At 43.3% G+C, this 144,179-nt stretch overlaps 1 protein-coding gene across 5 annotated transcripts; it reads left to right on the forward strand.

The window, feature by feature from the left end:
• Positions 1-12,037: 12,037 nt before the first annotated feature.
• FAM53A (family with sequence similarity 53 member A) lies at positions 12,038-76,442 on the forward strand. Of its 5 annotated transcripts, XM_040419232.1 has the most exons (6): positions 16,072-16,147; positions 17,783-17,917; positions 31,655-31,880; positions 41,213-41,267; positions 42,980-43,785; positions 75,843-76,442. In XM_040419232.1, exons 3-6 carry the CDS (start codon positions 31,764-31,766, stop codon positions 76,125-76,127), a joined length of 1,263 nt encoding a protein of 420 aa, XP_040275166.1. In that variant the 5' UTR covers positions 16,072-16,147; positions 17,783-17,917; positions 31,655-31,763; the 3' UTR covers positions 76,128-76,442. The 5 variants fall into 5 exon arrangements, with proteins under 5 accessions (XP_040275167.1, XP_040275168.1, XP_040275165.1 ...); XM_040419233.1 differs by lacking the exons at positions 16,072-16,147; positions 17,783-17,917 and adding an exon at positions 12,038-12,069; XM_040419234.1 differs by lacking the exons at positions 16,072-16,147; positions 17,783-17,917 and adding an exon at positions 12,083-12,203.
• The last annotated feature ends 67,737 nt before the right edge of the window (positions 76,443-144,179 follow it).

Below are 144,179 nucleotides of genomic sequence, written 5' to 3' on the forward strand. Positions count from 1 at the left end.
GTAGCATGTTGTATTTTTACCTCCGGCCAAAAATACAGAACACTTTGACTGAACGCCGGATCCGGCCTTTTTCCCATTGACTTGCATTAGTGCCGGATCCGGCGCCGTGTGTTCCGTCAAAACGGATCCGGCTTTTGCATGTTAAACCCGAAAAATGTAAAAAAAAAGTTAAAGTCCATAAATAGCGGATCCGTTTTTTCCAATGCATTTTTTCATTGTGATCAAAATCCTGATCAGGATTCAAATGTAATCAGTTTTCACACATTTTTCCGGATCCAGCGGGCAGTTCCGTTGACGGAATTGAACGCCGGATTCAAACAACGCTAGTGTGAAAGTAGCCTAAGAGAGCTTGCTTTTTTTGCGGGGCAAGTTGTATTTTCTATTGGCATTTAATATTGCATACAGTGTAGTGGGAAGCTGGAAAAAAAAATCCAAATGGGGTGGAAATGGGAAAAAAAAACTTAATTTCGCCACAGTTTTACGGGTTTCGTTTTTACAGCATTCTCTATGTCGTAAAATTGACCTGTTACCTTGATTTTCCAGGTCAACAAGACCACATTGATATAGTTTTTCTTGTGTTTCAATACTGGAAGAAGAGTGATCTGTAGAGATGGCCCGAATAGTTCGCGGCGATGTTCGGTCCGCATATGCGATGTTCGGTCCGCCCCCTATACATCATCATTGAGTAAACTTTGACCCTGTACCTCACAGTCAGCAGACACATTCCAGCCAATCAGCAGCAGACCCTCCCTCCCAGACCCTCCCACCTCCCGGACAGCATCCATTCAGAATCTGCATTCTCAGTGAGAGGAGGCACAGTGCTGCTGCTGCTGCTGATTCAATAGGGAAAGCGTTAGCTAGGGCAGTGTTCTGTGTCCACAGACTCATCTGCTGTAAGGACAGCGTCCTGACAGCACCCCAAAAAGCCCTTTTCAGGTCTGCTTTTTTTTTATATATACATATATTGCAGTTGCCTGCCCGTGTGTGAGAGGCTGCAGGCTCAGTCACAGACAGTACTGTGTGCACACCATTCATACAGGGTGTGACAGAAAATACCTCGCAGATAAAAAAAATTCTATTTAATATTTTTCTGTGATCTAATCCCATTTGCAAGCCCGTGTGTGTCAGGCCCACACAGACTGTATTGTGGCCACTGGCTAGTGGCTAGACTTCCACTTATACCGTTACAGGGTGTCATTTACTCACAAATACCTTGCAGATAAAAAAAAATTCTATTTAATTTTTTTCTGTGATCTAATCCCATTTGCAAGCCCATGTGTGTCAGGCCCACACATTCAAACAAAGGGGAGGGAGTGTCACGAGGGTATCAAGAGCCACGTCTGACTATGTTATACCCGGGGTCAGGAGGTCGCAGCGGGTGGCTGCGTGCTCTATATCTAAAGATCACGTTGTTTCTTAGTGATTGTTTTCTGTGTTTGCCTTGCTATCCTTTTTGTCTCAATCAGGGATCCGTAGCTTCTCCTCCTCAGCTGTTTCTTGTCTGCCACTCCCAACCTCCTTATATTCTCCCCTCACACTTCTCTAGTTGCCAGTTATAGAGCTTCCTGCCTGGACATCTATACTGACCCACTGGAGTTGTGTATCCTGGTTGTCGTTCCAGAGTGCTACCCTCCGGATCCCTGTTGGGCTTCTTGTTGTCTCCTGTTGTCGCCCACCTGGGATTATTTATATGTTGAGTTTGTATTGTCTGTCCTTCCCTTGGTGTTTTCCTTTAGAGCTAGTGGTGCGGACTAGTGTTCCCACCGCCCTGTTCACTATCTAGGGCTCAGCTTAGGGAAAGCCAGGGCTTTAGGCACGTGATCGGCGTACGGGTGAGGAACCCGTCTAGGGACGTCAGGGCAGCCAGTGCCAGCCGCCAGGTGAGTCAGGGGTCACCACCTTCCCTCTCATTTGGGCAGGGCCTTCCTTGTTCCCTCCCTCTATGTCACGTATGTGATAGTCACGCCGACCGTGATATTATAACTGGCCTTTACTTTTTGAGAAAAAAAAATAAAAAATTTTTGTAGTTTTTTTTTCTCTACTTAGAATCCAATATGGATCCTATTGCTGCCTTGGCAAAACAGCTTCAAGGCCTGTCTTTGGAGGTGGCAGGATTGAGGTCGTCTGTCCTCCAACAACAGCAGCAAATGCAGCAGACCGCACCCCTAGCGGTTGCTATGGGTAACCAGGTTGTTACAGAACCCAAGGTTGTTCTTCCTGACAGATTTTCTGGGGGAAGGGACAAATTTGCGACGTTCCGTGAGGCCTGCAAATTATACTTTAAGTTGCGCCCTTACTCCTCAGGTAATGAAGAACAGCGAGTAGGGATTGTCATTTCCCTGCTTCAGGGGGACCCACAATCCTGGGCGTTCTCGTTACCCCCTGGTTCCCAGGCTCTCCGGTCAGTGGAGGGATTTTTTGGGGCTTTGGGTCTCATATATGATGACCCTGACCGAGTCGCCCTGGCTGAGTCGAAGTTACGGAGACTCCTACAGGGAGATCGGTCAGCAGAGGAATATTGCTCAGAGTTCCGTAGGTGGGCTACGGATACCCAGTGGAACGACCCGGCTCTCAAGAGTCAGTTCTGCTCTGGGTTATCTGAAAGGGTTAAGGATGCACTGGCGCTGTATGAGACCCCCCTTTCCCTTGATGCTGTTATGTCCCTCTCTATCAGAATGGATAGGCGTCTTAGGGAGAGATCGAAAATTCCTGAGCAATTGGTTACCTCTCCCAAACAACAATTAGTCTGTACTGACTTAGATGCAGGCGGAACTTCTCGTCAGGTCCGTCCTCCTGAGGTTCGCCGTAGGGGGGGGGCTTGTTTTTTCTGTGGGGGGAAGGGTCATTTCATTAATGTCTGTCCCTCCTTTCTCAAAAACAAAAGACCGTCGGAAATCTACTAACCCCAGGCTGTGCGGAGGATGTCAGCCGGGGGGTATACGTTTCCTCCATACGAACATCTCAATTTGTGTTACCAGCGGTTATTGTTTTTGGTGTTAAGACGGAGTCTATTTCTTTTTTTCTAGACAGTGGAGCAGGGGTAAATTTGATAGATGCCCATTTTGCCCGCACTATGGGTTTGTCTCTCGGTACGCTGCAGAGACCTATTCCCGTATTCGCTATAGATTCGGCTCCTCTGTCTCAGAGAAACCTCACCCACATTGTTCATAATTTACACCTTCGGGTAGGGGACCACCATAATGAGTGTCTTTCATGTTACGTTCTGGAGGGCCTTCCCTCTCCTGTGGTATTGGGTCTTCCCTGGTTGGTAGCGCACAATCAAGTGGTGGATTGGCAGGCCAGGGAGATATTGGAGTGGAGTGAGCATTGCAGAGAGAATTGCTTAAATAACAATTGCTTAATCGCCTCCATAGCTTCCCTACCTACATTTATTTCGGACTTTGAGGACGTTTTTTCTGAAAAGGGTTGTCAGAAGCTACCACCTCATCGTCCTTATGATTGCCCGGTTAACCTGATTCCCGGTGCAAAATTACCCAAGTCCAGGTTGTATAATCTTTCGGGTCCCGAGAGACAAGCCATGAAAGATTATATCTCCGAGAGTCTGGCTAAGGGACACATCAGACCCTCTTCTTCACCCGTGGCTGCAGGGTTTTTCTTTGTTAAAAAGAAAGATGGGGGCCTGCGTCCTTGCCTAGATTTCCGTGAGCTAAACCAGATAACCATCCGAGACCCATACCCTCTTCCTCTCATTCCTGACCTTTTTAATCAGATTGCGGGTGCTAGGTGGTTCTCCAAACTTGATCTTAGGGGGGCCTACAATCTGATTCGTATCAGGGAAGGGGATGAGTGGAAGACAGCTTTTAACACCCCTGAGGGGCATTATGAAAATCTAGTTATGCCTTTCGGTCTGACCAATGCCCCCGCTGTCTTCCAACATTTCGTTAATGATATTTTTAGTCATCTCATCGGCAGGTTTGTAGTCATATACCTAGATGATATCTTAATTTATTCGGCTGATCTGAAAACACATGAGGTGCATGTCAGGCAAGTACTGCAGGTCCTACGGACGAATAAATTATATGCGAAAATTGAAAAATGTGTCTTCGCCATTCAGGAAATACAGTTCCTGGGATATCTATTATCTGCTTCAGGTTTCCGTATGGATCCTGGGAAGGTCCAGGCAATTTTAGATTGGGATCTTCCTGAGAACCTTAAAGCCCTACAACGGTTTTTGGGTTTCGCAAATTTCTATAGAAAGTTCATTAAAAAATATTCAGTGATCGTTAAACCCCTTACCGACATGACTAGGAAGGGGACTGATTTTTCCAAATGGTCTGACGCCGCTAAAGATGCATTTTCCTCTCTAAAAGAGAGGTTTACCTCGGCACCTGTTCTAATTCAACCTGATGTCTCCCAGCCTTTTATTGTTGAGGTAGATGCGTCAGAGGTGGGAGTGGGGGCTGTATTGTCTCAGGGTCCGTCTCCTGGCAAATGGCGCCCTTGCGCTTTCTTTTCCAAAAAATTATCTTCTGCAGAGAAGAACTATGATGTTGGAAATAGGGAACTGTTGGCGATTAAACTGGCGCTTGAAGAGTGGCGTCACTTCTTAGAGGGAGCAATCCACCCCGTCACGGTGATTACGGATCACAAGAACCTTCTGTACCTAGAATCGGCAAAGCGTCTCACCCCTAGACAAGCTAGGTGGTCGCTATTCTTTACCAGATTTAACTTTGTAATCACCTATCGTCCTGGGGCAAAAAATACCAAGGCAGACGCGTTATCTCGTAGTTTCCCTGGAGGGGGTAATGTTAGTGATCCGGTACCTCTTTTACAAAGAGGAGTGGTTGTCTCTGCTGTACACTCTGTTCTAGAGGGAAAGGTGTTAGAGGCCCAGGGGGACGCCCCGGCCTCTTGCCCCTCAGAGAAATTGTTTGTACCGTTAAACCTGCGTCTTGAATTATTAAAAGAACATCATAATTCGGCACTTGCTGGGCACCCGGGTAGTAAAGCAACCTTGGAGCTATTATCTCGTCGTTTTTGGTGGCCAAGGTTGCGTCAGGATGTAATGGATTTCGTGTCTACTTGCTCTACTTGTGCACGCGCGAAAGTCTCTCATACACGTCCAGCAGGGTCAGAAAGAATGTGGGTTCCAGCGTCAGAGGTAAACGCCAACAGGTTAATTCAGGCTTTCCATGCCTCTCATCCTGAGAGACCTGGTCCTGAGTGTCCGGAGGCCCCTCGTGAAAGGGGGGGTACTGTCACGAGGGTATCAAGAGCCACGTCTGACTCCGTTATACCCGGGGTCAGGAGGTCGCAGCGGGTGGCTGCGCGCTCTATATCTAAAGATCACGTTGTTTCTTAGTGATTGTTTTCTGTGTTTGCCTTGCTATCCTTTTTGTCTCAATCAGGGATCCGTAGCTTCTCCTCCTCAGCTGTTTCTTGTCTGCCACTCCCAACCTCCTTATATTCTCCCCTCACACTTCTCTAGTTGCCAGTTATAGAGCTTCCTGCCTGGACATCTATACTGACCCACTGGAGTTGTGTATCCTGGTTGTCGTTCCAGAGTGCTACCCTCCGGATCCCTGTTGGGCTTCTTGTTGTCTCCTGTTGTCGCCCACCTGGGATTATTTATATGTTGAGTTTGTATTGTCTGTCCTTCCCTTGGTGTTTTCCTTTAGAGCTAGTGGTGCGGACTAGTGTTCCCACCGCCCTGTTCACTATCTAGGGCTCAGCTTAGGGAAAGCCAGGGCTTTAGGCACGTGATCGGCGTACGGGTGAGGAACCCGTCTAGGGACGTCAGGGCAGCCAGGTGCCAGCCGCCAGGTGAGTCAGGGGTCACCACCTTCCCTCTCACTTGGGCAGGGCCTTCCTTGTTCCCTCCCTCTGTGTCACGTATGTGATAGTCACGCCGACCGTGATAGGGAGCCAGCATTTTTTTAACCATCTCCCCGTTCGAAAAATCTATTTAATAAATTGACCCCAGATTGGGGACGTAACAGGGATTAAACTGATGAGAATAGTACTACAGAAAATACCACTCATATCGGGTGTGACAGTAAATTGCACGGCACAGACGCAGTGACCGTGGATTCAAACAAAGGGGAGGGAGCCAGCGTTTTTTTAACCATCTCCCCGTTCAATTTAATTCACCTTTCGGGGACCCTTGGTGTTGTACGTGGCTGGGTGGAGGAAGAAACCTTCAATGACATCAACGGGACATGGCTAGCTTGGTATCCAACCTCTAATAAATGGGGAGTTTGCGGTTGAGCAAATGGACTGTTTGCGGTTGTTTGCGGTGCATTAAAAGGGGAGTTTGGTCTGTCAATGTCTGTGAGGCGGGCGTAACCCTTACACTACCTGATCGATACAACATCATACCTGATCGTATTCACACACTGGATGTTTTAAACCACGTTGATTGTTAGGTGATTTATGCCCTTTATGGATTAAAATCCAACTCTGCGTCAACTACATAATTTTCCATGGGAGTTTTGCCATGGATCCCCCTCCGGCATGCCACAGTCCAGGTGTTAGTCCGCTTGAAACAACTTTTCCATCACTGCTGTGGCTAGAAAGAGTCCCTGTGGGTTTTAAAATTCGCCTGCCTATTGAAGTCTATGGCGGTTCGCCCGGTTCGCCCGTTCGCAAACATTTGCAGAAATTCGCGTTCGGCGTTCGCGAACGGAAAATTTTATGTTCGCGACATCACTAGTGATCTGTAGTTTTTATTGATACCATTTTGGACTGAGTTTGACTTTTTCATCACTTTTTTTATTAATTTTTTGGAAGATAAAGCAATGAAAAAACTGCAATCAAGATTTTGTTTTCCATTATGGTGCTCACTTACATGGGTGTTTTGGGACACAGTGGTATAAATGATCTTTATTTTTTATTGTTTATTTTTTTTTAAACTGGGGAAAGGGTACTGATTTTTATTTTATTTTTTCCCAATAAGCAATCATTAGATTGCTTTTCCCATACACTACTATGCTTTAATACAGTAATGAACTGGAAATTCAAATATACCTAAGAAGCCCTGCCACCGTAGGCCTCCAAAGGAGTATACTTGTGATAGTCCTGGTTGGCTTGTACAGGCTATGGCCTATCACAACCAAAGAACGACTTCCTCGATCTCAGTGCGGAGAAGCCGTTCGGGCAATCTCATATGCTGTGATCACCAGTGACCAAGGCATAGAAGAGGGTTAAATGTCTGTGATTGCACTTATCACTAGGGATGAGCGAATCGACTTTGGATGAAACATTCAAAGTCGATTCGCATAATACTTTGTTTGAATACTGTACGGAGCGAGCAGTCCATTGCTGTTCTCTGGCCCCCATTAGTCTCCCCAGCTCTTCATAGGCCATTGCACACACATCCCAATCTTCTCCAGACTATGGCTGGTAATTCTGAGGTACTTAAAGCAACTTCCCCTAAGCCTGAGCAACAGAATTACTAGCTTGCTAGATCCTGCAAAGGTGTTCTGTTTCTGTTTGTCTTCCCGTGTACTGACCACTACCTGATTCCTGGATTAAGAACCTCTGCTGCCTGACCTGTTCACCGTATTTACTCTTTGCTGCCTGCCCTGACCTTCGGACTATTTCTCGGATATATACACATACTCTGCTTGCACTGACCCCAGCCTGTTATTGACTATGAGTTTGCTTGATCCCTCGGGGATCTGACTTCCATGGGATAGCTGTCAACTACACAGAGAGGACTTCAAGCGGTAGCGGCCTGGTGCTATCCCTGCAATGAAGTCTAGATTCTGATACAGGGGTTAAAGGGTGAAAACCAGGGGACTGCCAGGATAATGCCATTAGGCCCCTTTCACACGGGCGAGTATTCCACGCGGGTGCAATGTGTGATGTGAACGCATTGCACCCGCACTGAATCCTGAACCATTAATTTCAATAGGGCTGTGCACATGAGCGTTGTTTTTCACACAGCACTTGTGCGTTGCGTGAATATCGCAGAAGGTTCTATATTTTGCGTTTTTCACACAACGCAGGCCCCATAGAAATGAATGGGGCTGCGTCAAAATCGAATAGCATCCCCAAGCAACTACGGATGCGGTGGTGAGCACGATGACGTCATCGAAGGTCCTTTTGCAGGTCCTGCAGGAAGAAGAAAGAAGACGATACTAGCTGCGCGATCAAGTGGATGAGGTGAGTTTATTTTTATTTATTTTTAACCCCTCCAGCACTATTGTACTATGCATTCTGTATTAAGAATGCTATTATTTTCCCTTATAACCATGTTATAAGGGAAAACAATAAAATCAACAGAACATCTAACCCAAAGAGAACATCTAGCCCCAAAGAAAATGACATGTTATTATACAAAATGTTACTCTTTTGAAAAAAAAATTGTCCCAATAGGGGACGAGAAACAGCGGTTGTCAATGCTTTAGAAGACATAGGAGGACATTTCTGAAGACGCTGCAGTAAGATGCGCCTACTTTATTCAGAGGCAGACGCTATGAATTAGGAGCATTTCTGCCCAGCTGTGCGCCAGTAACTGAGGTGGAGACTTGAGCAATCTTATGTCAAAAAGTGGCTTAAAGCTAAAAAACATAAAAATTATGGCGCAAATATAACATGTATAACCGTATAGATCAGCCTGTAGTGCAGCAGTATAGTACAGTAGTGCAGCAGTATAGTACAGTAGAGCAGCCTGTAGTGCAGCAGTATAGTACAGTAGAGCAGCCTGTAGTGCAGCAGTATAGTACAGTAGAGCAGCCTGTAGTGCAGCAGTATAGTACAGTAGAGCAGCCTGTAGTGCAGCAGTATAGTACAGTAGAGCAGCCTGTAGTGCAGCAGTATAGTACTATGGAGCAGCCTGTAGTGCAGCAGTATAGTACTGTAGAACAGCCTGTAGTGCAGCAGTATAGTACAGTAGAGCAGCCTGTAGTGCAGCAGTATAGTACAGTAGAGCAGCCTGTAGTGCAGCAGTATAGTACAGTAGAGCAGCCTGTAGTGCAGCAGTATAGTACTGTAGAACAGCCTGTAGTGTAGCAGTGTAGTACTATGGAGCAGCCTGTAGTGCAGCAGTATAGTACAGTAGAGCAGCCTGTAGTGCAGCAGTATAGTACTGTAGAGCAGCCTGTAGTGCAGCAGTATAGTACTGTAGAACAGCCTGTAGTGTAGCAGTGTAGTACTATGGAGCAGCCTGTAGTACAGTAGAGCAGCCTGTAGGATAGAACTGCAGTACTATGGAGCAGCCTGTAGTGTAGCCCTGTAGTACTATGGAGCAGCCTGTAGTGTAGCAGTGTAGTACAGTAGAGCAGCCTGTACTGTAGTACTGTGGAGCAGCCTGTAGTGTAGCAGTGTAGTACAGTAGAGCAGCCTGTAGTGCAGTACTATGGAGCAGCCTGTAGTGTAGCCCTGTAGTACTATGGAGCAGCCTGTAGTGTAGTACTATGGAGCAGCCTGTAGTGTAGTACTATGGAGTAGCCTGTAGTGTAGCAGTGTAGTACTATGGAGCAGCCTGTAGTACAGCAGTATAGTACTGTAGAGCAGCCTGTAGTGCAGCAGTATAGTACTGTAGAACAGCCTGTAGTACAGCAGTATAGTACTGTAGAGCAGCCTGTAGTACAGCAGTATAGTACTGTAGAGCAGCCTGTAGTACAGCAGTATAGTACAGTAGAGCAGCCTGTAGTGCAGCAGTATAGTACAGTAGAGCAGCCTGTAGTGCAGCAGTATAGTACAGTAGAGCAGCCTGTAGTACAGCAGTATAGTACAGTAGAGCAGCCTGTAGTGCAGCAGTATAGTACTGTAGAACAGCCTGTAGTGCAGCAGTATAGTACTGTAGAACAGCCTGTAGTGTAGCAGTGTAGTACTATGGAGCAGCCTGTAGTGCAGCAGTATAGTACAGTAGAGCAGCCTGTAGTGCAGCAGTATAGTACTGTAGAGCAGCCTGTAGTGCAGCAGTATAGTACTGTAGAACAGCCTGTAGTGTAGCAGTGTAGTACTATGGAGCAGCCTGTAGTACAGTAGAGCAGCCTGTAGGATAGAACTGCAGTACTATGGAGCAGCCTGTAGTGTAGCCCTGTAGTACTATGGAGCAGCCTGTAGTGTAGCAGTGTAGTACAGTAGAGCAGCCTGTACTGTAGTACTGTGGAGCAGCCTGTAGTGTAGCAGTGTAGTACAGTAGAGCAGCCTGTAGTGCAGTACTATGGAGCAGCCTGTAGTGTAGCCCTGTAGTACTATGGAGCAGCCTGTAGTGTAGCAGTGTAGTACAGTAGAGCAGCCTGTACTGTAGTACTGTGGAGCAGCCTGTAGTGTAGCAGTGTAGTACAGTAGAGCAGCCTGTAGTGCAGTACTATGGAGCAGCCTGTAGTGTAGCCCTGTAGTACTATGGAGCAGCCTGTAGTGTAGTACTATGGAGCAGCCTGTAGTGTAGTACTATGGAGTAGCCTGTAGTGTAGCAGTGTAGTACTATGGAGCAGCCTGTAGTACAGCAGTATAGTACTGTAGAGCAGCCTGTAGTGCAGCAGTATAGTACTGTAGAACAGCCTGTAGTACAGCAGTATAGTACAGTAGAACAGCCTGTAGTGCAGCAGTATAGTACTGTAGAGCAGCCTGTAGTGCAGCAGTATAGTACAGTAGAACAGCCTGTAGTGTAGCAGTGTAGTACTATGGAGCAGCCTGTAGTGTAGTACTATGGAGCAGCCTGTAATGTAGCCCTGTAGTGTAGCACTATGGAGCAGCCTGTAGTGTAACCCTGTAGTAGTATAGAGCAGCCTGTAGTGTAGCACTATGGAGCAGCCTGTAGTGTAGCCCTGTAGTAGTATAGAGCAGCCTGTAGTGTAGCCCTGTAGTACTATGGGGCAGCCTGTAGTGTAGCAGTGTAGTACAGTAGAGCAGCCTGTAGTGTAGCACTATGGAGCAGCCTGTAGTGTAGCCCTGTAGTAGTCTGGAGCAGCCTGTAGTGTAGTACTATGGAGCAGTCTGTAGTGTAGTACAGTAGTGCAGCCCTGTAGTACTATGGAGCAGCCTGCAGTTTAGTACAGTAGTGCAGCCCTGTAGTACTATGGAGCAGCCTGCCCTGTAGTACTATGGAGCAGCCTGCAGTTTAGTACAGTAGTGCAGCCCTGTAGTACTATGGAGCAGCCTGCAGTGTAGTGCAGCCCTGTAGTACTATGGAGCAGCCTGCAGTGTAGTGCAGCCCTGTAGTACTATGGAGCAGCCTGCAGTCTAGTACAGTAGTACCGCCCTGTAGTACTATGGAGCAGCCTGCAGTGTAGTACAGTAGTGCAGCCCTGTAGTACTATGGAGCAGCCTGCAGTGTAGTACAGTAGTGCAGCCCTGTAGTACTATGGAGCAGCCTGCAGTGTAGTACAGTAGTGCAGCCCTGTAGTACTATGGAGCAGCCTGCAGTGTAGTACAGTAGTGCCGCCCTATAGTACTTTGGAGCAGCCTGCAGTGTAGCCCTGTAGTAGTATAGAGCAGCCTGTATTGTAGCCCTGTAGTACTATGGGGCAGCCTGTAGTGTAGCAGTGTAGTACAGGAGAGCAGCCTGTAGTGTAGCACTATGGAGCAGCCTGTTGTGTAGTACTATGGAGCAGCCTGCAGTGTAGTACAGTAGTGCAGCCCTGTAGTACTATGGAGCAGCCTGCAGTGTAGTACAGTAGTGCAGCCCTGTAGTACTTTGGAGCAGCCTGCAGTGTAGTACGGTAGTGCCGCCCTATAGTACTTTGGAGCAGCCCTGTAGTACTTTGGAGCAGCCTGCACACAGCCGCTCGCACGCACACATCACACACTCAGCTACTCCCAGATTCCCACGAGGTTCTTTGTTTATAATCTGTAAACCGGGATGTACTATTCTTTCTCCGTCTATGGGGGGAAACCTGTTCATTTACCAACATCAATTCTTTAGTTAAAGCCATAAGATTATGAACTATTCTAAATGTCCTACAATACACACTCCCTGTCTCAGCAGCATTGCATATTTAGAAACGTAGGTGCGTTATTTCACTCTAACCATTTTAATTAATTCCAGACGTCCTCCCCTATTGCTGGTTTTACTATGGTATCGCCGGAAGTTTTATAAGCGTCTGCCCAGCTCCTCTGCTGCTTAGAAGTTCCCAGACATCAGGACAGGCGGAGGTGTGTAGACTGCTGGGGGGGCGGCGGCGGCTCTCGTAGTACTTTCTGCTGGTTGTCCTCTCAGTTGGTTTCCTTCTTCTGACCCCGGTATAAGTGCAGGAGGTTCCTTCATTCACTCCTGGGTGAGGAGCCAGGTAACGCGTGCCTATTGTTGTGGAGACCTCATGTAAGGAGCAGCTGGAGCTCTCTGGCGACCTCTATCTTCCAGAGCCGCACATTACTGCAGCGTGGTGGTGGTGATGATGGGAAAGTACGAGTCAGGCCACAAACTCCTAATGTGGCTGCAGCAGGAGCGGGCTGCTGGGGCCTGTGCACACTGGGCGATATATCGCATATACATGTGGACGGGGGGGATGCGTCATGTATGTCCTGTATGTACACAGGGGCAGGATGATTGGGCTGATGTATTATTGCTATGTGCATTTCTGTCAGTACATGAGATGTGTATTAGATCCATCCATCTATGTATCCATCTCATATCTATCTTATATCAATATCTGTCATATCTATAGCTATCTATTTTCTATGTATATAATTTCTCTTTATCTTTCTATCATATCTATTATTTTTTCTATTTTCCTTTTCTTTCCTTTTTCTTTCTCTCTTTCTTTCTCTCTCTTTCTTTCCTTCTCTCTTTCTCTCTTTCTCTCTCGTCCATCCATCCCATACCCTATGCCCCTTCCTGTAAGGGTGTATTTCATCTCTACATTTGACATCTCTCTGTTATCCATGTATAGATGTAGCAGAGCTGAGTTTGTCTTTCAGCACGCCTTAGGCCCGTGTCCTGCAGAGTCGGCTCTGCTACATACATGTGCGATCAGTATACATTGCACCCCCTGTAGCCGCTCGGCCCCCCATTCATGCCAGTGGGCTGCACACAGGGACTTCCTGAGTATTAGGAGCAGTCTAGAATTACTGTGTGTAACCCAACTCCTGAGCAGCTGCTCCCATACACCCCTCCTGGGGTCACACACACACCTAGGATTAACCCCCAGCGTGCCGCAGCCTGGGAAGAAGGGGGCAGTAATCGTGATCCTCAGCCGGGTGGGTTTGTACTACGCCCCATAATTATCACCCGCAGCGGGCACGACAGGGAGCATATGGATGGGGCCTGTCTGCTGTCATCGCAGCCGCTCAGAATTATAGATTTCTGTTATCGAGATAATTGCATGAAATTAATCACTTCAGGAGGCTGAGTATTAGTTATCTGATTACCTGAAGTGACCCGTAGAGCTTGCAATCTAATCTTCATACAGTTATATTCTTCTACTATAGTGTGGGCTACTCATGGTACGAATACTGCACCAGTGTCCGGCATGTTCAGAGCGCACGTCCTGACCTTTATTTAGCTTGGATATCTATCTATCTATCTATTATCTATCTATCTATCTATCTATCTATCTATTATCTATCTATCTATCTATCTATCTATCTATTATCTATCTATCATTATCTATTATCTATCTATCTATCTATCTCCTATCTATCATCTATCTATCTATCTATTATCTATCTATCTATTTATCTATTATCTATCTATCATCTATCTATCTATTATCTATCTATTTATCTATCTATCTATCTATCTATCTATTATCTATCTATCTATTATTTATTATCTATCTATTATCTATCTATCTTTTATCTATCGATCTATCATCTATCTATTATCTATCTATCTCATATCTATCTATCTATCTATTATCTATCTATCTCCTATCTATTATCTATCTATCTATTATCTATCTATCTATCTATTATCTATCTATCTATTATCTATCTATTATCTATTATCTATCTATCTATCTATCTTTCTATCTATCTATTATCTATCTATCTCTCTATCTAACACATATCTATCCTTCTATCTGTCTGTTTCTATATCTGTCTATTTTCTGTATCCATCTATCTCCTATCTATCTATCTATCTATCTCCTATCTTATATCTGTTTCTATCTCTGTCTATCTCTTCTATCCATCCATCCTATCGATCTCATATCTATCTATCCTTTCTGTTTCTAGATCTATCAATCATCTATCATTTTACATGTGTCTCTCTCTAGATTGTTAGCACTTTAGTTTATTGGCAGACGTTATGATTGATGTATAGTATTACGCTGCTCTGCAGAACATCTTGGTGTTATAAAGCTGCAGGTATCAGTATATATACGGTATATATATATATATCTGGTGCTGGCTCCACACAGAGTCTCTTTTAGGCCGTCTTCTTACTTGTCCAGTAAATCTTTCATGGCCTCCTTAGAGCTGGAGGAGTCTGGCAGGGCGCTGGCTCTCGCCTCTCCACCGTGTGGCGCTGTAATACCGTCCTGTTGATGTACTTATAGACTCTTTTCCTGGGGATATTCCAGCCAGGAGACCGTGAGAAGGTTTAGGTGAAGCGTGCTGTGTGTAGGCCTCATCCCCGTACATACACGTGATGATGCTTTTCTCTTCTGGATTATAGGACATTACTTTTATATTGTTCAAGTTTTTGGATTTGAAAAAGTGGGAAATATTGTGAAAAAGTGATTGAAGGAAGCGGGAAATGGCGGTGACGCTAGGAGAGCGCCATACTAATTGCCCCCCCCCCCCCCCCCCGCTCTATTTAGCAGTTGAGTGGACATCTGTTGGCGCCACATTATACATTTGATTGGCTGGATGTGATGACAACCCCTTTAAGTGACGCGTACATGACCGAAATATTCCTGCCTGGCGTAGCCCTGTTGCCATTAGCAACCAGAGTTCAGCCTTCAATAGTAAAGGTTGCGGCCTACGTCAGTCAATGCTTCATCCGTGTGTGTGTCCACACGGTAAAATCTGAGGTGTATTGGTCTCTGAATCTGCAGCAGAAATCTAAGGCCGACCATGTCTCAGATCTGACTACGACTACGGAAAAAATCCACGGCCCTATGGATGGCAACACAGATTTCCATGGGAAATAACAGGACACGGATGCCCCACACGGGTTATAACAAGTTATCCCCTATCCACAGATAGGTGGGGGTCCTACCGCTAGGACTTCCACCGATCACAAGGGGTCATGTACCCTGTGGAGCCCCAACGGAAATGGTGGTCGGAAAAGCGCGCTTCTCCTCCATTGCTATGGGAGCGCCGGAGATAGGTGAAAGCACTTTTTCGGCCAGTCATTTCAGAGGTCTCCACAGAGTATGGGGCCCCCATTCTTGTGATCACTGGAGTTTCCAACAGTTGGACCCCCACCAGTCTGATAGTTATCCTCCATCCTGGGGATAAGTTATTATAACTGGAATCCCCCTTTAAGGACTCTTTCACACGAACGTCATTTCATTCCGTTTCCGTTCCGTCTTTTTTTTTTTTTATATACGGAGCCATTCATTTCAATGGGTCCGCAAAAAAAACAGAAGGTACTCCGTGTGCATTCCGTTTCCGTATTTCCGTTCCGCAAAAAGATAGAACATGTCCTATTATTGTCCGCCTTACGGACAAGGATAGTGCTGTTCTATCAGGGGCCAGCTGTTCTGTTCCTTATTTTTTGCGGATCTGTTTTTTTATGTGGACCGCAAAATACATACGGTCGTGTGCTAGAGGCCTAATTCTGGACTATTCAGTGCCGGATTAAAGGAGTTTTCCTGTCTCTGTACTACGTTGCCTGTGACAGTAAAAATAATTTTCACGACAACAGCGTTGCCATATGAAGATGTATTCCGATAAGTTGTCCACGCCATGCTGGTCACATTTTCACCCTTGCACCCTGACGCAGTGCTCGGGGAAATTGCTTGTGTAAATGCTGAGTAATGGGCATGCCCCTCCTGAGCTGCAGCCTTGCTGGGTGATGCATTGATGCTGTTGTCTTCGCAGTGATAAAGTTGTGCAGTTTAAAAAAAAAAAAAAAAAAAAAAAAAATATAAGTCCTTGGAAGTGGCGTCAGCCAATCAGGCAAAAGTGGGCATCACCAAAGGAGGAGGGGGGGGGAGGCGTGTAAGTGAATAGTTCTTTTTATTTGTTTCGTGTGCTGAGGCTGTGTGGTCATATGCATGGAAGCAGCCAAGGGGAAAGCAGCAGTAGCAGCAGCCAGGGGAAGGCAAGCAGTGCTGCACAGGTACACATGTTCTTACCAGGGCTAGGGCTGCTTCCCACAGCCTGTACGTGTAGCATATAGACTACCCCTCGTAGTGCCTGCAGATCCCTTCTCTTTATCCTTCTTTTCTCTCTTTAAGGGCTCATGCACACGACCGTATGGCGTTTTCAGTGTTTTGCGGGCCGTTTTTATTGGATCTGTTTTTCCATTTTTTGTTTTAGTAATGTTTCCGGTTCAGTTCTGTTTTTCTGTTCAGTTTTTCCGTATGGCATATACAGTATACAGTAATTACATGTTCAATAGATGGTTCCGCAAAAACGGAACCGATACGGAAGACATACGGAGTGCATTTCGTATGTGTTCCGTTTTTTTTTTTTTTTGCGGACCCATTGACTTTGATGTAGTCACGGAACGTGATTTGTGGGCAATAATAGGACATGTTCTATCTTTCAACGGAACGGCAATACGGAAACGGAATGCACACGGAGTAACTTCAGTTTTTTTTGCGCAACCATTGAAATGAATGGTTCCGTATACGGACCATATATGGAACGCAAAAAAAGGCCCCTTATACGGAATTCAAAAAAGTTTGTGTGCATGAGCCCTAAGGGTCCATTCACACGTCCGCAAAATGGGTCCGCATCCGTTCCGCAAATTTTGCGGAACAGGTGCGGACACTTTCAATGGGGACGGAATGTGCTGTCCGGATCCGCACTTGCGGATCCGCAAAAAAATAGAACATGTCCTATTGTTATCCGCAATTGCGGTCAAGAAAAGGCATTTTCTGAGAGAGTGCCGGCGATGTGCGGTCCGCAAAATGCGGAACGCACATTGCCGGTGTTTTACAGATCCGCAAAACACATACGGACGTGTGAATGGACCCTTAGTCTAGATATATCTTTATATTTTTGTCACATCGACTCGTCATGCCTTTAGAATCCGAATGTGTAATAAAACAAGGTCATTTTTAGTCGCTTTTGTTTCAAAAAATGTCTAGACCTGCATTGTAAATCGCACAAAATCCTAAAAAACTAACTTGCGACGTATCCTTTAAATGGGTAACCGTTGACGCCCGTGTTGGTGCCCCCTATATTTATGATGGCTTTTATTTTTTTATTTAAAAAAAAAATCCTGGATGGATTGTTGCTGACATCCTGTTCGGACAGGGACGAGTATGGTAATTTTTTCACGCTGCATTGTCCTGTGGTAGGGCCAGCTGCGGTGGGAGGAAAAACAGAAGTATTTCTGTTAAATGAAAGAAAAAATTGCCTCGGGAGCCGTTAACCAGTTAAGCGACTCTGTGGTCGGAGGACGATCCTAACGCAAGAGCGCTGGTCAGATCCCTTGCCGTTTAACCCCCGATGGGCTGGCCACCCACCGGTGGGCTTCTTCAGGCCTTGTCCGTAAGACTTATGTCTCCTTGTGTCACCACAATGGGGATTTCCGTGAAGGCAAACACAAGCAGCAGCTGATTTTTTTTCTTTTTTTTTTTTTTCTTTCCCGAGAGCGAGGGGTTATGCTGGGTGAGACGTGACATCATGAAACTGACAGTACACAGCTCCCATGCTTGTATATTTATAGCAGCCGGGTAGAAAAGCTTTAAGATGTCAAGGTAGGTCCAGGTTGGTTTGTAGAATTTTTTGGTTTTCTCTGTAGGCCTTGGGATGCTCTCTAAAACACCAGCTGGCTCCATCGACTGTGTGCTTTTCTCTAGCCAAGCTGATTTGCCATTAATAAGTGCCTTGCCGTTGGCGAGCAGGCTCGGCCTTTCCTCGAGTTGCTTTTACCGGGGTAAGCAACCCTGTGATTTCGTGGTTTTCCATGCGTAGAGCATATTCCTAACATCTGTGTTTTCGGACATTTTTTTATTTTTAAAGGAGCCTATAGTTTTATATTCTTCTTTTTTAAATTTTTTTTTTTTTGTCCAAAAACTTTTACTTTTTAAGTTGTCAATTATAGTCCTGGAAAGTGGTGGTGGTTGAAGGGGGGGGATGAAGGTTTTAACACAAACCAGAACCTGCAAATCGACATGGAGAGGGGGGAATGGAAACTGTTTACATTGAGGACTCGCTAACGTCTGCGGTGAAGTGCTCTAATTTAATCCATGTTCAGCTTGGAGAGACCACGTTTTTTCAGGATCATGTTAGGTTGGAACATGTGTTCATGTTTCTGGAGGTGGGGGGGGGGGGGGGGGGGGCGCGCCAGGAGGTTATTGTTTGGCTTATGTTGGCTTTCCTCCTAAGATAAAATGGCCCTGTAATGGATTTGAATGGGTCGAAAATCTATTTTGAAAAATGATATATATATTTTTTTATTTTTTTCTTATTTTTAGTATATATGTGGCAACTTTAATTTTTTTGGAAATGTTCTTAATTAGTATGAAATCTTTTCCTTTTTCCAGTGCTGTCTCTGTTTCAGGGCAGTTTTATGAGCATGGCAGCAAGCCCTATGTATCACCTTGTAAAAAAAAAGTGTGCTAAACAGATTCAGTATTCGCCCCTCAACCCCTTACAAAACCTCCTTTCTGCTACAGGATTTGCCGCACCGTGTAAATCATTTAAGGACTGCAGCGAGATGTGGGGGAAAAAAAATAAAGATTTAGTTTCATTTTCGAGATTTTTTTTCCTAGTACTTCTTTTTAATCAGTTGACATGAACTTTTATATCGTTATGAATATTTTTGGAAAATTGTTTCCTAAACTTTTACATATGGAGGAACTTGGACTTGGATCTGTAATTTTGGATCCTGGGGTTTCTATGTTTACTATGTTCTTAAAAGGGTTATTTGGCTTCAGGATGAAACCAGACAACCCTCTGGATCAAGTCCTATGAAGAACAGGCAAGTACTTACCTGCTAGATCCCACACCGCTGCAGTGGTAATATCATGTTGACAACACATGCAGCCTCACTGTTGGCCCTAGCGGTCCACCCGAAGAGGCCAGTGATTGGCTGCAGCGGTCCATTATGCCGGCGTGTTGTCACCATTGCAGCTGGCTAAATGGAGCCTTGCCAGGAGAACCAGAACGGCATCTGGCAGGTAAGTACTTATCTAGTCTTCTTTTCAGCTTGATCCGGAGAGTTGTCCCATTTTGTCCTGAAACCGGATAATCCCTTTAAGGGCAGCAGGAGCAGATTCATGCATCTGTTGGTCACCATAGACATAGCCTTTAAGGGGTTATCTATAGTGTTGAGCGAACTTGTGTTTTAAGTTTGGCATCCAAAGTTCGGGTTATCGAAGAATCTTGTTATGCATTCCGCTACCACGGACCATAACGTAATTCTATAAGAGGCATTCCGTTTTGCATTCTGTCATAATAGAAGTCTATGCTGCCCATAAACTAAAGCTCCCAGCATGCCTGGAAAGCGTACAGCTATTAGGGCATGTTGGGAGTTGTAGTTTTGCAACAGCTGGTGGGCCACAGGATGAGTATCCCTGCGCTAGATGATTATTGCAGTCATTTGCATATCCCCTATAGTAAGCAGGAGAATGTGTGGCCTTCAAACAGCTACTATGGCCTCCAGTTGGATTGTGACTGCTCTGTTACGTCACATTTGGGATCATCTTAGTGTGTGGTGTGACCTGACATGCAGCCCACCATTGGGGTCCATGTTTTGTTCTGGCATGGTTGGGTTGACCCACAAGAGGTCAGGAAGATCTTCTGTTGGATACAGTGTCTTGACATTATGATGGGCTTCAGCCATAACATGGCTGATGAGTTCCAGGCATGTTCTGGAGAGCAGGAAGATGAGCCCTCAGTCTTTTCTTTGGTAGGCCCAAAGTGGGTTGTGCTTGTGACCACAAATATGTTGAGTATTTGAACAAGGCTCGCGACCTGCCTCCTTCCCTCAGGTAATTTAAAGAACTCGATGGTGACCCAGAAGTATTGTGACTAGAGGCCTAAAGCAGTCATATGAAGAAATCTTGGGTGGCAGCTGACTCTAACCCGGCTTTCCCAGAGCCCTGAATGGCAACCCCGAGCTAGCTATGCATCAGTAGAGGTGCGGCTGGGAGTTGTCCAAAGGATTAATGTGCAAATGTCCCTGTGTTTGTCACTGGTCCTTAGGTTCCATTATAATTTGGAATTCCCCTTGTAAACATGGAGAATGCGATTACTTTCCCTCTAAACACATTCCTTCGCTCGGGCTCTCTCCGCTTAGTGATGATATTACTCATGTGCTTTATGTATCCTGATCTAGTCACTTAAAGGGGTGTCTCTGTGGTATTATAAATGCACGCCCAGTATACACATTAATTCAGATTGTGGCCATGGCAACTTAAGGGACTGTGGGTTAACTTAACGTCCACGGACGAGACCGGCATCTTCATGTCTCAGAGCAGGAGTAGTCTTGATACTTACAGCGACCAATCAGAGTCATGCTTACATGTATTTTAGTGCAGGTTTAAAAAAAAAAGCTAAACTCTTATTGGTTTCTATGGCAACAAGGCCACTTATGCTCTGAGGCCTACAAGGCCCGTGGAATTTGATGCCTCCATACTTTAACCTGGACTTACAAGTCATCTCGTTTTTTGCGGGGCTGATTCATGGAAGAGTATATAACAAAGGATGAGCTTGTTGTAGAAAATAACTTCTGAGAGACATGCATGCTTGGCTTCAATATAGAGAAGGGAATAAGCTTGTCTCCTGTGGAAACAAAGGATCAAACAATTTAAAATCCTATGTGCCCAGTCCATCTTTCCCTGGAAATCCGCTTTTGAGGAAGAGTCTTGTGGCCCCCATACACATTAGGTACTCGTTAAACGTAGATGGTCTAGACCTGCCCCAGATTTATCTCAGGTGCTCAGACGGGGTGATAAATATAGTTCAGGGATAGACACTCTAGTCCAGGTATGGCCAACCTGAGGCTCTCCAGATGTTGCAAAACTACAACTCCCAGCATGCCCGGGCGGCCAACAGCTATCAGCCTACAGCAGGGCATGGTGGGAATTGTAGTTTTACAACAGCTGGAGAGCCACAGGTTGTCCATGCCTGCTCTAGTCACAGAATTTTAGGTCTGAATTACGGCACAGTTTTGGAGCAAAATGGTGCATTTTAGGACACACCTCTTTCCCATTAAGCCACACCGTTCCTGTTAAACCACCCCCCTTTTCTACAAGTTGCAAAAGTTGGGTACAGCCTTGTTATGCAAATTTTGGCACTTTTTAGACACATAAATCTGGATTATAGTAAAGAAGTCTATTAGGAAGCTACAGAACTATTTACGAGGAAATATCTTTGACATAAAAGTGGAAAATCCCTTTAAATTTTTGGGTTAGTCAGACTGCTAAACGTCCCATGGTTGGTTTTTCCAGTGTTTGTGTTTTTGGCCCCCTGCATTGTACGTATGAGTATTGTAGAGAAGTATGTATACTTCAAGTATGAAGCTCGGAGGCTTTTCGCGAGGTCAGAGCATTCTTTACACCTTAGTGTACAAGTCTAAATGAAAGATTTACTCAAGAAGCCTTCATCTTCCCGTCAGTTACTTTTACGGTTCTGACTTGCAAAGCTGAGAGCGACGTGTCAAACCTCTGCTGAAATATTCCATTGAGTTGTAGTAGACATAGCAGGTCATGAATCCGAAATATGTTCCAATAACACCAGGGAGATCTCAACCAGCTTCTTTGCCGATGTGAATGTGTAGTCCATGCAGGAAGCAGAGGAAAAACAAATATCAGGCCGGATCCGTTCCTTATTTTTATTTTATTTTAACCTTTAGGGACAAATTAGGATGTGACATTTGGGGAGATTACACTTGACGTCCACCTAAAATGGTCCAAGTGTAGATGTATTACCGAGGACACTTTTTATCCTGTCAAAAATGTGTTTAGTGTGGCTTCTTGGGGAGAACACTTGGCTTTTTTTAGTAATTAGCTTGACTTTGCCTGTGAGGGACCTGAGGTATGAGGTACTTCCTGGACCATTCCTGGATGTTGCTATATCTACTGGTGACATGTCAGCCTTTAAAATAGCAAAAGTGTTTTGTAGACTTGACCTTGTCTCTGCTTGTAAGGCCTGACTATTCAGCGACATCCGTTGCACATTGGGAACAGTTGATGGTGCGTGTTTAAATGTTTTCCCCCTTTTTATTATTGTATTGGCGAAGAAGGCCTGATGTTGGATGCCGTGAGAAGACTATATTTAATTTTATGGCCGTCCTGGTCTATTTTCCCTCTAGTTGAACGCATACGTTATCAGGGGTGGGTGGTGGTCACTATTCCATGCTGTAATCACTCTGTACTTTACTATATTACACTGTTGTACAATGCACTGTACTCCACAACAGTACACAGTTCTATACTACACAATACTTCCCATAATACTATGTACTATATTAGCGCTCATTCAGACGACCCTATGAATCAGTCTGCAAAATTGCATAATGGGTGTGGGCCCATTCATTTTAAGTGGTGCTGGTAAAGATGTGGACAGCACACTATGTGCTGTCTGCATCCGTCGTTCCGTTCCGCAGCCCCGCAAAGCAGGTCCTATTCTTGTCCACGATTTCTATAATGGGCCGACCGTTCCACAATTTGCAGATTGCACACGGGCGGCATCCGTGTTTTGCGAATCCAGCAATTTGCAGACCGCAAAAGACGGTGTGGTTGTGCGATTGCGCCCTTACAGTGATCTTTAGTGCACGGCTGTAATCTACAACCCTTTCTATTCTATACACTATTGTATAGTTCACTGTTATATACTACTGTACTTGGCAGTTATATGCTACACTACTATTTATATATGCTTCTGTACTATTGTTTACTACTCTATTATTCTGTGCTTCATCATTGCACTATAGTTTACACAATACTGCCTACACTATACTTTACCACATTATATGTTCTGCTGGTTACTATACTAGTTATACAGTTATACTTTTATCTGTATTGTTGTTTACGACTCTATACTAAACTATTCTATAATACTTTATACTACTGTTTACTACACTATTGTATACTATATCACATTATAGTTTACACTAGACTACCCTTTTCTGGGCCTTATTCTACTATCCATTCCAATGCCACATTATACTATTGTTTTATTACCCTGTATTGCATTATATGCTCTTTACTATACTATTCTTTACTACATCACACTATAGGTTATACCTACCTTCTCCTTTCTGGACCACATTGTACTATCCCTCCCTATGTAACATAGTATATAAGGCCATCCAGTTCGGCCTGTCATCGTGCAAGTTAATCCAGTAGAAGCCAATTTTCCCCACTTAAGGGGAAAAAAATTCCTTCCCGTCTCCAATCAGGCAATCAGAATAACTCCCTGGATCAACGACCCCTCTCTAGTAGCTATAACCTGTAATATTATTACGCTCCAGAAATACATCCTCTTGAATTCCTTTATTGTACTCACCATCACCACCTCCTCAGGCAGAGAGTTCCATAGTCTCACTGCTCTTACCGTAAAGAACCCTCTTCTAGGGTTGGGCGATATCAAAAATATTTAGACGATAACGCTATTAAGAAAGGAGACGTTATACTGTATGGGGGCAGCCACAAGGAGACGTTATACTGTATGGGGGCAGCCACAAGGAGACGTTATACTGTATGGGGGCAGCCACAAGGAGACGTTATACTGTATGGGGGCAGCCACAAGGAGACGTTATACTGTATGGGGGCAGCCACAAGGAGACGTTATACTGTATGGGGGCAGCTACAAGGAGACGTTACACTGTATGGGGGCAGCCACAAGGAGACGTTATACTGTATGGGGCAGCCACAAGGAGACGTTATACTGTATGGGGCAGCCACAAGGAGACGTTATACTGTATGGGGCAGCCACAAGGAGACGTTATACTGTATGGGGCAGCCACAAGGAGACGTTATACTGTATGGGGCAGCCACAAGGAGACGTTATACTGTATGGGGCAGCCACAAGGAGACGTTATACTGTATGGGGCAGCCATAAGGAGACGTTATACTGTATGGGGCAGCCACAAGGAGACGTTATGCTGTATGGGGCAGCCACAAGGAGACGTTATGCTGTATGGGGCAGCCACAAGGAGACGTTATGCTGTATGGGGCAGCCACAAGGAGACGTTATGCTGTATGGGGCAGCCACAAGGAGACGTTATGCTGTATGGGGCAGCCACAAGGAGACGTTATGCTGTATGGGGCAGCCACAAGGAGACGTTATGCTGTATGGGGCAGCCACAAGGAGACGTTATGCTGTATGGGGCAGCCACAAGGAGACGTTATGCTGTATGGGGCAGCCACAAGGAGACGTTATGCTGTATGGGGCAGCCACAAGGAGACGTTATGCTGTATGGGGCAGCCACAAGGAGACGTTATGCTGTATGGGGCAGCCACAAGGAGACGTTATGCTGTATGGGGTAGCCACAAGGAGACGTTATGCTGTATGGGGCAGCCACAAGGAGACGTTATGCTGTATGGGGCAGCCACAAGGAGACGTTATGCTGTATGGGGCAGCCACAAGGAGACGTTATGCTGTATGGGGCAGCCACAAGGAGACGTTATGCTGTATGGGGCAGCCACAAGGAGACGTTATGCTGTATGGGGCAGCCACAAGGAGACGTTATGCTGTATGGGGCAGCCACAAGGAGACGTTATGCTGTATGGGGCAGCCACAAGGAGACGTTTTACTGTATTGGGGCATCCACAAGGAGACGTTTTACTGTATTGGGGCAGCCACAAGGAGACGTTTTACTGTATTGGGGCAGCCACAAGGAGACGTTTTACTGTATTGGGGCAGCCACAAGGAGACGTTTTACTGTATTGGGGCAGCCACAAGGAGACATTATACTATACGAGGGCCACAAGGAGACATTATACTGTATGAATAAGTTTTGACTATGTGGTACTATACCACACTATGCTGTATTATACTTTTTAGCACGCTGCTTGGACCCCACGCTTTAGGGCACCAGTCAGTGAAACCTGCCGTTTACTAGTAATATACAGTGGCAGCCATTTTGTTCTAGTCACACTTGGGTAGATTAGACATTCAGACGCCGTAAGAGTACTGTGATGGTGGCCATTTTGATTTTCATCCCCTAATTTATGTGTCGTCGTCCCCCCTCCCCAGAGAGAGAAAATAGTAGAGGACATTTGGGGAAGATTAATAAAACTTTCATGTCTGATTGGTTGAGAAGGACACAGTTACGGTGCCGAGAAAACATTCGCAAGTTGTGATGAGGAACCTCGAGGGCCATTTACTGAAAACATTTTTGGCTGAATTTTTTTCATTGAAATTAGTCTTTTTGTCACTGGGAGCACGATGAATGCTTCAACTTGCGCATTTTGACTGTTCAAATTTTTTTTTTAACAAAATTAAGTTCTTAGTGTTCACCAGCTGTCAGCCTTTGACGTACCCTACCCTCCCACCACAATTTTGTAATCCACTGTGCACAATATGCCATCTGTTTGATGTGTTTACCCCGTCAGCCAAATGTCTGGACAGGTAAAACGCTCCTGTCAAAAGGTGAAACATGCCAAAAATCACCTGCCTTCCGTGCTACTCGGTAATCTTTACTGCAGGGTGTGATGGCCCTCCTCGCCCACAACTCTGCTACAGTGGAGCAGCAGTTGAACTTTGAGGGGTAGTACTATAGGGCAGGGCAGCTTTCAGTTCTGTTTTTACTCATCTTGAGAGCAATCTGCTGACAATGCTTAGGCGTAACAGGTGCGTTGCACAATTTGTAATAATAAAAAAAGTAAAACGAAAAGGTATAAAAAAAAAATCAATGTCAGCAATTGACACGACATCCTTGTTCTGTACATAAATAACAAAAATAAGCTCTGCCTCCTATTGGCCAAATTATCATGGAAAATCTACTCTTTTTATACAGTTTTGTAAAATACAGAATCCAAAATTTGAAAAACGGCTTAGGGTACTTTCACACTAGCGTTAGAAGAATCCGGCAGGCAGATCCGTTACCGTAACTGCCTGCCGGATCCGGACAACCGTATGCAAGCTGATATCATTTGTTTGCGCATCCGTCTGACAAATGCATTGAAATACCGGATCCGTCTCTCCGGTGTCATCCGGAAAAACGGATCCGGTATTTATTTTTTTCACATTTTTAAAGGTCTGCACATGAGTCAATGCAGCAATTTCCTGAACACTAGGTACCGGTTCCGGCATTAATACATTTCAATGGAAGTGTTCCGGAATTTTGGCCGGAAAAAAATAAACCAGCATGCTGTGGTATTTTCTCCGGCCAAATACCGTAAAAGAGACGGAAGGCATACTGAATAGATTGCTTTTCATTCAGAATGCATTAGGACAAAACTGATGCGTTTTTTTCCGGTATTGAGCCCCTATGACGGAACTCAATACCGGAAAACTTTAATGCTAGTGTGAAAGTAGCCTTACCGGTAAATGCATATTTTTGTGGCAGATATTAAAAAAAAGTGTAATTATCATAGTAGAAGTCACGATCTCTCTTGGGCAGACTTCCTTGCTGATCTCTACGGTATTTTTAGAAGGGCAATCTGTTCAGACCAGACTTCCTCGTTCATTGATGGCTTGTATTTCAAAAGTTAGATCAGCTGGCATGGCCCGAGGCACTTGACCTTGATACCCTTGCGTGGCCTTAGTCAGCCTTAAAGGAACACTCTGGGGAAGGACTCGTACTATATGTTTAAGGGGTAGCCCTGGATTAGAAAAATACGGTATGCCATACTTGTACACGGATTGTATATTGGCAGGGGAGCTGCGATACCACACAAACACTCTGTGGACTGATGCAAAAGACTATTTTTAGAATATACATTTTTTGAATTCTAAACTTTTTTAGAATGTACATTTTGAATTCTAAACTTTTTTAGAATGTACATTTTGAATTCTAAACTTTTTTAGAATGTACATTTAGATGTAAATGAAGACAGTTTTTAGAAGACAGTAGCCATGTTTTTCTAGTCCTAAAACCCCCTTTAAGCCTAGAGCACAGCCTGAGGAGCCATTGCTTTGACGCAAGTATAAGCTTTTTGGGGTTTCATACAAGCTATGCATTTAGGCATAAGTGTCTTCCCCGGAGTGTTCCTTTGAAGAGATTGTCCCATTAGGACAACTTCTCCCCTATTCACAGGATAGGGCATAAAGGTCTGACCGATGGAGGTCCAACTGCTGGGCCCTCCATCATCACAAGAACGGTGGCCAGTGCTCCCCTCGTATGAATAGAACGGTGGTCACACATGTGCATTGCTGCTCTGTTCAGCTCTATGGGGCTGCCAGAGATAGCCGAGCGCTTATACTCTGCTTTCTCCTGGAGCCCCTTAGCGCACTGACCCCTTTTGAAAGAATAACTTACTCTGCCCCCCAGATCCCCATTATAAGTCATTGAGTCCTTCAGGATCCGTTCTAAAATTGTTCCAGCTTGTGTGAACCCCTTGGTCACACTCACCCCCTTCGATCTAATATTCATGACCTAGCCTAAGGATAGGCTATATGTTCTGAGAACCTGGATGACCCCCTTTAAGCGGCCATTTTGGTGCTCCCAACCCATAGCCATAAAATGGCTGCTGCAGTGCGTAGGCAGCCGGTCCCTTTCAGGTTCTTGTTTGCTCATATTTGAATGTTACAGTATGTCTTTTGGAATCTCGACCATTGTACATACATCTTGTGAACGTGAATTTAAATTTTTATTGATGTCTAAAAAAAAATATGGTTTACCTGTTAAATTACTCAAAAAGCAAATGTTTTTTCTTCTTCCAGTCTCCCAGCCATTCAGCCACTGTGTAACGTAGTACATTGTTTGCATATGGTTTCATCACCCAAGGATTTGTAGTGCTGCAATGTAAATCGCTCCTTGCAAGTACATAGTGGAATTTAAATAGGTTACGTCGGGTCATCCAAGCTCAAAAATGTGCAAATTTTCTTGCAAAAATTTCCTTATAAGCAAAACTGGATTATATGCTCATAGATGCACTTGGATTGCATTATTATTTTAAAAAAAATGATGTAAATTTTTTTATTTTATTACATAACAAATACATAGTAAGTAAAAAATAAGATTCAAAGACAGTCGAGACCTCCATGGGCAACGTGGCCAATTTTATAGTTTTTTTGTAATGTTTCTCTAGTGCTTTTTTTTATCACCTATGTAGCTTTTATATGTGTATTAGCATTAAGGGTGTATATATATATATATATATATATATATATATATATATATATATATATATATATATATATATAAAATTGCAAAAAAGGGCAGCACTCCAGAAAGTAAAAGAAGAAAAAACTTTAATTACCCATATGGGACAGGCGACGTTTCGGCTCAATGTGTGAGCCTTTCTCAAGCGGTGTGTACAGACAAAACACAGAGTATATATGCCAGTAAGTGAATACAATCATTGTGCAATACAGGTGTGCTCAATACATAATAATTGAGATAATCAAATCTAAAATACAGTGCATATAGAATTACACTAAATCACAAGATTAAAAAACAGTGCATGATCATATAGTGAGTGAATAATAAAAAATACATATAGCATACAGTGAATTATGCAAAAACATAAGAGAACTTCATAATTACCAATCATACAGTAAGTGATGTCAGCTGTGTACGCTGATAAAGTGCTTAAGTGCTTACTACGTAGGTCCGGCAGACGGAGGGTGAAGGAGGATGCAAAACATACATGGCTGTCATGATACATGCGGTGCGGCGTGCCTGTGGTGTGACTGCGCATGTCACAGTGACGTACATGCCGTACTTCCGGGTGGCGATGTGCCTGTAAAACCGCAGCTGCGCATTGGCCTTCTGATGACTCTTACGCCATCTTGGATCAGGGCATCCTGCCTGCATTGCCAGGGACCTCTGTTAGTCACAGCCGATGAATAACAAATTAAGGTGGGGGCACATAACAGTGCTCCTAAATCCTATATTGGTGGCTGAGTGAGTGCAGAAACGGGACACCACAACAACAAAGCTGCCGCCCACTTCCGCGGTCCCAGATCAGTTGCGCACCCACACGTGAGTGTGGGGTCACACTGTATCCGTGATCAATACCCACTCATAGCCACCCCATAGGGGAGGGATCTCCTCCTGTACACCTATTATGTACACAACAGACTGTCATCACAAAGGCACCCAAATGCCTCTACAAGCATAAGGATGTACTGACAAAAGGAGACTATCCATGTGAAGGCTTGCCGTCCACACCTACAGCCTCATATCTCCTCACTCCATGCTCCGTGGCCCACCTACCGCAGACTAAAAAAAGAGGAAAGAAAGAAAAAGAAAAAATAAATATAACGATTATACAAAATGAATCAAAGATATTAGAAAAAAACAAGTTTTGTTGTCTTATACACGAATCTCACAATATACACAATGGCGATCAACACCACAATGTACGGCATGGAGGCAAGCCACAAGCCCTGCACCCATAGCTTTTCCTCTGACGGTGCTGCCACTGAACTTTTTCGTTTTTTTTATATATATATATATATATTTTTATTTAGAGCTTGGCTTTTCTAAAAAAAATTAAAATGGAAGGTTCAACCACAAGAACAAAAAATTCATTAAAGAGGTTATATTATCTTTAATGTAAAAATGAAAGTGACTTCATATAGTACATGACTAGCCCTGTACCTCCCATGGATCCAGAGACCCCCCCCCCCCCCCCCCAATTTATTCCTCTAATTGCCACTTCTAGATTTATTTCAAGCTAGCAGCTCAGTGGGTGTGTCCTTCCTGCTGCAGCTTTCTTCCTCTCATAGCTCCAGGGGGCGTTTCCTATCCGCTACAGCTCTCTCTCTGCAACTGTCACATCTTGTCATGCGGCTGGTGGCAGTTGAAGGATAGAACTGAGCAGGTGCGTCTACCTGAACACAGATGGAGAAATAAAGGAAAGAACAAACAGCAGGTGGCGCTATACAATTATTACACTGGCTGTGCTACTTTTTTAATTACAGGCAAGTACTCAGATCCAGGTGCTGGTTTAAAAAGTGCAAAATATTTTTTGTGGGACAACCCCTTTAAAGGAGCCATACAATACTGAGGCCAGTGATTGGCTGCAGCGGTATGCGGAGTGTCTCTGCTGCATCCACAACAATATGTCATTGGCAGCAGCAGCCCGGGGAGAGGAAGTAAGGGCAGAGCTGGATCAGAGGGGCTAGTATAGTTAGTGGAAATAAATTAAAAAAAAAATTTTTACTTTATGAAATAAAATTAAAATATAGAAACTAAGATGAATTATTAAAAGCCTCACAAATGGGAAATAAGATGTTCGTGTTGTTTCAGCTTTTATATGGGCTTTACCAATTTGTGTGAGAGTGGAAAACTTTACCATTACACTTGTAAGCAGTAAGAATGAGTGGGTTGTTGGGATCGCAGCCAGGCATTCAGTGGAGCTGGAAAGTGTTTTTTTTTTTCCCCCTCCACATTTCATTTAGTCATTCAGAAGTCCGAGACCACATCGGGGAACTGGAGCTACTTTGTGCATCGCTTTCTGAATTTTTGAGTTCACTTCATTATTGGATCCTAAGAGCAAGTTTAATTTGGAGAACTGCCGCCCTGAAGAGGTGGCACCTCAGACTAATTTGTTGCATAGTGACATTGGTGAAGCATGTGCTGCTTGACTCCCAGGTGTGTGTTTTATTTTGGTGGTTTTTGTGGACATTTTGCCTCTAGCGAAAAACTTGTCTGTACTGCGGCGGGGTTGACAGAGGCACCCTTCAGCAGAATGCTGAGTGTCTTCTGCCCCCAAAGTATAGTGTGTCAGCGTACAGGCTGACCTAAATGATATAGTTTAAATGTCCATATGTTGTTTTCATGAGAACCCCTTTAAGAAATTGAAGCTGATCTTTGGTTGCAGTGGTCGACAAGCTTAGATTTCAGCAAGATCGGTTAATCATGTACTGTGTATGGGGACCTTCACAGATGTTATGTGAAAGGAGGATTGGTCATAGTGAATTTCAACATGTCTTACCCTTTTTTTTCTCAGTAGATAAGCTACCACCGGAGGTAATTGTGTGGTTGTAGCTTTCTCACCTCTCCCCTAGCCGAGCTGTCGGTCAAACAAACATTTGGCTTTAGACAGTCTTGATAAATGAGCCGAGCTGAAAAAAGTGCTAGTGATGCGGTCATTCTCTTTGGAGTCACGTAGCAGTTTTATGGCAGGCCGTGTCGATGATGGCCCTATGATAGAACTTCATGCAGCCACTCCTTCCTCTGTACATACCTAAAAAAAAAAAAGCTGTATAAGGTGTATTCTTATGAGCCCCCGTATGATGTGAGCTTCATGGTAGGACAGTTAGTCTTATATTGCATATTTGTGAGACTGTATTTTCTGATTTCCACTGAGGTATTCCACTTCAGTAGGGTGTGGGTGTATTGGTGTTCAGCAGCCGTCACAGAGCGAAACTTGACACATGTCACATATTTTACGCTGCAGAAACCACAAAGTTGTAGGTGTCTCCATCTCCTTGTCGTTTTTTCCATCCTGACATAATGTTCGCCGTAATGTAATAAGCAAATTTAGACAGGTGTGATGAGCTTACACTAAACAGATGACCGTAACCGGGTCCTTTGTTGTTGCAGATGAAAACCATGACTTGCAACGTTGAGATGAACTAAACGACTTGCTCCAAGAAACGCCTAAGTCTGCGAACATCTGAAATGTCTGAACAGTATTAATTCAAGAGGATCAATGCTCATCGGCTTGAGGACCGCGGAAGTGGGGCCTACCATGGTGACACTAATCACAGAGAAGCTGCAGAACCAAAGCTTGGACGACCTGTCATGCAAAACGTACAATATTAATCTGGTACGTCAGGTTTTAATTGGGGACCTTGATGTAGAAGAGCACTTACCTAATATGAGAGTTGTGTTGAAATGTTGGGTCTTCTGACTTAGGCTACTTTCACACTGGCGTTTTGGCTTTCCGTTTGTGAGTTCCGTTCAGGGCTCTCACAATCGGTCCAAAACGGATCAGTTTGGCCCTAATGCATTCTGAATGGAAAAGGATCCACCCAGAATGCATCAGTTTGCCTCCGTTCTGTCTCCATTCCGCTTTGGAGGCGGACACCCATGACGCAATAGAAAACGGATCCGTCCTCCATTGACTTTCAATAGTGTTCAAGGCGGATCCGTCTTGGCTATGTTAAAGCTAATACAAACGGATCCGTTCTGAACGTATGCAGACGTTTGTATTATTTGAACGGATCCGCACCAAACGCGAGTGTTAAAGTAGCCTTCACCGCCTCATTTTCCAAATACACGCAGGTCGTTTTTAAAAGCCAAATCTGTCTCATTTATCGACTTGCTGTGCCATTTTTAGCATTATTCAGGTTGCCTAGCAACCATGTTACTTCATGACTGGGTGACCACACTTTCTCTACCTGTACCTACATGTTCTCAGGTGGTCACTGGAAGCTGTGGAGATCTCCAGGTTTTTATCCATTGATTATTAGTTTTGGGTTGCGCATTGTCCACCAAAATATATTCTGGAAGGTTTCAAAAACGTTAGCGTTTCAATATTCATAATGAGAGGGCTAATTCATTAAGGCAAACCTCAAAAAGGGAAGAGTGAAGTCCAAAGCGGAGGACCTCCCCCTAATAGGCCATATGGACAGGATGGGACAACCCATTTAAAGAGGCAGTTGGGGTGACGTACCGTACTTAAAGAAAACTTTTCAGAAGGATAAACCCTAGTAGAGTTGATCCTGCTGGTTAAAACGATACCTGTTTTGTGAAAATCGATTGCTGTTTTCTTGAGGTAAAAAAACGCTTAGGGCCAGATTTATCATTACACTTAGGCCTCATGCACACGACAGTATTTTTTCACGGTCCGCAAAACGGGGTTCCGTTGTTCCGTGATCCGTTTCCGTTTTTGTTTCCGTGTGTCTTCCTTGATTTTTGGAGTATCACCAGACAAGAAAAGTGAAAAATAAAAATCTAAGTCAAGTTTGCCTTGAAAATGATAGGAAAAAAACAGACACGGATCACGGACGCGGATAACAATCTTGTGTGCCTCCGTGTTTTTTTACGGACCCCTTGACTTGAATGGGTCCGCGAACCGTTGTCCGTGAAAAAAATAGGACCGGTCATATTTTTTTGACGGACTGGAAACACGGTTCACTGATGCGGATGACAAACGGTGCATTTTACGAGTTTTCAACGGACCCATTGAAAGTCAATGGGTCCGCAGAAAATCACGGAAAACGGAACAACGGACACGGAACCCAACAACGGTCGTGTGCATGAGGCCTAACATCTTACTCCACTTTTACATATGTCCAAAGTCAGATTTATTAATGGTCCTTTAATACTGTGATAAATGTGGTTTGACGGTAGCTGTTTATCTTTTAGTAAGCGGCTTTACAAAAGTCGCACGTCTTTACGAAAAAGTTGCATGTTCTATTAAAAAGTTGCATAAGATAAGCATGGTCCTCACTGGAGTGAAATTGCGCAATTTTTTTGCGACTTTTTAAATTGTCGCAATAGTAAATCTGTCTAGAGATTAATTTACATAAGAAAACACGCCTACTTTCAGAAAACTGACCAGCATAGTGCAGAGCCGATAAGTCGCAAATTTTTGCACAGTTTTAGCGATTGCGCAAAAATTTGCGACATATTCACTCCATTATTTTGACTTGAGCTAATGATAAATCCGGCCCTTATTCTCTATACAGATGAGGGTTTCAGTGCGTTGAGGGGAGGAGCCTAGCGCCTCGGCTTTCTACTCCTGGCCACGCCCCTCAGTGCACTTAAGCCCTCATTTGCATAAATAATAAAACCCTCTTTTGTCAGGAACGTTACACCCGATTTTCACAAGACAGGTGTGATTTTAATCAGCAGGATCAGCCCTACCCAGGCATAATGCCTGGTTTTCTTTTTCTAGAGGAAATTTACTCGGTTGTGCTCTTTTTGCCTCTACATTTGTTATAGCATGCTTTGTTAGTTCTACTTAGTGTTTCATAATCATTTGGTCGTTATGTGACTTTGGGGCCATCTTGGAAATATATAGCACAGCCTACGTAGTTGAGACCTATTACCCAGGAAACAACTTTTTGTGAGTTGTGTCTTAACTTTACTACTTTCATTTCATTTTCTTTTTATTATTCTACCTTCTCGTAAAGTCATCTCCACTTATCAGTTGTTTGCGGCTTGTGTCCTTGCAGATACCGTAACTATAGAAAATTGTGTAGTTACAGTAAACATGACCTATAAAAGAGATAATGTATTAAAAGTGGATCTTTAAAATGATTCTGTCACCAAGTTTTGGGCTATAGAGCTGCGGACATGCACGGCTACATCGCCGCTAGCATGTCCGCAATATACCGGTCCTATAGGGCTGTGTGGACATGCTAGCGGCGATCTAGCCGTGCATGTCCGCAGCTCTATAGCCCAAAACTTGGTGACAGAATCCCTTTAAATTAAAGGGAGGGTTTTTTTTGTGAAGAGAAACCCCTTTCCGTATCCCCTTATCTATTGGTTTTTATAGGCATGCCAACTAATCGCTGGTCCAGCTTTAGTTCAAAAAGGGGTTGTCTTTGTGAAACCCATCCTTTAAGAACCCTGGAGGCAGCCATTTTGGGTTATTTACTGGGCATAATTTCTACTTCCTTGATGATGAACAAGCCCAATAAATTGGTTCCTCTGACAGAATTTAATCAGTAATTGACTTCTCTGACCTGCTCCTACACTGTGTCTTTAAGGGACCCTAACCCAGATGAAGAACTAATGAGTCCAGCGATGGCTTTCATGGAGAAATGCAATAATTTCAACCTCAGTCCTTCTCTTCATAACATTGGCAGTGTTCTTACCTACTGAACTCATAAAACTTCAGTGCCATCACACTGGGTCATCAGAGATCATTTTTGGAAGATGAAGCTTTGCTTGAGGGAGGAATTTCAAAGAGATTTTTGGATTGATCCCTACAGAAGTGGAGAGCATCTTCAATATTAAGGGGTTATCTGGGAATTGGTAATGACCTCAGAATAGGTCATCTGTTTTAGGGAACCGCCGTACTTTCCAAGCACAGAGCTGTACATTGTATAGCAGATGTGCTTGGTATTGCAGCTCAACCCCATGGTGAAGGCCATGTGACCGATGTCCAGTGGCGTCACATGGCCTAGGAAGAGGCCGCGGTACTCACGGAGCATCTGGCATCTTCTAATAGCTGATCAGCGGGGGGTCCCAAGTGTCAGACCTCCACCGATCCAGAGGATAGGTCATCAATATAAATTCCTGGAGAACTCGTTTAACACAGGAGGTTGCCCTTTATTGAAAGGAGCTCCAGGGTGGAGCTTTGCCTTAGCAATAAACTTTGAGTAAAAATTGTTCTTTTCCATTGGTTTTGAGCCAGTGATCATGACTTCACTGGCCCAAGGGTGCAGCTTTTACCAGGAGCCCAACCACCGATGAGAGTTTTTATGAGGCATAAAAGAGATTATAATGGTTGGCCCCTCCCATTGTTTTTCCTGAAATTGCATCAGTTTGGGGAATTCCTGGCGAGCCGACAAGATCAAGTAGACCTAATTTGCAAATAATTGCAATTTTTTTTTGTAGGTTGTCAAGTTCGGTAATACTTGTTAAAATGAGCTCTTCCCTGCATTCATGTCATGAGTCATGTCTATTTAGATAATCAGGCTGGATCATTTATGTATAAGAAGTGGGAACGCTGTGTATCTGACTTGCAAGTTTAAGAATTTCAAGGTCTATTTTTTTGGTATTGTAGCCAAATGTCAGGATCACACAGCCCCAGGGACCTGTAAATGGGCAGCATTAAACTTTTCTGATAGGGTTAGATGAAGTCACTCAGACCGTGGTGCTCTTAATAGGATCGCCCTAACTGGCCCCTCATCTCGATTGGACCTAGCTAATGGAATAAGGTGTGGAAGCTCCCCATTTTTTGCCCAACATACGGCAGAAAACCATATAAAAAAGGATTGGCAGTCTGGGCGGTTGCCCAGGGCTTCTATTTCAAGGATTAGGCATATAGCAAAACATTCCACCTCACCATCGTTCCCAAAAGTTGGGCACAGTAGTATGTGGAATATATATGTTGGTATTATATGGGTACTTTAAAGAATTATTCGTACCCTGCATATTATTTGGCAGTATATAGTGGTATTATGTGAACTGTATGTAGCCATATTATTTTGGAACCACCAGAGTGTTAAAATGACTCCAGCAGAGGTCAATTGGCTTCTTTGTTTGTTGCCCCAACCCCCCATCTTCAGTAATAGTGGCACTGCTCTCTATATAAGGAATAGTTATAGTCTTTATAAATTTTAATAATTTTTTTTAATTCTAGCTATCTGTGCCCCCCAAAAAGCCGAACAATTGTCAGCACTTTGGGGAATGAACTGGTTAACAGTGCTGACTGATGTGACCTTGTCCTCCTGGAGTCTGCAGGATGGTGATATGATGGGTGCGGTGGAGACTCTATGAACATATAGGGAGGAACTTGTATGTTCTTGATTGTCCTACTGTTAAAACCCTTTGCCTCCAGCTATATTGCGTTTGCTGTGAAACTCATCAGCTGCAGTCTGCAAATTGTGACTCTCAAGCTGTAAAACTACAACCCCCAGCGTGTTAGCTGCATGCAGACCTCCGATCTGCAGTAGTTATCTGCCGTACCTTGCATGAGCTATACAGCTTGCAGATGTTTTTCGCTTCTACATTTGTGGCATTGCTCACAAGTCAAAAATGTTTCCTGAATTCGTTTTCATGTTTGAAGGTTTTTGTCAGGTCTTCTGAAAGTCTCCAGAATATAACCTCACCCACAAAATTAGGAGACCGATGGGCATTCTAATGGTTTGGCGTTTGGGTGAGAGATGATCTCCAGTCCTCCTCCTTCCGAATGTGCCTAAACATAAGAGGAGGCATGGATCTGGTCACTGAGACCTCTTAGACCACTGGTCTCAGTATACATTAATAGGACTTTCGGAAAGGGGTTGTCCTGATTGGGCAAATCCTTTAAGAAATATATGCCACTAGACTTCTTTTTTAGCATAAGGGGTGACCATGCAGGTGTACAGAAGAGCATGGAGATCCTTGGTGGTCACCTTTAATGCTGGTGTCTTTTACTGTTTGAGGGATACTAGATCTCTTTATGGGGAGTACCTAAATGGCTGAGGAGACTTATAGGCCATACCTGCTCCTCTGTAATTCTGGGAAAGAGGGTATGCAAATGAGCTCTTACCAGGCTACCAGAAGTAAGGTAGCTATCCTAGAAGTCAATATTCGACCTTTTAAACAGGCCTTGAGACATGACTTGCATAATATGGTGTCTGTTACAAGACAGCATGGGTCTAGTATACAGTTTGTGAGAGGTCATGTGAATGGTACTGGAGGTCTACAAGATAAATAAAAAGGTGCCCCTCTGATAATTACTTTTTCTGCACTTCCTGTGAGTTTTTCCCACTGAAGAACATACAGCCAGCCTCACCCCAGTCTGGTAACAGAGAACAATAGACTGCATTCTGTTGCAAAGCAAAGGTTAGATTACCGATGTAGCATCCCTTTAATTCACTCTTTTTTGGACCTGTCATAGCAACGTATCTGGAAACAATGCAGTGCTTTGTCACTTGCATGTGAGTATTAGCTGTTTCAGCAGGACGTTATTTCCAAGGTCTATTGATCCTCACCACCTTATCTACTCTTGGCCTCACGATTATGGTGCTCATTAATAATTCTATATGTGAACATTTTTGACGTTCTCAAAGGAACATGAATTTCTTCTGATAAAATGGGGTGTATACATTTTTGCAAAAATAAGAATAGCTATCTTCAAATTAGTTTTCTGAGGATGTTGCCATATCATCTGGCAGGATTACAAATTCAAAAAGTTGCTCTTGTGACTTGAAATTTTACATTTCTGGATGCTGTACCTGCATATGGTCCCCTCCTAAAGAATGCCGCTTCATTCATCTCTATGGGGGTTTCAGAAATAGCCGGGCGCTGTACTTGGATGTCTCCAAAACTCCTGTAGGCTCTGTTCTTTTTGGGGGTGGTCACAGTGGTAAGGGTTACCCATTCTCAAGTTCATTGGGGGTGCCAGGGTGCCAATTATTGTTACTCTTGAAGGCACCCAGCAATTCTTGTCGCTAAGACCCATTCACACATGCTGGTGATGCACTTTTGACCGCTTTTTCTTGTCTATTGCCCAGTGTAAATATGTCCCTGCACAGAGCATCACCACTAGAATTGCCATATTGCTGATTGTTGCTCGTTACTTACCGGAACTTTGCCTGTCTAAATGGGCCCTTAGTTTAATATTTGTCAGTAATGATGTCACTTTAAAGAGGATATCTGACATAACAGAAGGATAGGTCAGATTGGTCCATGAGTTCAGACCAGTTTCAAAAGTTATAGTCCAATATGTCCTTCACTGGATAACTTGGGTTCAAAATTACAGTAACTGAAATTTGGGGTAGGCAGTATAGACAACTGCCTAGGGCGCTGTCGACTTAGGGGGGTAGTTAGTAATAGCTGAAGGCATTTCACTGCCTTGTGTCTTCTACAATGGTTTAGAACCCTCTTGAGATCCTCACTGGTCTTTAAAGGGTAAAAGAGCGTATTTAAGGATGTTTACGTTCCTTGGCGGGGAAAAAAATAACTCCTATCATTGCGCAGGAAGTGTCTGAACAATAGTATCTTTTTTTGGCGGAGCAAAGAATAAATCAGAAACCATCTAAGCAAGGAAGTTAAGCGCGTTCCACTTACATTCCTTCCTACGCTACAGTAATTTCATTGGTCTTTATATATCCTACACTGGTGAATGCGTTGATTTAGAATTGTGTGATCTATGGCATCTTAGTGGTTAAGGCAAATGTATTGGCAGAAGTAAGGTCTCTTGAAGTGCCAGTCAGAACATGGGTGTAGTTATAGAGGTACAAAGACCTCAGGTTCCAGAGGGGACATTGAGGTCTAAGAGCTCCATGTTACAACTATGACTTAGACCTGGGTGTCTCCATGGCTACAGACTACAAATAAACCCTGTGTAGTCAGATCCTGCAGTCATGATACTGCTCTTCCTCTGCACCCTAGTCTGTTGTAGGTAGGTTAACAAGGAGAAGGTGGGGAAAGATGAATGGAGGATCACCCTATGCATTTGTTTGTAGCCTCTGCAGAGACTTGTAGGAGCCGTATACACAAAACAGTAGCAGGTTTGTAAATTATTTACAAAGTTCCTTTCATCTTGGGTGCATTGAATAAATAGCCAAAGAATTGCAAAAATGCACATACCCTATAACATGACCATTTAAGATGCTGCTTTATCAGTTTGTATAAATTTATACAACTGCCTACACTGTAGTTATACTTGTGTTATTTAGGCATTCTGGCAAAAATCTTAGCACTATCGACAGAAAATTCCTTAATTTTGGGCAATGCAAATGTTCTGCAATTTACACTGTTTTTTGGCGTTTGATAAGAATTCTCTTGCCATGATTAGAGGAGCATTATATAACCCTACAAACACAATGTCCTTACAGCCCTACTTTTTTTTATGAATGTTACCCACCCCCTAAGTCAGTTTTTAGAAAAATCTGATTAATAAGGCCAACTGAGATGGTGTGATTCCCCATAGCCTTTTATAACAGGTTATCGGGCAGCACGACCCTAGCAACCAGTCAGTCCTGCATTACTCAGGTCTTCAGCTCCAGATGAAATTGCCACTGTATTGTAGATATGGGAGGAGGCGTAATCTCTCTCAGACCACTCCATTTCTCCATCTCTTAGGCTACTTTCACACTAGCGTTTTAGTTTTCCGGTATTGAGATCCATCATAGGGGCTCAATACCGGGAAAAAAAATGCTTCAGTTTTGTCCCCATTCATTGTCAATGTGTTCCCATACCGGAGAGTAAACCACGACATGTTGTAGTTTGCTTTCCATCCTGGGATGCGGAGCAAGAGGTATCCGGCATGACCCCCCAATGCAAGTCAATGGGGACGGACCCGTTTTCTCTGCCACAATAGAAAACTGATCCGTCCTCCATTGACTTTCAATGGAGTTCATGACGGAACCGTCTTGGCAATGTTAAAGATAATACAACGGGATCCAGGTGGTTGTACAGGGTGGGCCATTTATATGGATACACCTTAATAAAATGGGAATGGTTGGTGATATTAACTTCCTGTTTGTGGCACATTAGTATATGTGAGGGGGAAAACTTTTCGAGATGGGTGGTGACCATGGTGGCCATTTTGAAGTCAGCCATTTTGAAGTCGGCCATTTTGAATCCAACTTTTGTTTTTTCAATAGGAAGAGGGTCATGTGACACATCAAACTTATTGGGAATTACACAAGAAAAACAATGGTGTAGGCAATCGTCTATGCTGTGAAGATACGAGATGTGCAGCACCTGAAACTACGGATACTGGAAGCCTGTGCTAGCATTTCTCCTGCGGTGTTGCTATCAGTGTGTGAAGAGAGGGAGAAGAGGGTTGCATTGACAATCCATCACAATGGGCAGCACATTGAACACATTTTATAAGTGGTCAGAAACTTGTAAATAATTCATGAAAGAATAAAGTTACGTTAAAACCAAGCACACCATTGTTTTTCTTGTGAAATTCCCAATAAGTTTAATGTGTCACATGACCCTCTTCCTATTGAAAAAACAAAAGTTGGATTCAAAATGGCCGACTTCAAAATGGCCGCCATGGTCCCCACCCATCTTGAAATGTTTCCCCCCTCACATATACTAATGTGCCACAAACAGGAAGTTAATATCCCCAACCATTCCCATTTTACTAAGGTGTATCCATATAAATGGCCCACCCTGTATTATCAGTAACCCTGCCGGATCCAGTAAAAACTCTAGTGTGAAAGTTGCCTTACTGCCATATTAATCAGATTTTTCTTAAAAACAAAAAATAAACGATATAAGCATATATTAATCCCTATAAAATTGATGTTACTATACAATACTTGTGTGATTTAAGAATATTTATCCCAATACATATATTTGGGATAACCCATAGAGGAGTATTACCCCATGTATTCCGTAGCAATGGACAGTCATATACAAGAATGGGGTTTTTTGTTTTTATCCCTACTCACATTTATGGTTTGTTATATTTTTTCACACCATGTGCTTTGTTGTATGGTGTGTTGAAATTTCTTTCCCTTTGGTTAATTTCAGCGCTCATCTGAGAAGCTGAACAATGAAGGCAGCTTGTTCCCTTACGAAATCAATGGTAAGTTTTTGTTTAAAAGAAACATTAACAGATTTTTTTTTTTAATTCTAAGAAAAGCAAGGTGTCCAGAAAAAAAACAGAGAAAAAATCCTTTTTCTTTTGTAAATCAGATGCAGGAGAAATAGAAGGCTTGAGAGCTCGCTGGCTTAAACTGGTCCTAGAACAATGTCCCCGAATCAATGGTTGATGGTGATTGTATGCTTGTAAGGGGCTTTGCATATTAAATCCTGGCCTGCTCTGTTGGCTGGAAGAGACGGGCGACATATTTTGTCCTGTCCCTGTGATTTTTAAATGGGTCAGATGATAAGTGACAGCAGAGGCTCCCAGACACGTATCCATACCAAATGAAAAAATCATTATTGTTCCACTTCCCTTTAAAGTGCTTCAGTGCTCATTTCCTTTTCGCTTGAGGAACTTTGAAGAATCTAGATTTTTTTTGGTCATCATGATAACTGCTACAAATCTGAGCCATACAGCAAGTGAAGAAATTACTGCAGTGATAGAAGAGTACTTATTAGTGTTAATTAAGCAATGTGTAAGCATGGTTCCTGACCCATAGATGTCCAGGGTCTCATAAATGTCTTGTGGCTTCAAGGTACCGTAAGCGTTCCTTGGGTTCAGGGATCTTGTAAGTGTCTCCGTGGGTCCAAGGATCCCGTAATTGTCTCTGTAGGTCCAGGAATATCCCATAAATGTCTCCATGGGTTCAGGGTTCTAAAAGTATCCCATAGCTACAGGGGTCCAGAAAGCGTCTCCGTGGGTCTAGGGATCTCATTATTGTCTCTGTGGATCCAATGATCCAGTTATTGGCTTCATGGATCCAGGGTCCAGAAAGCGTCCCATGGCTTCAGGGATAACAAGTGTGTCCCGTTTGTCCAAAGGTGCCCTATGTGTCCCATAGTTATAGGGGTCTTGAAAATGTCCAATGGGTTTCCCTTGGCTGTGGGGGTCCAGAAAGTGTCTCTGTGGGCCTAGGTATCCCGTTAGTGTCTCCATGTGTCCAATGTCCCCAAAGGGGTCCAGAGATTGTCCCGTGAGCCCGAAGATCCCATAGGTGTCCCATGGCTACGGGGGGTCTAAAAGTGTCCCATGGGTCCCATAGATGTCCTTTGGCTATGTGGGTCTCGAAAGTGTCCCCTGGGTCTATAGGTCTTGCAAAAGTCAAGCTGGCTCCTGAATTTATCTGGTTGGCTCCTAAAGCCTACACAATTTTGTCACCATCTACACAGTGAAGTTAAAACATAACTAAATTGCAGTAATTCAGCACATCAGCGATACTTGGTCTACAAGTAAATTGCGGTAAAACAAAAGGAAATCCAGCAATGTCTTGTTAAAGGTGCAGGGAAGCACGTTGAAGCCAGCAGCGTCATCTCCGTCGTTACGGTGCACTGAGGAATTGTTTTCTATTACAACATGGTGATGCCAAAAATAATAGTTGCAATGGGAAAATACTTTACTTTTGAGACTTCCCCTGTTTTCTGCCTCTTGAACTGTTTGACTAGATCTGTGCTGAGTGTTATCTGTCTGCGCTGCAGTTTCCCATCTCTAAAAATAAACCTGACTACTGATATGCCTGTGACCTGAGAGTCCCGTCCTGGGCTTTATTTCATCCAACACTTGACTTTCAGAATAAGACTATATTGTTTTAATCCTTTTTTTTTTTCTCTCTTTTTTTCCTCCCCTCCCCTTTTTTCTTTCTTTTATTCCTGCAGAGGACAGTCGCTGGAAGGTGATTGACAGGTCTTGCCCAGTCCGGTCTGAACTGAACAAAAATACGTTTTTTGCTTTCCCTATGTGCCCCTTCAGCACCGGCACTCCCGGCAGTTTTAGTCTTCAATGGCAGAACGAATCCTCAAATCAGGCGTTGGTATCGGGTTGGATAAACAAACTTAACCTCAATGACAGCTTTGGCCAGCCACTGGCTCCCCCTACAAAAAGACACTGCAGGTCATTGTCTGAGCCAGATGAACTGTCTCGCTGTCGGTCACCCTGGAAACCTGGCAATTCTAAAGTCTGGACTCCCGTGTCAAAGAGACGGTGCAATAGCGGTGGCAGTGCCACGTTACAGCGCTGCAACAGTCACGGCAGCGCCACCTTGCAGAGAAGCACAAGCATCAGCCTGCCTCAGAATGCCCCGTCTCTAAATAACAATATATTCACAGTCCCCACCTGTAACACATCTCCTGTTCCAAGGCCTTCTTCTGCCAGCAGTGGCTTTGTGGACAGTAGCGAAGGAAGCACAAACTCAAGCGTACGCTGGAACTCAGGGGGCTCTTGCGACTTCAATCCGAGGAGGCGCCTTTCCTTGTCTCAGGAGCACATCACAGAACCAGGAGATATACTGCCTTCCGCAAACAGCACTCCAACCTCTACTCCTGAGCTGAGAAGGCGCCAAGGGTTGCTGAGGTGCCGCTCCCAGCCTTGTGTGTTAAACGAGAGGAAAACCAGACTAAAACGGAGGCGTGACGAAGACATTCGGTGGAATCGTCCATCTATTGATTTCTTAAAAATGACACGGGTAAGTCATTCTCGCCAGATGGATATTCTGGTTTCCAACACATGTAAAAATATAGCAGAGCTGAGTGTAATATTGAATAATTCATGAAAAAAAAACGGTATAGTTTGTCTAAGATGGTATTTTGTAGGTATTATTGACCACTCAGAACCACTGTGCATGAATCTGGGTCCTGCCTGGAAATGATGTATGGTGGGATACTAAAAAGTGATCTGGTGGTTACTTCCGACCTGGTGGTGGGAAGATATGACTGCATTGTTAGGGCACCTTCTTTTCTGCACTATTTTATCGCCGTTTAAGGAGGAGCTGTGGGAAGATGGGAAACGTTGCCATTCATAACATTCAGTTCAGGAAATGAGAGCAGACTAGGGACGGGTACACAAGTCAGCTTTATCTTGGAGCTTTCTTGAACCAAAGAATACGTTGTTATTTCAGTAGAAATGTGGAAGGTCCACCCTGGACAAAAGTCAAAATATATCAGAGACCTGCAAAAATAGCGTATCCCTGATATAATTGTATTTCTTTAGGTCCATGGGTGTATAATGGAGCAAGTTCAGCAAGAGCTTGTCCATTTTAAAGTCTACTAACAGACTTCAGCCTGGTGATGGACACTCAGGGAAACCATGGAGAACTTCCTCAACAGATTTGGTTGGCGTCACTTTAAATGAGCTTCTGTTAGGAGTAGACACCAGTAATTGATACCTCACGTTGTTTAGTTGTGCGACATGGAGAGGACCAATCTCCTGTAGATGATGATTGGCACAATGGGGTTTTAAAACCTTATGAGGAAAGCCCTGGAGATGATAAACTTTGGTCCTTTGTTATTTCCATGACTGAATCAAGAGCTAATACGCCATGGTTTGGCATGCTTGATTTATATATACATCCTACTTGAATAGCGCCAACTCATATTGTGGGAGTGGTGGTGGACCTGCCCATTTAACATCTACTGGTTGCTGGGCAAGATGTTCAAAGTGTCACCCAGTACTTTTAAGAAGATGGCCCAAATATAACCTAAGAATAATTGTAGACTGTTCCCAAGGACACCTGAGGACCTTATTGGCTTTGCATACCCTTTCAGGGGTAACATGAGGCTTCTTTACTCAGCTCTAGTGATTTGTTTGGAGAACGATGGTAGCAATTTACGGTTTGTGATCCTTGGTGTTCACTGATCTGCTTGAAACCTGTTCTAGACATCAACAGTTGTGGGTATAAGTGGAAACTTCTGTCATGACCTCATACGTTGTCCTCACAAGACTAGAGAATAAATCCATTTCTCTGGAGCTTGGATACACATTCAGTGAGTTACATGCTGAAAATAGTGTTTAAATAGGAAAGTCCCTTTCTCATGCAGTACAGCAGCGTGCCAAAGACTCGCATAGCTCACCCACAAGTCACCATGATTTTTCCGTTCCAAGTGTGCTCTCCCATGTGGTGGAAGATTCTTAGTTTCTCAGCTCTGAACTCGTCTAAACTTGATCATCATGTTCATCTGGTGGAATTTTCATGCAGATTTCAGTGTATATTTGGTGTGAAATTCACATCACATTGCTTTCAGTGGGAATGCCTGTTGTGCCGGTATGTGTCGAGAAGTGATAGATCACACCTTGGCACAGATTCTGTGCAGAAACCACAGCATGTTTAAACCATCCATTGTATGGGGCTAATCCGCATGTGGGCTGGGATTTAAAAACAAATTGCAATATGCAGGGAATTTAATAAGAAAAAAGTAGCCCCCTATTTAATCTTGGTGATGTAACAGCTGTCAAGCCCAGGTATTATCGGGCTGCCACCCCTTTCATTCTTGTGGCTACCTTGCTACACTGCAATACTTGATCACCACGACCAAGATCACCATGTAGCCCTAACCTTAACAGTAGCATGGAGTCCCGCAGTACTGGGGCAGTGAGTGATACAGTTTGAGTCAGGAAGCTGGCGATGGTCTTCGCTTGTCAGCTTTCCTATGACTCCTCCAGTATCTAAAAAAAAGGTCATCAAGTCTTTGAGGCATGAAGCCAGATGTAGATTTCCAGGAAACTTCTAGCCAATGCTTCTTTTTTTACCTAATACAGCGTATTAAGTCCTATTTATATATACCAGGTAGGGGGCAGAAACCAAGTCAAAGTCTTCGCAGTCCCAGTGATGTCTGCAAATTTAAAGGTTAAGACTTAGATCCATAGAAGTCAAGATCAAGCAATGGTTTTTGTATGCCCTAATAAGACGTTTAGGATACTAGAGGGGCTCTACCAATGAGGCCCTAGCTGTCGGCCAACAGCTGTGACTCCTGATCCCCTCGTATCAGTAGGAAGAAGAGGAGGAAGCTGATGCCACACTCCTCTCGTAATGGCTTATCTTCCTGAGAACAAAAGGATTGGGCAGTTAAAATCTATCATGCCTCATCTGTATCTCCCCAACATCTGCCATCGGGAATGAGTACATATTAGATGGTTGGTACCGGTTGATGTGTATGGCCAACTTTAGCCTCACCGGAAGGATCACAGCTGTGGTCCAGTCATGCACTCTATACTCTTTTGAAATTAATGGCACATATTGAACTTCAGCAAAATGTAATAGATCAAAATTTATACAAACTAATTTTATTTACTGGCTAATATTTTTTAATATTTTATAAGTAAAAAACTTTGAGTCCAATTGATGCCAATAATGTCATTTACAGGGCTGTCCTGACATGAATGCGGGTGAGGGGAAATAGTGTATACAGACTTTGGACAGGTGTGACACTGTTTTTGGAAGAAAGGAGACATTTTTCTAATTTCTTAATTACAGTTTGCCTTCTTTTTAGGAAAGACTGACATAGACTCTTTCACTACTGGTCTGAATGACTGACTGTGTTGGAATTTTTTGGGATCCTAATGAATAGGAGGTTAATAGCCACTGTTGAGTTCTCCACCAATTTGCTTACACGAGTAAAATTACACTTTGTGTAGGAAAATGTGAGGGCAATTTGCAGTTGGTACTTGCCACCTGTATCTCCAGCGAAATGTCAGCCAAGGTGCGGATCGCGTTTCAGCTTGAATCAGACAAACACAACCCTGTGAATGAAAGACCTAAAGACCTTAATACTTTCCTGCTAATGGTTAAGCTAAAGACTTCAGCTAATTTTTTCGACAGCTGTTCGACCTTAGCGGAAAATGTGGCGTCCCTGTGGGACTTGTCCCATTATCCAACAGTTCTGGCAGAGTCCTGGAGGCTCGAAAAGCTTCATCCTGTAAAAAGATTTTTTATTTAAAAATATTTTTGGCTCCTTTGGCGTGGTAGCTCATGCATGAACCTTCTTTCAGACGAAGACGGTTCATGTTTTTGCATTCTGATGTTCAAAACTGGTTTGCAGAATCTGAGAACTTGTTATCTCGGTACATTGGAAAAGTAAATGGCCTGTTCTTTTTTTTGGCTAGTGAGTTTCATTCTTGCTTTCAGATCATCAGGTTTTAATGATCACAAGCCATTGGGATCATGGCAGATTTAAAGTGCTCTTCCCATCACATCTGGTACATCATACACACTTTTCTATGGTTATGACATATTGCAAAATAACTTTTTACTAAATATTTTTTAGGGGATGCCTCTCCCATCCTGCTTGGAAACGGAGCTGAGACTTCTCTGTTCACTCTACAGTGGAAATGCCAAACAAAACCCTGCCCTTTTGAAAGGGGTTGACCCATGTCACCCATCTGGGACATTAATTGGGTATTACTAGGATATGCCATCATTTTCAGTTGGGTATGGAACGAGGCCCTCAAAGTGAAGGAGAGCACACTCTTATGCGCAACGTCTTTTCCATTCATCCGAAAATAGCCGAGTGAGCTCACTCTACTATTTTTGGAAGTCCCATAAGAGTGAATGGAGAGTGCATCATGTAATTGCAGCTGTCTTCCGTTCACCACCATTGGTGGACTGTCGGAAAGTAGCTGAGCCATCTCTCATTTTCTGAACCCCTATAGTCTTGAATGGAGGTTGGCTGCTCTCTGTTTACTTCGGCAATCCCATTCTGGAGATTGGAGCAGGTCCCAGGCATGGGACTTGCACCTATCTGACATTGATGGAATATCCTAGTGATATGCCATCAATGTCCCAGATAGGAATACCCCCTTTCAGTGAAGCCCAGCCACTCACCAATGGGTTCAGCTTCTCCTGGAGGAGACCAGGAGGAGCTGGACCCTTGCAGATTTCTCCAAAGCTTTTTAGTTTAGGAGCCAGAAGAAACTGAGTTGTCTTTGTGATATAGATGGTGACGCTAGCCATTTTGAAGCTTTACGATCCAAGGCCTTGTGTATGCGATATGGCACCCATGGAAATCGAGGGGAATCTGTCAAAAAATTGTGCCATGTTAAATTAGGCTCTATTCTTCCTTAGAAACATGCTTAGTGCCTGAGATACTTTGGTTGCCGGCATACAGGCTCCTTCCACATAGTTTCTGCGTGTGAGAGGCCTTAACCCATACTTGAATAACCAGTGTTTCATTGACGTGTTGGTTTTGGGTTTCTACATTTTGAAAACCACCATTCGAAGACTTGGTGATCAGCTGATTGCCCAGGCTTCGACTAATTTTTGCCAAGGGTCGATAATGTCAGCAGTAGGTCTCAGATGAAGGAAGGAATGTACTTATTACATGTGAATATGGAAATATGTGTTGGCGGCTGTCTGCTCTTGCTGGAGTACGGGGTCCTGAGCTGAGCCCCCTTTATGACGGCCGTATGCCCTAATCCACCATTTCAGGTTACAGGTGTGGGCGTGCTTTGCTATGAAATGAGGTCACAGTTTATTATATAGTATAGTAAAAGATCTTTGACCCCGTGCTGGATATTTATAGACATCTACACACCTATAAATTTCTTTCGTAAAGCGGATGATATGGAAGGTCGAACCTCTTTCGCCTTTAGTAAATAATTTTTTATTTATAAAAAGCTTCATAGCGCAAGCTAATTTTTCTCCGTTTTCTCATTCCCCTATAGAGTTATACATTTGGCATGTTAACATTTTTATTCCGCCTGTCTGTAGTGTGAACACACCCCATGGACATGGAGAATGGTATCACCCAGCAGTCAGTTTATTCATATGTTTCCAAGAGGAATAACAGTGGGACAACACAACGCAGAGAACAAATGGCAGGAGGGGGGGCTGGTGGTGTTAAGGGGGCAATTTTACTAAAACTGGCATTTCATAGACAATTTTTTGTAAACAGTCTGATGTAAAGTGCACCAAACTTTTTAATTTTTTTACAGCTTGGACTGTCCACGTGCCGCAAATTAAAATCTGCTCCAGTTTTGGGCTGGTATAGATTTCAGCTATAATTAACGCCAGTTTTCTGGCATAAAATATGATAAATACTTGCACTTGCTTTAAAACTTTGGGGGTGTGATAGAAAATTCCAAAAAGTCACCAAATTTTTGTGCAAACGAAATGCACAAATTTGCAACTTTTAGATTCATTATGACCCCGTTTCCCCCAAATATCAGCTTCCTGAAAGGGAAACTTGCTGTGACACACAACCCCCTCATGTAACAGTATCTTGATACTCTGCTACGTATTAGGGCAGCCAAAGCGGTTGTCACCCAAATCAACGTCAGATGGATAAAGCGTAAGTACTGAGTAGTCTTTTGGGAACAGGATGACTCTATGTTCAGTAATGTGTGCCATATGCTTGATTTAATACCCAGAGATCAATCACAGAATTAATTTCTAAATGAATGTTTTTTCCAGCAGAACACGGCTCTTCTGCAATAGAAACCTATAAGGGAGAGAACTAGATAAGGTTCTTCTGTTTTCAGCAGCTGGTGACTCATTTCCGTACTGAGTGACCGATGTTGACTTTCAAGATGACAGCGGCTTGTAATCGCTGAACTTGGGTTATAACGCAAGATCGACAAGTCTGTCAGCTGTGTTCACAAGCAGGTGCATTTAGGGCACTTTCACACTAGCGTTTTTGTTTTCCGGTATTGAGTTCCGTCACAGGAGCTCAATACCGGGGAAAAACTGATCAGTTTTATCCTAATGCATTCTGAATGGAGAGCAATCCGTTCAGGATGCATCAGTTCAGCCCCTCTTACGTTTTTTGGACGGATAAAATGCTTCAGTTTTTTCTCCGGCCAAAAATACTGAACACTTGCCGGAATGCCGGTACCTGCATTAATTTACATTCAAGTGTGAAAGTACCCTTACACTTCTATATTGCTAGATAAGTCCCAGGAGGCTGGAGGCAAATAAATGTCTTCTCTGTGAATATTTGCTTTCCTCCTTTAAAGGACCTCTAGGCTTGGACTGCGTCTAGAAGACAGTCCTACAGAGGGCATATGCTGGGGCCCATATGATCCAAATAATCCCCCTACTCTTTCAGTAAGAGGCCAATCAATGTCACTTGGCTCGCATGACCTTCTTGGACTCTTTAGAAGCACCTTCTACCATGTATATAGGTTATGCCAAATTCTAAAGTTAACTCCATCCACAGGATAAGAGGATAACCACCTAACCAGTGAGGGTCCGACCAATGGGATCAAAAGAATGGTGGTTCCATCCCCCAAATGGAGGGGCAGGTTGCGCTTGACCATTGCCGGTCCATTCATCTCTGTGGAAGCGATAGCTGAGAGAGGTACTTTACCCCTCCGGCAGTCCCAAAGAGAATAAATGGTTACCCCTACAAATGGTTATTCCCAATCCTGTACATAGAAGCTAAATTTAGAGCTTGGCACAACCATTTTAAGAGTCTAAGCGGCAGAGAAACAGCATATGGGCCTTCTTGGTACTACTAATTGGTTCAGTCGGGAGTAGAGTACATCAAAGATCACACCTTTGCAGCTGGTACGGGACCTGTTTTCTCTGAGAAAGAGTCCTCAGAAGGGGGGCCCACGTTCAGATGCCAGGTTTTTGTTGCAGTCGGGCTTTAACTTTGGGCCAAGTTGGTGGTGGCTTTCTCCAGCTTTATTCAGAATTCTGTTGTGAGTGTAGCTTTTACCTCCACAGTCTTTTTTCGGTTTTTTAAGTTGAAGGGTAGGTCAGCATGGTGTACTTGGCCCTGGAAGGGCTTTGAAGTGTCTAAGAGCAAGATCACTTTGTCATTAACTGATCAAACAGATGTAGGTGTGGCCTGTAGAGGTCACAAGGCGTAGTGTTGGTCGTCTTCACACTGTTTATCTCTGATGTATCTCCCTTGAGTTCCAGGTTGGTTAATTGTTTGGTTTGATAGACATATCAATACATGATACATACCTATTGGAAATATATGTAGAGTAGCCTGAGGATCACCTACATGATACTGGTGAATTTTGAATACATCAGCTTATTATGGTTGACCGGTTCTATGTAGGGTCCTGTAGCCTTGTTGTAAAAAATTAGCTGGGACGTCATCTCTACTGATTATCTCTTGAATTTAGGCAATTTCTTTGGTGGGCAATTGCCCCTTTTTCTTTTGCATTCCTAAAATGTAAACATCAGAGTTGCTTCCCTTAATTTCCACCAGACTGATTAGTGGCATAGTAGTAGACCAAGAAGGTAACCATTGAATTACCTTGGCTGAATTTTTGGACCAATCCCACAACTAATGGTCGATGCTTAGTCTTTCATGACTTGGTGCAATCAAGTTTTTCCTTGATCTGGTTGCCACTCTTGCACAATTGACCACCGTGACTTATTTTTTTTCCGTCTCACTTTGATGTAATTTATACTTAATATTTTCTTTGGAACAATCAATCCAAGGACTGTGGACTTTAATCTGACTGGATGTGTCTAGCTCTGATAGCGGAGGCATTGTTATCTTTTATATGATGGTTTACTGGAAATCATGACATTTTTAGAAGAGGCGTTGGTCTTTAGTTGTTACCATTGGCTCCTACCGCAAGTGTGTTAAGTATTTGCCGCACCTTACTTAGTGTGTGTGTGTGTGTGTGTGAGTATATGTGTATATATATATACAGTACAGACCAAAAGTTTGGACACACCTTCTCATTCAAAGAGTTTTCTTTATTTTCATGACTATGAAGGCATCAAAACTATGAATTAACACATGTGGAATTATATACATAACAAACAAGTGTGAAACAACTGAAAATATGTCATATTCTAGGTTCTTCAAAGTAGCCACCTTTTGCTTTGATTACTGCTTTGCACACTCTTGGCATTCTCTTGATGAGCTTCAAGAGGTAGTCCCCTGAAATGGTCTTCCAACAGTCTTGAAGGAGTTCCCAGAGATGCTTAGCACTTGTTGGCCCTTTTGCCTTCACTCTGCGGTCCAGCTCACCCCAAACCATCTCGATTGGGTTCAGGTCCGGTGACTGTGGAGGCCAGGTCATCTGGCGCAGCACCCCATCACTCTCCTTCATGGTCAAATAGCCCTTACTTTCAAAGTTTTCCCAATTTTTCGGCTGACTGACTGACCTTCATTTCTTAAAGTAATGATGGCCACTCGTTTTTCTTTACTTAGCTGCTTTTTTCTTGCCATAATACAAATTCTAACAGTCTATTCAGTAGGACTATCAGCTGTGTATCCACCTGACTTCTCCTCAACGTAACTGATGGTCCCAACACCATTTATAAGGGAAGAAATCCCACTTATTAAACCTGACAGGGCACACCTGTGAAGTGAAAACCATTTCTGGGGACTACCTCTTGAAGCTCATCAAGAGAATGCCAAGAGTGTGCAAAGCAGTAATCAAAGCAAAAGGTGGCTACTTTGAAGAACCTAGAATATGACATATTTTCAGTTGTTTCACACTTGTTTGTTATGTATATAATTCTACATGTGTTAATTCATAGTTTTGATGCCTTCAGTGTGAATCTACAATTTTCATAGTCATGAAAATAAAGAAAACTCTTTGAATGAGAAGGTGTGTCCAAACTTTTGGTCTGTACTGTGTGTATGTATGTATATATATATATATATATATATATATATATATATATATATATATATATATATATAAAAATAATGATAAAGAAAAAATAGCAGCACTCAAACTAAATCCCAGGTGCTAATCCTGAAAATCTCAGACACAAGAACCACAATAGGTAGAAGAAAACGAAGAGGCAGCACTCCGGTATACGTGAAGAATGCATCCCTTTATTTCACCAATGCAACGTTTCAACTGCTCAATGCAATCACGAAATTTAGCTCACAGGTACATCAAGTGTCTGGGAAGGTTTTAGACCACGTACCGTTCCTGAGATATTCCCAAAAAATGCATTAGCCAATATAAGCCTAGTCACATGACCCTTATCAGCCAATAGAAGCTCGCAGGCCCTTAGTCTCCACATACACACAGTTTTACAGCAGCTTTCTATAACAACCCAGCCATTTTTCTTCATTGCTGTAGGTCAGCTTTAAAGGGCAGGGCGCTGTAGATACAATTTGTTAAGCGAGCGGAGTGCTGTGGAGGTCACAGTTAAGGGGCCACCCTCAAAAGATGAACTTAAAAATTCTGCCCCCAGGATCCACTAAGCCACGCCCCCCAATCATGTTAGGCTACTCCCACTTAGCCAACGGGGATTAAAAGAATTAAAGGTAAAAATCAACTTCTGTCAGCTGCAGGGGTGGGAGGGAGGGTGACTTTCTCCCTGCAGCTCACGCTCAGACAGCACAGTGCTGCTGTCTGAGAGTGAGCTGTTTCAAAGGACATCCCTGCGCCGGACAGGGAGTCTGAAAGCCAGACTGTCCAGCCTATAACCGGACCTCTGGCCAGCCTAGGGGCAGGCTGCTGTAGAGGCCACTGTTAAGGGGATGGGTTGTTGTGAAAATCACTGTTAAGGAGGGGTACTGTGGAGGTCACTAATAAAGGTGCAGCTGCTGTGGAGGTCACTGTTAAAGGAAGGGGCGGACTTCTGTGGAGGTCACTGTTAAGGGGGTGGGATGCTGTGGAGGTCACTGTTAAGGGCGTGGCATGCTGTGGAGGTCTCTGTTAAGGGGGCAGGGAACTGTGGAGGACACAGTTATGGGATGGTCCGCTATGGAGGTCAGTGTTAAGGGACGGGGTGTTGTGGAGGTCACATTTTAAGGGAACGTAGCTCTGTGGAGGTCACTGTTAAGGGAGCTGGTTATGGTGGAAATCACTGTTGACGAGATGGGGTACTGTGGAGGACTCTAATAAAAGGGAGGACACTGTGGATGTTACTGTTAAAGGGGCAGGCCGCTGTGGAGGTCAGTGTTAAAGGGGCGTGGTACTGTAGATGTCACTGTTATAGTGGATACTGTCGATATCTTTTAACGACACACACAAACATTAAATGAAATAGATAAAATATACCCATGCGAAGCTCGGTCCTTCTGCTAGTGTGTGTATGTGTATATATATATAACCAGCCCTGTGCTGTGCAGAGGACTAGATTCTTTTCTTACAAGGCATGTGATTTTTATGACACATCTTAACGAGTATGTAGGCTGAAGTATGCCAATAATTGTATATTAGGAAACGTCATCTTCCTTCTACAAGGTGTTTTAACTTTATAGCACTGCTATATTGTGTGTTAGAAGTGCGTGTTATACACCCCCCACCAGTAAAATATAGTTTCATATATACTACTCTTATAATAGACATTTGCAATAATTTATTACCCAAAATAAATGGGCATCGTAGAAGCAAGTCCACCACCCTGGAGCACCTTCTATGTGCAACAATAGAGAGTGTGGCTCCAGTTCTGGCTGTCCTGGTAAGTCTTCTAGTTCCCTCCATTGGCCGCTGCAGAAGAATAGTGTGGCTGCCTGCGGCTCCCACCAACCAAGATAGTAGATGACCTATCATTTTTAAATTTTATTTTATTATTTCAAAAAAGTACCGTCTTCTTGAGACAAAACCTTTTGAATGAAAGCTGAACCCCCACCAACGATGATTAAAGCCAACTCAAAACTGCTGTATTGGCAGGCCAACCAATAATGGGCATTGGACTTTAAGTGAAACTTTACTCTTACCGCAAAGTATGTTTATACTGAATCCAAAGGCTAGTTGGCTGCTGGCTCGGAGCCTTCTAACCACTAAACCTTACTTCCTCTTTTTTTCTGATGTGAAGAACAAACAGTAATGTGTTGCTATAGCAGTCATTGTGAAGTTTCATCATTCTGTGCATGAAGTTCTCACAAAAGGGAAGAAAGATCCATTTACCTTACAGAGGCTATATACCTTTTGCTCATTTATTTTGTGGTCACAGAAGGAATATTGTTCCTTAGATCGGTTCTGTCTTGGGTACGCCAAAGTACAGTTGAAGCCTTCATGAAGACCCCATTACATCTCCCTACAAAACGGAGCCATAATATGGCTGCATGTTTTGAGCCCATAGAATTGACTGCCACCTCTGCACTGTGATTGTTAACCATACCTTCTGTTCAGTTCTTTGCTATCAAAAGAACTGGGGTTGACCAGGCGTCTTCCTTATAGCCAACATCATGGAACACGTAGTTTTGTCGTTGCGCCTGGTTCGGGATTGGAAAGAGGACAGCTCAACATTTGGAATTATTTTGTTGAAGTCTTGAGCTCTGTTTAGGATTTTAGATATTTTGAAGATGCTCCTCAAGCTACCGGCTGTAGTTTGGTAGGGCACCCGTCGGGCACAACCAATTATTCTTTCTAGAATCGAAGTACTCTATCGAATAGTGTTGAGCGAACTTGTGTTTTAAGTTCTGCGTCCAAAGTTCAGGTTCGGTTTATCGAAGAAGCCCGTTATGGATTCCAAATTCCTTATGGTCCGTTTTAGCGGAATCCATACGTGGATTCTTCGATAACCCGAACTTTAGACGCAGAACTTAAAACACAAGTTCGCTCAACACTACTATCGAACAATCCTATTGTCCACATGGTTGCTTTCCTCCAGCTACAATCAAATTCATGAGTGGTCTGCTGAGTTTAGTAAGGCCTTGTGAATTCATAGAGTAGATAGTGGTTCATATAAAAAATGTGAAACACATCGCTCCCGTAAGAATTTTTTATTTTGGCAGCAGATCTGTTGGACTCGTTCTACATTTTTCGTGGCATTACCTAATTCTTCTCTGCATGCATCAGCTTAGTGTTTAGATTCCATGGAGGAAATGCTGCAATGTCCGTGACCCAGAACATGTGAGATTTCCTTTTTATGCCTTCACAGAGCAAATGTCTGTGTTTATAGTACAGAGACAGTCCTTGTCGTGGTATTTTTGTAAAGACGAGTACAGTCCAAACACTGTCTTTAGGGGGTGAGAAGTTTAAGTTTTGCATGGAACTAAGTCAAGCTTTATAAGTTAGCCGTCTGTTATAGGACAGAGTTGCATTCAACGCAAGACCTAAATAAAATAGGATTGGACTGTCCATGGTTTTGGAATTCATAATACAAAAATATTTGCGTTGCACAATGTCTAATCCTCTGCCTGTTGTTGATAATGTACGGATGCGAGCAGAGTCCATTCTCAGGTTAAGCAATACTTAAAGTAGACAATATATTACAGTATTCATTTTATAGCCATTTTTGTGTGCAGTACCACTTTTCACCACTGATATTGGCAGTTATTTCCATAGACGACCATGAAATAGCGCCACCTTCTCGAATTTAGTTTAGACCAGTCTTTACAGCTCATGTTTTCAGAGTGATTGATTCCTGAAATGGTTGAATTTCAGTCCGTAAGAACTGGCTCTACAGCCTGTGTCGTAAGTTGTGCACCCCCTTTAAGTAGCCATCTTCTGTGGCTGAGCTCCTATGTCTCCTATAGGCAACTTTGGGATTATACATAAAAAATAAAAAAACTGCCGTTTTATGCGACCGATAAACGTTCAGATGGTGCCTGTTTTATCATGAAGGGTTAATAGTTGTACGTGAACACACCTGCTCTTTCTTCATTGAAGCAGCCGCTGCGTTTTAATCTCAGGCTTCCCCTTTGATCAGTATACACACACACCTTTCTTAGTTGTTGGGAGAGATCTAGGACAACAGATTTCAAGTTTCCGCCAACGGTTTCCTTTGACCTTTCCGATTATTGCCTGCTATTACACCACTTTAAAGTGATACATTACCTCTAAATGACTTCTCTTAGGTTCCTACAGCTTACCCTACGCAGATTATGACGTTTTGGCGTACTGTATGTTAGGAGGAGTATATGTCTACCGTGTTGGTTTCTGTTCATCTTGTTTTCAGCTTTGGTGGGAGTATTTCCCCGCATTTACTTCTGTAAGAAGCCTTCAACATGTGCCACCGTTAAGGCGTGCAACGATGTTTCGGGCATCAACTCCCATTTTATAAAAAAAATCCAAAAAACATACACCATGCAATGTATGTTTTTGGAGGCTTGTGAAACAGAGCCTTAAAGGGGGTTGTTCACTTTCTGGTTACTGTTATGTGGCACCTGCTAATGTAGGCGTTCTTCAAATTCCTTGCCGTATTTTATAAGGTATGCCCCCTTGTGCTGTCTAAGTGTATGTCCTTTCCATAAAATGGTTGCGACCGGGAAAGTCACTCTGTCTCCTCCATTCAAATACACTGCACCTACACGGTTGAGTGTTTGGTGGGGTGTGTGATGTCCCATGACCCACCATCAGTGGCCATAATATGGACAGGAACCCCAATTTGGACAACACAGATTTGCCCAAGAAGGGGACATTGCTTATGAAATATAGCAAACGGCATAGAATATCAACAAAGGCTACGTTGACCCATCTTACATTACACATGGGTCAACAGAAGCCGGCCAACCCCTTGTAGATGGTGAAGGCTACAGGCCAAACTGTTGATCAATTCCCTTAGGCCTCTTTCACACGGGCGAGATTTCCGTGCGGGTGCAACGCATTGCACCCGCACTGAATCCGGACCCGTTCATTTCTATGGGGCTGTGCACATGAGCAGTGATTTTCACGCATCACTTGCGTGAAAATCGCAGCATGCTCTATTTTGTGCGTTTTTCTTGCAACGCAGGCCCCATAAAAGTGAATGGGGCTGCGTTAAAATCGCAAGCAAGTGTGGATGCGGTGCGATTTTCATGCATGGTTGCTAGGTGACAATCAGGATGGAGACCCGATCATTATTATTTTCCCCTATAACATGGTTATAAGAGAAAATAATAGCATTCTTAATACAGAATGCTTAGTACAATAGGGATGGAGGGGTTAAAAAAATAATAATAATTGAACTCACCTCATCCACTTCAACCATCCGGCTTCTCTTCTGTCTTCTTCTTTGAGGAAAAGGACCTTTGGTGATGTCACTGCGCTCATTACATGGTCCATCACATGATCTATCACCGTGTTGACGGACCATGTGATGAGTGCAGTGACGTCACCACAGGTCCTTTTCCTCCTGGTCATCAAAGAAGACAGAAGAGAAGACAAGTGGATGAGGTGAGTTAAATTATTTATTTATTTTTTAACCCCTCTATCCCTATTTTACTATGCATTCTGTATTAAGAATGCTTTTATTTTCCCTTATAACCATGTTATAAGGGAAAATAATAAAATCTACACAACACCTAACCCAAACCCGAACTTCAGTGAAAAGGTTCGGGTCTGGGTACCAAACATGCATATTTTTCTCCCGCACGTGCAAAACGCATTAAAATGCTTTGCACTTGCGCGGAAAAATAGCACATTTTCCCGCGACGCACCCGCATCCTATGCGGCCCAAATCCATGACGCCCGTGTCAGACGCCCGTGTGGAGAACTTATTTTTTATTTAGCCAACAGTTGCCATTGGATCACCAAAAATAAATTCTTGGGTTGGGTGTTGAGACTACTGCCCTCAGTTATAAGAATTTTCGTATCCTTACAGGGGATTTCTGAGTTAAATGAGGGTGGTCTTTTGGGCAGGGACTTCATCCTTCATCATTCTTTTTCTCTCTGGAGCAGCGTGTGTAATACTTACTTTTCCCAGTGGTGGCGCTGCTGGGAAACAGAATACTTATTGTCAAGGTTTCCACATAGATTACGGCTGATCCCACTAGGGAGGGGGCACTGCTTATTGTCAAGGGACTCTTCTAACGTGGGGTTTATTCAAAGTGGAAAACTCCTTTAATACGGTTAAAAGGAGGGCTAATGAAATCTTAGGGCTTTCTTTTATGGAATTCTTAGCGTACAGGGTTAATGCGTGTTTGTAATCTAATGATAACTGTTTATGCCCCCTTCCGCCCATTGTGAAATATCGGAAGAGGTCCAGATTATTTTCTGGTGTGCCCCCCTCACCCCTCCACTTCTCTGACCTCCAAGACACGTAGATCTGACTGAATACTGCAACCTCATCTGGCCCTGTAACTGCAGAGCTCGTCTTGAGAACACAGACAGGTGTAACATGACTCTGCGTCTTGGCCTTTACACGTCTCTGCCCTGAAAGAGTAGTAGGCCTGGCCGGGCTCTGTCGCGGCGGAGCCAGGTGCAGTGCGTAAAATGCCCAAGTTTCCTATTGGGGAGGATTGTGCTGGGAAAGCAGCATCGGTCTCTGCTTTGGAAACATATCTAAAATCTGAGTCAGACGCGTTTGAGGCCAATTTCCTCTCTGTTTATTATATAATCTCAGAGTTTTAGCGCCATACTCTTCCTGTACTTTATACACACAGAATAATTCCTTGCTCCCGTAGGTCGCATCTTCATCCATTTTCTAGTGATTAAAAAAAAAAAAAAAAGATTATTTTATGTGCAATTTACCCGTTTATGGACCAAGTGACTTTTCCCAGGGCAAAGCCTCTCAGATACCATGCTCACAATTCACCGCTGCATGTCCGTGATCGGCGATAACGTTAATCATGGACATTGCCTTCGGGTGTCTGCAGTTTAAAACGGAAGAAATCGGGCAGATTCGGCTCCCTTCACTTTCAATAAACTGTATCTGTATTGCACCATCTGCCGTCTTTTCTTTTCTTTTTTTTTTTTCTCCTTCCACCTCAGCGACATCACGGATGTGGTCGCACATGCTCTGCTCTATCCTTCAACTGCCACCAGCTGTATGTACTGTTAGAAGCTGTGACAGACGGAGAGAGCTGCCACAGAAAGAACACGTTCCCCGAGCTGTGATAGGGAGAGATCTGCTGTAGTGGAAAGGGCACGCCCCTCGAGCTATGATAATGAGACAGATGCAACAAAAAGGACACACCCCTTGACTCTTAAAGGGGTAATCCAGAAGGTACCGTCTCCAAAAAATCCCATGGAAATGAATGGAGCATCCGTGCCAGTCATTTTAGGAGAGCTGCAAGTGGCCTGCAGGGTGTATGGGGTCCCTGTTCTCGTGATTGGCAGGGGTCCCAATAGTAGGACCCCCACCGATCTGATAATTAGCGCCCTTGTGCATAGGGGATAACGTGTACCTGCTGGAATTCCCCTTTAAGGCTAGTGCTACATGGCAACACTAATTGCTGAGTAGCAGTGATCCCACAGAGATGAATGGGATCGCCTTGACAGTTGCAAGAAATCCAATAAGGCTGGATTTCTTGCGACTGTTGCAGTGATCCCATTCATCTCTGTGGGATCACTGCTACTCAGAGATCCTTGCCGAGGCCAGTGTAGCCCTAGCCTAAAGGGAGAGAGAGCTGCAGCAAAAAGGACGCTCACCATGAGCTGTGATGGGGAGAGAGCTGCAGCAGAAAGGGCACACCCCATTAGCTATTATAGGGAGACAGCTGCAACAAAGGGACACTGAGCTGTCAATCTATACAGAGCAATGAATGTGGAGATCTCTGGATCCATGTGAGAGGTACAGGGCTGGTTCTAGCTTTGTTAGAAAGAGACTGTCATGTACTATATGATGTCCGATTTGGGTTCTCCGGGAATTAAGAAAATTAAAATACTTTAATATTTTATTATAAATACATTCCTAAATATCTTTCATTAGTTATAATGGCTCATATTGTCTAGGGAGCAGTCATCAGGAGAAATAAAATGGCTGCCCTCCTATTAGTACACATAAAACCTGCCCTAATCACACAGCAGGACAAGTTACTTCAGAACACTGAGCTAAAGAGCTGCCTCATCCTCTTCTTTGCTTGTCTTGGATTATGATCCTGACTAATGATAAGATCTTCAGATGAATCTCTGTAGAAATGGAGTTCATAAGGAGATATGAAGTACAGAGAGGAGGTGGGGATGTGACTAATAAGCAGCAGCACTTGTATGCAGTCTCCATTACCACAGTCTGTCCTGTCTGTACTTCACGTCTCCTCATGCACTCCATTTCCCAGAGATTCAGCTTAAGTTCTTATCCGCTGTATTCAGTATCATAGTCCCTGACGAGCAGAGCAGAGAGGAGGATGAGGCGGCTCTTTAGCTCAGTGTTGTGAAGTAACTTGTCTTGCTATGTGATTAGGACAGGTTTTGTGTGTACTAATAGGATGGCGGCCATTTTGTTTCCCCTGATTGCTCCCCAGACAAAACAAGCCATTATAACTAATGAAAGGTATTTGGGAATATATTTATAATAAAGTAATATTGAAGTCTTTTCATTTTCTTAATTCCCGGAGAACCCCTTTAAGCTTGGGTTAACCCTTTAAAGCTTGATAGTATTACCCTAAGTTAGTTTTCCTATTTCACTGGCAGATTTTATGCTTACACTGAGTAGCAGTCGACATAACATCGTGTTGATCGGCACTTTGTAGATTGTTTCTGCTTTTCTTTGTGTAGCATTTTGAGTATTCTATTGACAAGTACAGTGTTAAGTGCCCCCCCTTCTCCACCGCTTCCTTGTATCTCTATTTTTGACTGTCATAAACAAATTAGATTGCTGGCTCGGGCAATCTTGTGATTTTCCATAATTCTGTTCTGCATGCTCCAGCCTGTCGAGCACAAACAATGAGCCCATTCTGGAAGTGACGTAAACTCCGACATCTGAACCATTGTCCAGATTATTTTTTTTCTTCCTTCATTTTTGAGGTGAACATTTTCTTGACAACGGTTTTGCTGTCAGTCTGAATGGAAAAAAAAAAAAAGTTGGTCTTTCAGAACAGTAATGAAGTGGCAGTAATGTCGGCCATACTGGTTTATAGAGTCGCCTAACTTTTCCGTAAACCACGGACGCCATGATGGCTTAGGGACGTGAATTTTTCATTTAAAGGGGTTTTCCAAGTTTTTTTTTTAACTTATCACTTATCCTAAGGATAGGTCATCAGTATCTGATCGGTGGTGGATCCCTGCCGATCAGCTCTTTGAGAAGACAACAGCCTTCTCGCAGCTCACCAAGCGCAGCGCCGTACATTGTATAGTGGCTGTGCCTGGTATCGCGCCCAGCTCCATTCACTTCTATGGGGCTGAGCTGCACCTAGGCCATGTGACCGATGAACGTGACGTCACTCGACCTAGGCGGAGAGAAGGCTGCGGTGCTGATCGGACCCCCACCGATCAGATACTGAAGACCTATCCTGAGGATAGGTCATAAGTTTAAAAATTCTTGGGAAAACCCTCTAAGCAATAAACCTGAAGAGTCGGCATCCCACATTTTTAGCTGTCTTTTTTGATCTATGTAAATTTTTCGTCTAGGCAGCTTTTCTGTATGGTGCCAGGTTACCCCACATACCTACATGAATAAATCTCTAGTAGGAGCACCTGGATAGCAATGGGGCAGCATTTCTTACATACTGACGCATTTCAGGGCTCTATCTCTTCTGAGATTAGAGCCATTATTATTATTATTATTATAAGTTTTTTTTTCAGTATTTTTAAATGAATCCATGTCCTCCAATGAATTTTCTATAACAAAGGGTTAAAGCTATGGATGCCGTTGACACTTTGTTGGCATGGACAGTCGCCTCACCCCTCGTTTCCTGATCTCTGACATGCACAGTCTGCCGTCTGCAGTTGTATTGTATCTAAGCTGGAAACATGGACGTCCAGTCTTTTCCCCCCCCCCCTTGTTTTTGCAGAAAGGTTCTAAGTTTAGTTTGTGTCTGTCATTAGCGTCTGAATAGACCGACAATGAAAGACATGCTAGATCTGGCGACTTGTAGTTGTAAAAACATTAACCCTTTCTTCTCTTACATTGCAACCTGATTCAGAAAAAAACACAAGATAACAAAAAAAAAAGTACATCCAACTTACTTTAGCTCCTGCATATAAGGCACGTCATACCATGCTCTCCTGTACCAGCTGGACCTGGACTGCACAGGGGAGGTGTAGTGTAAACCATGGAAAGCCATATGTTAATACAGACTGCCATATGTTAGTCTGCATATGGTGGGTAGCTAGAAGCATTGCCTTCGGACTTGGCTTGGAATTGATATCTTATTTTCAAAAAGGACATGATCATACTTTTGGTGACTGCATCAAGAAAAACAAGAGATGGTAAAGATGCACCGATTCATGTGAATAAGGGCCCTGCAGTTGTGTCCATTATCCACGTTTCATTTCTTTTTAAAGGGAATCTGTCGCTGGGCTCTTGGACTATTATCTGCAGTCATTTTTTATTTTCCTATTGATCCCCGTTGCCCCAGTGTCCACATTTGAAGCTGTGCTGAAATACATTGTTGGGGCTCAGGAGTCCTCTCCATTGTGTTAGCATGGCACAGGAGTCCTGTCTTCATTATGTTGGCGTAGCACAGGAGTCCTCTCGGTTATGTGAGCATGGCACAGGAGTCCTGTCCGTTATGTTAGCATGGCACAGGAATCCTGTCCGTTATGTTAGCATGGCACAGGAGTCCTGTCCGTTATGTTAGCATGGCACAGGAGTCCTGTCCGTTATGTTAGCATGGCACAGGAGTCCTGTCCGTTATGTTAGCATGGCACAGGAGTCCTGTCCGTTATGTTAGCATTGCACAGGAGTCCTGTCCGTTATGTTAGCATGGCACAGGAGTCCTGTCCTCTGTTAGCATGGCACAGGAGTCCTGTCCGCTATGTTAGCATGGCACAGGAGTCCTGTCCGCTATGTTAGCATGGCACAGAAGTCCTGTCCGCTATGTTAGCATGGCACAGAAGTCCTGTCCGCTATGTTAGCATGGCACAGGAGACCTCTCGGTTATGTTAGCATGGCACAGGAGTCCTCTCGGTTATGTTAGCATGGCACAGGAGTCCTGTCCGCTATGTTAGCATGGCACAGAAGTCCTGTCCGCTATGTTAGCATGGCACAGAAGTCCTGTCCGCTATGTTAGCATGGCACAGGAGTCCTCTCGGTTATGTTAGCATGGCACAGGAGTCCTCTCGGTTATGTTAGCATGGCACAGGATTCCTCTCGGTTATGTTAGCATGGCACAGGAGTCCTCTCGGTTATGTTAGCATGGCACAGGAGTCCTCTCGGTTATGTTAGCATGGCACAGGAGTCCTCTCGGTTATGTTAGCATGGCCCAGGAGTCCTGTCCGTTATGTTAGCATGGCACAGGAGTCCTCTCGGTTATGTTAGCATGGCACAGGAGTCCTCTCGGTTATGTTAGCATGGCACAGGATTCCTCTCGGTTATGTTAGCATGGCACAGGAGTCCTCTCGGTTATGTTAGCATGGCACAGGAGTCCTCTCGGTTATGTTAGCATGGCACAGGAGTCCTCTCGGTTATGTTAGCATGGCCCAGGAGTCCTGTCCGTTATGTTAGCATGGCACAGGAGTCCTCTCGGTTATGTTAGCATGGCACAGGAGTCCTCTCGGTTATGTTAGCAAGGCACAGGAGTCCTCTCGGTTATGTTAGCATGGCACAGGAGTCCTCTCGGTTATGTTAGCATGGCACAGGAGTCCTCTCGGTTATGTTAGCATGGCACAGGAGTCCTCTCGGTTATGTTAGCATGGCACAGGAGTCCTCTCGGTTATGTTAGCATGGCACAGGAGTCCTCTCGGTTATGTTAGCATGGCACAGGAGTCCTCTCTGTTATGTTAGCATGGCACAGGAGTCCTGTCCGTTATGTTAGCATGGCACAGGAGTCCTGTCCGTTATGTTAGCATGGCACAGGAGTCCTGTCCGTTATGTTAGCATGGCACAGGAGTCCTGTCCGTTATGTTAGCATGGCACAGGAGTCCTGTCCGTTATGTTAGCATGGCACAGGAGTCCTGTCCGTTATGTTAGCATGGCACAGGAGTCCTCTCTGTTATGTTAGCATGGCACAGGAGTCCTCTCTGTTATGTTAGCATGGCACAGGAGTCCTCTCTGTTATGTTAGGATGGCACAGGAGTCCTCTCTGTTATGTTAGCATGGCACAGGAGTCCTCTCCGTTATGTTAGCATGACATAGCAGCCCAGACTCTGTGTTTCAGTACAGTTTTGAGTGATGACAGCAGGGAAATGGAGGGCATTAGGAAAATTTAAAAATTGTGATCTGGACTCTGCAGTACTACTCATGCACCACGTCCAAAATCGTGGTGACAGTCCCTTTCAATTGAGATTGGGTGCTGGTACTCCCAGGTTTATTTCACTCCATGCCATAGTCAGATAATGTGATTAGGGACCCAGCTTAGTTTGACCCTTATCCCCTCATGGGTGGGGTCAATAAGAGTCAGACCATCCTTCTTGGTTACAAAGGTGATGGGGTGAAAATTGAAGAAGCTCCTTCTCCTCCTTGCCTTGAAAAGAGGGGAATGTGGTGGTACAAACCAGTACATTGGAGGGTCTAACAAATTTGGTTCCCCTTGTTTTTTTTATTTGTTATGAGCACCCTCTTATGGTAGTAGTCCTTAGATTAAGTTGCACTATAGATGGAGTAGATATTGTCTTTCCTTGCAAAAGATAAATGATGCACCGATCACGGCTGTAAGACGCATGGAACATGAGAACGTGTCGCTGTATTAGCAGATGGATGCCGCCCAGCTCCTCCACTAGAACTTCGTCCGCTCCGGTTTCATGGCCTTGACAGCCTTCTATTTAATTTATCATGACTAAACAGAAATGCTATAGTAATAACAAGTATTAACGACCAGATGAAGCAAGATGTCAGTCACAGTATCTCTTGCTGAAGACCTTGGAAGGAAAGCCCGTTGCCATAACAGTGACTAAAACAAGACGTTCTGACAGGAACACCTTCGAGCCCAGTATTATCCTGACAGGGCGGCCCGAGTTTTTATTACCCCAAGCTCACTTTAGAGGGATGTGCCGGTGGCAAATTTCTGACACGTAGCCAAGGGGAAATAAAAATGTGGTATTTTATTTTAGGTTCCCAGAATCTGTGGGAAAGCAAGGAGGGGGGACGACGACTCTAATTTAGGGCAGGTAGTAAAGACTTTAAGAGGCAGCTGTGCCGTGCTGCCTGTGACACATGTTATCTCCATATCGCTTTATGAGGCCTGTGTACGTTACATTGCAGGAAATGAGTGTAATCCCTGTACAGTCCTGCTCATACTGCCAGACTTCGCAAAATGCGGATCTTCAGACAAGGCGAAAATGTACAGGTTTTTCATACGTACAAGAAAAGCAGGGCCGACTTTAAAGGCTGCATTAGTTGTACATTGAGATTTCTCTGTCCCCTCCCCGGTAATTCTGTTGAAAACTGATGATTCAAGGGCGAAGACTTCCCTTCCGTGTGTGTGAACTTGTGCCAAACTATGCCAACTCAGTTGTGGGCAGGCTTATGGTCGTGGTTCAGAAGATAATAGTCTCCTTGAATGTTATGTTCAGGGGAAACAAGTGCATAATAAAAAAAATATATCTAAATTTCTAATCTTTTTAGCTTCTCACCATTTTCAAGATCTCTGGTGAGAAAAAGTTTTTTTTTTTTTTTTGTTTTTTTTTAATTTAGATACTGACATTTTTTCCTTCCTCCCAGTCAACAGGTTTTTGGTCAAGTCTAAAATAAATGAAAGAATCAATATATATCGCTCTTATTCCCTGCTGGTCTTGTCTTCATGGTCTGGTTTTAACACACAGGAAATACCAGAGAATGGGCGTTCAACCAATCACTGGTTGAGTTGTGTCTGATACTTCCAGTGATTGGCTGAATGATCATTTCCTGTGTGTCCGGCCCTGAGGAGGATCGGGGAGCCGGTGAGGATGAGTATCGGTTCTTTTACTGCTGTGACCACAGAAACCCCAGTAATGAGTTAACGGAAAAGGGTCAGGAAAGGTTCCTCTGAGATCAAGAACGCTTTCATTTATGTCGGACAGGTCTAAAAGGAGAAGACAGATAGAGAGAACAGGAGCTGTGCATTTCTATGAAGTGACTCTGACAGAATGATGACTTTACAACGTCTGAAAATGGTTTCTGATATAAGGCTACTTCATGTAGAAGAGGGCAGAAGTATATCTGGCGCGTACAAGCTAATGGTTACATTTGTGAGCAAAGTTTTTAAGTTTGGAGCTGGAGTAAACTTTTGTACTCCAGCCATAGACATAAATGCATTTTATCTTCTGAATTCTTGAGTATAGAACCTTTGTTTTATTTTTTTGAGCAATATACTTTTGAATGGCAATTATCATTCACCCACTTTCCAATTTTTCCTTGTTCGTCGCCTTTTTAATTGGTATGCAAGTATTCAAAGTGATACTTTGAGCAGAATTGAAAAGACCTGCCGCCTTGCCCATTCATTGCCCCACTTGTCATGCTGAGGAGGCCACCAATGTTGGGTCTCCCGCCAAGAGCAGAATATCAGCGCGAGTTTGAAGAGTTAATTTGGCGAACTTCGGGGGCGCCCCATCCCTGGACGGCAGCTGTCCTTTCATCCCATCTCTTGTGCAGCAAAGTGCCTGATCTAGCAGCTGCCGGCACTTGTCACATCCCCTATAGAAAAGTGGTGTGGCCTGACAGAATATGCTCGTTACAAAATATCTATGGGTTTAATGAGGGGGAAACTTGGCGCGTTCCGTTCTGGAGGGGGGTGAAAAGTGTCATTCATTGGAAAGAATTTTTCGTGTAGTTCTTTTGTGGGTCTCTGTAGAATATTCATAGTGTTAAAATAAATCCGGTCGATGTTAGAAAATATTCTTAACTGAAAATAAAAAAATTCGTTTTCAAAACATTTTTGTCATCAGTTGACCTTCATAATCTTTATGACATGTGTTGAACATACAGTTATGTTTGGCAAAAATGTCTTTTTTAATGACCATTGACCCAGTTAACAGTCACTTATAAATTAGCCAATTATACAAATTTAATTGCAGTAGTTCAAAATATGGTGTTTGAGACCTCTAACAAAACTTTGTCAGAAATTCCAAATTCTTTGATCATCTCACAGCCCCATACAAACATCAGAAGGTATCCTTTACAAATACTCCATGTCCATGGCCAGCTTTACTGACACGGGTCTATTAAACCTTTTCAGTTGGAAGTTTGCCTGATGATGAGTTGATCCATGTAGGTCTGGCTTCAGTAAGCACCACAAAATTTTGCCACTAGGACAAGGTGCCTCTGTCCTTTCATCTTCCAAAAAATAAAGAAAATGTCTTGATGTTTGAGTCAGGGTCACTATCAAGAGCTTGTAGTCTAAGATTGGAAGGTCTTCAAGCGTTGACGCTTGTCATCTTCTACAGTTTCTTCTCCTAATGATACCAATTATTCAAATTTGCCAAAGGTGTAGTTCAAGACATGATGTTCTTAAAACTTTAGGTACTTGGTGGCTCTCCCACATATTTCAAAAACATGATTAACGATTCATTTCATTGTCCCGATTCTTCAGAAAAGTTTTTTTTTTAGAAGCCTTTAAATGAGATTATCTTGTTTTTTTCGACTCTAGACAGCTTAATAGTTATCTGATAGGGCAGTCAATCTGTCTGATAAGTATTGAGATGTATATTAGTTTATGGTCGAGTGAAGTTCATGGTTATATCTGCACCATTACCCTTGCTGAACAGTGAAGGTGGCAGAAGGACGCTAATATGGGGTCCTCCTGCCCCCTCAGACAATGCCCATCAAACTAGAACACAGATGGCATGTGCCAATAACTATGAAGAGCGTGGGTCTAAACGTTAATGTTTACTTTCCATTCTTTGCATAGAGAATACGTCCATAAATCCCTCCAGGGCACAAAGCTCAGGAGGGGTGGGGGCCCTGGTGCTACTTAGTGGTCTGTTAGGAAGCTTATCCATTGACCAGCTCAGCCTTTGGTTTCTGAACAACCTAAGGAATTCTTTCCAACTTTTTTTTTTTTTTGACTGGCCAAGTAGACACTGTCCATGTTGAATGAACGGCTATTATGCAACTAAGACATGCCGAAATTGTGGAGTGTGCTGTGCTTGACAGGGCTCTGCTAGGATGGGCTAGGGCCCATTCTGTTTGGCAATGCATGAACAGTCAAAGGCCTCCTTTTTATCTATTGTTGCCTAGGAAGATTCCCATTTAGAGTTCAAATTCCAGCAGGCTTTGGGGGAAAAAAAATCTGAAAGCCGATAGCACTAAGGGCCAGTCTCAGAGATGATAATCGGGAATCAAAAGTGATCTGTAGACAAGCCAGCACTTTGTGCTCTGACAGGAACAAACACACTGGGGGTACTCAGCTCTGAATGAAAGCTCGAAGCCTCTTTCATTCTGGAACATTGAATGAGACCGCTTCTGGAGGTGGCATCCACGTCGAGCATCTGCTGCTCTGTAGCCTTTAAAAACTGCAGAGGAGGAGATCACAATGTGAAATTAGGCCTAAAATGGCATTTAATGAAGTGAGTCTCTGTGCTCTGTACTTCTTCTATGTGTTTACTGCAAATGAAAGACTCCAGGGTGAGAGCTTCGGGGGGTTTGCGCAAGAAAAGACGTCTCATTAGATGCCTCTGCGTTTTTTGGGGGGTTTTTTTCTGCTTGTATTAAAGCAAAGAACTTTTTTGTATGCAGGGAAAGTTGGACTTCTTCCATCTGGTGGTTTTGTATTTGAAGGCCTTAGATCTTTCTTTCAGACAATACCTTCAAACTTGATGAACCCAGAATGAGCTTCTCTCTCTTTCTCTCTCTTTTTGGTCATTTATTTTTAGTTATTAACATAAAATGTTGGCAGCGGTTTGCGGTTAACGGTCCACGTTTAGAGAGAAGGGATTTCTTTAATGCATTGTGTATTTTATTATTATTATATTCAGTAGTCCAGTAGATGTTTTATCGGAGGTACTATGTATGTGCTCGAACGATGGCCCAATTATTAGATGTCATGATTGTCTGTTTGCATAAGGCATACATATGTTTTCCTACATATCTGTCATATCTATCTCATGTCTCGAGTCTATTATCTCATGTCCTTCATCAATCTCGTGTCCTAAATTGATTTATCATCTTAAGTTTATCCATCTGTCTGTCCATTCATCCATCAACTTATGTCTATCTGTCTTTCTGTCCATCTAGCCATCCATCATCTTACCTCTGTCCATCTCGTGTATATCTGTCGATCTAACAAGAATCTATCTCCTATATACCTATGGCAGAGACTTGACAAATTGTTTAACCAAATTGCACAATTTCCATCCATTATGTATGTAGTTAAAAACATTGAGCAGTTTTCCATCCAGTCTGCATCCTCCCGGGCAAATTTATCTTGATCATGATGTGTAGTAACAAATATCAAGATTTGTGACATCTGACTGCATGCTGATATAAACATTTTTCAGAAGAAGCAAACTAATGTCTGTAGACACCCTATGGGGTTTACACAGGCAGATTTCTGCCTGTTTACGAGTACCAATCAACAATATACAGCCTGCTGAAGGGTGCTCGTTAAGTGCCATTCACATGCAGCAATCATCTTGAATAGGGGGACCAACGATTGTTAGTATGATCATTCGCCCCCATGCAGTTTTCATTTGTCTGAGACACATACCTGGGGCAATGTGCTGCCATAATACAATAATTGTACTGTACTTAGGGAAAACTTTTGATAAGTCAGAGCAACATATCAAAAGTTTTGACCGTCGGGGGTCCGAGAGCTGATAACCCACTAGTTGCTAGAACGAGCAGAGAGAGGCACTTCCATAGTGTGCTTTCTCTCTTCTCTACGGGAGACTAAATCGAGGTGGGCCCACAAACTTTTTATTGAGTCCTTCTCCTGCAGCGAGGACATAGAGCGAGCTGTGTGACTGCTTCTCTCGGCTGATTCCAGTTTTTGGCAGGGTTCTCAGCACTCGGACCACCCCCGATCAACACTTTTTTATTTATTTGATGCTATGACATATGAAAATTTTTCTCAAACAGCAGTGCCGCTTTAGTAGGGGGAGTTCTCTCTTCAGGGTTCTCATCTCTTGAGCCGTGAGGGAGTGAGTGAAGAGAAGTTCCGAAGAGCATCTCTTGCTCTGGAGGACCTGCCTTGTCCTCTATTACCCAGATCTAAATGGACACTTTGTAATGCTCAATGTCCCCTGTGGTGGCGCTGCAGGGAAATGAAACTCCTACCGCAAGGTTTCCCCATATCCAGCACATCAGCGCTGCAGGAAAGAAATATATATATATACTTTTTTATCTTACACCATTTGAAGGCTTCTCGAACTTTTTCATTATCTCCGACAACCTCCTCTATTGTATGCACAGCTCTCTAGAACAATTTCCTTTGAGAAGTCACAACAGCTGGCTTTGCAAAAATATAGCCAATCTAATTTATCTTCTGTGACTTGCACTTTAACCCAGACATTCCACCAAGCAGCCAACAGTAGATGCACTTGTACTTTGCCGTCACGATGAAGAATGTAATGCAGGCCGATTGATAAAGTGCTGTTTGGCTGTCGAAGAGTAATATGCCAATTACTTGCCTGCAAGTCCTCAGACGGTGTCATGCCTGAGCTTGCCGGTGCAGTAAGAGACTGTGCAGTTCCCCCTCGGCTGAATAGTCCCACGATCTCTTCTGTTTTTGTAGACGCAGGGTGGACCGTGTTTATTTTGCATGCAGTCTGCCAACCTCGTTCGTAAGACAAAAGGTTCATCATTTTGTTGGTTTTCTCAAGCTTCAGGAAGTTTCATTTGACAATGGTCTTGGAGTTTAGTCTATTGGGACATTAAGGAATGGATACAAAAAATACACAGTACAACATACCCCAATGGTGTTGATAGACAGTCACCAATAAAGCGAAAAAAATAATAATCCAGGCCCTTGCTACCAGACCCACCATGTCTTGAAGTAATTTCAAAGGTTTTCTTTGGTTCCGGCCAATGCTCCCATTCACTTCTATAGTCCCAGCGGAGGGACCCGCACCGATCAGACAATGGGGGCATATCCTGCCCCCCCCCATCGTCTCAGATAAGACAACCCATTAATGACATTTTTCTGTGTCGTACAAGTTTCAACTGGTGGTTTTTATTTGCACAATTCGGTGGGCAACATGGTGGCTCAGTGGTTAGCACTGGTGCCTTAGGTTCAAATCTGACCAAGGATGTCCTCCCCGTGTTTGCCTGGGTTTCCTCCGGGTTCTCCGGTTTCCTCCCACACTCCAAAGACATACTGATAGGGACCTTAGCTTGTGAGCCCCATTGGGGACAATGAGTGCTAATGTCTGTACAGCGCTGCGGAATATAGTAGCGCTATATAAGTGCATAAAATAAATAAATAGTACATGCAAGTATATGAATCTCAGTAACATATCTTATCCTTCACATTCCGGCTGCCTGTAGTTTCCCTTTTTACCTCTTTTAGGTTCTCTATAAATTTTCAGAAACCTGTTTAGTCCCGTAAAGTTCACTCAATGGTTATACAGTAAATAGGGAGAAGGGGAAATGCGGCTGCAGTTTTTTCTCTGTGAGGAGGAGCAGAAAGGGCCATCTTTAATGCATCAGATGTACCTATTCTGAGTGCTTTAAAAGAGATGTCACTTAAAAAGTTATTCCTACCAGTGCTGTGCTTTAGTCCCAGTACACATCCAGACCGCCTCACATGCACCACTGCAGTCAATTGCTGGCCTCAGTGGTAGCGGCACCTTACTGCCTGGTCACGTTGCCTCTGACACCAGTGATTAGCCGCAGCAGAGTATTTAACCCCATCTGGGTGTCTACATGCCTAGATGAGAGGCATCACCGAGGGAAACCTCTAGACTGGAACTGAGCGGTGGAGAGGAGTTGAGTGGATTTCTTTCTTTAGATACAGTGGAATACCCCTTTAAGCTGTTTTTTCCCACCACCTATTGATTGGCTTTGTGTTTTTGGCTTGTCTTGCTCTACTTTACATTAGTTATGCTGTGTTCTTGTTGGTGCATGCCCGGTTTGTTTAGTTTTCGTGTTTAGAGGGATTTGTTCAAATAAAGTCTTAATGTGTTCACTGAGATGTTAAAAAATACTGTGGTTTTCTGCCAACGTGGCTCTCCACACCTTTCCAGATGGAACAGGTAGAGCGATGGCAATGTCAGACCTTGGACTCTCGGCGTTTTCTAGCCAGCAGTGGATTAAGCACACCATCTTGGCTGCACCGCAAAAAGGAGTTTACACAATCAGCTAGAACAAAGGACTCCATAGACTGCTTGATCCTGACGACAGGACACACGATATTCGTGGGGCAAACGACAGTTCTAACAGAAGGCACATACGGAGATGTATGATCTTTTCCTAGAGGTTGTACCATTCATTGTACTATGTTCCTGGGGGTTTAAAAGACGAGCAGCGTCTTACTTGACAGCTTGGTGAGATATCGACATGTTAATGGGTCACTCTTACATTGGTGGTTCCTAATTTGAGAAAAGGTGAACTCTTTGCTGCTAAAACATTTAGCTGGACCTTTGAATGTCCTCACTTGAGCGGTTTTAATTGTGGAGAAAATTACTTACGGTGTTCAAACTAGTAAAGTGCACTGAGGGCAGGCTCGAGCCATTATGTGCACCCTTGCTCGAGGGCAGGCTCGAGCCATTATGTGCACCCTTGCTCGAGGGCAGGCTCGAGCCATTATGTGCACCCTTGCTCGAGGGCAGGCTCGAGCCATTATGTGCACCCTTGCTCGAGGGCAGGCTCGGGCCATTATGTGCACCCTTGCTCCGTCTGCTTCTTGGCCCCCTCCACTCAATGCACTTAACTATTCATTTGCATAAGGATTATAAGTACTTTCTGAAGCAACAGATCTCTTAAAGGTGTCATTACATTCAGCCAGGCTAGTCGTACATGACATTGGGGAGAATTTATATAGATTGGTGTTTTACACCGGGAATAATTTTTGACATGGCGTATGCCTAGACTGTAATTTGCGCTCTAGTTTGTATGGGTTTTGGTCGTCTTTTACACCAGAAAACTGTCTTAAATTAAGATAAATGTGCTGGTCCTGCCCCCGCCATGTCCCCTTTTCAGGAAATTAGTGAGGGCAGCGAAGAAATGACACCTGGACAAAATTTTTTGCACAAGTGGTGGTCACAAAGTCAGACGCGCCTTTCTTCTGGCGCGGGGGGGAATGATAAATTCCCCCCATTGTGTCTGGTTTAACAATGAACTTCGTGGTGAGAGACTCTTTAAAAGGGGCATTCCTATCTAAGATATCGATGGCATTTCACCAGTTTCGAGATCCTCGAAGTGAAGGCGAGCACACCGCGCAAGCATGGCCATCCTCCATTCACGCCATGGAAGTTCTGAAAATAGCCAAGTGCTGGCTTGGCTATTTTCGGAAGTCTCAAAGTGGTGAATGGCGAGTGGGCCCCTGCATGCGCCATATGCTCTCCATTACCCGTTAAGGGACCGAAGATAGCCAAGTCAGTGTGCCTAGTGTAACTCCTATGGCAGTGAATGGAGAGCACAGTGAGCTCCATTCTGGAGATAGAAGTGGGGCCTGCACCTATCTGACATTGAGAGCATAGCGATATGCCATCAATGTCTGGCTTTAAGGTAGGTCAGTCACCCTAAGGCTACATGCACACGCCCGTATGTGTTTTGCGGTCCGCAAAAAAATAAACGGATGATGTCAGTATGCCATCTTTTTTTTTTTTTTGCGGATCCATTGTAACAATGCCTAAAACGGACAAGAATAGGACATGTTCAATCTTTTTTGCGGGGCTACGGAACGGACATACTGATGCAGACAGCACACGGTGTGCTGTCCGCATATTTTGCGGACCCATTGAATTGAATGGGTCTGCAAAAAAATGGAACGGACAAGGAAACAAAATACGTTCGTGTGCATGAAGCCTTAGGCAAGTGGAAGGGGATTTTTTATTTTATTTTTTTGTACTATTTTGTCATCATTTTTTGTTGCACACATACAAGGAAAGAGCTGTGACTTGCATTAGCCTTAAAAAGGGACTAAGGAGGACGGGGGCTATGGGGGAGCTGTGTGCTGAACTTAATACTCGCTATTCAATTAAAAAATTGCTCACACCCCTCTTAAGTCCAGAAGCACTTGTGCAAATACTAAATCGGGTTTTATGTACCGAGTTGGCCGGCAAGTGATTTTTCTTTTACCCTTTACATAATCCCCTTGAAAAGCTCTGCCGTTTCAGCAAATCTGGCAGCACATGAAATAGAAGTTGGTTGGAAATAATTTGGGAATTAATTAATCCTGTCTTCATTGCAAACGTTATAAGCTAATTTAGACTGAAATGGCAATAACAGCCTTTCAGGACGTCGCCGCTGTTCACAGCTACCGGCTTCCTGTGAGGGTGATAAACAATACTATGGAAACCGTTAGTGGACAGGGGAAAGCTGTGGTCCTATGGAGGGGCCTTAGTCCAGGTCCTGAGAAGAAATCCATACTTACCTGGTCCCCATCGCTCTGTCTCTCCACCAGTTCCTGCATGTAAATTTTCGTCACGGAGGGAATCACGTGTGTGCCGCTGCAGCCAAAGACTGGCTGCAGAGTCATGTGCCGCTCCGGTACACATCACCACTGGGTCATGTGCCGATGGAGGTTCATTGCAGCTGAGGTCAGCCTTTGTCTGCAGTGGCAAATATGACATGACCCCATCCATGCAAGTAGTTTACATGCGGGGACCAGAAATGCAGTCCTATCGTGGACAACCACTTTAAGACAATGAACGTACTTGTGTTCGTTTGGCAGCATTTTGTATTAAAGGGGTTAACCCATAATTAGTGTAAAAAATGAAAATCCGACATCATATAGTACACGACAACAAAGCTAGAACCAGCCTTGGATCCCTAATAGGGCGTGTTTTGTCTGCTGCTGCTAGTGGTAGTTGAAGGATGGAACTGAGCATGTGCGTCCATCTAAGTGAGCAGGACAGAGAAATTAGAAAAAGAACAAACAGCAGGTGGCGCTATACAGATAGATTTCATTGAATAACTCAGTAGCTATAATAAGTTTTTAATCACATCCAATTACAAAAGTATTCAGATCCTGGTACTGTTTTGAAAACTGTAGAATATTGTTTGTGAGACAGCCCCTTTAATGTTCCTTTCTTTTGTCTTTACAGACTTCAAAAAGCCTGTGCTCTTTGGACTATGAAGATGAAGACGATCCCCACCTCAAGACCATCGTGTCCTCTCCCTGCGATTCCAATGACCACATGAATATCATCACTCCTGGCTCGAGCCCCGTCAAGGAGACCATGGGCGGAGGAACCTGCTTCGTCAGCTGCTCAAGGGAGGCAGCCGTGAGCGAAAGCGAGGAAGACCTAAGTGACTGTGAGAGTGCCGAGGGCACTAGATTTCCTATAGATTGCGAGGATCTGGATCTGGAACAGATAGAGAACAACTGAATCTCATTGCCTCTGTAGGATAAAGGCGTCCTCCCTGGTAGAAACGTGCCTTCTGTTGCCGTTGCTCTCCTTCAAGGAGCCCAGTGGAAAGAGTTGCGGCTTAGTCACCTGTTTAGTTAAGGAAATGGACAAGATAAAGACTGAGCATTAAAAAAAAAGTTGTTTCCACCCGGCTGTATTTGCTGCGCGGCCTAGTATGTGGGGCTATACGTACAAAGCTAAATAGATGTGAATGTACTCAACAGGTTTCGTATGGGTGGGGAATGTTCCTCCAAGTGCTGACAGCGAGTGCCTAAATCTATTTTTTTTGCTCAATAAATAAAAGGGGGGGGGAGGGAAAGGACTACTATTTTAAGCTAGTTTTGTAATTATATAGCCTCACTTTTTGCGGGGCGTGTATGTCTCGGCGAGTACAATTTGTTTACTTTTGCGAACGTCGCACATACTAGGCTGCTATATGTCAGAGAGAAGACAGCAGAGGAGTTTCAAGGAAACATTTATAAAAAAAAATACAAAAAATAAAAGAAATAAAAAAAAAGACATATTTTTGCATTTCTGTGGCTTTTACAGTTCTGGGGAAAAAAAAAACATCTCTATTTTGAAATGAATTTTTTCAGGAGGGCATTGTGTAACTTACAATCTGTCTGCCATGATTCTGATGCAGGTATATATGTTCTATATTTGATGAAAAGAGCTTAAAGTTCTACAGGAAATAGTTGATTCGAGACGTCTAGTGTTCACACTCGGTCCAAAATACCAAAATTAACCGCTGTTTTTTGTTTGTTTTTTAAAATAGTATGCGGTTACAAAATGACGTACTATTTTTTTTTTTTTTTACTTTGGCATTGATCAAAATGTATTAATGACCTTAAGATTAATGAGGGGAAAAAAATTCCCAAAAATTTGCTACTTTAATTGGGATTTTTTTTTTCTATCTTGAACAAAGCAATGGTGATTTTGCATTATGTGCATTTACGAGTGCGATTAGTTACATGCCTTGTAGGTCATTATTACGTTTTGTTTTGTTTTTTTTTGTTTTTTTTCTACTGTTCAAAAAGAGAAAAAGAATGTATTGGAGCACTTGAACTTTAGACAGGGACTTTGTAAAGTGATGATCAATTCCACAGGAAGAGGTCACCCCCTCAGCAATAGAAGGCAATTTGTCCTTTAATAAATAAAAAAAGAATAATTTTCTTCATGTCTCTTGTGTGTTGACTTCTTTATACTTGACATTACGCAAATTTTCAAATTCAATTTTTACAAAAATAACAAAAGTCTGAAATGGGAATAGGGTGGTGGATGCTTTCAAGTTGCCAACACAGTGCCAATCCATAACATAACACGTGGGTGCAATGCGTGACGTGGAAGCATAGCACCCGCACTGAATCCTGACCCATTCATTTCAATGAGCGGTTTTTTTTCCACGCATCAGTTCTGCATTGCGTGAAAAACGCAGCATGTTCTGTGTTTTTCACGCAGCCCTGGCCCCATAGAAGTGAATGGGGCTTCAGTAAAAAAGGCATTGTATCCGGAAGCAAGTGCGGATGCAATGTATTTTTCACTGATGGTCGCTAAGAGATGTTGTTTGTAAACCTTCAGTTTTTTATCACGCGCGTGAAAAACGCATCAAAAGGCATCGCACCCGCACGGAAAAACTGAATGCAATCGCAGACAAAACTGACTGCAACTTGCTTGCAAAATGGTGTGAGTTTCACTGAACGCATCCGGAGCCAATCCGTCACGCTCATGTGAAAGAGTCCTAAAAGGGTTTTCTGAGATTTTTTTAACTGATGACCTATTCTCTGAATAGCTCATCAGTATCTGATTCGTGGGAGTCTGTCACGATCAGTGTGGGGGGGGGGGGAAACTCCACACTGAACACAGGAGGGAAGGGGAACAGTAACTGGGCCTGGAAACTAGGGAAAGAACAGGTCACCTCCTAAATAACCCTAATTACCTATCAATATGAATAGACCTTGAAGGTTGTAATATTCATATACTGGATACCTAGGCTCCTATATCCCTATAAGGCCCTGGAATGAGGTTAGGACCAGAGACAACCCATTCCTCCCCAGATGGACGAATGGAAGTCTCTGTCTCAGGCCCAGATACAAACAGGGAATATAACAAGCACAATACAATAAGAAAAGACAAGATCTAGCTAAAAGTAGAAAACTGGCAACTCCAGAAACACCACAGAGTACAGCCGTCCAGCTAGTTAGAAGACAGATAGAAAATCTATAAACCGCAACTCCAAGAGTGAAAAGCGGCTACTTATGGGAAAGGTAAATTACAAACAAGCAACACCTGAAGCAAGGGGTGTGGCATTCACCAAAACACAGACACAATAAGATCCACAGGGAACTTGTCAATTTAACCCACGAGTTGCCAGTCTCGATCTCCTGGTACCTGCCACAGGAACGTCCGTGACAGTCTGACGCCCGGGACCCACGCCGGTCAGCTCTTTGAGAAGACAGTAGCATTGCGGCCTTCTCTCAGCTTTGCCTAGGGCCTAGGCCATTAGATGTCTCGTTCATCGGTCACATTTCCTGAAGGGGGCTGAGCTGCGATACCAAACACAGCCATAATACAATGTACGGCGCTGTGCTTGGTGAGCTGAGAGAAGGCCGCAGCACTACTGTGAGTGCTGGTGTCTTTGAAAACAGCTGATAGGCAAGGGTCCTGGCTGTCAGAGCCCCCAATGATATAAAAATTAGGAAAATCCCTTTAAGACTGGGACTACACAGCAATCTTGGGCGTGGCAGGTTTTGCTCAGTGTAGCAGTGCAGCCTTAGACATGAAAGGGGCCACAGACTGACTTTCAGTTTTAGCGCTACCCCAGAACCTGAAAAAATCTAACCCTTCTGTATTTTTTGAGATTCTAGGGTTGCAGCAACTTGTGTGTTGCACCGTGACCCCATTCATATCTATGGCTACACTGCGATCCTTGGTCTCATGACAGCAGTCATGCCCAAGATCACCGTATAGCCCAAACCTTAAGGGGTTACCTACGTAGGATAAAAAAAAAAACACATAGTTTTCTTCAAGATACAGCACCACCCCTAACCATGGGTTGTCCCTGATATTGCAGCTAAGTTCCATGGAAGTGGAAGGTAACAAGCTGCTACTATTGATCGAAAGCGGTCATGTTTTTTTAATCTTGTCTGACCCCTTTAACAGAAGCAGCTTTCTTCATGGAGTTTTCAAAAAGCTCTGTTTTAGCAGCCCGTCTGTCTGTTTACTTACTGCTCTGAGGGCAGAAGGAGTCTTAAAATCATCATACTGCTGTATTAATCAGATTCATGAAAAAATGATTTACTAGTACTGAAACACCACAGCAATGAAACACACCCCACCGTCTCTCAGGTTGTGAGCCCTGCCATATCGATGATGTGTAGTCCTGCATCCCGTGAGCTTTTGAGACCACCCGTAGCAAGCTGTTCGATAACCGCGTTGCTCCACTAATAGCATTTGAGTACAGGGATATAATTTACTCGGTGAGGAAGCCATAGTTGACTATTCCCAAAGAGTGCTGGAGAACATCTTTCCTTTATCTGGCCATAATCAATTGACGGGACCAGCCAACCATTTAATGTTTATGGGGCCTCCTAGCTCCCTCCCCATGGCAAAAGGTGTGGACCGTTGGATTTTAACATGAGTGATCCTTTTGCTTTTTGGGAGATAAGCTGCCTCCAGAAGTGTCTGGCAGTTGCCTTCACCCCTCTTCGTGTTCAGAACACTCAGCTGTATGGAGGTGGTAAAGGAAGATAGTGGTTGGCCAAACGAATGCTCGGCTCAGCTATCTAACGACGCGTACGGCCAGCCTGATCGACAGACGACAAAGTACCTTTTCCCCATTATGATGATGTTTCCACCTATAGAGGAATGGCACGATGTAGACTCCTAGGACTAGATGTTCCAGAATTATCACTGAAGAGGTGACAGGTCCTCTATAAGTACCGTGTATGAAAGAGAACCTAATTACCTATGCACAGGTAGGTAGGCCTTATTAGCAATAATGAAAAAAAAAATACCTGTACTTAATTATTTGAGTTCTACATTTTCTGTTGTGTCATATCCAAAAACAACACAACAATTAAAAGCAGTCTTTTAATCGGCAGAGATTAAAAGACTGCTAAGAAGAACAAAAGAGGTGGAAATAAACCTACAATGAAAGTTTTTGAAGGCTGTGTACAGTACATCCCAAATGGTTACCGTCAAAGGGAGTCTTTCACCTATACTGACCGTTATAGAACACTAACCATTATCGGCATTACAGTCCCAATATGTGAATGCTACTTACTGTTTAGCTGTCCGTTGCTTATTTTCTTTAAAAAAAACACTCTTATTATATATGCAAATTAGGCCTGAAGATGCCCAGGGGCAGGCGTTCAAGCAGCCGGTGCCCAGGTCCCTCGTCGCTATTCATATGAAACCCCTCCTATTTCACCACTCTGGCCCGCCCTAGGTTCTTCAGAAATCCAGCGCCATCGCCGTTCACAAGATTCGCCAGTGCCTGCGCACTTCATTCCCCATTCCGGCACATGCGCATTGAAGGCTCTTGTGCCTCTGCCCATAATGGGGAATGAAGGGCGCTGGCGCTGGATTTCTGAAGAACCTAGGGCGGACCAGAGGGGTGAAAGGGGAGGGGTTTGGTATGAAAATCGACGAGGGGCCTGGGCAGCCTTTAGACCTAATTTGCATATTGAATAAAAGTGTTTTTTTAAAGAAAATAAGCGGCTGACAGCTTAACAGTAAGTAGCATTCCAATATGGGGACTATAATGCTGATAATGGTGTTCGTGTAATATAATGGTCAGTATAGGTGAAAGACTCCCTTTAAGGAATTCTTAACTTATGTTGTAAGTTGTATGGACTTGAATATTACCCGAGATAAGAAATGTTTGTTGTTAAAGGGGTTGGCCAGTTCTAGAGAAACGATGATTACTTTCACAATCAGTGACACGGACTGTGCTTTAGCCAACAATGCTTGCGTGCAGTTATGGAGTCTAAGGGTCCTTTTACATGGGTAGATAATTCGCTGCGCAACAATGATTTTGCTACTTGGAGAAAAACATGTGATTTATACTAAAATGAGACCGCTGATTCCAAATATGAACTCGGAATTTGCCTGACTCGTCTAGATTTTAACCCGTTACGGACCCTGGGATTTTCCATTTTTGCGTTTTCGTTTTTCACTTCCCGTCCTCCCATAGTCCTAACTTTTTTATTTTCCCGTTCACATACCCTTATGAGGGCTTATTTTTTGAGGGACAAGTTGTACTTTCCAATGGCACCATTTACGGTTGCATGCCATGTAGTAGGAATCGGGAAAAAATTCCAAATGGGGTAGAATTAGGAAAAAACGCAATTCTGATAAAGGTTTTTATTTTTATTTTCTTACACTGTACACTATGCGGTAAAATTGACCTGTTATCTTCATTCTCCAGGTCAGTACAATTACAGCGATGCCACACTTGTATAATTTTTCTTGCGTTTTAATACTGGAAAAAAAAATTAAAACCTTTGAGGGGAAATTTTTTTTTTTTATAACCATATTATGACCCCTTTAACTGTTTTGTAGCTATATTTACGGGGCTGTGTGAAGGCTCATTTTTTGCGGGACGATCTGTTCTTTTCAGTGATACCAATTTGAAGTGTGTGCAACTTTTTGATCACTTTTTATAAAAAAAAAGTTATTGGGTAGTTGAAGTGACAAAAAATGGCAAATATTTTTTTTCCCGTTACGCCATTTGTCGTATGCCATTAAATTTGTTATATTTTAATAGTATGGGCATTTTCGCACACGGCGATGCCCATGGTGTTTATTTTTTTATTGTTTAAGTATTTTTGTTTTAAGGAAAGGGGGGGTAATTTGAACATTTTTTTTTTTTTATATTTGCAAAAACTTTTTTTTACTTTTTTTTTTATTCACCTTGGGTGACAATAACTGGCAATTATTATATTGCCTATTGTGTTCATTGATGTCTATATAGACACCATTGAACACTTCATTTGCACTATACTAATGCAATGCTGCCACCTAGTGGCCTGTATAGGTATAGTCATCTAATAGGCACCGAAGCCTGCTTGAGGCTTCAGCTGTGCGCAACTTCCGCTTCCGGACTGAGCAGATGCCGTGTTCACATTTGACCATGGCATCTGAAAGGGAAAATGTATGCGATCAGCCTTATGGCTATTTAAAATAGCAGAAACCCGGCGGCTATGGCACCCGCTGCACGTGCAAGCGGGCGCCATGTTTGGGGACATGTACGGCGGAGGTCCTTAAAGGGTTAAGTTATACATGCAAAGCCTATTCAGTTATAATATTAATGCATTATATTGGGAGATATTCCAATGGACATGTCCAGACCTGTTTGGACGCACATGTCAGCAGTAAGTATATAAGGCAAGCTGGACAGATTTTGATAAAGTGATCTGTTATAGTGCTATCAGTTTTGAAACTTAAGATGGATAAACGCAAATGTGTTAACGATCCAGACAATTTCTGCTACATATGTGGCAAATACACTACTTATGATCAACGCAAGAATCTGACAAAGCGAGTGCGTCTTGCGACTTGGGATGCATTTGTGCTAGTAGTGCAGAACTTCCTTGGGAACAGACGAGCTGCCAAACTATGCTGAATTAGTAGACAACATGCTTACAGCATATGAACAACTTGGCTGCCGAATGTCATTGAAAGTGCGTTTTTCACATTCCTATCTTGACTTTTTCTCGCCCAATTTGGGACACGTAAGTGACGAACATGGAGAGCGGTTCCATAAAGATATTTCTACAATGGCCGCTGGTATCCCAACATGATGGGGGACTACTGCTGGTTTTTGCAGCGGGAAAATATGACCGTTCACAAAGGCAAAAGCAGATGCCTGAAGCACTTTTAACAGTACTGGGCCTTGCTCAAGTGAGACTTTTAAACTGAAAAACGAGACTTTTTGAAATTTTGTTATTCCATTACATTTTCATACACTGTTTACTACTCAAACTTTGATGTAGATCCGGTAATTGTTGGAGTAAAACTCGTTCTGTTAAAAATTATTCAATGCTTTCCAAGTGCTTAATTCATTTAGGCATACTTATGCATAGCAAAATTTTGTGACGTGTTACAACAATTCTGACTTCGGATTTGTAATCCGCACACTTGATGTAGTATAGGACAAATGGTTTTTGCCCAGTAGCAGACGAAAATTATATATTTTTTGTTGCGTGGTGAATTGGCCATAATGAGAGGCAATCAGTGCACTTTAAAGGGGCTTTTCAGAGATAAACTTTGAAAAAGGTTCTGCTGCTTTGAAAGGTCTTCCCACATGGGTGATGACACTCTACTGAAAAGTATGGAAGGTGCTAAAGCTAAAAAACTAACAAGGCCTCCAATGGATTCCTATGCTAGACATCAAAGCAACTCAAACCACATGGCCAAAGATGCCAGTGGTCATGTGCATAGTGGGTCAACGAGCTGAACACTCGTACATAAGGGCCCCTCCATCCATAACCCTGAACACAGTATAATGAAATTAGAAAAAAAAAAATGAAAGTTCAATTGAGTAATATGGAAACAAAGTGTGGGGGTCATCCCTTTAATATTGCCTTTACCATACAGCAGAGGCAACTTTATCCTGACACATAAAGCTCAAACGCATGCCACGAAAATGCTCATCATAAATTTGGTTATTGGGGTCTATGGGCACATTCACGTTGGAAGATTTTCCTTTTATATAGAAGCTGAATATCCACTGCAAATGTGACGTGAACCTCTCCTAAGACCAAAAAAATAAAAATAAACTTTATTGGGTTGTCCAGGGGAAGAAATTTATTATAAAGGGCTCAGACTGGGTTAAAAAAAAAAAAAAAAAAAGGCTAGAGACTTCTGCCCCACTTCTGAAGTTTAAGATGTTTCTGCTTGCTGGTCCACACTCTACCTAAAGGAAATGCCTGAAGATGCCTGCTCAGCCAATCACTGGGCACAGAGGTGTGGAGGCCGGCCCAGGAAGAATCTTAACAGGAAAGGTGGGGATTGGTGAGGTTGACTAATTCCAGTGCATGCTATATGCTAATTACCCAGAACCATACATTTTGATGGGCCTCTTCTCTGAATAGTCACACTGTCTGAGGCGTTAATCACATCCATTGTGGCATGAATGACATGTCGAAGGGGTTCTAGTGTAACCAGTAATCTCAGTGGGACTGAAGAGTGCATTGGCGATATAACATGAAGCTGTGCTGGTGATGTTCGAAGTTCTTCAACATATCAGTCATGTCACTATGACCGCCTCAGACAATGTGACTATTCAAGTCAGGAACCTCTGGCAATCCAGCTGCCATGAAAATAAAATTATGTTGGCGGTCTGTGCCCGCTGCTGTCCCGTGCCCCTCCTTTATTCCTCCTTTGTTTCTGTATTCTGCTATTCTTTGTAGTTCTGCAAGGGGTACTGCACCTTGGTTTCTGTGTGAACCTTGACTAAAGGCCTAATCAGCCTGCAATATATTCTATGCGGTGTGTCCCACCCTGGATGTGAGCAGGTTCAGTCTTTCTAATCTGTTGTATCCTGTAAAGGAGCGATTATTAGTTTGTCTGTCTGTGGATTGTGTTGTGCCTCACTCCCTAGTCTGTCTGCCTTCTGACCTGACCTGTGCCTGTTACCCAGGTCTGTTTGTCTGCCTGTGTACCTTTTCTGCCTGTCGCTTGGATCCTGAACCTGTGCCACCTGCCCTAGTCTTGGGACAGTTTCTTGGATTCACATGTGCCTCTGCCTGTCTGACTTTGACCTAGTTCTGACTATCTGTATTTGTTGGTGCGTTTTAATTCCTTGGTGTGTTGCTCCAGTGTCTCTGACCCCAGTGGGTCAGCTGCCAACTATATAGAGACTATTGCAAGAGGTAGCGGCCTGGTGGCTTCCTTGCAGTGAAGACCAGATCAGTGTACAGGGGTTAAAGGGTGAAAACTAGGGACCGCCAGGACAATGCTCTCAGGAATAGCCCAAAGTCAGATTGGTTAGTTGGTACAGTAGTTCCACATCTGTAACAACAACTCAATGCTCCATTCACTTCTAAGGAAGTTCCAGAACAGCAGAGCAAGTGTGCATGCTGGGAATTGTAGTATCACCAATGGCTAGAATGTTGGAGGTTGCTGACCCCTGTTTTTGTGGATAAAATACAGAGCATAAGCATACACTATGGGATCTCTTCAACTTTAACAGTGGACAACCCCAACTAGTTTAGCCCCCATGATGTTCCATTGGTGTAAGAGCCCGCTGGACTTCTAAACTAGGCCAAAAATGTTAAAAGCCCTTGAAATAACCATATTCGAGTCTGGACCACAAGGTTTTTTTTGCAAGTTGGAGGTTAATAATTGGAGGTTTGACCTCATCAGCGGCCCATCCCTCTGTAGTAGGATCTAATGAGCATATGGTGCAGATCTGGAATGCTGAGCCGACAGGTTACTTATGAAAGGAAATGGGGAGATGTGTTTATCTAGTGGTGGGAATGGGATTACGTGGAAATGGAAAAAGAAATATTGGAGCAAAAACATACATGGGCAACAGCCCAGACCACATTTCTGGAACTACTACACTCATCTGATTGGGGGTTTATATTACTCTTTGCGTCCATTTGTGGTCTTCTCTATAGGGCCTCATTAAGATGGTAACATGGCCACATTTTAGCATCCATATTGCAGGCACAAGTCCTGGCCATGGAAAATGTTAGTTTGGTTCATTAGGTCCATGGTTGGGCTGGGATTTGCTTCTGTAATATGGCCAGTATAATGGCCTAAGAAAAGTGGTGGGGGGCTTGTTACATATGAAATCCCTAGGTATAGTGCACAATAGCATACGCTGGTTGAGGAGCTCCGGTACATATTTTGCGTGGGGCTTATATACCTTTAACTTTTTGGGCACCTTTTAGCAGGATCAAGCCTATTAAACCAGGCATACTGCAGATTAAAATGATGCCTGTCTTGTGAAAATTGATTGCAGTGTTCCCGGGAAAAAACAACAACTTTTATTCGTTATGCAAATTAGGGCTTCATTGCACTGAGAGGGGCGTGGACAGCTGAGGTGCACTGAGGGTCTAGGCCCCACCCCTCAGTGCACTGAAGCCCTCATTTGCATAAAGAAAAAAATTATTTTCACAAGTATCATTTGGGTTCAACAGGATCAACCCTACTCGGCAGTATTCCTAGTTTAATAGAGCTAATAGTGCCCTTTAAAATATTTCTGTACATTTTCTCATGTAACTTATGGCGACCATCTGGTTCCAATCATCCTAGCGCTCGTAATAAAATGTATGCAAATGTCCTTAACAGGAAACCAGCTGCTGTAACCAGAAGAAGCTCTCTGTAAACCGTGTGTGTCCTCAGTAAACTTTACTGTAGTACCGGGGACGTCACTGAATACACAGGAGATGGTTACAATTATTACCACAAGGTGGACTTTATCTTACTTCTGGGAGTCTTCATGATAGACAAAACTAGCGTCAAGTCTGAGGGTGTGGACACCAAAGATAGAAGTTCTGTGTCATGCTCCACCCCATCAGGTTTTGCACAGAGTTGTCCTTCACCTCCTTGGTGCTGTAAATGTATGGAACTGGGAGCACAAACTGGGAGCCTCCAGTAGCATACATTCCTGTCGCTGTGATTACATGGGCACAAGTGGGTGCGCAGACATGACGATCCATGGGAGGAAAACTCGGACTGACCATAGCTCTGAGATCTAAGAAAACAACATTTGCAGGCCTTTATAGACGTTTTTCAGTGCAATCACTTACAGTAAAAATTGGGGTCCAAGAGGGCAAAAATAACAAACTGTACTCCCCTTAACATTCCCCCGCCACCTCGGACAGTTATTGGCTGATTTCTAGCATGTCCGGCCCAATAAGAGGAAGTGGAGAGGAACTGACTGTTATTTTTGCCCCCTCTGACCCATTTTTGTTTTTAAAAGGCACCTGTCAGCAGATTTGTACCTATGAACAATTTATCTCATTATGGCTTTCAGCATGCAGCTCATTTTTCCATTTTTGCCTTACTGGATTCCATGAGTCATCATTTTTTGCAGGTGTTGATGCGTAAGGACTTTCTTATTTTTATTTTTTTCTGGCTAGGGTATTTTTTTGTTTTGAGTACAATTTTTTTGATTTTCTGAATTTACATGCATTTTGTAGACTGTAACATTAAGGGAATATATAATATATATTTTAAATTTTTTATGACAGGCAGTTATTTGGGGTGTATCACTGGTAGGCCGATTAACACAGGACAGTTTTGGGGGTATTTGTCATGCCCATGGCCATACCTTAAAAGCTGTCTGTTGGCAGATTGGTACCGATGAAACTGGTTGGCCTGTTGCACTTGGCAGCTGTGTTGGTCCCATGTTCATATATGCCCGCATTGCTGAGAAAAATGAAGTTTAAATATGCAAATGAGCCTCTAGGAGCAACGGGGGCGTTGCTATTACACCTAGAGGCTCAGCTATTTCTGCAATTATTGCACCCTCTGGACCTTGATTGAGAGGCCCAGATAGGTGTGATATCTTTACACTGCCTGACCCTGTCAATCAAAGTGTAGCGGGTGCAAAAATTGCAGAGAGAGCTGAGCCTCTAGAAGTAACGGCAACGCCCCTGTTGCTCGTAAATGCACACTTTTGACCCTATGGATACAGTAGATAGATTTCAATGTTTTTTAATACACTTGACCCTCAAAGGTACTGGTAACGTCTGGAGTAGAGTGCAGAGAGTAGAGATGAGAGAATAGGTTAGATTGTGTGTAGCTGATAGGTTCCAGTGCAGCGTGTTAGGTAGTGTGATAGGTTCTGCTGTCCATACATACATGCTACAGACATAGTGCTGTGATGTCACAACAATACTTAGTGCACCAATCAGTAATATGTAGTCAGACCTGCTAAAATGTGAAGTTGCACGTATCGCTCGAAAATATGCGCATCATTAAATGCGGATTTGTGCAATCGCGAGTATATTGGAGCACTCCATCTGCATATAAAGCTATTGTAATGTTCTGCCGTGCCGACCATTTTCTCCAGTCTCAGGAAACTTCTAGCAGCTTGAAAAATGTAGCAAAAGCGACCCGCGCCTGTATCGCGCGCGCAATAAGTGCATATTACATTGTCGATTTTCGCAATCAAGAAAATAATGGCGAATTCATGACAAATGTTCAACCAAATATTCGCTAAATATCTCAAATTTCGAATATTGCCCCTGCCGCTCATCACTAGTGTGTGTCATCATCCAACATCTGTAGCCTGGTCAAGAAGGCACATCAGCGATGTGTGCGATAGAGAGCATCCTGACCAACTGTGTTACAGTCTGTTGCTGACCGCAAGGAACTTCAGCAGGTGGTGAAAACTGACCAACGCATCACAGGGACTCCACTTCCCACTATTGAGGATGTTCACAAGAAGAGAGGTCTACGTCGGGCACGCATCATTCTTAGGGACTCCTCTGATCCCGCCAATAAACTCTTCCAGTTACTTCCTTCAAGAAGGCGCTACAGGAACCTTCAGACTAAAACCAGCAGGTTTAGGAACAGTTTCTTCCCCACAGCTGTCACCCTACTGAACTCAGTCCCCCTGCTGAACCCTTTCATCCACACTCAGTTAACCCTCTACACTCCTCCTCCCTCCATCCCTTCCTATGACCATGATCATGACTGTCATTCATTCTCAACATTCACGCTATGTTCGTATTGGTTACTGCTATAGTTGGTACACTATCATAGCTTAGTCTCTGCTATAGTACGTACTTACACCACATTGTTCACTATTACAGTCTGTCCATAGCGCTACTCTTCCACTTTTGGAGCTATATTCATAGCATTTTGCAGATCTGTTTACTATACATCTGTAAATTTGTATATACGTAGCGCATCTGTATAACTTGTTCATAGTACATCTGTGTATTCGCCGTCTGTATAGCGATAGAACAGTTTATCTGTATATATGTATACATCAGTACATCTGTATAATAGTAGATCTGTATATTTGCTCTCTATATAGCAATATAAACACCTGTACACTTAACTTATTTGTACATAACTATTACTACTTTCTACACTATCCTTATCTGTATATAACATGTTTTATTGCACTGCTGCCCTTTGCACTTCTGATTAGATGCAAACTGTATTTCGTTACCCTGTATTTACATGTGTAATGACAATAAAGTTGAATCAAATCAAATGATATCGTCAGTATCCCCCATAACGGTGACCTCTACAGCACCCCGCCCCTTTAACAGTGAACTCCACAGTCCCCCACCCCTTAACACTGACCCCCCCACAGTGCCCCGCCACTTTAAAATGGGACCTCCACAGCAGACCATCCCCTTAACTTTGACCTTCACAGCAGCCTACCCCTTTAACAGTGAGATTTACATCACTCCACTCCCTTGACAGCGACCTCCTCAGGGGCCCGCCACCTTAACAGTGACCTCACAGTACCCTGCTGCCTTAATAGTGACCTCCACAGCAGTTGCCCCTTTAATAGTGGCTGCTGCCCCCTTAATAGTGACCTCCACAGTGTCCGCCCCTTTAACAGTGACCTCCACAGCGGCCTACCCCTTTAACAGTAGCATCCACAGTGAACGCCTCTTTAATAGTGACCTCCACAGTGCCTGCCCCTTTAACAGTAACATCCACAGTGAACGCCTCTTTAACAGTGACCTCCACAGTGCCTGCCCCCTTAACAGTAACATCCACAGTGAACGCCTCTTTAACAGTGACCTCCACAGTGCCCGCACCTTTAACAGTGACCTCACAGCACCCTGCCCCTTTAATGCTAGGGCTACACGACGACATGTGTCGCGTGACATTTTGTCTCAACAATTTTTATAATGATAGGCTATGGTGTCGCACTGCAATATGTGACATGCTACGACTGTGACGCAACAATCGCAAAAAATCCATCCAAGATGGATTTTTCTGCGACTGTCGCTTCGCAGTCGCGGCATGTCACATGTCGCAGTGCGACACCATAGACTATCATTATACAAATTGTCACGCGACACATGTAGCAGTGTAGTTGTGCCCTATGTGTTGTGCGACTTATTGTCGTCGTGTAGACCTAGCCTAAAGCTGACCTACAGCAAAAATGGCTGGGTTGTTATGGAAACCTGGAGTAAAACTGTGTGTGTGTGTGGAGACTAAGGGCCTGCGAGCTTCTATTGGCTGATAAGGGACATGTGACCGTGTGTATGGCAGTTGGGATATTAAGAGAAAGACTTGCAGGCTTGTATTGGCTAATGCAGGTAATTTTTTGGGAATATCTCAGGAACGGTACATCCTAGAGAGTCTAAAACCTTCCCGGACACCTGATGTACCTGTGTGCCAAATTTGATGAAGATCGGTCCAGTTGTTTGGTCGTGCATAAAGAACAGAGAGACAGACGTCGGGACAGCCAGAAACTCATTGTGTACCGGCAGTATTCTTTTTCCAGATAGTAAGTGATATGTTACCAAGTTTTGTAGAAATTGATCGATGAGTTTTTGAGTTACAGAGCAATATGTGTGCAGCAAAAACAGTTGGAGCATACAAACTCCATGCAGCTGCTGTGTAGGGGCGTATGACCCCCACAAGATTTCTTTCCAGGTAGCAAGGGATGTGTATACCAAGTTTCGTTGAACTCGATGGTTGCGTTTTTGAGTGATCGCGGAACATACATACATACACCCACATATACGTCCTTCTTTATATACCCTGTATATACAAGATAGATAAATAGATGCCAGCACCTACAACACCAGCATCAATAGCATACATTCTGCTGCAGACGGATTGTATTGCATCAAGATACTATGCAGTTTTAGTGAATGTCTTCTACTGCAATAACTGTATTAATATAGCAGTTTCATTCCATGCATAGTATTGTGTCAAGATACAGTGTCGTTGTAGTGAACATGTTGTACTGTAATCACTGCATTTAGGCCTCTTTCACACTTGCGTTGTCCGGATCCGGCGTGCACTTCCGTTGCCGGAGGTGCCCGCCGGATCCGGAAAAACGCAAGTGTACTGAAAGCATTTGAAGACGGAACCGTCTTCCAAATGCTTTCAGTGTTACTATGGCAGCCAGGACGCTATTAAAGTCCTGGTTGCCATAGTAGGAGCGGGGGAGCTGTATACTTACAGTCCGTGCGGCTCCCGGGGCGCTCCAGAATGACGTCAGAGCCCCCATGCGCATGGATGACGTGGTCCATGCGATCATGTGATCCATGCGCTTGGGGCGCCCTGACGTCACTCTGGAGCGCCCCGGGAGCCGCACGGACGGTAAGTATGCTGCTCCCCCGCTCCCCACTACACTTTACCATAGCTGCCAGGACTTTAGTGTCCCGGCAGCCATGGTAACCATTCAGAAAAAGCTAAACGTCGGGTCCGGCAATGCGCCGAAACGACGTTTAGCTTAAGGCCGGATCCGGATCAATGCCTTTCAATGGGCATTAATTCCGGATCCGGCCTTGCGGCAAGTGTTCCGGATTTTTGGCCGGAGCAAAAAGCGCAGCATGCTGCGGAATTTTCTCCGGCCAAAAAACGTTCCGTTCCGGAACTGAAGACATCCTGATGCATCCTGAACGGATTTCTCTCCATTCAGAATGCATTAGGATAATCCTGATCAGGATTCTTCCGGCATAGAGCCTCGACGACGGAACTCTATGCCGGAAGAAAAGAACGCAAGTGTGAAAGAGCCCTTAATATAGCAATTTTAGTTAATTCATTTTATTGCATTAGTGTACTGCATAGCTTTAGTCGATGTATTGTGCTGCAATAACTGCATTAAAGGGGTTGGCCACATTTTACTGTAAGCTTTTTAATGTTTCCATTGTATAAATTATCTTGATCCCTGCTTTAGTGTTGGTTTGTGGTCGCATCTTCTGCTGTAAACAGTGGCTGTGCTTCTTATGACGTCATGCAGTGGAGGGCTCGTTTCACCCACCCATTCATTCAGCGGTGTGCGTTTCTGGCTTTCATTTTATTGTGCAGACTCCATGCTATCGACCTCTGCTTGCTCCTGTCCAATCAAGCATTATTACTTGTACTGCGCAGACGCAGGAGGAAGCGTTCTGTGCATGACGAATCTTCTCCTGCTCCGACTCTTAATATATATGGAGTCTTAGTACTAGTTTTCAAGGCGCCGACTCCCTATGACACGTTCAGCACATGCGCCATCTAAATTCCATCCTGCTACCAGCCTAGTCTACGTTATTATTTTGCACCTTAGTTTACTAGGCTGGAGTTTACACAGCGCATGCGCCAAACGCTTCATTGGGAGTTGCGTGAGGTAAAACTCGGCTGCTGCTAGTTCTGTGCAAGTATCTCCTGTATGGCATTTCACAAGGCTAACACCCAAAACCACAACAGTGTGGAAGATCTGCAGGATGAAAATAAACCATAGGAGTTCAAACACAAACATATGTACTAGGCCTCTATTGCAGCACATGAGTCGACATCACCAGATCAAACTGACCAGCATTCTAAATTGGAACAAGTCTGTCCTCCTTCTCCTAGTCTTCTTTGTGGCAGTCAGACCACATCCTCAACCAGTACAGTGTCCTTGTCATCATCATCATCAGCTGCTTAGTCTCCTGCTCAGACTCCTCTTCGTCCTCTGCTCCATTGTGAGACATCCATAACAGAATGTGTGGCCATGAGAAAACTATTCGTGATTAGCAACTAGCTTTTGTTCAAGATGGACTCAATACAGCAATGCAGTTGCTGCCATACCACTTACTTTTGGTAACTGTGGTGCAGTTCAGTGTCTTCCCCAACACTGAATTCAGCAGGCATAGCTAGCTCTGTCCGACGATGCTAGGGAGGCTCGCCCCCGTCCCCGCCCGTCATTGGCTGCTTCCCCCGACACTGGATGTACAGAGAGAAGCAGCAGCTGCGGTGCGGGAACTAGGAGCGGCGCAGGGAGTGGGGTAAGTATATTCCCTGTGAGGGGCCTGGCACATGGGGGGGGGGCTGTTTATGATATTGGATAACCCCTTTAAGAGTCAACGTTATCATTCCCAAAATATGCACACCCTTAGCTAGACCCAGAGTCAAGTCCTAGGTCTGGTCACCAAAGCCTTTAGAAGAATGCATCCGCCATATTGCAATAAATAAAAATACACTAAAAGATGTCATCCATATTATATGTCCTCCTGATGTCCTTTGTAATTGCTTTACTGACCTTTAGAAGTTTTGTCTTCGGACCAAAAACATACTTGTAGATTGACGTCCTATCGTCACAAAGGACACATTCCTTACAAAAAAATTTCCTCTTCTTGGTTGTTCTTTGTGACAAGGAGATAAGTGAGGAAAATAAGAAATGTTCTAAAACCACATTAGTTTGGACTAAACAGTGAGGAAAAAATATCTGTAAAGAATAAATCAAGGCAACTGGACTTACTGTAGATTTCTTGAAAACGTTTTCAAGAACTCTACAGTAAGTCCAGTTGCCTTGATTTATTCTTTACAGATATACCATGACCTGGATAAATGAGAACCTTCACAGACAGTGAGGAAAAAACCCTTGTGAGAACTGCCCTTGTAGAATATGAAAAAGAGACAACCATGTGGCCATGAATCAAATCCTGAAGAATTCATGAACTTCCTTAGAAGTATCTTGATGGATACCAGGAAACAAAGGCAAGTGAGGAGCTGTGTTTCTCTAACACCATATCATATGGGCCATGTGTCATATGGTTGGTTGTGCTGCTTTTCAAGGTCCTCACATGATAGAGCAGCTTTAGCTGACCCAATTTTTTTTTACCTGATTTCTTTACAGCAAGTACATGGACATAGCAAAACAGAAGGCAACCTACTGGCGTCTGTTAGTGTTGTGAGTATGCTCTGTGACAGAGAGAGGGAGGAGCGGTCTTCATCACCTATGTCAGTTTCAGACCCTTTCATCCCACTACGAAATAAGTCTACTAATTATCCTTTGCACATGAAAAAAAGGACAAGTGATACTTGACATTTTTTTTATTTTTTTTGCACAGGACTTAAATAAATGAGCAGGGGAAAAACATGTGCTAAGTTTAGATGTAAATGGGAAGGCATGCAGCCTGTTAGTAAATGAAGATGCCATGAGCTTCCTAATGATTGACATGCTATTATATACTTTAAACTTCAAAGGCATTAGATTTGCTGGTGCTATCTCTTTAAAAACGGCCCTTTAAAATGTTCTCAAGTCTCCCTTTGTAAGAATGTGTTGGCTGTGCTGATGTGAATGGGGAGTAACAAGGAAAACAGGTGAGAAAGAGTCCGGGGCCCCGACTATTTTATCTACATTGATTGACCCATTGTACTTTTTGCAAAAGGCAGGTGAGGTATACTGGGACCATTCTACAGGCAGCAACAGAGGCACAGAGTATTTCAGCTTAACGAACAATATCTACTATATGATTTTACTTACATTTTGTAAATTTGTAATGTTAAAAGATAAAATTCTGGCTGCTTACGCCTGCCACTAGAGGGAGCTCACTGCATATGAGGTATACAGATGCAGTAAGGGTACTTTCACACTAGCGTTATTCTTTTCCAATATTGAAATTCGGTAAAGGGTCTCAATACCGAAAATAAACGCATCAGTTTTGTCCCAATGCATTCTGAATGGAAAGCAATCCGTTCAGTATGCATCAGGATGTCTTCCGTTCCGTCTCCCTTGTACGGTATTTGACCGGACAAAATCCCGGAACACTACCGCACTTGCCGTATCCGGCATTAATTTCTGCAGAGATGTATTAATGCCGGATCCGGTACCAAGTGTTCCAGAAAGTGCCGCGTTGCTGGATCCGTTTTTTTTGGTCTGCACATGCACTGGGACATAGGAGGAGCTATTTTTGCTTTTGATCTTTGAAAAAAATTTAATACCGGATCCGTTATTCCAGATGAGAAGGATCAGATATATCAAAGGATCCATCTAACGGATCCGGAAAAAAACATATTTCCATTTGCATACGGTTTTCCGGATCCGGCAGGCAGTTCCGTTGCCGGAACTGCCTGCCGAATCCGAACAACGCTAGTGTGAAAGTACCCTAAGCCGACACATTAAATACACTGTTGCAGCAAACTTTAAATTAAAACTTAAAACCAAAGCCATTGAAAAAGTCAAGTAAAAGTTTGCTGCAACCATATTTAACATGTTCAGTGTCAAAGTAATGTTTTATACATCTGTACATTGATCTCAATGATAGATCAGTATCCAGTAAGCTCCCTCTAGTGGTGGCTGAAGGAAGGCAGAATTGTATCAGGAAATGAGTTTGAACCATTAACTACATTTATCACTTGTTCACAGCATAGGTGAAAAATGTATGATCGCTGGGGGTCTGATCACTGGCCCTGACCAATTGCAAGCTTGAGGGTCTTCAGTGTGAACGATGGAGTAGTAGTGTGCGTGTCTGATCACTCATAGTAACATAGTACATAAGGCCGAAAAAAGACATTTGTCCATCCAGTTCGGCCTGTCATCCTGCAAGTCGATCCAGAGGAAGGCAAAAAAACTCCATTCACTTCTGTGAGACTACTGGAGATAGCCATGGGCTATACTCGGCAGTCTTATAGAGATTGAATGGTAAGGACGTATGCACATTACTGCACATCCACACAGGGGATTCTGGGACCCTCATTTATTCTACTGATTAAACCCCAATGAGACTAAGGATAGATCTGGAAAATCCCTTAAATAAAGTGTGATGACCTTACTATGTAATTATTAGTAAAAAATTTCACGTCAATCTATGAGTTTTACAGAATTTAAATATAAACTTTTCCTAGAAGAAGTCTTGCAACAGTGAACGACTTATTGTTCTAAATTTGTGATGGTCGATCTCCCCTCCAGGCCTGTCTCTAGAAGGCAAATAATGTGCTTCTTTATTTTCCTAAATGTTTTAGCTGCCCACTTTCTTTTTTTTTTTAAACACTTCCCTAAAGGTGACCATATTGAAGGGACACACTTTAGACATTTAGTAGCACAATAGAGCTGTCATTAAACCTCCCGCCCCCTATTGATAATGAGACGACTGGTCATTATGACCAAGTCTATACAGCAAAGCTGGCAAATCAGCTACAGAAAACAGGAAGTGTTAGCCACTTTGATCTGCTGTACTGTGTAAAAACTGTATATGACTATCATTTTTTCAAGATTAAAACATTGTAAAAAAGCACAGTTTTCAAAAATATATACTAAAAACCTGATTTAAATAATATAATATTCTGATGATACATTCCTATTGATTAAAGCATGGGTCATCCAGGACAAAAGAGACCATTCATAATCCCAATGAAGAGTAATAGGACAAAGCCGTTTGAATCTGATGTGAATTATAACGATTAGTGCAAATTATTTAATGCACTATGAATAGATTTGGTAAATAGCTTAGAGAGACCAGACGGGGGGTGGTCACATAAAAGACACCAACTGTGCACCCAATTGCATAATCTATTGTCTCTAACAATGGCTCACACGGCGGACTAATGACCCTAACGATTTTTCCTTTAGAAAGATTAAACAAAACGTGCCCCCTGATCTGGTGGGTAGCAATTAAACCGTAGGCACATGGTGAGCAACCGGAGCTTCTCCACATTGTCTAATCCCAGGTCCCTTCTCTGTCTAATCGTACATATGGAGTCTAGTGGATTAAGAAGGAAATGTCCATCAAATCTTTTTTTTTTTTTTATGATGTTCCAATAATGCTCTTAAAATTCTAGCTGCATGTTGTACAGTAAAGCTCATGACTGGAGAATTAGCAATGTAGATCCGAGGTCCTCAACCTTGTGTTAAGCTAAAGAACCATAGTTATTGATCACATGTAAGTCATAAATGTATTAACAGTTTTAGAAACTTATGAGATAGACAGATGATAGATATTAGATAGATAGATAGATAGATAATAGATACATAGATAATGGGATAAATAGATATATAGATATTAGATAGATAGATAGATGATAGATAGATAGATAGATAGATAGATAGATAGATAGATAGATAGGAGATTTTTGTTGTGGTTGATACCTATTAATGGCTTAAAGAGGACCTGTCACTAGTGTTGGTCAAGCACCAAAGTGCTCGGGTGCTCGAGTAGAACACCTCGGAATGCTCGGGTCAATGGGAGAACCCAAGCATTAAACCAGGCACCCCCTGCTCTGAAGAGGGGAGGGTGTCTGGTTTACAGAAAAAGGTCAGAAATTGATGGAAACACCACCAAAATGGTTCGGGAACAGCAGGGGGTGGATGTCTGGATGCATCTTGGACTCCCAGGTCGCTGCTGGGAACGATGTTGTCCGAGTAGTACGCCACTTTTACAGACTGACAATAATACGCACAAAACCGAAGATAAAATAGATTTTAGAGGAAAAATTGTTAGGAAACATTATTTCCTGTATATGTACTTGTATATAAAGTGCAAGTGCTGCCAAAAATTACAATGAAGAGGCACTCCGATACAACCTGTATATCACATAAAGGAGAGCCTCATTCACATTGTGGTACAATTGTTCAGGTAGTGGGACTTCTACACTCATAAGATGACTTACCTGCTTCCCAGTGCCAGCTCCCTGCTCCTTCTCCTGCAGGCCTGAGATGTCCACCGGGCGCCAGTGATGTGAACATGTGGTTTGACATTGCCGCAGCAAATCACAATACACCCTTTATTACACATAAAGGAGGGCATCATACACACCCTTGAAAAATTATGATTGATGGCCTGCTAGTGACCCTCTAAAACTATTGGAGCAAGGGACTGCTGATCTGACCATCTAAAACAGGCATGCTCAACCTGTGGCCCTCCAGCTGTTGCAAAACTACAACTCCCAGCATGCCCAAACAGCCTACAGTTATCAGTCTACAGTAGGTCATTGTGGGAGTTGTAGTTTTATAACAACTGGAGGGCCGAAGGTTGAGCATGCCTGATCTAAAACATTAGGGGCCAGGGCCTGCTGCTGATTTGACCATCTAAAACAGCGGTTCTCAACCTAGGGGTCGTGACCCCTTTGGGGGTTGATCGGCCCTTTCCGGGGGGTCGCCTGAGGCTTCCTATTGTGGGTCCAGGCCCGTCGCTAACAGACAGGCAAAACAAGCAATTGCTTGGGGCCCCGAGCTGGCCCGGGGCCAAGCAGAGCCGGTGTTTGTTTTGCGGCTGAGTAACTCAGAAGATCCGATGGTATATTCTAACCCCCAGGCGTTCCCATGGTGACGGGGACGCTTGCCTGGGGGTTAGAATATACTATCGGATCTGAGTTTTACGAGCTCAGTGAGATCGTAAAAACTCAAATCCGATGGTATATTCTAACCCCCAGGCGTTCCCATGGTGACAGGGACGCTTGCCTGGGGGTTAGAATATACAGGGCCACGCCGCTCACAGCAGTATATTTATAAACTAATCAGTAACTACTTTAATCATTGCTCATTGCTGAGCTCTTTACTTGGATTATAATTTATTTGGATATGGGATATCTTACTTTGTCTTAGCTCCGGTAATAGCAGGCAGTGCGGGGGGCGGCGCTTACTCACTGACATCACGCGCCTGCTCCTCCCACTAGGCGGCGCAGGCGCGTGACGTCAGTGAGTGAGCGCCGCCCCCCGCACTGCCTGCTATTACCGGAGCTAAGACAAAGTAAGATATCCCATATTCAAATAAATTATAATCAAAGTAAAGAGCTCAGCAATGAGCAATGATTAAAGTTAAAGTAGTTACTGATTAGTTTATAAATATACTGCTGTGAGCGTCGGGGAGGGAGATCTGTGGATGGCACTGTAGGGGGATCTGTGGATGGCAGTGCCATCCACAGATCCGCCTACAGTGCCATCCACAGATCCCCCCTCCCCTAAACAGTGCCATCCACAGATCTCCCCCCTAAACAGTGCCATCCACAGATCCCCCCTAAACAGTGCTATCCACAGATCCCCCCCTAAACAGTGCTATCCACAGATCCCCCCCTAAACAGTGCCATCCACAGATCCCCCCCTAAACAGTGCCATCCACAGATCCCCCCTCCCCTAAACAGTGCCATCATGGCACTGTTTAGGGGAGGGGGGATCTGTGGATGGCACTGTTTAGGGGGGGATCTGTGGATGGCACTGTTTAGGGGGGATCTGTGGATGGCACTGTTTAGGGGGGAGATCTGTGGATGGCACTGTTTAGGGGAGGGGGGATCTGTGGATGGCACTGTTTAGGGGGGATCTGTGGATGGCACTGTTTAGGGGGATCTGTGGATGGCACTGTTTAGGGGAGGGGGGATCTGTGGATGGCACTGTTTAGGGGGGATCTGTGGATGGCACTGTTTAGGGGGATCTGTGGATGGCACTGTTTAGGGGGAGATCTGTGGATGGCACTGTTTAGGGGAGGGGGGATCTGTGGATGGCACTGTTTAGGGGGGATATGTGGATGGCACTGTTTAGGGGGATATGTGGATGGCACTGTTTAGGGGGGAGATCTGTGGATGGCACTGTTTAGGGGGGAGATCTGTGGATGGCACTGTTTAGGGGAGGGGGGATCTGTGGATGGCACTGTTTAGGGGGGGGGATCTGTGGATGGCACTGTTTAGGGGGGGATCTGTGGATGGCACTGTTTAGGGGGGAGATCTGTGGATGGCACTGTTTAGGGGAGGGGGGATCTGTGGATGGCACTGTTTAGGGGAGGCGGGATCTGTGGATTGCACTGTTTAGGGGGGAGATCTGTGGATGGCACTGTTTAGGGGAGGGGGATCTGTGGATGGCACTGTTTAGGGGGATCTGTGGATGGCACTGTTTAGGGGGGGATCTGTGGATGTCTTTGTGATTAATTACTCTGCTTTAATTATGTTCAATTTGTAGCAATAAAAATACATCCTGCATATCAGATATTTACATTACAATTCATAACAGTAGCAAAATTAGTTATGACGTAGCAAGGAAAAAAATGTAATGGTTGGGGGTCACCACAACATGAGGAACTGTATTAAGGGATCACGGCTTTAGAAAGGTTGAGAACCACTGATCTAAAACATTAGGGGCGAGGGCTGCTGCTGATCTGACCTTCTAAAACATTAGGGGCGAGGGCCTGCTGCTGAGCTGACCCTCTAAATCATTAGGGGCGAGTGCCTGCTGCTGATCTGACCATCTAAAACATTTGGGGCGAGGGCCTTGTGGTGACCTTCTAAAACATTAAGAACAAGGGCCTGCTGGTGACCCTCTAAAACATTATGGGCGAGGGCCTGCTGGTGATTCTCAAAAACATTATGGGCGAGGGCCTGCTGGTTACCCTTAAAAACATTATGGTTGAGGGACTGCTGGTGAGCCTCAAAAACATTATGGGCGAGGACCTGCTGGTGACCCTCTAAAACATTATGGATGAGGGCCTGCTGCTAAGTTGACCCTCTAAAACATTAGGAGCGAGGGAAGCCTAATAAGCATGTTGATATGATTGAGGAGGAGGAGGAGGATGAGAAAAGGGAGATTGAACCATATACCCTTTTTAGTGGTGGAAGGGGTGCATGGAGCATAAAAGCCACATTTAGAGTGCCTTTATGTTTATTCGCTTTTCTCTGGTGGAGTAGAGAAGTTAGGGGCAATCCAGGCCTTGTTCATTTTGATAAGAATCAACCGGTCAGCATTTTCAGTTGACAGGTGGATGCACTTATAAGTTATAATGCCCCCAGCAGCACTACATACCCGCTCTGACAAAACGCTGGCGGCAGGGCAGGCCAGCACCTTCAAGGCGTAGCGCGCCAGTTCGTGCCACGTGTCCAGCTTGGACACCCAATAGTTGTAAGGCGCAGAGGGATCACTGAGGACACTGACACGGTCTGCTACGTACTCCTTCACCATCTTCCAAAATGTTTCCCTCCTTGTGACACTAGGCCGCGCATCAGGTTGAGGGTATTGGCGGGGTGTCATAAAACTGTCCCAGGCATTGTAGAGTGCTGCCCTGCCTCTGTTGGAACTGCTGTGTGTTCCCCTTGTATCCCCTCCTCGGTTGGCCAAGGAACTACGTACTCTGCAGACATCGTTGTCAGCTGGAAATTGTTGGAGGAATTTTTCCACAAGGACCTTCTGGTATTGCACCATTTTGCTCGTCCTCTCCACCACAGGATTGAGAGATGAGAAGTTCGGGGGTAGCGGTGGTCGAGAAAGGTAAACAACCAGTAATCGGTGTTGTCCAAAATGTGTAAAACGCGTGGATAACAGGAAAGGCAGCCTAACATAAAGTCAGCCATGTGTGCCAGAGTCCCAACAGGCAAGACTTCGCTGTCCTCATCAGGAGGATGACTCTCAATCTCCTCATCCTCTTCCTTCTCTTCTACCCATCCACGTTGATCAGATGGAATAAAACCTCCATGAGTACTACCCTCTGTAGTGGAGGCAACCGTCTTCTGCTCCTCCTCCTCATCATCCAATTCGCGCTGAGAAGATGAACTGAGGGTGTTCTGGCTATCACCCTGTGTAATGTCTTCCCGCATTTCCACCTCTTCCACATGCAAAGCGTCCGCCTTCATTGTGTGCAGCGAGTGTTTGAGTAGACACAGAAGTGGGATGGTTACGCTGATAATAGCGTTATCGCCGCTCACCATCTGTGTTGATTCCTCAATGCCCAGACATCAATGCCCACTCGTCGCTTGTGAAGAGCAGAAGGTTACTTGAAAGGCGACGACCATGTTGCAGCTGGTATTCCACTACTGCCCTCTGCTTCTCACAAAGCCTGGCTAACATGTGGAAAGTGGAGTTCCAGCGCATGCTCACGTCGCACAACAGTCGGTGAGCTGGCAATTGCTGCTGCCAGACCGGAAGCTGTCGATGACTTGTGGAAATGGGCACACACGGCGCACCTTCACCAGTAGCTCAGGCAAATTGGGGTAGGTTTTGAGAAACCACTGAACCACTAGATTGAACACGTGGGCTAGGCATGGTATAAGTGTGAGCTTGTCAGCACCAAGTTACGGACATTATCAGACACAACCATGCATGGTTGTAGGTTGAGTGGTGAGAGCCACAGCTCAGTCTGGTCTCTAATCCCCTGCCACAGCTCTGCAGCGGTGTGCTGTTTGTCCCCTAAGCATATCAGCTTTAGCACGCCTGTTGCCGCTTCCTCACTGCAGTGCTACACTGCTTCCAGCTACCGACTGATGGCTGACTGGTGCTGCAAGATGATAATTCAGAGGTGGAAGTGGAGGAGGAGGCGGAGGAGGAGAAGGGGGGGTTGCAGCCACAAACGTAGGTGGTGGCGGAAACCCTGATGGAAGTAGGGCCCATAAGCCTTGGCGTCGGTAGCACCTATGCCATCCCAGGGTATGACTAGCTCCCGGCCTCCACAATGTTCACCCAGTGTGCAGTCAGGGAAATGTAGCGTCCCTGGCCAAAAGCACTTGTCCATGTGTCAGTCGTTAAGTGGACCTTCCCAATAACTGCGTTGGTCAGGGCACGGGTGATGTTACGGGACACATGTTGGTGTAAGGCTGGGACTGCACACCGTGAAAAATATTGGCGGCTGGGGACAGAGTAACGCGGGACGACCACCGCCATCAGGCTGCGGAAAGCCTCAGTGTCTACAAGCCTAAATGGCAACATTTCCAGGGCTAGCAATTTCGAAAGGTGTGCATTTAGTGCTATGGCCTGCGGGTGGGTGGCTGGGTATTTGTGCTTTTGTTCAAAGGCCTGGGGTATGAACATCTGTACACTGCGCTGGGACACAGAAGTGGATGTGCTAACTGATGGTGCTTGCGAAGGTCCAGGTGCATGGCTGGAGGCATCCGGGCCTGCGTCTTGGACAGGGGATTGGCCAGCATGTAACACAGGAGAAGAGGAGGCAGTGGTGTGACCCGCAGACACTGGTTGTGGACCCAGGCGTTAGGCCCACCTATTAGGGTGCTTTGATGCCATGTGGTGGATCATGCTGGTGCTGGTGAGGTTGCTAGAGTTCACGCCCCTGCTCATTTTGGTAAGGCACAGGTTGCAAATGACAATTCTTTTATCGTCCGCACTTTCCTCAAAAAAGCGACAGACATGCGGAACACCTACCCCTTAGCAAGAGAGATTGCCGCAAGGGGGTGCTCCGGGGAACAGTTGTGGGCCCCTTTGGTGTGGCCCGCCTTCTACCTTTTGCCACCCCACTGCCTCTTCTAGCCTGTTGTGGTGCTTCGGATCCCTCCCCCTCTGCACTGCTGTCCTCGCTTGGCTTGCCACCTTCCCAGGTTGGGTCAGTGACTTCATTGTCCACCACCTTCTCTTCCACTTCCTCACTCTGGTTATCCTCCTGACTTGTTGACTTAACAACAACCTCACTTATTGACAACTGTGTCTCATCCTCATAATCAACCTCTTGAGACACTAATTGCGGTTGACTTATTGGCAACTGTGTCTCATCATCATCATCCACCTCATAAAACACTAATTGCCGTTCCCCACCGTCATCTTCTTGTGACTGTCGATGCTCAAGAGTTTGGGAATCAGGGCACAAGATCTCCTCATGTGCATCTTCAAGTGGCCTTGGTGAAAGGGCCAAATCAGGGAATGGCGCTGAAAAGAGCTTTTCAGAATATCCGAGGGTGGGATCATTTGTTTGCCAAGACTCTCCATGGTGGGTTGAAGGAGTATCAGGGTGAGGATCTGTTGACCAGACTCTTGGCTACTGAGACTGGACTCTGTGGAATACAAGAAGGTACTTATCAGACTGGAAGCATTATCTGCTGCAATCCAACAGCACTGGTCTGACTTCGAGAGTGGTGTCCTGCGCCACCCTGCAAACTAGGACATGAAGCTAGATATTGTGGATGAGTGTGTTTCTTGTGCTCTGGCAGCAGGCACAGTTTCACCGTGGCCAGGGCCACGGCCTCAGCAGCACGGTCACTTCCCCATCCCTTACTGCTCACCTTGCGCATATGAAATGGTATATATGCTTGCAAGTATGTCACACGTACAGTAGCGCAGGTTTTGCAAGTGTATGCACAAATAAAGTACAAAGAATGTCACAGATATTTTTAGGATGTGCAAACGTTATACAGGAGGTATAGCGCAAGTAATGTTGCTGTCACTAGCGGCTAATAAAAAATTGCACTAAATTAATGTTACTGATATATCAGATGCGCTAAAGTTTTCCTGGAGATGTAGCGCAAGTAATGTTACTGTCCACAGCGGACACCGTCTACAGAAAAGGTACATTGGATGTCACAGATATTTTTAGGAGATGTAGCGCAGAAAATGTCGCTGTCACCAGCGGCGAAAAAAATTACACTGAATGTCACTGATATTTCGGATGCACTAACGTTATACTGGAAATCAGTGATGGCCAGTTTGCCGTGTTCGCCCACGAACACATGCGAGCTGCCATCTTAACTCACAAGTCCGGCGATGCACAGGTAAGTCCTTACCTGTGCCTGTGCGTGAGCCGGTCTGAAATGAAATGTGGTCACCGGGAGCAGGCAGTTCCGAGAACAGCCTCTGGGGGCCTTCATCGGGCTGTTCTCTGAACTGCCTGCACCCGGAGACCACATTTCATTTCAGACCGGTTTGCGCACAGGCACAGGTAAGGACTTACCTGTGCATCGCCGGACTTGTGAGTTAAGATGGCAGCTCGCATGTGTTCGCGGGCGAGCACGGCGAACTGGCCATCACTGCTGGAGATGTGGCGCAGGTAATGTCGCTGCCACCAGCAGCAAAAAAATTAGACTGAATGTCACTGATATTTCGTATACGCAAACGTTATACTGGAGATGTAGTGCAGGTAATGTAACTGTCCGCAGCGGACTCCGTCTACGGAAAAAGTACACTGGATATTTTGAGGCTGCGCACAATTTAGACAGGAGATGTAGCGCAGATAATGTCGCTGTCTGCAGCGGCCAAACAATTGCAAGCAATTTATAGCCCCCGATGACGCGTTCTGGCCAGCCAATCACTGTAATGCCAGCAGCCAATATGGCTACGGCATTACAGTGAGTGGCAGTACTTACCTGCACGTTTATTGGCTGCGTAGCAGCCAACAAACGTGCGGGGAGGATACTCGAGCATCGAGCTCGAGCACACGCGGTGTTCGGCCACACATTACGATGTGCCGAGCATAGCGATGCTCGAGCCGAACTGGTGTTTGGCTGAGCATGCTCGATCAACACTACCTGTCACATCTCCTGACTTGTCTGTTTTAGTATTTACTTGTATTCCCCATATAATAACAATTCTGGAGCGTCTATTCTTATGACTCTGTTGTGCCAATACTCTGTTATTTCTATTAGAAGTTTATAAATAAGTTGTCAGCAGCTTGCAGTAAAGATACAGATGGGACAGAATCAGACACACCCGCCAGCGGTAACACCCAGCAGTACCTTTACTGCAGACTGCTGGCAATTTATTTGTAAACTTCTAGCAAGAATAATAAAGGAATGGCACAACATAGAGGCAGAAGAATAAATGCTCCAGAATTGGTATTACATAAGGGAATGCAAGTAGTTACTAAAACTGACATGTCAGGAGAGAGGATGGGTCCACTTTAAGGCCCCTTTACACTGGCTTAGAATCTGCCAGATAATCAATAACGAGCGTTCATAGGAATGATTATCTGGTGGTGTAAAGGTGCCAGAAGAAGACTCTGAGATGGGGATACTCTGCCACAGACTGAGGCTATTGAGCTACAGACCGTGGGCCTTTGGCCAGGGTACCAGCCTTCTAAGAGACAGCAGGACAGTTAGCCCAGGCCTTTCCTCAGCATCAAACCCTTCTTCTGCCAGGGAGGAGACCGGAGAAGCCGGCTCAGTGCCTCGCCTGTATTGTGTTTGTACCTGAATTCCTCCAGTAAAGAAGCACACTGGTTTCCTGCAGACCCTGACTCTCTGGACTTATTTCCCATTGGGGTGCACCATGCCTTACCATCTCCTCCAGAGAGCAGCGACACGTGGTGACACCTCCATGGCGTCCGGGGGACCCAGTGTAGCGTTGGGGCCTCCCCAAACACTGGCCTCTCTATTTGTTTACTCCTCCTCTCATATTGATCTACCTAACATCACATGTCTCATCTACCTCGTTATTCCTATGTACTTGGGGTACAGATATGTAAATCTTCAGATACCGAGCCTTAAAAAGCTTGCAAATGTGTCATCTTCTTTTGAGTTAGCCATAAAAAGGTATCAACCACTGACAAATCTAAATTTTGGTCATGGCTACAAAAGTGTTTTTTTTTTTATATATCTTTTTATAGTTTTTATTTACTGGCTAACACAGTACAGCGATATGTTTTCTTTACTTCAGATAGATAGTTATGGAATATATAGATAGTAGTGCAATAGATAGATGGATAGATACATTTAGATAAATACATACATAGATAATAGATATTAGATAGATAGATAATAAATAGATATTAGATAGATACTAGATGGATAAATAGATATGAGAGAGAGAGATAGAGAGAGATAGATATTAGTTAATAGATAATAAATAGATATTAGCTAGATAGATAGATAGATAGATAGATAATAGATAATAGATAGATAGATAGATAGATAGATAGATAATAGATAATAGATAGATGATAATAGATAGATAATAGATAGATAGATAGATAGATAATAGATAGATAGATAGATAGATAGATAGATAGATAGATAGATAATAGCTAGATAGATAGATATTAGTTAATAGATAATAGATAGATAGAGATAGATAATAGATAGATAATAGATAGATAGATAATAGATAGATAGATAGATAGTTAATAGATAATAGATAGATAATAGATAGATAGATAATAGATAGATAATAGATAGATAATAGATAGATATTAGTTAATAGATATTAGTTAATAGATAATAGATAGATAATAGATAGATATTAGTTAATAGATATTAGTTAATAGATAATAGATAGATAATAGATAGATAATAGATAGATAGATAGATAATAGATAGATAATAGATAGATAATAGATAGATAGATAATAGATAGATAGACAGATATACAAATGCAGATAGAGCAGCAGCACAGTCAGATGGTGTGAACAGGGTCCAATTCCTCTAGGAAGTCAGGCTTCTCCTCCACTGTAAAGACGTCAAAAAAACGAGGCAGTGCTCCAAAATAGCATGAAAAGGTGAAGACCCCAAACTTTAATCCCCAGGCAACGTTTTGGCCTACTCAATGAGGCCTTTGTCAAGCTATAGATAGAATTAGCCTCATTGTGTTGGGCTGAAATGTTGCAGTTGGAGGGGGGAATAAACCCGGGTCCACTACCCTTCACCATAATATGTGCTTCCTCTTTTCTGCAAATTGTTACTATGGGACCAAGTACCAACAGTCTTGGATGGATTGCACCCAATTGAAACTTACAGTGCTGCTGATCCTTTCAGTTTTTTTATAGATAAACAGATGCATTAGACAGACAGATAGATAGATAGATAGATAGATAGATAGATAGATAGATAGATAGATAGATAGATAATAGATAGATAATAGATAATAGATAGATAATAGATAGATAGATAGATAGATAGATAGATAGATAGATAATAGATAGATAATAGATAGATAGATAGATAGATAGATAGATAGATAGATAGATAGATAGATAGATAATAGATAGATGGATAATAGATAATAGATAGATAGATAGATAATAGATAGATAGATAGATAGATAGATAGATAATAGATAGATAGATAGATAGATAGATAATAGATAGATGGATAATAGATAATAGATAGATAGATAGATAGATAGATAGATAGATAGATAGATATATATTAGATAGACAGAGAGACAGATAGATAGATAGATAGATAGATAGATAGATAGATATGAAGATAGATAGATAGATAGATATGAAGATAGATAGATAGATAGATATGAAGATAGATAGATAGATAGATAGATAGATAGATAGATAGATATGGAGAGATATAGAAAGATAGACCGATAGATAGATAGATAGATAGATAATAGATAGATAGATAGATAGATAGATAGATAGATATGAGATAGATAGATAGATAGATAGATAGATGATAGATAGATAATAGATAGATAATAGATAGATAGATAATAGATAGATAGATAGATAGATAGATAGATAGATAGATAATAGATAGATAATAGATAGATAATAGATAGATAATAGATAGATAGATAATAGATAGATAGATAATAGATAGATAATAGATAGATATAATATAATAGATAGATAGATAATAGATAATAGATAGATAATAGATAGATAATAGATAGATAGATAGATAATAGATAGATAGATAGATAGATGGATAATAGATAATAGATAGATAGGAGATAGATAATAGATAGATAGATAATAGATAGATATAATATAATAGATAGATAGATAGATAGATAGATAGATAATAGATAGATAATAGATAGATATAATATAATAGATAGATAGATAATAGATAGATAGATAGATAGATAATAGATAGATAGATAATAGATAGATAGATAGATAGATAATAGATAGATAATAGATAGATAGATAATAGATAGATAGATAGATAGATAATAGATAGATAATAGATAGATAGATAGATAATAGATAGATAATAGATAGATAGATAATAGATAGATAATAGATAGATAATAGATAGATAATAGATAGATAGATAATAGATAGATAAATAGATAATAGATAGATAATAGATAGATAGATAGATAGATAGATAGATAGATAGATAATAGATAGATAGATAATAGATAGATAATAGATAGATAATAGATAGATAGATAATAGATAGATAGAGAGATAATAGATAGATAGATAATAGATAGATAGGATATTACTCCGTTGCTACAGACTACAACTATAAATCATATGTGGTCTGATCCTGAAGTTAGATGTCTTTCCAGTCCCCGTCACCTCTTCTTCATAACCTACAGACAGTAAATGGAAGTGTGTAAACGGCTGCAGGATCAGACTACACCGGCTTTGTTTGCCGTCTGTCATCATGTGTTTTTTTTTTTTTTTAGGTAAAGGTGCTTGAAAAATGACAACCTCAAAGCCAGAAATGTGCTCAGAGCAATGGCTTCCCCTCTCGCCCTCATCCAGGGGGTGACGAGAAAGCTCCTAGGCTGACACGAATCTGTGCTCCATCCTGAGGCACGATGATCAGGGATGTTTTAAAGTGTTATGTGTCACCCAAATTCTTTTCTGCCAGTTAATACCAGATAGTGACATACATCCTTTTTTTCTAATCTGTTTTTATTTTATGATTGTAAATTTTGTTTTTTATTCTATTTTCTGAACATGATTACGGGGGGGTCGGCCATCTTGCCTGAGCTGTGCTTAACAGCATTTAGAGATATACTTTACAGCAGCCACATGGGCCATCAAAATAATTTGCTCAGGGTTTAACCTCCCATCATTGTTTAACCCCTTAGGGACACAGCCATTTTCCATTTTATTTGTATTTTGCTCCCTACACCAATGTGTTATGCAGAGATTTTAGCAGAGCGGAGCGACAGGTCATCAGGCGGGGGACTGACACCCGACGATCAGCTGTTTGGGGAGGACACGGCACTCGTGTGAGCGCCACTGTCTCCTCACAGCTCACCAAGCACCGTGCCGTACATTGTATAGCGGCTGTGCTTGGTGCCACAGCTCAGACACATTCACTGCAACAGGACTGAGCTGCCATGTGACCGATGAACATGACATCACTGCCCTAGGGTAAGCTGTAAGAAGTCCATGCCGCTTACAGGAAGACCCGGCCTTCTCAAATGGCTGATAGGCAAGGATTTCCGGGTGTTGAACCCCTAAGATCAGATACTGATGACCTATCTAGAGGACCGGTCATCAGTATGAAAAAGTCAGAAAGCTCCTTTGATCAGTCTCCATCTATCTATCTATCTATCTATTATCTATCTATCTATCTATTATCTATCTATTATCTATCTATCTATCTATCTATTATCTATCTATTATCTATTATCTATCTATTATCTATCTATCTATCTATCTATCTATCTATCTATTATCTATTATCTATCTATTATCTATCTATCTATCTATTATCTATCTATCTATCTATTATCTATTATCTATCTATCTATCTATTATCTATCTATTATCTATTATCTATCTATCTATCTATCTATCTATCATCTATCTATTATCTATCTATCTATCTATTATCTATCTATCTATCTATCTATCTATCTATCTATTATCTATCTATTATCTATCTATTATCTATCTATCTATCTATCTATTATCTATCTATCTATCTATCTATCTATCTATTATCTATTATCTATTATCTATTATCTATCTATCTATTATCTATCTATTATCTATCTATCTATCTATCTATCTATCTATTATCTATCTATCTATCTATCTATCTATCTATTATCTATTATCTATCTATCTATCTATTATCTATCTATCTATCTATCTATCTATTATCTATCTATCTATCTATCTATTATCTATCTATCTATCTATCTATCTATCTATCTATCTATCTATCTATCTATCATCTATCTATTATCTATCTATTATCTATCTATCTATCTATCTATCTATCTATTATCTATCTATCTATCTATCTATCTATCTATTATCTATTATCTATCTATTATCTATCTATTATCTATCTATCTATCTATCTATCTATTATCTATCTATCTATTATCTATCTATCTATTATCTATTATCTATCTATCTATCTATTATCTATCTCCTATCTATCTATCTATTATCTATCTATCTATCATCTATCTATCTATCTATCTATCTATCTATCTATCTATTATCTATCTATCTATTATCTATCTATTATCTATCTATCTATTATCTATCTATCTATCTATCATCTATCTATCTATCTATTATCTATCTATCTATCTATCTATCTATCTATTATCTATCTATCTATCTCATATCTATCTATCTATCTATCTATTATCTATCTATCTATCTATCTATCTATCTATTATCTATCTATTACCGTATCTCTCTATCTATCTATCTATCTATTATCTATCTATCTATCTATCTATCTATCTATCTATCTATCTATCTATTATCTATCTATCTATTACCGTATCTCTCTATCTATCTAGGTGGGCCCTAATCCTAGTGAAATCTTGTTATGTGAATAGTACTGCCTCAGCACTGATATTATTAGTTTATGTCATATACTCTAGTTGTGAAGGGGTTAAGTTTGCTCCCAGGTTATGTAAGTGGGTAGCACCTTAATTTGCACGATGACAGCTCAGATCCCTGGTGAAGATACACAGCATTGTCTTCTGTGCTGTTTGGATTTAGATATTTGTGCTGGGAAATCAGCCAGTTTGCAAAAAAAAAAAAAAAAGTCCAATTAATAAGGGGAACAGCTCCGGAGATCCTTGTTTTGTCTTGTGACCTCTGTGTTTCCTCTGTACGGCTTTAAGCTCTTCAGATCCAGCAATGGTTGGCAGCGGGCTGACAGTGAACCGTGACCCTGACGTGCTATTCCATTATCTTAGCGGTGTTTGCTTCTTTGGCCGAGGGCTTTATTGAAATACCCGTCCCGAGATCTAATTAACAGGGGAGGAGGTTGAATAATTGTTCCTCTGTTAAATACGCAGGACATTTAGCAAACAGATGGAAACACGTGGCCAGGGAACGCAGGCTGTCTCCGTAAGCAGGTGGCCGCCATTCACGAGGGGGCGCTTAGGCAGTTGCCCTTTTTTAATTACATCAATGTGGCATATTTTGTGCATATGCTGCTCCTAAGCCTGATTTGGAGCTCCTCCTGATGTCCCAGATAAGAACTGATACTTTTGTTTGCAAACTTTAGGCAGAGGCCAAAAATTTAATCATTCGAGCAACTGTTCTGCTTGGCAAAATCAATTCAGAGTAATTGATGTGGAATATCCTAGACAGGCCCTAGAGAGGTAAACATTGCAGTAAAATGTACTTTATTCAGTACTATTTTCTCATGACCGTAGAGCAGGGGTAGGCAAATGTTTTTGACCTGTTGTTGAGCGGGAGCTAAATAATTTACCGATGACCGAGGAACTGGCCCTGGCACCTAAGGAGTGAAAGAAAGGACGTGGATGTTTTGTTTTAATAATCCTGAGAACATTCTACCAGTGATATGAGGGTGAATCCTTTTTTCTCTGAGGTAGGAGCTCCTGCCGGAGGGTAGTTGGGTTGCCCTTGGTGTTATGACTGTTGTACGAATGCAAGGCAGGAAATGGAGATGCTGTGGTCCGTAAATGGTGCGGAAGTCAGTCACCAGGCCAGCTGTAGAAGATAAACATCTCTTTTTTCAAAAGGTGCAGAATGGGAGTTGTAGTACATCCATCGGTATCAAAACACAGTTCCAAACAATTCTCAGTGCAAATGATCCCAGAAAGCAATGTATGGCTATAGAGCAGGATGAGGATTGTAGTACTCCTTCTCTCTATCTTTCCAAAGTCCCTCTCTGCAGAATCTAAGGCTGCCAATATTATTCTTACACTGGTGGCTGTAATTCCCAGCTGAGTGGTACAGGATTAAAATACAGAGGGCCAGACCCTTCAGAAGTGTGAAGGGTGTTTTAAAAATGTCCCTCTCACTGCAGTAAAGTCTCTATCAGCCTTAAACAGCAAATACCTTACTGACTGACTCCAGTGCTCGACCATAAAGATTCTGGACCTTCTAGTTCTTTCTTTCTCTCTTCCTGAAGTACTGTGAAGTAGAGATGGTTTACTTTCTGTAGATCTCTCAGAGATAGTGATTCTCTGGAGTTCAGACCTAGTACTCTGAGGAGTGAGCAAATATAGCTTCCCCTCAGTTCCTCCACTAGGACACTACACACCGGGCTAGGGGCAGCTCTAAGTCCATCACCTAGCTTCCTACAGAGACAGAGTCAGGATTATTAACCCCAACTGATCGAAACAGACATATGCTGGTACATTGCAAGGCACTAATATATTAAACAACATAAAGTAACATTACATTGCAAGAACAGTTTGCAAGTACCCTAATGTATGGTACTGCACACTGGTGCTCAGAATGGAGGAGTTGCAGCACTAGATTATGGGGAACAACTTGTCTAAATGTGCTGCCGATTTTTTATATGGAGTGTGGATGAGATTTCTTAAATTCTCAAACACTTTGCTGATACTGTACAATGCTGTGTATTTGCTGCATTAAAATCCTTGACAGTGAATCTGCAGTATGTTTCAGTCACATGTGGACATAACCTAAATGTTGAAGTTGGTCCACAGTCAAGGAAAGATCTATTGGCAGAGGCTTTAGGGGGGAAACACCATAAAGTAGCAAGGTTCTCCTTGGAAAAATAGAGGAATGGGGGAAAGAGGAAGAAGCAGGGAAGAGTAGGATACAAGGGGAAGACACAGCCAGGCAGGTGGTCTGTATTGTAACATTTGGGAGACAGTAGGTGGGCAGAATCTCAGTCAAGTCAAAGGGGGGCACTAGGTGGAAAGGCTCTTTGGGACAGAAGGGCCCGTAGAGGACAGTAATCGGCCACAAACTTTGTTGATGTTAAGGGGCACTAGGGGGTAGGGCTTTGTCGGGGGATGAGGGGGTTCGTAGAAGTAGCAGGGATGGTGGTAGGTGAGACACATCCTAGCAAGGGCTCTATAGAGGTGGAACCAGTTCTGGTGGAGGCCACTTTGACTTCCTAAGTGGTGTAGATCACAGGGCTTGTGCCCTGGGTATCCTCCCTTTAATCCAGCCTTGCATTTACCCCTCTATTTGTTAGTACATGTGAGTAATTAGATCTTTGCAAGTGAACAAGAGGAGCGGTAGGGTGGAAGTGACAACTTCTCGGAGCACATTTGTGATCAGGACGGCAAAGGGAGTCCACGTGGGTCAGTACTATAAATATTTAGGTAATAAATATGTGCCATATGGTAACTCCATAAAAAAAGAGATACAGCATAGGTGTCCCTCAGCAGTCTATGGAGTCCTTATTATGGATCTGCATGTGATAGATGGATGGGCGCATGAGCCCAATACTGTCTTCTATAGTTAATATGCATGTGGACAGGTAGTAAAAGTCTCCAATCTGATTGGGGTTTCTTGTTATCTCTTTACTGATGCAATTAAACTAGGAGCACATTCATTTATCTCCAACTGTTTGCATTTATCAGCTCGGGACAGAATACAACTGTGTCACTATGGCTACACATATATGTGTTCAGTAATATAACAACTTCCTATTGTCAACATAGACCATATTTGCCTACTAGGTCTTGGTCCAAGGGTTGGCATTGAACCCTGAGAATATATCACCAGTCTGTCAAAATGGATCTTTGTAGACACATTGTAATAATCTCTGTTCATCATATGTCCTAGGGCAGTGGTGCCCAACCATTTTTTGTCTGAGGACCGCACTAGACTAAAAGTATAAATTTCGCGGGCCGGAACCAGGTAGCTTTGCCAAAAAGAAATGCAAAATGCTGTGAGGGGGCACTTGTGAGCATTACTACTGTGAAAAGGGCACATATCTGGCATAACTACTGTGAGGGGACACATATCTGGGCATAACTACTGTGAGGGGGCACATATCAGGGTATAACTACTGTGAGGAGGGCACATATCAGGGCATAACTACTGTGAAGAGGGCACATATCAGGGCATAACTACTGTGAGGGGGCACGAGTGAGCATTACTACTGTGAAGAGGGCACATATCTGGGAATAACTACTGTGAGGGGGCACATATCTGGGCATAACTACTGTGAGGGGGCACATATCAGGGTATAACTACTAAGAGGAGGGCACATATCAGGGCATAACTACTGTGAGGGGGCACATATCAGGGTATAACTACTAAGAGGAGGGCACATATCAGGGTATAACTACTAAGAGGAGGGCACATATCAGGGCATAACTACTGTGAAGAGGGCACATATCTGAGCATAACTACTGTGAGGGGGCACATATCAGGGTATAACTACTGTGAGGAGGGCACATATCAGGGCATAACTACTGTGAAGAGGGTACATATCTGGGCATAACTACTGTGAGGGGGCACATATCAGGGTATAACTACTAAAAGGAGGGCACATATCAGGGCATAACTACTGTGAAGAGGGCACATATCTGGGCATAACTACTGTGAGGGGGCACATATCTGGGCATAACTACTGTGAGGGGGCATGTGTGAGCATTACTACTGTGAAGAGGGCACATATCTTGGCATTATTACTGTGAGGGGGCACATATCTGGGCATAACTACTGTGAGGGGGCACATATCAGGGTATAACTACTAAGAGGAGGGCACATATCAGGGCATAACTACTGTGAAGAGGGCACATATCTGGGCATAACTACTGTGAGGGGGCACATATCAGGGTATAACTACTAAGAGGAGGGCACATATAGGGGCATAACTACTGTGAAGAGGGCACATATCTGGGCATAACTACTGTGAGGGGGCACATATCAGGGTATAACTACTGTGAGGAGGGCACATATCAGGGCATAACTACTGTGAAGAGGGTACATATCTGGGCATAACTACTGTGAGGGGGCACATATCAGGGTATAACTACTAAAAGGAGGTCACATATCAGGGCATAACTACTGTGAAGAGGGCACATATCTGGGCATAACTACTGTGAGGGGGCACATATCTGGGCATAACTACTGTGAGGGGGCATGTGTGAGCATTACTACTGTGAAGAGGGCACATATCTTGAAATTATTACTGTGAGGGGGCATGTGATGTATACATGTGTGTAATGTATGTAGTGCAGTATGTGATGATCACACACTGCACTACATACATTACACACATGTATACATCACATACTGCGCTGTCACCTTCTTCTGCAGGTCTACCTTGATGTCTGGTCTTTAGGCTTCAGTCAGATCCTCCACCGCCATGCTTGCGCCGTGTGCCCGACACCACCAGGAGCTGGCCCCTCCTCCTTTCATCTCCCTCCGGCTTCTCCTACAGCAGGGCGCTCTATCGCTCCAGTGCCCGCCCAATCTTACCAATCAGGGACGTAGCTAGAAATGACTGGGCCCCATAGCAAAAAAATGGATGGGCCCCCCTCCCGGATCTCCCACCCCCACATACCTATCGGACCTCCCACCCCTTCCAGAGCTCCCACCCAAACACCCCTCCAGGACCTCCCACCCCAACATCCCCACACCCCTCCCTAGATCCCCCTAAGTGCCATCCACAGATCCCCCTGTAAGTGTCATCCACAGATCCCCCCGTAAGTGTCATCCACAAATCCCCCTGTAAGTGTCATCCACAAATCCCCCTGTAAGTGTCATCCACAGATCCCCCCGTAAGTGTCATCCACAGATATCCCCCTCAGTGTCATCCACAGATATCCCCCTCAGTGTCATCCACAGATATCCCCCTCAGTGTCATCCACAGATATCTCCCTCAGTGTCATCCACAGATATCCCCCTCAGTGTCATCCACAGATATCCCCCTCAGTGTCATCCACAGATATCCCCCTCAGTGTCATCCACAGATATCCCCCTCAGTGTCATCCACAGATATCTCCCTCAATGTCATCCACAGATATCCCCCTCAGTGTCATCCACAGATATCCCCCTCAGTGTCATCCACAGATATCCCCCTCAGTGTCATCCACAGATATCCCCCTCAGTGTCATCCACAGATATCCCCCTCAGTGTCATCCACAGATATCCCCCTCAGTGTCATCCACAGATATCCCCCTCAGTGTCATCCACAGATATCCCCCTCAGTGTCATCCACAGATATCCCCCTCAGTGTCATCCACAGATATCCCCCTCAGTGTCATCCACAGATACCCCCCTCAGTGTCATCCACAGATATCCCCCTCAGTGTCATCCACAGATCTCCTCCTCACCCAGAGCCGCTTCCTAGCTAATTTATTCACTGCACTTGCCTCTGTATAATTGAAGAGAAGCTTCGTAATCTTGCACAGGCGCATTGGCAGAGGCCAGGAAGACGGTGCATGAGCACTTTGATGCCTCTGCCAGTGCGCCTGTGCGAGATTACGGCACTTCTCTTCAATTTCACAGAGGCAAGTGCAGTGAATAAATTAGCTAGGAGGCGGCGCTGGGCGGGGAGATTGCAGGCACAGGCAGCATCGTTTTGCTGCCTGTGCCGTTTGTAGCACGCCCTGCGCTGATAAAGTCCTGTTACTGCGCGGGCCGTATGACACGGCTTTGCGGGCCGCATTTGGCCCACGGGCCGTAGGTTGGGCATCACTGTCCTAGGGGATGTAACACTGGGAGAGTCACTTGTAGAGAAGGATTTGGGTGTCCTTCTAGATGGTAGATTAAATGACAGCATACAATGTCAATCTGCTGCTTCTAAGGCCACCAGGATATTGTCATGCATTAAACGAGACATGGACTCATAGGGCAGGGATGTAATACTACCACTTTACAAAGCGATGGTGAGGCCTCATCTGGAATATGCAGTTCAGTTCTGGGCACCATTACATAGAAAGGACGCCCTGGAGCTAGAAAAAGTACAGAGGAGAGCGACTAAACTGAAGCTATTTGCCGGCGAACAGTTCCCGGCAAACATAGCTTGTTCGCGTTCGCGCGGCGGGCGAACATATGCGATGTTCGGTCCGCCCCCTATACATCATCATTGAGCAAACTTTGACCCTGTACCTCACAGTCAGCAGACACATTCCAGCCAATCAGCATACCCTCCCTCCCAGACCCTCCCACCTCCTGGACAGCATCCATCTTAGATTAATTCTGAAGCTGCAGTGTCACAAATTTGACTAAGTTGTAATCGTAATGCAATTAATACAGGTTATATTAATCGCATTGCGAATTCAACTTAAAGCTGGGTTCCTAATGGCTGTATTGCTAGAATATAACGAAGATTGAGACTATAGTGCTATATTCGTTATATTCGTCAATTCTAGCAATACAACCATTAGGAACTCAGATCTAAGTTGTAATCGCAATGCGATAAATACAGGTTATAATAATCGCATTGCGAATTCAACTTACCACACTCTGCGTCAACTACGTAATTTTCCATGGGAGTTTTGCCATGGATCCCCCTCCGGCATGCCACAGTCCAGGTGTTAGTCCCCTTGAAACAACTTTTCCATCACTATTGTGGCCAGAAAGAGTCCCTGTGGGTTTTAAAATTCGCCTGTCTATTGAAGTCTATGGCGGTTCGCCCGGTTCGCGAACATTTGCGTAAAATCGCGTTCGCCGTTCGCGAACGGAAAATTTTATGTTCGCGACATCTCTACTGATAAGGGGCATAGAGGGTCTTAGTTATGAAGAAAGATTAAAATAATTAAATTGATTTAGTTTTGAGAAGAGACGACTAAGAGGGGAAATGATTACCTATACAAATATATAAATGGGCCATACAAAAAATGCCCTCAAAAGACAAAGGGGCACTGCCTCCGACTGGAGAACAAAAAGTTCCGTCTCCGGAAGCGTCAAAGCTTCTTTACTGTAAGAACTGTAAACCTTCCTCAGGACGTGGTCACAGCAGGAACAGTGGACAGTTTTAAAAAGGGTTTAGATGAATTCTTAAAAGTAAATGACATTAATGCTTAGAAAAATGTCTCCCTTCCTTCTGGGATTCGCATCCCCTCCGATGACTTGGTTGAACTTGATGGACTTATGTCTTTTTTCAACCGTATTAACTATGTAACTATATGTAACATTGATGTTAGCAGAAGTTAAGGATATTATGGATTAGTACATTATTCATTGGCTCATGGGGTGCAAGTAAAAGAGTTTACATCATCAAGGACCATCTCATATACTGATCATATTGGGGAAAAGTGTTGATGGTGGGACATCTAGTACTTAGAGGTCCACACAGGTCCATTTAAATCAATGGAAATTCAATTATTTCAATAACTGTCTTACATTTCTCCAAGAAAATGGACTACCCATGATAACAGCCGCTTATGAGGCCTCCTGAACTACATTCTGTTGGACCTGTAGTATAAACAGGGTTGGTTCTTTGCCAAGGGCATACAAAGTAAAGAGGCAACCTATTAGCTTGCGCTGAGTGTTGCATCTGGCTTTGCCCCAACTATAGAGATCCACAGGGGTCTATAAAAACCAATGGATGGCCAACGATTTCAAAGGCAGCTTTGCGATCCTCGACAGGGAAAACGGACTCCACATCCACTTTTAAGAACACCTAGATTGACTTTGAATTATGAAACTTCCAATATGAACAGGAATTGTCTAAAAACAAGCATTTATGTACCATTAGGAAGCTCATGGGTCTGCAATAGGGCCCCTGAAGGCAGGGATCCCCCTCCAGATGACTCTTATGCCCATTTTTACGGGCTGTGGGAGGCGATAAATAGATCTACTATTTAAAACCACAAGAAAGTAGAAAATGGACTCGTGATGAAAATAGGATAGGAGTAGAGACATAGCTGGAAGCTCCTGGCCCTACAAAAAAAATGTATTGGGTCCCCACTATGACCTTATAGGCAATAGGCTTCAGATGGAACTACTGCTTCTGTATGTCCTTTAGGATGGTGATACTAAGATCTCCTCTCCTGCGTGACTAGATGTGCAGTTCCTGAAAGGGGCCTAATTTTAATCTTTGCTATGGGCTTCTCAGTCCTATATGTAACTACATATTTTATTTGCCTCTTCCATGAGTTCTGTATGTTTCGCTGCCATTCATGCTGTTCCCACATTTTGGAGCCCATTGGCCTTGGGTTACATAATTGGATTCCTCTATAGAACAATCCTTCGATAGAAGTGAAAAATAACCTTTGCTCTCCTCCTGTCTTCATCCGTCCTAAAACAAACTCAAGCACTCCCTGTGCTGCAAACATTTGCTGTTCCTGCACACTGGGACCTGTCAAACTTCATTCATCTCCAGTTGCTATTCATTAAGTTGACGTTGCATACATTCAGTCGAAATGTAATGGTGCGGAGAATATAATTGCCATGAAACTCTGCATTATCAATGAAAAATAAATGCTCTAACCTCTGCTCCTATAAACTAGCACAGGCTTTAGCACGTAGAGGACCCGCGCCGTGACGATCTACGGCAGGGGTTCGGCAGTCACTGATAGCCAGACCCCTGCTGCATGCGCCGGCATCGGTGAAATCACCAATGCCGGCACATTAACCCTTGATGTGCCACGGTCAGCGCTGACCGCGGCACCTGAGATGTCCTTGCGGGTATAGGAGCTTCCATCGGGTCCCCGTGCTGCTGTGACGGGGACCCGATGGCAGGGAAGGCAGTACGATGGCTTCCTTAGGCATCGTGGCTGCCTTCTGGGAGAGCCTGTGAGATCCAGCCCCCTGGATCTCACAGGCAAACAGGCTGTAAGTGTATTACAGTCTGTAATACACTTACAGCCAATGCATCACAATACAGAAGTATTGTGATGCATTGTAAAGGGGATCAGATCCCAAAAAGTTGAAGTTCCAGAGTGGGACAAAAAATAAAGTGTAAAGTAAAAAAAAAAGCGTAATTTTTCCAAAATAAAGTAAAAAAAAATAATTCTAAAAAGTAGGGAAAAAAAGAAAAGTAGACAAATTAGGTATCGCTGCGTCTGTATCGACTGGTTCTATAAAAATATCACATGACCCTCAAATGAACACCGTCAAAAAAATAAAATAAAAATAGTGCTAAAATAAAATTCTTTTGTCACCTTACATCACTTAAAGTGCAACACCAAGCGATCAAAAAGGAGTATGCCCCCCAAAATAGTACCAATCTAACCGTCACCTCATCCCACAAAAAATGATACCCTAAGACAATCGGCCAAAAAATAAAAAAAAATATGGCTCTCAGACTATGGAGACACTAAAACATGATTTTTTTGGTTTAAAAAATGCTGTTATTGTGTAAAACTTAAGTATATGAAAAAAGTTGACATATTAGGTATCACCGCATCTGTAACAACCTGCTATATAAAAATACCACATGACCTAACCCCTCAGGTTAAAAAAAATTTACAGCACAAAAAGTGTAATAGCAAACGAACAAAAAATGATATGCACCCTAAAATAGTGCCAATCAAACCGTCACCTCATCCCGCAAAAATGATACCCTACCTAAGACAATCACCCAAAAACTGAAAAAACTATGGCTCTCAGAATATGGAGACACTAAAACATGATATTTTTTTTTGCTACAAAAATGATATCATTCTGTAAAACTTACATAAATAAATAAAAAGTATACATATTAGGTATTGCCGCGTCCGTAAGAATCTGCTCTATAAAAATATCACATGACCTAACCCCTCAGATGAACACCGTAAAAAAATTAAAATAAATACGGTGTCAAAAAAGGCATTTTTTTGTCACCTTACATCACAAAAAGTGTAATAGCAAGCGATCAAAAAGTCATATGCACCCCAAAATAGTGCCAATCAAACCATCATCTTATCCTGCAAAAATGATACCCTACCTAAGACAATCGCCCAAAAACTGATAAAACTATTGCTCTCAGAATATGGAGACACTAAAACATGATTTCTTTTGGTTTCAAAAATTATATTGTGTAAAACTTACATAAATAAAAAAAGTAGACATATTAGGTATCGCCGCATCTGTAAGAACCTGCTCTATAAAAATATCACATGACCTAACCCCTCAAATGAACACCTAAAAAAAAAGACGGTGTCAAAAAAGCCAATTTTTGTCACCTTACATCACAAAAAGTGTAACAGCAAGCGATCAAAAAGTCATATGCACCCCAAAATAGTGCCAATAAAACTGTCATCTCATCCTGCAAAAATGATACCCTACCTAGGAAAATTGCCCAAAAACTGAAAAAACTATGGCTCTCAGACTATGGAGACACTAAAACATGATTTTTTAATAATAAATAGGGGATAAATAGATAATGGGAGTGATCTCTGTACTGACCCCTGATATATTTATACATAGTTATTAGATCTCCCCTCAGTCGTCTTTTTTCTAAAGTGAATAACCCTCATTTTGATGATCTTCAGGGTACTGTAGTTCCCTCATTCCAGTTATTACTTTAGTTGCCCTCCTCTGAACCCTCTCCAGCTCTGCTATGTCTGCCTTGTTTACAGGAGACCAGAACTGTACACAGAACTCCATGTGTGGTCTGACCAGTGATTTGTAAAGTGGTAGGACTATGTTCTCATCACGGGCATCTATGCCCCTTTTGATGCAACTCATTATCTTATTGGCCTTGGCAGCAGCTGCCTGACACTGTTTTTTACAGCTTAGTTTGCTGTTTACAAAATATCCTCTGTCCTTTTCCATGTCAGTGCTACCCAGTGTTTTACCATTTAGTATGTACGGTGACTTGCATTATTCCTTCCCATGTGCATAACCTTACTTTTGTCAGTGTTAAAGCTCATCTGCCACTTCTCTGCCCAAGCCTCCAATCTATCCAGATCCATCTGTAGTAGTATACTGTTCTCTTCCGTGTCAAATACTTTACACAGTTTAGTGTCATCTGCAAAAATTGATATTTTACTGTGCAAGCTTTCTACAAGATCATTAATAAATATATTGAAGAGGATAGGGCCCAGTACTGACCCCTGAGGTACTCCACTAGTGACAGTGACCCAATCTGAGTGTGTACCATTAATAACCACCCTCTGTTTTCTATTACTGAGCCAGTTACTTATCCACATACAGACATTTTCTCCCAGTCCGAGCATTCTCATTTTATATACTAACCTTTTATGTGGTACAGTGTCAAATGCTTTGGAGAAGTCCAGATATACGACATCCATTGATTTGCCGCTGTCAAGTCTAGAACTTACCTCCTCATAGAAACTGATTAAATTAGTTTGACATGACTGATCCCTCATGAAGCCATGCTGATATGGCGTTATTTGCTTATTTTTATTGAGGTGCTCCAAGATAGTATCTCTTCGAAAACCTTCAAACAGTTTACCTCTGATGGATGTTAAACTTACCGGCCTATAGTTTCCGGGTTCTGTTTTGGATCCTTTTTGAATATTGGCACCACATTTGCTATGCGCCAATCCTGTGGAACATTCCCTGTCAGTATAGAGTCCGCAAATATCAGAAATAAGGGTCTGGCTATGGTATTACTTAATTCTCTTAGAATGCGGGGGTGTATGCCATCTGGTCCTGGCGATTTGTCTATTTTAATCTTTTTAAGACGCCGCTGTAATTCTTCCTGGGTCAGACAGGGCACTTTTAATGGGGAATTTACTTTTACATTCTGCATTTTATCTGACAGTTTATTTTCTTCAGTGAATACAGTGGAGAAAAAAATATTTAATAGCTTTTATTTCTCCTCCTCTATCTCTGCAACTCCCCCCTCATCACTCGGTAAAGGGCCGACACCTTCAGATTTATACTTTTTACCATTTATATAATTGAAGAACATTTTAGGGTTAGTTTTGCTCTCTTTGGCAATTAATCTCTCGGTCTCTAGTTTGGCCGCTTTTATTTGTTTTTTACATATTCAATTTTTTTCCTTATAGTTTTTCAGTGCTTTCTCGCCACCCTCCTGTTTTAATGATTTAAATGCTTTCTTTGTTTGTCATTTATTGCTTTTTTTTACAGTTCTATTTATCCACATTGGTTTCTTCTTGTTCCTTAGCCTTTTATTCCCATAAGGTATGTACCTTTCACATTTAGATTTTAGGATGCTTTTAAAAATATCCCATTTTGTGGCAGAATTTTATTTTTGAGGACTTTGTCCCAGTTAGTTAGGCCTATGGCCTCTCTTAGTTGGCTAAATTTAGCTTTTTTGAAGTTTTGTATTTTTGTTCCTCCCTGAAGAAACACTCTTTTGAATGATTATTAGAAGGTTATTACTTTATGGTCACTATTTCCCAGGTGTCCCCCAACTTCCACATCTGTTGTTCTGTCAGGTCTATTGGTTAATACTAAGTCTAGTATGGACGTCCCTCTAGTCTGGTCCTGAACCAGTTGGGAAATGTAATTGTCTTTGGTTATTGCCAAGAACTTGTTTCCTTTATGTGATGTACAGGTTTCAGTTTCCCAGTCTATATCTGGGTAGTTGAAGTCCCCCATAATAACGACCTCATTATGATTTGCCTCCTCGTCTATCTCGTTTAGTAGTAGATTTTCTGTGGACTCTGGTATATTAGGTGGTTTATAATAAACTCCTATTAGTAATTTATTATTGTTTTTGCCTCCATGTATTTCTACCCACAATGCCTCCACATGTTCATGTCCCTCACTTATATCTTCTCGGACTGTGGGCTTTAGACAGTACTTTAAAGGCAGACCCCTCCCCCTCTCCGGTCTTGGCGATCCTTTCTAAACAGACTGTAACCCTGTACATTAACTGCCCAGTCATAACTATCATCCAGCCATGTCTCAGTTATTCCCACTATGTCATAGTGCTCTTCACACATCACTAATTCCAGTTCCCCAGTTTTATTAGTCAGGCTTCTGGCATTAGTATACATACATTTAAGAGGTTTATGTATATTTTTTACCCTACACCTTTCCTTCTGAACTGTTCCAGTCCCTCCTTCCATTCCTCCCCCAGTTCCATTACCTTGCCCCAGTCTCTATCTGCACTATCTTCCCCTCCTATAATGTAATTACCCTCCCCCAGTCCCTAGTTTAAACTTTCCTCCAACCTTCTATCCATCTTCTCCCCCAACACAGCTGCCCCTTCCCCATTGAGGTGCAGCCCATCCTTACGATAGAGCCTGTAGCCAACAGAGAAGTCGACCCAAACCCCTCCTTCCTACACTAGTTCTTGAGCCACTTGTTAACCTCCCTAATCTCCCGCTGCCTTTCTTCTGTTGCTCGTGGTACAGGTAGTATTTCGGAAAATACTACCTTTGATGTCCTTGCCCTAAGCTTTTGACCTAAAGCCCTAAAATCATTTTTAAGGATGCTCCACCTACTTCTAACTTTGTCATTGGTTCCGATATGGACCATGACCGCTGGATCTTCTCCAGCCTCTCCCAGTAATCTGTCAACCTGATCCGCGATGTGTCGAACTCGAGGCCCAGGAAGACTACACACCGTTCGACAATCCCGGTCTTTGTGACAGATCGCCCTATCTGTACCCCTAATAATTGAGTCTCCCACTACCAGCACCTGTCTGGCCTTCCCTGCTCCCCTGGTCCTCTGCTTACTGGAGCTGACATTCTCCTGACTGGCAGAGGAAGTGTCCGGCTGCAGCAGTGCTCTCCCTGAACTGACATCCCCCTCATCTGCCAACCGTGCAAATTTGTTGGGGTGTGTCAGATCAGGGCTAGCTTCCCTGGCACTATTCCCTCTACCCCACTTTCTAACTGTTACCCAGCTAGCTACCTCACTTTCCTCAGCCTTCTCGTTACCACCCTCCCCCTCATCTACCCCATAGAGTGCTTGCTCAGGGAGCAGCAAACTCTTTTCCAAATTGTCAACGCCTCTCAGTGTTGAAACTCGCCCGTTTAGATACTCGATGTGCGATTCCAAATGAGCAATTTACTCAAATTTTGAACAAAGATATGCACCCTCAAACGGCTGTTCCAGGGCTGCATACATTAGACACGATGTGCACTGGACTGCGCTGTCAATAATAGAACACATAATAAATGGGGATTACGCAAGAAAAGAGAAAAATACAATATAATGCAGTGATATGAAACTGATTTACTGCAGTCCCCTCCTAAAGTCCCTGAATCTGAAGTCACTTAATCTAAAGTCACACACTTAACACAAACACACACTTAAAAATCAAACACACGAACGCTCACAACTCGCGTTATTTGCCTGCTTGTATAAATGGAGCTCTCAAAACAGCCTGCTTTTTTTTCCTCTGGATTCAGTCATCTATTACTCCTCCATCTTCTACTGTCCTTTATAGATTAGCGAGGGCAGATAGATCGGATTTAGCTCTACTAACAATTTCAATTTAGGGCACACTTCTCGACACTAGTGTTTTTGTTTATAACATTGCTAGGATAAGCCATCCATGACCAATCTGCGGGTACTCAAACCCCATCAAGCATTAGAACAGTGATGCCATGAAAGGGCTGTGACCCTATTTTTCCTTTTGGCTTTAACAGTTGGCCCATTAAACTCAGTGGTCAACCTTGTGGTTTCTGGAAAAGGCTGACAGGATATGGGCTTCTATTATTGGCGGAGGTCACAACAGGTTGGACTGTCGGGGCGTTTGTTGACCTTACTGCATGGCCCTTAGGAACTACTCATTTGTCCGACCACTTGGTGGAAATAGTTTTTCGAATCATAGCAAAAAAGTTTTCTTCATGAACAATGCCAAATATCCTGGGTTGTTCATGAAACTAATAAAAAGGAGGAGACCTCCTGTAGGCTGATTTCCATGAACTTTCGTGTCCTCCTCATTCCTACAATCCCCTTTACTCTTGGGCTAGTGCTCTGATTCTGGTCTGGGCTCTGTATTAGTTTAGGGTGCCTGAATTCAGGGGGCTTATATTTTGGGGATCACCTTATAGATCTGTATTTGTTTAGGGGATTCTGAAGTCCACATTACTTCATGGGGCCTGGTATAGGGTCTGTAGTTGTTTAGTGATCAATTCAGGGTCTGGTATTTATTTATGTGGTCTGGTATCTTAATTAGTGTATGTGATCTAGTATAGGATTTTTATTTAAAGGGGTTTTCCAAGACTCATATACTGATGACCTATCTTCTAGATCTTCTTCAGCTGTTTGAGAAGGCACCGGCACTCGCAGTAGTGCAGTGGCCTTCTCTCAGATTTGGCTAGGCCAAGCGACATCACTTTCATCGGTCACATGACCTAGGTGCAGTTTAGCCCCATCGAGCTAAAGGGAGCTTAGGTGTGATACCAAGTACAGCCGCTATACAATGTGCGGCGCTGTGCTTGGTGAGCAGGGAGAAGGCCGTGGCGCTCACAGAAGTGTCTGGGCCTTCTCAAACAGCTGATCTGTGGGGGTTCCAGGTGTCAGACCACCACCAATCAGATACTGGTGACCTATCCAGAGGATAGGTCATCAGTATATAAGTCTCTTTTAAGGGGTCTGGGGTCTATATTACTTTTGGTCTGTATTTAGGGTGGTTGTCTTGTGGATATCTACTTTGGGGTCTGCATTTGTTTAGATGGGCTAGTGTCTGTATAACATAAGGGGATCTGGGGGTCTATATTATTTTAGGGGGTCTAGTTTATAATTGGCAATTGTTTGATAGTCTGGTCTTGTGTATTGTATTAGTTTAGAGAGTCTCAACTGGGCTGGTATTTAAGGAGTCTTAGGGTTTGTATTTGGGGAGTCTGGTATCTGATACCTCAGGGTGCCTGTTTTTAGGGGTCTAGGGTCTGAATTAATTTTGGGGTTTAGTAAGGGGATCACATGAACTTTTGTGACTTATATGGGGTAAGCTCGGAGTGTGTCCTATAAAAATGGATGGGACATAATGGCAGATGGCAGCACCCCACTTCATGCATCACTTTTCAGAATCTCCCTAGAGTTTCTTCTGAAAAGTTAACAAGACGCTGAATTAAATGGAACGGGTAAAGTTCATTGCATGTACTATGAGTCTCTGTCCTGGTAAGAAGTGCCCCACATTCCACAACTATTACGGGTTAACTGTCTTAATCCTTTCTTGAATAACTATTGATGGTTAAGAATGCCTTTTGGGCAAGCTAGTCTACGCGTTGAAAGGATGATTGACTAGCTGGCCAAGAATAGGGCCATAAAAGTCATATCACAGAGCTACAGAAACCGGTTTCCATTCACAGTACTGGTTTGTAATATAATCTGCAGTTGTAAAATTACGATTTGCATGTTTCTCCTTCTAGGAGTGCTCAGCTGTGCACAGGACAGAGCGGGTTTTGTCGATTGCATAAAAAGTCATGGGGCAGCTGCTATAATTTCATGCACCTTCAGTAGGTGTTTAATGCGCAGTTTGTATGCAGAGTAAACAGCTGCGTTCCTTTTGGAGAAATAACTTGACTATTCATCTTAAGATTTTTTTTTTGCATAAATATTTTCAATGGTTTTCCAGTCTTTGAAATACATGAATGAGACTCTGCAGCATTATAAGTGTGTTAAAGTCAAGTTGCACATGAACACGAAGTGTAGCTGGGTTGGCAAGTCATGTGCCCTGGTTATTGGTTATCTCGGAGTGTTCCAACAAGCCATTCTGCCAGGATATTTCAATATGGGGCTACAGTTGCAGTAAACCAAATCTTTGTGGGTGAAGGAGGGCCTAAGTACAACACTCTAGCTCAAATTTATAGGTATGTTCCTCATTATATTGGGTGAAGAATGCACTGAGAATTAATATATACAATGCCCATCACAGACAAGTAAGTGATAGACAGGGCATAGCTATAGGATATGTAGTGACAGTAGTTGCCCAAAGGCCCTTTTGCCACATAAGAAGACACCAGTATTATAAATATCACTATGTAGGTTGACATTACTCTTACTGATTTTACATTGTGCCCTAGAAGCTTTTAAGGGATTTTCTGAGATTTTTTAACTGATGATCTATCGACCGGATAGGTTATCAGCATCTGATCAGTGGGGGGTCCGACATCCGAAACCCCAACCGATCAGCTGTTTGAAAAGACACATTGTGGCCTTCTCTCTGCTCACCAAGCACTGTGCCATCCATTCACTTGAATAGGACTGGGCTACGCCTAGGCCATGTGACCAATTAACGTGACGTCATTGGCCTAGGGAAAGCGGTGAGAAGGCCTCGGTGCAACTAATGTGTCTGACCCCCTCCAATAGGTCATCAGTTCAAAAATCTTGGAAAAACCTTTTACATTACACCTCTGGCCATAGACCAGTGTTTCACAACCTGGATTCCCTGTGGTTCCTTGGAAACTGCTCTATGTCTCCTCAGGAGACAATATGGATAACTACAGAACTATAGAAGCTCATTAAAAACTCTGGGACTACTGTATGTTGAGTCATACACATTTTGAATCTTTGCATGATGCCTCCATCACCACATTTTGAAGGCTGTCCATCCTGGACAACCTTATTCAGATGATGGGTTCATGAGATTGTCTACTAGCAGATGGCCTATGAACACTTGTTAGGGGACTAAACTGGATCTTCTAGACCCTCCATCTGAGCATTGGAGAACATACAAATCCATGTAAATATTACCCTGGTTGGAAACAAGTCTATGACACTAGTGTTGTTAAGCAGATGGACTAACTGTTGTATAAAAACTGAGGCATACATGAATCTCTAGAGCCACAATTCAAAATATGTAACAGGGCCCCCAACCACCATGTGCCGTATATAATACTGCAGTCTTTTTAAGTGGCAGATGGGCCTACGTCTTCCATGATCCCATAGATACCTATAGGAAGGACAACCTCTATTTGCATAATATAAAGGTTTGCCTACATGTCCATTGCCACTATGCCTGATGTTTGAACTAAGTTGTAGCCAGGCTTTCCATAGCTAAGATTCAGACCTATATCTAAATAACCGGGCAAAGACAGGGTGGCTTTTGGTCCCCCCTTGATACCCAGAGCACATACCCCTCAGCCAACCCCTAGTTATGCCTCTGCATTTGGGGTAGATCCATGACATTGTAAGATCATTTTTGGAACATTTTAAAGGATTGACTTCTATGCAAGATGACATGAAGGTAGAATTGAAAAAACAAAAACTTCAAAAACATTAAGAAACAATTTTGTAGAGTTATCTGCATTATCACATGTGTCACAACATGGCTCCATTTAGTCCAGGTAACTTTTACACTTATAACACATTTTAAGAGGTTTTGGTTTTTCTTGCATCCACTGTGAGTAGAACAAGCTGGACATATGATATGTGACTGTACGAGGAGATAACCCTGGCCGTTCCCATCAACATTGCCCTGTGCTAGATAAGAGGAGTGATTATTTTTCCATCCACACAAAGCTTGCCTATCTTAAGCTAACTGTAGCCTGACAGTGCATTTATTCTTCAGCTGTTATCTCCAGATGGTTTTAAGATGCATGGGGCATGCATCATGCTCCAGATTTTTAGTCTTGATGGTTGTCCACAATGAAGGATTCCCATAATCTAGAAAAAAGAAGGAGCCTTAAAAAATACATTCATCATTCCAAAACTGATGGTCCCATCCCCATGATGACCAAAACTGATGACCTTTCCTCACTATGAGCCATCAATGTCTGAATGTGGGGTCTAACTCCTGGGACTCTGCCCTGCCACACTGAAGTGAAAGGGAATGAGCTGCAATACCAAATAAAGACCCTGTTTCTTCTGGGTTGTCCTATGAAAAAAATGTGCTTGCTATAATATGAAGAGACCATAGCGCTTCTGTGGGGGCTATAGCTCCTTCAAATAGCTGATCAGTGGTGGATACAGAAATGAGATCCCTACTGATCAGATATTGATGACCTATCCTGAGAATATTTAGTTTATGGAAAATCCTGTTAAGTTTTGCATTGGGGTCAGACTATTTGACGTTGGGGCAAAAATTCTAATTTGTGTAATCTGTGAAAGTTCTTATTTGTCCAGTTAATGGTTTATCAATAGTGATAAGTCAGAGCAACTGGACTTGTTGTTTCACTAGTCATCCAACTGGATTTCTAAGTTAGAATTGCTTGTATGGAAATTCTCCGGCATTAAATACTGGTGACTTGTGATTCAGTCATGGAGGTAATGCAGTGACTGGGTTTGAGGTGACTCGAACACTACATTGGATCAGCCGGACACCGTTAAGGTGTCACCACGTATTGCTGCTCTCTGGAGGAGATTGTAAGGCGTGCTGCACCCCAATGGTAAATAAATGCAGAAAGCCAGGGTCTGCAGTAAACCAGGGTGCTTCTTTACTGGAGGATCTCAAGAACAAAACAATACAGGCAGTGCACTGAGCTGGCTTCTCCAGTCTCCTCCCTGGCTGAAGAAGGTTCTGCACTGAGGAAAGGCCTGAGCTTGCTGTCCATCTCTCTCCCAGTAGGCTGATACCCTGGTCAAAGCATTGGTGGCCTAGGGTTTGTGTTTTGAGTATCCACCTCTCAGTGTCTATGTCTGGTCACTTGTGCAGTCTGGCAGAGTCTCTCATACTAAACACTGGTTCTGATCAGCAGACCACTAGGGCCTCTGACTGCTCTAATTTTATTCAGTTTTTAGCTGATCCAGAACCTTCTAGAGGGTGGGGTGGAACTGGAGAATCACTGCCTAACAGAAACAATGTTGCAGTTCACGGTAGCCATAGACTTGTATTGTGCCTCAATACAAGTCAATGGGAATGACTAAGTAGTTTTCAGACTTAAAAAACACTGAGCTAAACCAGACAGTCAGAGGGTCACTGTGTCTGTTTTTTCCCTTCAAAACTTAGCTCTTCATATTCTCTTATAGTAACTGTGGAAAATGACTAGCTTCTAAGTGCATAGGCTGGAAAAGTCTCTCAATATTAGCTGGCTTTGCATTAACCCTTTCCAATAAACATATAAAATGCAGTTCAACAATATAAAACAGTATAAGCGTAAACAATGGCACAAATCATAGTGCAAATTAACCCTTCAAAATGCAACAAAATAGGGAGTTGATGGCTTTGCATAGCAGCAACAGGGGCAAATGTCTACAAAGGTCCATACTTCAAAGTACCCTTGCCCCAGGGCACTACTGTAAGATATTGATTTCATTTGCATGACTGAAGCTATACTGCCTTGGGAGAGGTGTTAAAACAGCTTGGGTATTTAACAAAATAAAGACATTTTTTAAATAAATATCACATTCCTGTCTGCTTTAAACCTAACAACACATTGAGGCAGCAACAGATGCACCCAAAACTCCCTAGGCAAAAACACAAAAATAGCAATACTGTGTATACATTTCAGTGCAGTGAGGAATAACAAAAATTGTACATTGGAGAAGCAAAACAGCAGATGCACCAATTTATGACCCAGCATCAACATCTGCAGTCAGGACTCAGTTGTGTACTTACATTTAAAAGACAAAGGACAAGTGGTTCTATGGAGCAGGCTGCTACGCTAAGCCCGCTCCATATGTGGTGGGTGCCTGCTGTATAATGCAGCAGACACCTGGGCGCAATGACGGCGAACTCCATAAGTTCCAACTTTTGAAAAGAAGGAAGAGGGATACCGTGCGCGGCATGCAAATTTTTCCACACTAGGCCACGCCTCTAACTCCACCCAAAACATAACTAAACACCTAATCCCCTAAATGCCCCCACATAGTAATTATTCCTCCTTTATGCCACCACACAGTATTTATGCCCACCTTGTGCCCCCTTCAGACAATATGTCCAGATATGTGCCCCTTTACAATAGTTATGCCCAGCTATGCCCCCTCAGAGTAATATGCCCAGATGTGCCCCTCACAGAATTATGCCCAGCTTGTGCCCCCTTCACAGGATTATGACAAGCATTGTGCCCCCTTCACAGGTTATGCCCAGCTGTACCCCCTTCACAAGTTATGCTCATCTGTGCCCATTTCAAAGGTGATGCCCAGCTATGCCCCCTAACAGAATTATGCCCAGCATTGTAACCCCTTTACAGGAAGGAAAACAAATAAATAAAACTCCACATACTCACCTTGTTCCTACCAGCAGCAGGATACATCGGCTGCTCTGGTCTGTGGAGGAGCCGAGGCTGACTGACTGCGCCGGCAGGGGGGAGGAATGAAGAAGCAGGGAGCTGACCGCTGTCTGCTTCCTCATTACAGGCAACTGTCTCCTCTTCCTATGGAAGTAGGGACAGCTGCCTAAAAGCGGGACATACCTCCCCCATACCGGGACGGCGGGACAGCCACTGAAATCCCTCGCATACCTCTCAACTGTCCTGCCGGATCCGGGAGGTATGCAAACTCTATCATTTAACCTCTCAGATACTGCATTGAAAAAAGTGATTGTGGCTTCTGTGAGGTATGGCAGAGGGATGCGGCTCCCTCTGCCTTCCAGTCAGAGCCCCCTGCAGTAAAATTACGGGGATCTGATCGGTTATCATGATGATATCATGCATTAGGCACGGCCCAGCAGGCAGAGTGGCAGAGTTCCATTCACCATAATAGATCTTTATTATGGTGAGTGGGACAAGGGATCAAAAGATCCTAGGTTCAAGCCCCCTAATGGGATTTTATGTCATAATGAAAAAAGTTACAAAAAGTAAAAAAAAAAAAACATAACAATATGAAAAGTTTAAATCACCCCCTTTCCCAATTTTACATATAAAAATGAATAAACAATTAAAATAAACATAACAGGTATTGCCGCATCTGAAAATGCCTTAGGGTATTTTCGCACTTGCGGCAGGACGGATCCGACAAGCTGTTCACCATGGTATAGTAAGGACCAGCACTCGCTTCAGTAATAATTTCAAATAGTTTTGACAAAGGCTCACAGTAGCCGAAACGCACGCGTCACTTATCATTTGTATGTGACCATTAAATGTATTTGAAATTATTACTGAAGCGAGTGCTGGTCCTTACTATACCATTATCTGTGGATCTTCCTCCCGGGACGCGCGCACCGCACCGCTGAAAGCAGAAGTGCCGCTTGTATCTTCTCTTGAAGCTGTTCACCATGTCGGATCCGTTCTTCTGCTATTTCGCCGTGCCGCCGCTCCGTCCCCATTGACTATAATTGGGACGGGGGCGGAGCTCCAGCGCAGAACTGCAGTGCACGGCGAAAGGCCGCCGGACTAAAAGTCCTGCATGTCCGACTTTTTAGTCCGGCGGCTCTCGCCGTGCACTGCCGTGTTGCGCAGGAGCTCCGCCCCCGTCCCCATTATAGTCAATGGGGACGGAGCCTGTCGGATCCGTCCTGCCGCAAGTGTGAAAGTAGCCTAAACTATTAAAATATAAAAATAATTTGTGCACGCGGTGTAGGCCATAACCGAAAAAAATTAAAAACACCTTGTCTTCCCAATGAAGAACAGAATAAGGCCTCATGCACACGGCCGTGTTCCGCGGCCGAGAGCAGTCCGTGGTAACATGGCCTGGATTCCTGTTGAGAGCAGGAGCGCACGGCGGCATGAAGCGCACAGCGTCATAGCAACCAATGACGCCATGCGCTCCTGCTCTCAACAGTCGTATAAACCACAAAAATGGTACCAATAAAAACCATAGTTCGTTCTGCAGAAAACAAGCCTCCATACAGCTCTGTGGATGGAAATTGTAAAAAGTTATGGCTGAAAATTTTGACTTTTTAAAAGGTTTTAGGTTTTTTTTAAATAAAAACTATACAAATCTGATATTGCTGTAATCATATTGAACTGCAGAATAAGCATGTCATGTCATTTTTAGCGCACAGTGAATGCCATTTGTGTTGAGTGAATCGAAGTATCCGAAGTGGACTTTGATCAAAATTTCAGGAAATTCGATTCGCCACGATGCCATATTTCCTTGCGCTTCGTGGTAACAATTTTTACTAAAATGGTGGCTGAAAATAAAAAAATTATACTGACCTTATCCACTTGCTCATGGAAAGGCCATCAGCTACCATCTTGATGACCTCACCACGTGAGCCGCAGGTCCTTTGGCGGGTTTTCTTCAAAAAAGACAAGAGCGGACGGCTTCTCTGTGAGCAAGTGGATGAGGTGAGTATAATTCTTTTTTTAACCTCTGATTAACCCCTGAACAGCTTACTGTGAGTCACAGATGCCGTGATTAGCGTTGAATGTGGCTTCTGAGGGATTAAATGACGGGTGGGATCCCCGTTCCCCGTCACTGCGCCCATTCCATACAATGGAAAGCGATTCGTGGCAAAGTAATTCGGAATTAATCGGATTTCTTGTTGAAGTTCGGCAAAACAGCCGAATTGAATTTTTCAAAACTTCGCTCGTCTCTAAACGCCATAATATCAAGATTACCTTGGCAGGGTTGTGTATTTTTTTTCATTTTCAACCCGCAATTTTTTTTTCCCATTTTCCAATAAAAGACATAGTAAATTAAAAGGTGCCATTAAAAAAATACTAATTTTACCTAAAAAGCCCTCATATAGCCATCCATGTGAATAGAAAATTAAAAAAGTTATGGCTCTTGGAATGTGGGGAGGAAAAAACTAAAATGCAAAAACAAAAATGGGCTTCGTCTTGAAGGGGTTAATGTCGGAGAATTTCCATACAATCAATTCCAATTGAGAAAGCTAGTCGATGGCTTGTGAAACGTTTTCAAGGGAAAAAATACAAGACCAATTACTCTAAATTATAACTACTCATAATTCACCGGCGGGCGGTGATCGGAACAAGGTGCCTGCTCAAATCATTGAGCAGGCAGCTCGGCTAAATGCGCGCGGGGGGTCCCGTGACCCCCCCGTGTCGGTGATCGCCGCAAACCGCAGGTCAATTCAGACCTGCGGTTTGCGGCTTTTACCTGGTGCGGCGGCGGTGGTGCCATCGGGTCCCCATGGGGCTGTGGGGGGGACTCGATGGCATGGAAGGCAGCGCGATGCCTTCCTGAGGCATCTGCGCTGCCTTCCGGTGAAGCCCCCTGGATCTCACAGGCCGGAAGCTGTATGAGTAATACTCACTGTATTACTCATACAGCCAATGCATTCCAATACAAAAGTGTAAAGGATTAGACCCCCAAAAGTTCAAGTCCCAAAGTGGGAAAAAAAAGAAAGTGAAAAAAAAGTTGAAACAATAAAGTTTTCCCCCCAAAAAATTTAAAGTTTCAAGTAAAAACAAACAAAAACGTCATTTTCCCCAAATAAAGTTAAAAAAAAATTGTAAAAAATAGGGGAAAAAAGAAAGTATACATATTAGGTATCGCCGCGTCCATATCGACCGGCTCTATAAACATATCACATGACCTAACCCCTCAGATGAACACCGTAAAAATCAAAAAATAAAAACTGTGCTAAATAAACAATTTTTTTTTAACCTTACATCACAAAAAGTACAACAGCAAGCGATCAAAAAGGCGTTTGGCCACCAAAATAGTACCAATCTAACCGTCACCTCATCCCGCAAAACATGAGACAAAAAACAAAAACTATGGCTTAGAATATGGAGACACTAAAACATCATTTAAAAAAAAAAAAAAAAGCTGTTATTGTGTAAAACTTACATAAATAAAAGAAAAGTATACATATTTGGTATCGCTGCGTTCGTATCGACCGGCTCCATTAAAATATCGCATGACCTAACCCCTCAGATGAACACCGTAAAAAATTTAAAATAAAAACTGTGCTAAATAAACCATTTTTTGTCACCTTACATCACAAAAAGTGTAATAGCAAGCGATCAAAAAGTCACACGCACCCCAAAATAGTGCCAATAAAACCGTCATCTCATCCCGCAAAAATCATACCCTACCCAAGGTAATCGCCCAAAAACTGAAAAAATTATGGCTCTCAGACTATAGAAACACTAAAACATGATTTTTTTTGCTTCAAAAATGAAATCATTGTGTAAAACTTACATAAATTTAAAAAAAGTATACATATTAGGTATCGCCGCATCCTTGACAACCTGGTCTATAAAAATATCACATGATCTAACCTGTCAGATGAATGTTGTAAATAACAAAAAATGAAAACGGTGCCAAAACAGCTATTTCTTGATATATTGCTTCACAAAAAGTGTAATATAGAGCAACCAAATATCATATGTACCCTAAACTAGTACCAACAATACTGCCACCCTATCCCGTAGTTTCTAAAATGGGGCCACTTTTTTGGAGTTTCTACTCTAGGGGTGCATCAGGGGGGCTTCAAATGGGACATGGTGTCAAAAAAAACAGTCCAGCAAAATCTGCCTTCCAAAAACCGTATGGCATTCCTTTCCTTCTGCGCCCTGCCGTGTGCCCGTACAGCTGTTTACGACCACATATGGGGTGTTTCTGTAAACTACAGAATCAGGGCCATAAATGTTGAGTTTTGTTTGGCTGTTAACCCTTGCTTTGTTACTGGGAAAAATGGATTAAAATGGAAAATTTGGCAAAAAATTTAAATTCTGAAATTTCATCTCCATCTGCTAATAACTCTTGTGGAACACCTAAAGGGTTAACGACGTTTGTAAAGTCTGTTTTGAATACCTTGAGGGGTGTAGTTTCTTAGTTGGGGGTCACTTTTATGGAGTTTCTACTCTAGGGTTGCATTGGGGGGCTTCAAATGGGACATGGTGTAAAAAAAAACAGTCCAGCAAAATCTGCCTTCCAAAAACCGTATGGCATTCCTTTCCTTCTGTGCCCTGCCGTGTGCCCGTACAGTAGTTTACAACCACATATGGGGTGTTTCTGTAAACTACAGAATCAGGGCCATAAATATTGAGTTTTGTTTGGCTGTTAACCCTTGCTTTGTAAAAGTAAAAAAAATATTAAAATGGAAAATCTGCCAAAAAAGTGAAATTTTGAAATTGTATCTCTATTTTCCATTAATTCTTGTGGAACACCTAAAGGGTAAACGACGTTTGTAAAATCAGTTTTGAATACCTTGAGGGGTTTAGTTTCTTAGATGGGGTCACTTTTATGGAGTTTCTACTCTAGGGGTGCATCAGGGGGGCTTCAAATGGGACATGGTGTCAAAAAAAACAGTCCAGCAAAATCTGCCTTCCAAAAACCGTATGGCATTTCTTTCCTTCTGCGCCCTGCCGTGTGCCCGTACAGTAGTTTACGACCACATATGGGGTGTTTCTGTAAACTACAGAATCAGGGCCATAAATGTTGAGTTTGGTTTGGCTGTTAACCCTTGCTTTGTAACTGGAAAAAAATTATTAAAATGGAAAATCTGCCAAAAAAGGGAAATTTTGAAATTGTATCTCTATTTTCCATTAATTCTTGTGGAACACCTAAAGGGTTAACAAAGTTTGTAAAATCAGTTTTTAATACCTTGAGGGGTGTAGTTTATAGAATGGGGTCATTTTTGAGTGGTTTCTATTATGTAAGCCTCGCAAAGTGACTTCAGACCTGAACTGGTCTCTAAAAATTGGGTTTTTGAAAATTTCAGAAAAATTTCAAGATTTGCTTCTAAACTTCTAAGCCTTGTAACATCCCCAAAAAATAAAATATCATTCCCAAAACGATCCAAACATGAAGTAGACATATGGGGAATGTAAAGTAATAACTATTTTTGGATGTATTACTATGTATTATAGAAGTAGAGAAATTGAAACTTGGAAATTTTTTAATTTATTTTTGTAAATTTGGTATTTTTTTTATAAATAAAAATGAATTATTTTGACTTCATTTTACCAGTGTCATGAAGTACAATATGTGACGAAAAAACAATCGCAGAATGGCCTGGATAAGTCAAAGCGTTTTAAAGTTATCAGCACTTAAAGTGACACTGGTCAGATTTGCAAAAAATGGCCAAGTCCAGAATGTGAAATAGGGCCGAGTCCTTAAGGGGTTAAGGATGATTATACACATTTACTAGGGCACTTACCTGTGGTGACATGCAAGGCCCTCCTTTGATCACATATAAAAGTTACTGTAGATGGTAAAAAGTACTTTATACAGTTGTACCCACTTCTGTCACATCTATTCGTTGACATTTATTCCAGTCAATCAATTCTTTTGCAGGACAATGCCATGTCACTGGGAAAGAACATTACCGGGAGTGAGAACGTCCTTCAGGTTATTTTCATTATTGAGAACAGTTACTCACCTCAATGTAGACACTGCATCCCAGACGGCTGCCAACTAGATGTTTCTTCTCTTCCTGCTTCCGTTCTCAGCCAAGGCTACTCTACTCTTGCTAAGTAGTGGTGTCAGTTTTCTAAGGCAACCAGTGACTGAAGATGAAGTCAGGCCTGGTTGCCTATTTAAAGGGAACCATGCTGTTATTACTTGTCTATTGATTGATGTTCATCCCCTGTTTTGGCTCTCATTCTGTGTGCCATTGTTCCTGATTTTGACTTCTTATTGATATGGATCCTGACCTTGGTATTCCCGAATATTGCCTCTTTTTTACCCCTTGGATTGTTTGCTTGGTACTTTTTGTTCTGCTCCTGGCTCCAACCCTTGGCACCATTCCTGAATAAGCTCCCATCATGTTCTCTGGCCTGTTGCATTCTAACGACTCTCCTTGATTTATTTTCTGACTACACACCTACTCCATCAGCAGAACTGCTGCCAGTTGGTTCCTATACTAGGGAACTGCAACATGGGGATCCTCCTTTAGCAAAATCCATAATTCATTGGGAGATGAAGGCCAGGGAATCCTTCTTATTCCACTCCCCAGTCTAGTCATGGATTATGGCTTTGAGTAGACAAATCTCCAGTATGTGACCATAACAAGCATAGATTTGCAAATTGAGTGTCCATTCAATGAAAGCCACGTATGATGCGAGAACCACTTTTTGCCCAGTGCCCTTGTACATACTGTATATTTTGTCATGCTGATAATGTCTGTCTATCTTTTCCAGTGTCCTGCAGGGTAATTTAGGTCACAAGTGAACCAGCTCATCTGACTTTTATTGATTTCTAAAACAACTGACGGGATAAAAGAAAAACAACAAAATACATAATACGAATAACAGTGTCACATTGCTATTCATATGAGTACATGTTAGGCCTGGCAGGTCCTTGTCACCTTACACACCTGATGATGGAAAAATCGAGTTAGGTCTCTTGCACACGACCATAGTTTTGGTCTGCATGTGATCCATATATTTTGCAGATCAGATGCAGACCCATTCATTTCAATGGGGCTGCAAAAGATGCGGACAGCACACTCTCCACGGCCCTGCAAAGTAAATAGAACATGTCCTATTCTTGTCTGTTTTGCAGACAAGATTTGTTACATAGTGTAAGACCTGCAGAAAGAAAAATGTGGGAAGCACGTGGCCAGTATCCGTATTATGCGGATCTGTGATTTGCAGACCACAAAAAAGGATACAGTTGTGTGCGGGAGGACTTAAACTGTTTGCTGAAAATGCTCCCAAGTTACCGATAGTGTGTTTTGCATCAAAAAGTTGCCCCATTCTATTAATTACCCATGTGATGTACCCATTCTGCCCAACCCAACCTGATAAATCAATGGACTTAGAGAGGTGGTGAACTTCCTAAACACAATGGATTGACCACTACATATTCCAAGACATATAGCATATACACAAAGTAAAGGCAATTTTTTGAAAATCAATTGACCTGCTGTTGAACTTTTGGAGTATGGGACACCACGATGCCTGGAGAAAGGCCACATGAACACTGGGAGAGCATACTTACCTCATAAAGACCCTACCTAGTTGGAAGTGGACCCTTGATGGCATCTATTCTGTAAAGCAGTAGAGCTCACCACTAAACCAATATGCCACCTACCCAATACAAGAAGTGATGTTGTGCATTGTTAGCTTGGCCATTCTTGAAAGAGGAGTAAGGACAGGACACTTGGGAACATCATTGTGGCGAAAATAACCCGGCCACTGGGTTTTGGAGGGGCCTGATTGCCAGCCTCTTGCCTCAGGATTATGGCCCATATACTAACTTTGAAGGAGAAAACAGACCGGCCGCACAGCCTAAATCTGTGGAACTGTTTTGGGCAGGAAAGCCATGCTTGCGGTCGGCCAAATGTGACTTCCATGGAATTCGGGAACCCCTTGTTCGGATCTGGGTGATTTTTGGATATGTTGTTCACCCAGATCAGAGCTATCCATTGATGTATAAATTATGGGGATATGTGGGGTTTTGAGGTGGTTTCTGTGTGTTGGGGAAAAATGTGTGTCTTCGGCTTGTAAGTGATTAAGTTAGCCCATTATGTTTGGTAATTGTATCACAGGCAGAGCCCATTGTGTTTTGGTAATTGTATTTTGTTGATTGCGTCAAAGACAATGCCTATTCTGTTATTGAGTGCGTCACAGGCAATGCCATTGTGTTTGTTAATTGCGTCACAGACAATGCCATTGTTTTTGTTGAATGTATAGTTTTTGTGTTTAAACTGTAAAACTGTAAAGAATTGGCTGCTATGTTATGTCCTCAGTTCCCAACCAGGTCCACGGGGGTGGTACCCTTGTTGGAAAATGTGTATATAAGTCAATGCTTGTGTGTTCAATAAAGAGTTCCTGTTTTACCCTTCATCATGTTGAGGCTGGTGTTCGGGTAACTGATCGACACTGGGGATTGCTATACGCTGAAGATATTCTATACTCCACTGGCTATAACTACTAGCTCTTGTATGATCTGTTCCTGTTCCTGGTTCCTGTGGTGGTTACAGTGTCGAGTGGAGTCCTTGGGAAGCGCTAGGAGCATCCATCAACGGAGGTACCCAGTCGGGGTGCTAGGAGATCCGTTACAATCATATCATCATTTTTGTAGAATACTGTGCTTTGGATCCTGGGAACACCTCATAGGCTTAGATCGACTCAATGTTCTAAATCTGTGTGGTAAAACAAGTTGTAGCTTTGGTTTGCCAACTATTTTCCTATGTTTCTGGGATAACAAGATATGATTAGGTTATAGATTTTTATACCCTGCAACAGGACACCGTTAACAGTGACAGCAAGATGGACCCTCAAATACTGAGCCAGTCACAGGACACACTTAACAGTGACAGCAAGATAGACCCTCTAATATTGAGTCATCCACAGGACACCCAGAACACTGACAGCAAGAGTGACCCCCAAACACTGTGCTAGCAATAGGGTGCCCATAACAGTGACAACAAGATTACCTCTCAAATGCTGTGCCAGTCACTAGACTATAATAACAATGACTGCAAAAAAACCTCTCAAATCTACTAACAATGACAGCACGAGCAACTGTTAGCCACAAGATCATCACAACATTGAAGACCACAGCACCCCATAACATTAATAAAGAAACCCTCAAATACAGCACCAGCCACAAGACCCTCACAACATCAGAAGGGTTTTCCAGGACATTGATATTGATAGCCAATCCGTAGGATCTGGGGGATTGCAATTACTCCGCTGATTGGAAAATCCACAGCACTCTGGAACCAGGCAATGCTCCATACATTGTGTAGCTACTGGTTTTTGCAGCTCTCTCCCCATAAATTTTTATGGGATTGAGCAACCACGCATGGCACTATACAGTATATGGAGTTGTGCCTGGTTCCAATGCGCTGTGGCCACTTCAATCTGCAGAAGAGTTGAACCCCCAGATCTGATATTGATGACATCCTAAAAAATTCAAACTATAGGACCTTCATAACAGTGCCAGCAAGTGGAACTCTCGAGTACTGTGCTGACCACAGAACCCTTACAATATTTACAACCATTGGACACCCACAATAATTGAAAAAATACCTTGATATATGGAAGGTTGTAACCACTGTGACTGTCATCTAGTGTATGGTAGGAGGTGAAGGCCAGTAAAGTTACGTTCTAGATGTCACTAGATGCTGCACAATCTCCCATCCTCCCCATCCTCCTGAATCAGGATAGTGATGCTTTCACTAAAAACAATCTGCAAGTCCTGTCCAAATTTGCAAGCAATGTTGTGAGAAGCAGTGTCAGACAGGGTAGATCGGTTGCCAAGTGAACTTTCTTGCACCCTAACCACTGTTGATTGGTACCATGGCCCAGTGCCATGGGTTCTCTCCTCAAGGTCTATGTGGTAAGGTTTCTGATTACCCTTTCTCCCAACACGCCATGGAAGCTAGTAAAAGCATGAAGTCATGTGAAAGTGGACAGCTACTAGATACCATCCAAATAAAATATTGGGGCTGAATATAGCTATTCACATCCTGACATTGTAAAGATTTTGACTCCTACTGTCAGGATCTATTTTAAAACGTGCATCTCTAACCTACAAAAACATGGCATTACATGATTGCCTAGACAAAAGGCAAGTTCTACTTCTGCTTTTAAGTAAAGGCTATGATTTACGTCAGATGGTAAGAGATTCAGCCGTGGTCCCAGTCAATCAGTCATGTTCAGGCTAGGTGAAACAAGGTGAGGTTTTGTACCAAAGAAGAAAGGTGAGTCTCTCTGAGCGGTGTTACGTAGTGCAGCATGTTTAAGCTGCAATTTATGAGGTGCTGATCATATAGAGTGAGACTTACTGTGAGGTGTAAAGACAGATTGAGACTTACCAGTGTAGAACATGAAAGAGCAAACAGTTTCAACCAAAATGGTACTTCACATAAATGCATTAAACCGAATTAATGTAGAAAAATTAAACCCTAAAGGCATTTATATATCAATGCAATACGGGTTTCAGGCATACTATGTCCTTTGAAAACATTTAAAAAAAATAATGGGACAACTTTTGGTTTAGACCTGAAGGCCAACTTCCAGACAAAACGTTAATTTGTCTTCTCCTGACCTAGACTCAAAGAGTACTCTTCCACTTGGGTTTCAAGTGGGGAAGGGGTAATGACTAGAGATGAGCAGATTTCCAAAAATGTATTTTAGTTCCTATCGATTTGGCCGTCAGATTAGTTTTGACTCGAATTAATTTGACCTGAATCAAAAGTGTCCCAATTGCCCTGAAAAGTTGTGTATGAAACACTGAGATCTCCTACGACTGTATGCAACCACTTTCAAGCTCTTTAACGCCAAGACAGCAATAGTAATGTCAGTAATGACAGTGACATAAATGACTATGGGTAAACGGATGATAGGCGGTGGTAACAAACAGCCTGTTTAATAATTCACTGCACTGTGAGATTTTTTAGGCTTTTTAAAATTAAAAAAAAGAGTCTAAATTCTCGATTTTCTCATCTGTAGTAATGACAACTATTATGGACTTGATGATGAGATCTTGCGAAATCTCCAGTTGAGAGGAAGGTAAAAGAAGCACACGTCTGGGCTCCTTTGCTCCGGTAGGCGGGCAAGTAGTGATGAGGAGAGTGACGTGGGAGCTGGTGTTGCAAGCGGTCAGGCTCCTGGCTCAGAGACCGTTGAGGAGGACATCAGTGACGTGCAGACAGTACTCGATGATTATGTAGCCGATCGCAATTGGGAGCCGGGTGACGAAGGGGCTTCATTATCATCAGGAGAAGAGGTTGGCAGCTTACCCGTGAGGCAGTGGCGGTGCCAGCAAGTCGGTAGCGTGGCCGGGAGGCAGCAAGGTGGCAGCAGTGGGAGGTCGGGAGCCAAACGTACCCGGCGTAGACCACCCGCTTCGCAGGAGCCTACCTGCCCGTGAAGTAGTGGTGCATGGGTTTACGGAGGCAGCGGCGGTAGCAGTCAGTCAGTGCGGAGTGTTGGGGGTAAAATCACCTACTCGGCGGTGTGGCAGTTTTTTGTTAAGCCACCGGAGGAGGTGAACATGGTAATTTGCCGAATCTTTGGGCAGAAGGTGAAGTGTGGCCCTGCGTCAACATATGCAGCGTCACCATAAAGTGGCCTGGGAGAACCGTGACTCCAGTGTGGTGGTCCAG

This window comes from Bufo bufo, chromosome 2 (genome assembly GCF_905171765.1).
Source record: "Bufo bufo chromosome 2, aBufBuf1.1, whole genome shotgun sequence".
NCBI lineage: Eukaryota > Metazoa > Chordata > Amphibia > Anura > Bufonidae > Bufo > Bufo bufo.

Coding starts and splice junctions, on each gene's coding strand:
- FAM53A (XM_040419233.1), top strand. CDS start 31,764: ATGCTCATCGGCTTGAGGACCGCGGAAGTGGGGCCTACCATGGTGACA. Junction 41,268..42,979: donor GTTCCCTTACGAAATCAATG/GTAAGTTTTTGT, acceptor TTATTCCTGCAG/AGGACAGTCGCTGGAAGGTG. Junction 43,786..75,842: donor ATTTCTTAAAAATGACACGG/GTAAGTCATTCT, acceptor TTGTCTTTACAG/ACTTCAAAAAGCCTGTGCTC.